This window comes from Bubalus kerabau, chromosome 10 (assembly GCF_029407905.1).
Source record: "Bubalus kerabau isolate K-KA32 ecotype Philippines breed swamp buffalo chromosome 10, PCC_UOA_SB_1v2, whole genome shotgun sequence".
In the NCBI taxonomy this organism is placed as follows: domain Eukaryota; kingdom Metazoa; phylum Chordata; class Mammalia; order Artiodactyla; family Bovidae; genus Bubalus; species Bubalus kerabau.
The window spans coordinates 71,766,853-71,869,057 of NC_073633.1; the positions used below are offsets into that span (position 1 = coordinate 71,766,853).

General features: G+C 42.2%; 1 protein-coding gene and 6 long non-coding RNA genes across 14 annotated transcripts; 3 read left to right on the forward strand and 4 right to left on the reverse strand.

Moving 5' to 3' along the window:
* Window positions 1-1,439: 1,439 nt before the first annotated feature.
* Window positions 1,440-15,089, reverse strand: LOC129621540 (uncharacterized). Its single transcript, XR_008699426.1, has 3 exons — window positions 14,986-15,089; window positions 12,672-12,790; window positions 1,440-1,562 (listed from the first exon to the last, which is right to left on the reverse strand). It is a non-coding gene; the product is annotated as an uncharacterized LOC129621540 (long non-coding RNA).
* A 10,372-nt stretch (window positions 15,090-25,461) lies between these two features.
* On the reverse strand, window positions 25,462-49,052 carry LOC129621545 (uncharacterized). The gene is made up of 3 exons (XR_008699436.1): window positions 48,782-49,052; window positions 42,883-43,041; window positions 25,462-26,162 (listed from the first exon to the last, which is right to left on the reverse strand). It is a non-coding gene; the product is annotated as an uncharacterized LOC129621545 (long non-coding RNA).
* Window positions 49,053-61,106: 12,054 nt separating this feature from the next.
* Window positions 61,107-62,291, reverse strand: LOC129621542 (uncharacterized). The gene is made up of 3 exons (XR_008699431.1): window positions 62,157-62,291; window positions 61,454-61,581; window positions 61,107-61,368 (listed from the first exon to the last, which is right to left on the reverse strand). It is a non-coding gene; the product is annotated as an uncharacterized LOC129621542 (long non-coding RNA).
* Window positions 62,292-63,083: 792 nt separating this feature from the next.
* On the forward strand, window positions 63,084-64,294 carry LOC129621544 (uncharacterized). The gene is made up of 3 exons (XR_008699435.1): window positions 63,084-63,207; window positions 63,770-64,018; window positions 64,114-64,294. It is a non-coding gene; the product is annotated as an uncharacterized LOC129621544 (long non-coding RNA).
* Window positions 64,295-68,723: 4,429 nt separating this feature from the next.
* Window positions 68,724-83,947, reverse strand: LOC129621541 (uncharacterized). Of its 4 annotated transcripts, XR_008699430.1 has the most exons (4): window positions 83,517-83,553; window positions 82,913-83,062; window positions 81,372-81,587; window positions 68,724-69,120 (listed from the first exon to the last, which is right to left on the reverse strand). It is a non-coding gene; the product is annotated as an uncharacterized LOC129621541 (long non-coding RNA). The 4 variants fall into 4 exon arrangements; XR_008699429.1 differs by lacking the exons at window positions 82,913-83,062; window positions 83,517-83,553 and adding an exon at window positions 83,824-83,947; XR_008699428.1 differs by having other exon boundaries at window positions 82,913-83,547.
* On the forward strand, window positions 72,152-75,390 carry LOC129621543 (uncharacterized). 3 transcript variants are annotated; one of them, XR_008699434.1, is made up of 4 exons: window positions 72,152-72,378; window positions 72,687-72,772; window positions 74,146-74,226; window positions 75,029-75,390. It is a non-coding gene; the product is annotated as an uncharacterized LOC129621543 (long non-coding RNA). The 3 variants fall into 3 exon arrangements; XR_008699432.1 differs by lacking the exon at window positions 72,152-72,378 and having other exon boundaries at window positions 72,402-73,624; XR_008699433.1 differs by lacking the exon at window positions 72,152-72,378 and having other exon boundaries at window positions 72,402-72,772.
* On the forward strand, window positions 83,786-100,724 carry CDKN3 (cyclin dependent kinase inhibitor 3). Of its 3 annotated transcripts, XM_055538100.1 has the most exons (9): window positions 83,786-83,934; window positions 86,808-86,890; window positions 88,120-88,175; window positions 88,630-88,674; window positions 91,016-91,033; window positions 91,151-91,238; window positions 95,083-95,114; window positions 96,816-96,919; window positions 100,518-100,724. In XM_055538100.1, exons 1-9 carry the CDS (start codon window positions 83,926-83,928, stop codon window positions 100,602-100,604), a joined length of 522 nt encoding a protein of 173 aa, XP_055394075.1. In that variant the 5' UTR covers window positions 83,786-83,925; the 3' UTR covers window positions 100,605-100,724. The 3 variants fall into 3 exon arrangements, with proteins under 3 accessions (XP_055394075.1, XP_055394076.1, XP_055394074.1); XM_055538101.1 differs by lacking the exon at window positions 91,016-91,033; XM_055538099.1 differs by having other exon boundaries at window positions 83,787-83,934; window positions 91,016-91,238.
* The last annotated feature ends 1,481 nt before the right edge of the window (window positions 100,725-102,205 follow it).

Genomic DNA, 102,205 nt, shown 5'->3' on the forward strand with positions numbered 1-102,205 from the left:
GGCAAGAGGACAGCCTGGAGAAAATAGCTCAGGTCTAGAATATTCTGTGATGTCTGAATTCGAAATGATCACGGTAATCTCAGCAGAGAGAAAGCACTACCTAAGCTGGAAGCCTAATCTCTCTCAGCCACTCATCTCCAATGACCTGCTGCTCCTTGCCCTGAGCTTGACTTTTACTGGTATGTACTTAGTTGTGTCCAACTCTTTGCAACCCCATGGACTGTAGCCTTCCAGGCTCCTCTGTCCAAGGGGATTCTCCAAACAAGAATACTGGAGTGGGTTGCCATTTTCTCCTCCAGTTTACTGATATAAAGAAGCAAATTAGAGCAACTGGTTAGTTATCTGATACATGGAAACTATCCCCAGTCAGGTCTTCATTCTGGATCTCAGTCTCTCCTAGGAGGAGATGTATCCACCAACTGATCATCAGTGTTTGGAACATTGACACATAGTAAACACTCAATATGTATTTGGTGCTGCACGCACAGCTGGATGGATCTATGAGCTAATGAAGGAATTATTGTTGTTGTTGTCGTTCAGTCGCTAAGTCATGTCCAATTTTCGCAACCCCAAGGAGTACAGCACACCAGGGTTCCTATCCTTCACTATCTCCCAGAGTTTGCTCAAACTCATGTCCATTGAGTCCGTGATGCCATCCAACCATCTCATCCCCTGTCTCCCCCTTCTCTTCCTGCCCTCAATCTTTCCCAGCATCAGGGTCTTTTTCAATAGGTGGTTCTTTGCATCACGGAGCCAAAGTATTGGAGCTTCAGCATCAGTCCTTCCAGTGAATATTCAAGGTTGATTTCCTTTAGGATTGAGTAGTTTGATCTGCTTGCTGTCCAATGGACTCCAAAGAGAACTGATCTCTTTTGGCTTCACTCAGGTTTCTCATCTGTGCAATGAGGGGATTCAACACCATCAGTGGTTCTCAACTCTGCTTGCACACTGAAATGATGCTGAATCACATTACAAACAGACTAACACCTGGATCCTACCCCCTGACCAAATAAATCAGAATCTCTAGACATGTGGCTTGAGCAGCAATAATTTGAAAAACTCCCCAGGTGGTTCTAATGTAGACTAGACAGTTCTAAAATTTTTTTCTGTGTTTCTAATTCTATGGAGTTTAATTCAGCTCATGAAATTCAAGGCCTAGAATTTGTCTCTCCTCAGTTCAGAGAGGGCTTCCCAGGTATTTAGAATCCACCTGCCAATGCAAGAGATGCCAGTTGGATCCCTGGGTTGCGAAGATCTCCTGGAGAAGGAAATGGCAACCCACTCCAGTATTCTTGCCTGGGAAATCCCATGGACAGAGGAACCTGGCAGGCTACAGTCCATAGGATCACAAAGAGTTAGACATGACTGAGCAACTGAGCACACACGCATACAGTTCAGAGATAAAAGGAGCAAAAGTGAAATCACATGGAGAAATTACATTTAGGAAACAATAACCATTTATTGAACTCCTCCTCAGTGCCATGCTGTGCATTGCATGTATTATCTCCAATCCCTCTGACAGGTGGCATTATCCCATCATCCCTGTTTTGCAGATGCGGAACCTGCAGATGAGGAACAAAGTGAATTATCCAAGAGATAAGGAGTCATCCAGGAGAGGCCGCCCTCCCCAGCTGCCATGGGGCATTGTCAGTCAATCCTTTTCAGAATTAAAGGGTGTTTGGCATCGGCAATGATTTTATGTTCAGGCTGAGTGTTGGAAGAAAGAGAAGTGAGAACTTCAAGACACACCACACAAAACTGTGAGGCTTGGGGAGGAGGACTTCTCTCCCACCCCTGCTCCCCTCCAACATGAAAAAGGACAAGCCTACTGCTCCCCCAGGCCTGGGCCAGCTGTCAGAGATGAGCCCTGATAAAGGCCCTGGGCCTCCTCCTTGAATTCCTTTGTTCCAGAACCCATCCCATTAGAAAAAGGTCACACATCTTTGGCCCCTTTTAATTTCAGGGGTGGAGAGGTAAAAGCCCAGTCGGGGAAACATGTGCAATTATGAGCAATTACTTAAACGGCTTTCAGACAAGCCTTGGCCCTCCACCAGCAGGCAGAGGGGCCAGCGTCTGCGTTTTGTAGGCGAGAAGGAGAGAGGGTGGGAAGGTGGGGACGGGGGAGGGGAGACAGCAAAGCCTTTTGTCACTGGGCTACAAAAATAAAAAAAAAAAAAACATTGGTATTTCCTGCCACCAGACTAGCTGACACTAACCAGCCCTGCGCAGGGGAACTATTCACTTAAAAGTCATCGTTTCCTTTACTTATCTGCCTCTAAAGAAACAAATCTATTAGCAGCAAGAAATCACTCCAGCGGCTTTAACTAAGTGCTTCCCCCGTTGAAAATGCCAAAGCCCTAGCCTTCAGCTCTGCCCGCCATGCCCTGGCCTCCACTCCTCCCCAGCAGCTGCTCTGAGCTGGCCCGTGTCAGGGCGTCTTTGGCCACTACAGATAACAAGGGCCATTACATTCCAAATCCTTCCCCAACCTCCACCCCTCCCTTCCGCCAAAATCCCAAACCCAATTTCTCCCTGGCAGATCAAAGGCTGCCCGAGCTACAGGAGAGCTCACTCGATCAATAAACTCCTGACACGGGAATAAACAGAACGATACAATATTTTCCTTCAGGATTTATTTGGTCCCTGGAATAGCTGTGGCTTGCTATGCCTTTCCTTTTGAGACCAATGGAGATTTGGTGTAGAGCTGAAAATAGTTTGCTCTCTGAATTAAAAATCAAACCCCCCGATAGCCCCCCAAACACTTTTCTAGTCTTTGTTGGCCTTAAACACACAAACTGTAAGGGGAAGCCTGGTGTTACAGTTGGACTTTTTAGATCTTCCGAAAAGCAACTTGCCTTCCACGCTGACTCAGTGTGCAAGAGTTACTGGAGAGCTACCTAAGCAAGGCAGCCGCATTTTAATAATTAACTTGGCAATTTAGAAACTATAGTAAAAATTAATATGCTTCTCCCATTGTTCATCCTAAAGAATTCTAAAGTACTCCACAGACAATGATCTGAAACTATGGATAAAAAAGTACAATGATTCAAAAAAAGTTAAATGCAAGGATGCTGTGCATTTGGGATACACCAATTGTTTTTAAAGGATATTCATTTTAGAAATCAATTCCATTGACTCCTCTATCACTCTCCTATGACTGTTTCTTTGATACTGAAATCCTTAACTCATGAAATTGAAGAAGAGAGAATACGTAGAGCTGAGTTGCTGAAATAGTCCATGGAACTCATTTAGTATCTAGCATCTAGGTGGCCCCATTAATTATGATGTTACATTTACTCACACATGCCTTCATGTGTATCACATGTATATTACAATTTTAGAAATAAAGTTTTGTATCTTCCTTCTTTGTAAGATACATAAATGTGTATTTAGATCAATTTGAGCTTGTCATTAGTTTGGAAAACGTTCCACAAAGATTACTGAGGTATGTTGTTGTTGTTGTTTAGTTGCTAAGTCACATCTGACTCTTTGCAATCCCATGGACTGCAGCCTGCCAGGCTCCTCTGTCCATGGGATTTCCCAGGCAAGAATACTGGAGTGGGTTGCCGCTTCCTTCTCCAGGGGATCTTCTTGATCCAGGGATCAAACCCATGTCTCCTGCATTGCTGGCAGACTTTTTACCACTGAGTTACCTGGGAAGCCCCAGAGGGACTTCAGTATTAATACTATTATTAATATTAATTTAATGTTAATCCATCCTAATTTAGACTCCAGATAAGCAAAGTAGATCAGCAGCATAGGCCAGAAGATGAGAAAAACAAGGGGGAAAACGGTGTCTTGGGATACAATGACAGTTACAGCTTAAGCCTAGAATACAGACAATAGTGTGTGTCAACTTGACCTCTATAGCCTACAAGAAGAATGGAGACTCCTTGCCAAGCTGTCTGTATATTTTCTCCTACAGAACGACTTCAGATTGACAATTACCGTTTATTGAGAGCTCACATTTACCCGGCAAAGAGTGAAGCACTTGACAAGCTTTACATTATTTCCTTTAGTCCTCACATAAGAGTCCGATGAAATAGGTACCATTTAACTGATGAGGTATGTGGTCCTAAAGAGGTTAACTGTCTTCCCCAAGCTCACATGGAAGTGACTGGAAATGCTGGGATTTGAATGGAGGCATCTGACTTCAGAGCTGGCATGTAAACTGCCAGCCTGAGACAACAGCCTGCAAGTTCCCTCCCAGCCCAGCACTTTAAACTTCCACCAAGAGGCAGTAGCCTTTCTCTTCCATAACATCTTCCCCAGTCTTCTCCGTCCAAACTTTTATATGACCTGAGCAATGGATATGTTTACATTGACTATCTCCAAGTATATTCATTATTTTTCAAACACTTTTCCCTTATCCTTGTATTTCTGTCAATTAAGCCAGGAGAAAATCAACATTTCACAGAGGAGAGCATGGATGATTAAGTACATTGGTGGGGACCTAGAAGTGGGTCTAGCAATACCATGTACCTTTAGGTTTGTGACCTTCAGGAAACACATCTTTTACATTAATTTCCTTAGTTTTCAAGTGCACCGTTTTAAAGAAGCCTGGCATGATTTATTGATGTCTGTCTCCCAGCAGGAGTATTTTCCTTTTCCTCCTCTTAGCACAATGATTTGCACTAATCCTTTTGAGGAGCAGTGGAGAAGTCTTTTGTTCTATTAAGGTAACATGCAGCTGTCTTTACACCCAGTGTTTAGTGACTACTTTGCCAGCGCTTTCAAGTAGTTCACCATGAAAGTTCAGAGTCAAACACTCTTTGGATGCATGCATACCATGTCGTTGCTGTTTAGTCACTAAAGTCATGTCCAGCTCTTTTGCAACCCCATGGATTATAGCCCACCAGGCTCCTCTATCCAGGGATTTCCCAGGCAAGAATTCTAAAGTGGGTTGCCATTTCCTTTCTCATGGAGATCTTCCTGACCCAGGGATCAAACCCGAGTCTCCTGCTTGGCAGGCGGATTCTTTACCACTGACCCACCAGGGAATCTCACACATATACCATCAGATCAGATCAGATCAGTCGCTCAGTGGTGTCTGACTCTTTGCGACCCCATGAATCGCAGCACACCAGGATTCCTGTCCATCAGCAACTCCCGGAGTTCACCCAGACTCACGTCCATCAAGTCAGTGATGCCATCCAGCCATCTCATCCTCTGTCGTCCCCTTCTCCTCTTGCCCCCAATCCCTCCCAGCATCAGAGTCTTTTCCAATGAGTCAACTCTTCACATGAGGTGGCCAAAGTACTGGAGTTTCAGCTTTAGCATCATTCCTTCCAAAGAAATCCCAGGGCTGATCTCCTTCAGAATGGACTGGTTGGATCTCCTTGCAGTCCAAGGGACTCTCAAGAGTCTTCTCCAACACCACAGTTCAAAAGCATCAATTCTTCAGTGCTCAGCCTTCTTCACAGTCCAACTCTCACATCCATACATGACCACTGGAAAAACCATAGCCTTGACTAGACGGACCTTTGTTGGCAAAGTAATGTCTCTGCTTTTCAATATGCTATCTAGGTTGGTCATAACTTTCCTTCCAAGGAGCAAGCGTCTTTTAATTTCATGGCTGCAGTCACCATCTGTAGTGATTTTGGAGCCCAGAAAAATAAACTCTGACAATTTCCACTGTTTCCCCATCTATTTCTCATGAAGTGATGGGACTGGATGCCATGATCTTCATTTTCTGAATGTTGAGCTTTAAGCCAACTTTTTCACTCTCCACTTTCACTTTCATCAAGAGGCTTTTGAGTTCCTCTTCACTTTCTGCCATAAGGGTGGTGTCATCTGCATTTCTGAGGTTATTGATATTTCTCCCAGCAATCTTGATTCCTGCTTGTGTTTCTTCCAGTCCAGCGTTTCTCATGATGTACTCTGCATATAAGTTAAATAAGCAGGATGACAATATACAGCCTTGACGAACTCCTTTTCCTATTTGGAACCAGTCTGTTGTTCCATGTCCAGTTCTAACTGTTGCTTCCTGACCTGCATACAAATTTCTCAAGAGGCAGATCAGGTGGTCTGGTATTTCCATCTCTTTCAGAATTGTCCACAGTTTATTGTGATCCACACAGTCAAAGGCTTTGGCATAGTCAATAAAGCAGAAATAGATGTTTTCCTGGAACTCTCTTGCTTTTTCCATGATCCAGCGGATGTTGGCAATTTGATCTCTGGTTCCTCTGCCTTTTCTAAAACCAGCTTGAACATCAGGAAGTTCACGGTTCACGTATTGCTGAAGCCTGGCTTGGAGAATTTTGAGCATTACTTTACTAGCGTGTGAGATGAGTGCAATTGTGCAGTAGTTGGAGCATTCTTTGGCATTGCCTTTCTTTGGGATTTGAATGAAAACTGACCTTTTCCAGTCCTGTGGCCACTGCTGAGTTTTCCAAATTGGCTGGCATATTGAGTGCAGCACTTTCACAGCATCATCTTTCAGGATATGGAATAGCTCAACTGGGATTCCATCACCTCCACTAGCTTTGTTCGTAATGATGCTTTCTAAGGCCCACTTGACTTCACATTCCAGGATGTCTGGCTCTAGGTCAGTGATCACACCATCATGATTATCTGGGTCGTGAAGATCTTTTTTGTACAGTTCTTCTGTGTATTCTTGCCATCTCTTCTTAATATCTTCTGCTTCTGTTAGGTCCATACCATTTCTGTCCTTTATCGAGCCCATCTTTGCATGAAATGTTCCTTTGGTATCTCTGATTTTCTTGAAGAGATCCCTAATCTTTCCCATTCTGTTGTTTTCCTCTATTTCTTTGCATTGATCGCTGAAGAAGGCTTTCTTATCTCTTCTTGCTATTCTTTGGTTTGGAACTCTGCATTCAGATGTTCATATGTTTCCTTTTCTCCTTTGCTTTTCGCTTCTCTTCTTTTCACAGCTATTTGTAAGGCCTCCCCAGACAGCCATTTTGCTTTTTTGCATTTCTTTTCCATGGGAATGGTCTTGATCCCTGTCTCCTGTACAATGTCACGAACCTCATTCCATAGTTCATCAGGCACTCTATCTATCAGATCTAGTCCCTTAAATCTATTTCTCACTTCCACTGTATAATCATAAGGGATTTTATTTAGGTCATACCTGAATGGTCTAGTGGTTTTCTCTACTTTCTTCAACTTAAGTCTGAATTTGGCAATAAGGAGTTCATGGTCTGAGCCACAGTCAGCTCCCGGTCTTGTTTTTGCTGACTGTATAGAGTTTCTCCATCTTTGGCCACAAAGAATATAATCAATCTGATTTCAGTGTTGACCATCTGGTGATGTCCATGTATAGAGTCTTCTCTTGTGTTGTTGGAAGAGGGTGTTTGTTATGACCAGTGCATTTTCTTGGCAAAACTCTATTAGTCTTTGCCCTGCTTCATTCCATATTCCAAGGCCAAATTTGCCTGTTACTCCAGGTGTTTCTTGACTTCCTACTTTTGCATTCCAGTCCCCTATAATGAAAAGGACATCTTTTTTGGGTGTTAGTTCTAAAAGGTCTTGTAGGTCTTCATAGAACCATTCAACTTCAGCTTCTTCAGCATTACTGGTTGGGGCATAGACTTGGATTACTGTGATATTGAATGGTTTGCCTTGGAAACGAACAGAGATCATTCTGTCGTTTTTGAGATTGCATCCAAGTACTGCATTTTGGACTCTTTTATTGACCATGATGGCCACTCCATTTCTTCTGAGGGATTCCTGCCCGCAGTAGTAGATATAATGGTCATCTGAGTTAAATTCACCCATTCCAGTCCATTTGAGTTCGCTGATTCCTAGAATGTTGACATTCACTCTTGCCATCTCTTGTTTGACCACTTCCAATTTGCCTTGATTCATGGACCTGACATTCCAGGTTCGTATGCAATATTGCTCTTTACAGCATCGGACCTTGCTTCTATCACCAGTCACATCCACAGCTGGGTATTCTTTTTGCTTTGGCTCCATCCCTTCATTCTTTCTGGAGTTATTTCTCCACTGATCTCCAGTAGCATATTGGGCACCTACTGACCTGCGGAGTTTCTCTTTCAGTATCCTATCATTTTGCCTTTTCATACTGTTCATGGGGTTCTCAAGGTAAGAATACTGAAGTGGTTTGCCATTCCCTTCTCCAGTGAACCACATTCTGTCAGATCTCTCCACCATGACCTGCCTGTCTTGGGTTGCCCCATGGGCATGGCTTAGTTTCATTGAGTTAGACAAGGCTGTGGTCCTAGTGTGATTAGATTGACTAGTTTTCTGTGAGAAAAATATACTATATACCATACCTCTCAGCAAACTCACCCAGAATGGCCTACCTGCCTAAAGACAGAACTTGGCATCCTTGGCCTAAAAGTGATCAACACCACTGGCCTACCTTGTGGGAAAAAATCTCTGAGCAAAACCCTACAAAACCATAGTGGTGGGGGTTGGGGGGAAGACCAAACCAGCCAAAAGAGAAACATTTTCCTCCACCAAGGAAATCAGCCAGGTGTGGCTAAAGTGGGACAATGTGGCAGGGGCTGGAGGCTCTGGTGTCATCTCTGGCAGATAATGGCCTCATGGGGGCCCTCACCTTGATGAATGTATCTAGGGTTTGTCGGCTTCTCAGTGCCCTGGTTCATCCCTAAAGAGTGATCATCACCATGTTGGTGACTTATTCAGTTTGCTGCTATCTCTTTTGACTGACTGCAATTCTAGCCCAAGTCAAGCCTTTCTTTGGACCAGAGTTGAAAAATAAAAGCACCTGGCATCTCAACCATCTTTGGCCTTGAAGGAGAAGACTCCCTCTTCAATGCTCAGTCATTGAAAAGAATTCATGAAGTCATGAAAAGAATTCCTCTAGATGCAAAAGTACCTCCAAACCCAAACCACCTCCTTGGACTCACCCCTTTTGGCCTTCACTGCCTTAAACATTCACACCATATTTGAATATTTAATTCTACAATGCAGTATTTTTCGTATCATCTTTTTTAAGACTTTGACAAATTATGTACTTACTTAATCTAAACTGTGCAGCTCCATAAAATGTTTATGTACTCTTCTGAAGCAGAAGGGCTTCCCAAGTGGTTCAGTGGGTAAAGAATCCGCCTGCAATGCAGGAGATGCAGGAGACACCAGTTTGATACCTGGGTCGGGAAGATCCCCTGGAGGAGGGCATGGCAACCCACTCCAGTATTCTTGCCTGAAAAATTCTGTGGACAGAGGAGCCTTGCAGCTTACAGTCCACAGGGTCACAAAAAGTCAGACACAACTGAAGTGACTGAGCATGCACACACGTTGAATACAGTAGATAGACAAGATTGTCCTAGCAAACACAGCGAAAACTGACTTGCCCAATGAGTGAGCCTCCATGAAGAGTAACATTTTTTCGGAATATACCTTTCCATTGAGTTTCTCAAATATCACAGGATTTTGCTAACTAAACAGGAGCCTCAAAGTGTCTCTGTGGGAGCCACTGTGAGGCAACCCTCTGCTGTCCCACATGCCTGTGACCACAACATATCTGTCCTGTCCACTGACACATGTTCCCTGGGTTCCTCACAGCCAAAGACACATCTGCCTAAACAGGCTAAATGAATTCTTGGCCTTGTAACCAAAGAAGGATAACCAACCACTGGTGTTTGACCCCATGACCTTGGCCTCGTTACCACCATGCCTTCCCCAACAGAGTTAAAGAGCTGTATTGCTGTGGTCACATCACCTGGCAGGAAACTGCCAAGGGTCTGAGTCCTGTGTGGGCCGGAAAGTCAGAAAATTAAGGCTGAAATACTGCCAATGTGTCTATTTCTAGGAAGCAGTGTACTTCATATACCATGTTCCTATTTTCAAAAATATCAAAATTGCTACAGATTGAAAGCAGTTGATTTTAAGCCTTTAATAGAAATATAAGACTGTGTATTTAACAGGTATGTAAATATATACATGTAACACATTATAGATATTTATATATTAAACCACACATACATTATTTAAATGTATATATTATATTTTTTATATAATTATATATAATATATATATAATTTTAGAAACTTCTGGAGGAGAAATTGAAATAGATGTTTCAAAAGCTTTCTAGTGGCTCCATTTTACTTTCGTCCACCAGGAAGATGAATAAAATGAGGACTTTTTGTGTGTTTTCCAAAGTAAGTTCAGTTCAGTCGCTCAGTCGTGTCCAACTCTTTGTGACCCCATGAATCGCAGCACGTCAGGCCTCCCTGTGCATCACCAACTCCCGGAGTTCACTCAAACTCATGTCCATCGAGTCGGTGACACCATCCAGCAATCTCATCCTCTATCATCCCCTTCTCCTCCTGCCCCCAATCCCTCCCAGCATCAGGGTCTTTTCCAATGAGTAAAGTTACCACCAAAATTCTAGTGTTCCTTTTCCTGGCAAGTTCCCTTTGATTAGTCTCCTGAACTTTCTCTCAGGTGCCTGAGGGGCAAGGCATCAACCTACATTAATTGGAAGCCTCCGTTCTAGGAGACTTCAGTAGCGTTTGATCATGGAACTATTTCCTCCCGTGCCCCCTCTTCCCCTCCCTAACCCTTTGCCCCTTGTCTCCATCTTCTCGCCAAGACCTCACCCTGCACCACTCTCCTTTCCCCACATCATGTTCCTGGCATGAGGGCCTTCTCCCCTTGAGCACACCAAGCTCCTGCCTGCCAATAGGTGCTTGCATTTGCTGTTCACTCTACCTGAAAGACCCATCTCTGTCTTCTTCTCATCTTTCATTTCTTACTTTCATAATTACTTGCCCAGAAACACTTCCAGGATCTCCACACCGGAGTCAGTGCCCTACCTCCGCCGTTATTCTCCACTACATCACCCCAAGACTTTTCTTGAGAGTACTTACAATCATCAAGCAATATTCTGAGTATATTTATTCACTTTTAGCCCTCTCCTCCTTCAAGAATGTAAGTTCCACAAAGGGGGAACTTTATCTACTTTTTGCAGTCTCAAATATCCAGTGGCTAGCACACTGTAGGAGCAATGACTGGCGCACAGTAGGAGCTAAATAAACAATAGATGAATGAATGAATAAATGAACTGCCCAATGTTCCTCAGAGGAAGGGCACAGCTTCTCCAGAGGGACTATGAAACATCTGACTTGTTATTTAGGACACTGGTCCCCAACCTTTTTGGCACCAGGGACCGGCTTCATAGAAGACAATTTTTCCATGGACCACAGGGTGGGTAGGGGATGGTTTGGGGATGATTCAAACACATTATATTTATCATGCATTTTATTTATACTATTATACATTGTGATATACAATGAGATAATTATACAACTCACCATAAGACAAAATCAGATCATGAGGTGTTAGAGTCTCATAAGAAGCTCGCAACCTGGATCCCTCACATGTGCAGTTCACAGTAGGGTTTGCACTCCTATAAGAACCTAGAGGCACTGCTGATCTGACAGGAGGCAGAGCTCAGGCAGTAATGTAAGCAATGGGGAGCAGTTTAAATACAAATAAAGCTTTGCTCGCTTACTGCTCATCTCTTGCTGCACAGCCCAGTTCCTAACAGGCCATAGAACAGTATCAGGGCCTGGTAGTTGGGGACCCCTGATTTAGGGAGTTTGAAGAGCATTAACCACTTCGATAGCTCAGTTGGTAAAGAATCTGACTGCAGTGCAGGAGAACCCAGTTTGATCCCTGGGCTGGGAAGATCCCCTGGAGAAGGGAAAGGCTATCCATTCCAGTATTCTGGCCTGGAGAATTCCATAGACTGTATATACCATGGGGTTGCAAAGAGTCGGACATGACTGAGAAACTTTCACTTTCACAACCACTTCAAACACCCTAACACTACACTTAGCCTCCCAGTGTTGTGGGAACTGCCTGACTTCAGTAGGGCTTCTCTAGTTTCCAAATACAAAACTGCCTACATATTAAAATGCTTAGAGATATTCAGCCTCTGATAATAATAATAATAGTTACCATTTAGTGAGTACCTTCCCTGCCAGGAATGTTCATAACACATTCTCACATCAGTCCAGTTGACCAACTTATGGGGTAGTATTATCTATACTTCACAGATGAGGAAGTTGTCTCCAGTGATTGGCAAAAACACATGGAAGATGTAAGTATCAGAGTTGGTATCTGAAGCTTGTCTATCTCATCTGCCTTGAAGGCCCATGCTTTTAATTGTGTCTTTGTTTTGAAAAGCCAAAACATCAGTATGGTAAAGAGAATCAGCTCATGGTACACAAGCATGTGACACCCTTGAAAAGTGGGCAAGCATTTGTGTCATAGGATATGTGGTCACAGTTTCCAACCCCTACATACCCATTCTAAACCAGTGCTTATTTGCATGATAACAGTTCAACTACTTCAGGCTGTTCATGAGCATTTCTGGGTTTTCAGATATTACTCCCATCAACTTCAAGGAAAGAAAGCAGAATTATTTGAAATTTAACACTTGTAGAAACTGCTGCTCTCTGCTCCAAGTGACAAACAGCTCATGTTTATGGAAGATATAAGATGAGTTCTGCCTTCTTTGTGGCAAATTTCTACCAAAAGTAATGTGCAGAGCTAAACCAAATTAGTATTCCTAAGAGTAAAATCTATACAGAAATTTACAAGTCCTAATTTTTTTTATAATAATAACTATCTCAGCATCAACACCATTCAAACAAAGCTATAAAAACACTGGGGTAATATTTCAGAGAAAAACAGAGAAGGAAATAACTTACTCTTTTCCAACCCTGAGACCATTATGATTCTTTTATCTGGATAGCTGACTTTTGTTTCTTTATCTGTCCATCATGTAGATCATTCTGTGTCTCTAGCTCTTTTTTTCCTTTCTTCTTTTCTGGAAAACATCACAAGAATATCTATCAAACTCTTGCCCCTTCCACCTGCCTTTTAACTCCTGCCACTCCAATTTCTACATGAAGTTTACCAGCTTCTCCCTTAATATTTTCTTCTGTAAGATGAGCTTCCAAGTTCTTATTCCTTTCTGCTTGAATTTGTATGAAAACGCAAGTGTTTAAGATTTACAACTCTGCTTAGCAGGCTCTCTTTCCACCTCTTGTGGAGCTTGACTATTGAGCTAAAAATGCCCCAGCTGAAATAGCAACAGACAGAAAGTTTTGAAGACATATCCAAATCTCCCAGTTCAACCAAAAAAGCAATAGCTTTCAAACTTGTTATATTCTGGTGGGGAAGGACTTTCCACAGCCTGACCCAGTTGTCTAAAAGGGAACTTTCATCAGCTTTCATGGTGTACTAACCCAGTGACTGAATTTAATAGGAACCTTTTCACAATAAGGAGAGGATGTGTGCTTGTGGACCTCTTCTCTCAAGCCAGCTTACCAAAACAAGTGTCCAGGTCACCAGACATCTCTCTACTCCTGGGTAACCGGGGATAATAGGTTTAAAAAAAAAAAAAAAGCAAAGAAAGTACAGTGTTGGAGAGCACTGGGAAGCAGTATAGCCTGGAGCAGTGAAGAGTAAAGGATTTGGGATCCCAGTTTTGGTGTAGGAACAGTTTTTGTGATCTTGGGCAAATTAACTTCTCCAAACCTCAGTTACCTCTTCTGTAAAATGGGGCTATTCTCAGTACTTAATTTGTGTTTTTGCTGTGACAAGATAGTTTAACAAGATTGTTTAAAAAAAAAAAAAAAAGCACTTAACACTTTTATGATACCATGCCCTATAAGTGGTTCCTATTGCAATCATAGTTTTTATTTCCTATTACATCATGGACCAGGCAGCTTCTCATGAGAGCAAAGGAGTTTAGGCCAACAGGTATAATGTCAGGTTTCCCTCCTAGATAACCCAAATCTATACCAGATGAATTAAGTGGAAAAAAGAAAAAATAACAAACAAAGGACCTTTCAAATGTGTTTCCAATATAAATGGCCTAGAAGCAAAAAAGAGAAAATAAAAGGAAAAGGACAGACAAAACAGATAAAGCTTGCATCTCTCCCAGATTTCAACATATACTTTCATAGCTTTGGAAAAGACCCATCTTCAAAGTTCTTTTCTCAAGGGAGAAGAATGTCCCCCAGAGAAGAAGGACTGGCCTCAAAATATCAAGAGAAAGTTCAAAACTCTAGCCTTCACAGTGAGGGAATAGTCTCCAGGTCAGGCGTGTTGACCCGTCTACAGTTTCTTCTGGTGAAGCTACTGAAAAAGGGACCCAGAGGTACACACACGTGTGCTGTCAATCCCTGATGCTCACACATCCCGGGGAGTGCACAGGAAAGTGGGGGGAGCCTTCATCAACCCCATCAAACTAATACTTCTAGAGGCTGATCTCCTGACCCTCTGGCCACCAGCTGTCATAAGAGGGATATCGCCTTTTCTGAGACTCAGAGTAACCTTACCAAGAGGTTGTTCAAAAGGTATGCAGTTCGGAGTAGACAAAACAAACTCAGGTGTGCAGGAGAATGGGGCCAGTTCTGATGCAAAGACCAGAGGTAGGCTGCCTGCCACGTTGTTTACCTTAAACTTACTTTATTGGGGCCAGAAAACTAAGCAGCATCCACATTGTGAAACTCAAGATGCCAGCAAGAGTGGCATGTTCCTTTAAATACGCTTTTGCGTTGATTATTTTTAGATGGTGCTGAAAGGAGACAGTTGCACAATTTCCGAAAGAAAGTCACTCGAGAGTCGGACACGACTGAGCGACTAACCCTTTCTTTCTTTCAGAAAGTGTCCACAGCTTAAGTAGTTGATAAATTATTTTCCTTAGTGTGTGCTTTAAAATTTCGCCCGGATGGAAAAGGACACCAACTATATGCCTCATTGACCTAAAAATCAATCACTCTCCTCCATACAGAAATTTAATTATGCTGTAAAATAAGGCCTTATTAGTGTGGAGTATCTTTTTTGCCCACGATTTTCAAAAGCTTCACATATCTGAAATCATTGTGAAAAGCAAAACTCTGATTTCACTGCTTTTTCCCCCTCTTTGGGAAATATCTCCTTTAAATACTAATAGAGCCCAAGCCTATTGACATTTCAAGCAACACGAAACAATTTCCCTGGTCTTTCACCCACCTCATCTAGCAACCAACTTGGTAAGAGTAACAGCAACTCAAACCCATGATTCCGACCCGGTGCCTGGCGAACATTTCTCCTTTTATAACTACTTGAGCGTGGCAGGCTCTTCCTATTAACTACATTACATCACCATTATCAAAGACGAAAGGAAATTAATTTTGTTTTTCAAGGTCTTGGCAATAAGTTGGTTCTTTACTTCATCAGACATCTGCTGTTTTTCTACGTGTGTCATTTGCGAAGCTGAGTTTTCCTTATGACTTTATTCTCATAACAATTTATCACGCAACAGTGTTTACCAGAGGATTTTGGCTGACGGGTTTTTCTCTCCCAGCAGAAAGTGTAACCGTAACTTAAGGCCAATATCATCATCTATATTTCATTTTCAAATAGTTTTCTAGGGCTTAAAAAAAAAACAGCCAACAAGACCGTCAAGAAAAAATAACCACTTATGGTCTCCGGCTGAAATGTATTGCCAATGCAACACTACTTTTGTTTTAACAGATGGGCCTTTATCAGCAAATTATGTGGGCAGTTCACCAACTTCTCTTAGGAATAGAGGAGTCCTTCCATTTACTTGTGCTCTTATCTGTTCACTTAAAGCCACATTTGATCACAAAATTCTAGGGATATTTTTTTTCATGTATTGATACAAAGGATAAACTACAGCAAATCTTCTGTTCTGTAATCATTAGTCATTCCTGGGCTGATTGATAGGGCCTAAGCCTTATTTCACACCAGAGGAAAAAAAATAATTAGGTCGTCCACATAGATACATTGGGTTCTCTAATGCTCTCTGTGTTTATTCACTGTCTAATGGCATCAGGGCCTCTGAAAAAGCTCTTCACAGTATTTATTTTGATGAATAATCTGCTGGGGTTTGACTCATTTTTCTTTTCCTTCTCCCATCTCTCACTATTCCTCTCACTTTCTCCAGCAGCTGACTAACTCCTAGAAGTCTCAGTTCTGCTGGAAAACACAAGAGCCAAGTTCACAGCAGACGGTCATTTCAGACAAGAGTCAGTAGCTCTAGTATGGGGTGTGCAGAGAATCAGAAAACCAGCTTCAAGGAATATTAGAGAAAACCTCAATTTGCCACATGCTTCCTATAAAGACTTGTGTTTTTATTTTTTATTAAAGAGATTCTCATCAAAAAAAAAAAAAAAACAAGAGATGAATGATGATAATTTTTCTTTTGCCCTGAAACTTACTTTCACCTTTCTGTGTTGCAATTTACCATTAGCATTTCCACAAGGATCCAATCCCTAGGCCTCAGTTTTTCTAAACCTATAAAATAAGAAGGTTGTACTAGACCCAAAGTTGAGTGTTCAGGCTGAGCACCTGAGAAGCTGGTTCAGTAAGCAGATCTGAGCTCCACCCTGATTCAGTAGGGTTGAAGTGGCACCCAGGAATATTCCATTTTCAACCCTCCAGGGGTAAATCTAATGCAATCAAGGTGCTTCCTTTTCCAAATATCTGTGACTCCATAAAAACCTCAGTGAGCTCTTAGCTGATCAGCTGAGCAAATCTTACATTTATTGACAAATCTATCTCTGTTAGGTACTGGCTTCTCCAATATCTCCGCTCCATGAGTCGACTTTGTGAGCAGGACAAGCCTGGTTCCAGGGGGCCTTGGAAGCTGAGCCAGATGCAGGTGGAAGCCCTTTGCTCCAGAAGCCAGGCACATCACCCTCACCGGGCCCAGCCAACAGGCCCAGCCTCAGAGACATGGCCCTTCAAAGTGCTGCATCACTTTTGTGATCAAGGTGAGTTTCCAAAACAGCAGATACCTGCATTTTCAAGGAAAAGTGCAGAAACCTTTCATTTTGCAAGCAGTGACTTTGGGATCATCCGTGATTTGTTACTTATTATCAGACAAATCTTCTCCATTAGCATGAGAGAATGTGGTACAGATGAAATTAGAAAACAAAGTACGACCCACGTGACAAATGAACCACAACGAAGCATGCAACTTTTCAAAATCATTCATCCTAACCTCAGGGCTCATAAATGAAAACCAGAGAGCACATGGCTAGTATGACCCAAAGGCCAGCACTCGTGTGTGCTGATGGAATTTACAGGATGCTGTGGGGACAAGAGTCCCATTTGTGAGCACATCGAAGTCAGAGAGCAAGGCTTGACCACAACCCCCTTACTAACTACTTGTATGGCCTTGGCCAAGTTACTTCACTTCTCAGAATGTGTGAGAAGTGAATGGGGCTCACAGTTACTCACTAAATATTTACTGAGTGTCTGGGAGTAATGGCACAGTAATCTCAAGCAGTGGACAAAACAGGCAGAAATCCCTACCCTCAGGAAGGACACAGACAAGAGACAAAGAAACTACAATGTCAGACAGTGATAACTAAAGCAGGGTAAGGAGTTAGAGCGTATTGGCTCACTATTTCAGATAAGATGGCCAATGAAAGCTTTTCTAGGAGGGACTATTTGAACACAGGCCATAATAAAGTGAGGAAGGAGCCTCATAATATCTGGGTAAAAGCCACCCAGGCAGAAGCAAAGTACAGGTGCAAAGACCCTGAGGCAGGAACATTTGAGGAAAGGTCAAGTGACTGCAATGAGACAAGAGTGGCTTAAGGAAAATGAGTGAGGGGGAGGGTAGTAGAAAAGAAGTAGCCAGATTATTGGGCTTCCCTTGTGGCTCAGCTGGTAAAGAATCCGCCTGCAGTGTGGGAGACCTGGGTTCAGTCCCTGGGTTGGGAAGATCCCCTGGAGAAGGGAAAAGCTACCCACTCCAGTATTCTGGCCTGGAGATTTCCATGGACTGTATAGTCCATGGGGACGCAGAGTCGGACTCAGCTGAGTGACTTTCACTTTCAAAGTCAGATTATAAAGGGCCTGAAAGTGAGCTCTTTGGGTCTTCTTCCATTTTGATGAGTCTTTAGAAGTTCTGAGTAGCATTAACTGATGGATGTTTGAAGGGATAGTTCCAGCTGCTGTTTGCAGACAGGAATTTAAGGGAAGTGCATCCAACAAGACAGGCGAGGTCATCTTTTGTCACTGCAATCTGACATGATTTTTGGCACAATATCAAGTCCCTAGACCTCTGTTTCCCTAAACCTGTAAAACAAGAAGGTAATCAACAACCACAAAAATGTTGTGTCTTATAGGAGCAAAGACGACTTCTCACTCATACTTCACATCCATCGTAAGTTAGCCAGGGTTCTGCTCCATCTTTCCTCCTTCTGGGACCCAAGGATGGAGCACTCTCTATCTGGATCACTGCAGGTCACCACATCACAGGGAAAAGGGAGCACAGTGACTCATACCCAGACTCTGCCACGTCAGTCTGGGAGTGACACACATCACTTCCATTCATATCTCACTGGCTAAAGCAAATCATTTGAACATATCTAACTTCAAAGGCAGTGGAAAAGTACAATCCTCCCATGTGTCCACAAGCTGGCAACTTAGATTAACAGCATTAATGAATACAAGACCAGAGGGAAGCAGAAAGACTGATCAGGAGGCTTTCACAGTAATCCAGGCAAGAGAGAACAGCTTATAGCAGGCAGTGGCAAGAGAGGTGTTAGGAAATAGATGCAGAAGACATTTTGAAAGCAGAGACAACAAAATTTGCTGATGGATTGGATGTGGAGTAATCATAACCACCTCACCATGGATTTCTTTTGGTGCAGATTAAATGAGATGATTTATGTGAAATTCTTGCAGAATGCCAGATGCATTGTAAACCTCCACGATGGTGATTATTATTGTTGTATTTATAGATTGAAGAGATACTTATGATAACAGAACAGAGCAGCTTAATTTTGGACCATCCTACTTTCCAAGGTACATGGTTGCTTTACTGGTACACCTCTATTCACACAAACAGGCATACAAAGATATTTTCCAAAAATAATCATAGTAGTTATTACCAACTTGACTTTAAATTGTCTTCACCTCTGAGGAAACTCTATAATAATGAACTAATTTTCCTAGTAACTACAGAGAAGCTTTCCTTCACACGGATACACATTTGGGACCCAGAAAGTAACCTGCATAAAAGTCAGGAAGCGCCCAGTCTTTCTGCTCAGATGTTGTAGATTAATAGTCATTTGATTTGGGAATGTGAAATGAACTGATAAGAAAAGCTGTTCGTACCAATGACATTCAGGAATGAAAACTGACAGATCACCTGCTTTAGAAGACTTGATTCTTCAGATTTTATGGGGGGTGGGGAAACTTCAGTGCCATTTGCTCTCTTATGGCTTACATTAAACAATTTAATATATAACATGAGGGAGAGAACATGATATAAACAATATATCCAGGAGGAAAAATAAATGACCTCAATCCCAAGAGGCACTGTTATGCACTGGTACCATTCATGTACATTATAAGGAATGATGTATCAGTTTTACTTCTAATCAGTATCTAAATATATCACCGTCGGTTCCTGGAGTGCATTACACTATCTCGCAATGCATGCTCACATTCTGCATTAATGTGGAAAGTATCCATCCGTTATCAGGCAGAACTTAATTCTATATTGAAAAATGAGGTGTCTGCTTGGTACACTTCTATTTTAAGGTTTAAAGTCATTGAGAAACCAAATCTAAAATAGAACCTTGGAACCAAGTTATGCATGGGTGTTGAGAGATAACAGTTTGTTGGTTGTCTGACTCGGAGGCATCACCTATGTTTTGGGGGCCTCTGGTTTTTCCTCCTGCTTGGGAGCATCTAACCCAATGATGCTGTGAAAGCCTTTTAAAAATATTCTTAGAACAAGCTTTTAAATAACAATACATGTGGCTAGCTGTGCTTACTCGCTCAGTCGTGTCTGACTCTTTTCAACCCCTGGACTGTAGCCTGCCAGGCTTCTCTGTCCATGGGGATTCTCCAGGCAAGAATACTGAAGTGGGTTGCCATGTCCTCCTCCAGGGGATCTTCCCAACCCAGGTCTTCCACATTGCAGGCAGATTCTTTACTGTCTGAGCCACCAGGGAAGCCCAAGAATACTGGAGTGGGTAGCTGTTCCCTTCTCTGGGGGATCTTTCAACATAGGGATCGAACCCAAGTCTCCTGCATTGTAGGTGGATTCTTTACCAGCTGAGCCACCAGGGAAGCCCACACATGTGGCTATCCCTGAGTTAATTGTACCCATAAACAAGCAAAATATCCCATGAATGTCACAATTTCAGCTCCTAAATTATAACTGCTTCCTGCCTATCTATGCAGCCTGAATTGAGATTCAAAAACTATGTTCACCAAGATAAAAGGGACTGGTTGTTGCAGTGTTGTAAAAATGTAATTTAAATATTGCAACACACGAAGTAATGAGTTCCATGGGATAAAAAGTAAAAGCAGACTCAGCCAGACCACCTGCTCAGGCCACTATGGACATTGCATAAAGTGGATCTGATGGATTTACTGGGCATCTTCTAAGTGCCTTTGACAGTGTCAGGTACCATGTGAAATAAAAATGCATGTAACTATTTCTATCCTCACACTCCTCAAAACAATTGAGGGTACAAATGGAAATGCAACTTGATCTAATGCAACTAAAACACAGAAAAAGTGGAGGAAAGTGGGAATTTCTTGGCTCATCGGACTCAGTTACGGAGCCAGCGTGGACCTAGCCTGAGGAGCAGGGGGCTGAAATGCTCAAGCACTTGGTTTTCATGTCTTGTTCCTTGTGCTTCTCTCCATGCGTCAGCATCATCCCTTCAGTCTGGGTTTTCCAGGAAACACAACTCTGGCAACCTCCAGATTCACATCTTGATCACTTCCCACTTCAGCACCAGAAAGAAAAGGACCCCGCTGGTGGTAGGAAGTGGTGCATATTTCCATGGTGTAAAAGCTACCACCCTACCCAGCTTCAAGTCACCACCACCCTGATGTCATCTATGGAGCGCAGGGAAGAGGTGCTGTCCGGAGCCTGGCTGAGCAGGTGGGAGTCCATTCCAGTCACCACCAACTCAACCATACTGCACATCCCTCTCTGTACACACCTACAGAAACCCAGCTAGATCTGGTCCCTGCTTTCAAGGGATATTTCAGAGAAGACAGAGAAGGAAGGAAATAATTACAGAACAGTGTGGTAATTGATGTAATATAGGCACATACAAGACACAGCGATGGCCCCAAGCAAGGGTGAGCCCTCTGCCTAGGCTAGAGCGGGACCCTCAGAGGAAGCTTCCAAGGAGAGATGCCTTATGACTGAGAGTTTACCACTTCAGTTCAGTTCAGTTGCTCAGTCCAGTCTGACTCTTTGCAACCCCATGGACTGCAGCACACCAGGCTTCCCTGTCCATCATCAACTCCCAGAGCTGGCTCAGACTCATAACCATCTCATCCTCTGTCATCCCCTTCTCCTTCTGCCTTCAATCTTTCCCAGCATCAGGGTCTTTTCCAATGAGTAAGTTTTTTGCATCAGGTGACCAAAGTATTGGAACTTAAACTTCAGTATCAACCCTTCCAATGAATATTCAGGACTGATTTCCTTTAGGATGGACTGGTTGGATCTCCTTGTTGTCCAAGGGACTCTCAAGAGTCTTCTCCAACACCACAGCTCAAAAGCATCAATTCTTCAACACTCATCTTTCTTTATGATCCAACTCTCACATCCATACATAACTACTGGAAAAACCATAGCTTTGACTAGATGGACCTTTGTTGGCAAAGTAATGTGTCTGCTTTTCAATGTGCTATCTAGGTTGGTCACAGCTTTTCTTCCAAGGAATAAGTGTCTTAATTTCATGGCTGCAGTCACAATCTGCAGTGATTTTGGCACCCCCCCAAAAAAAAGTCTCTTACTGTTTCCATTGTTTTCCCATCTATTTGTTATGAAGTGATAAGACTGGATATCATGATCTTACTTTTCTGAATGTTGAGCTTTAAGCCAACTTTTTCACTCTCTTCTTTCACCTTCATCAAGAGGCTCTTTAGTTCCTCTTCACTTTCTACCATAAGGGTGGTGTCATCTGCATATCTGAGGTTATGGATATTTCTCCCTTCAATCTTGATTCCAGCTTGTGCTTCATCCAATCCAGCATTTCACACAGTGTACTCTGCATATAAGTTAAATAAGCAGGGTGACAATACACAGCCTTGACATACTCCTTTCCCAATTTTGAACCAGTTTTTTGTTCCATGTCTGGTTCTAACTGTTGCTTCTTGACTTGCATACAGATTTCTCAGGAGGCAAGTAAGGTGGTCTGATTTCCCATCTCTTTTTTCTTTTTTTTTTTTTACTGAAGTGGGTTGCTATTTCCTTCTCCAAGGGATCTTCCCAACCCAGGAATTGAACTCAGGTCTTCCACATTGCAGGTAGAGGCTTTACCATCTGAGCCACCAGGGAAGCCCCTGGTATTCCCATCTATTTAAGAATCTTCCACAGTTTGTTGTGATCCGCACAGTCAGTTTAGTATAGTCAATGAAGCAGAAGTAGATGTTTTTCTGGAATTATCTTGCTTTTTCTATGAGTCAATGGATGTTGGCAATTTGATCTCTTGTTCCTCTGCTTCTTCTACCACTTATAAGTGTGGTGGGAGAGGGCATACACAGGAGCGCACAAAGACCCACAGGAATGCAACAGGAGGAGGTGAAGGAAGTGTGGGAGCGACTGGAAGGGAAGTATGACAAGCTGAGAAGCGAAGGTGAGGCTAGAGGGTGTGGGGAGTAAACCAGAGATGATTTCATGAAGACTTTGGATGCCTTTAAAAGGATTCTGGGTTTTTAGCCTATCTATCAGTGGTCTTCAACCTATTTCAAGGTAGGGGAAACCCTTTTATTATGAAATGATAGGTGTGACCTCAACTTTACTCTTCTGCCCTAATTCCAGTTTTGTTAGTTATCCCCAAACTGTCATTTATAGCATTCTCCCCCCTGCAATACCGGATCCAGTCTAGGACCACATGTGATGTCTTCCCATCCTTCATTTGTGATACAAATTTTGATCTCCAAAGTGTTTTCAATTTCTCCATTCTACGTACAACTGTTATTTTTTACATTGCTATTAATAAGCAATTTCAGGGAAGACATTTTTAGGTTAAGCAAAGATGATGATTTTTCAACTTTAGGACTCCTTCCATAATCACAAATAAGTACTTGATATTGCATTATAGGCAAAAACTCTCTCTTCTCCTCCATGGTTTTCTTTAGTATTTATCTCTTCATTATCAGAATGGAATCATGGATTCCTTTTTCTTCACTGCTTTATAATTCATTTACTGCCTTTAATTTTGTGCTCTGGTGCTCAGTTGTTAAGTCAACGCCATGGACTATAGCCCATCAAGCTCCTCTGTCCATGGGTTTTCCAGGCAAGAATACTGGGGTGGGTTGCCATTTCCTTCTCCAGGGGATCTTCCTGACCCAGGGATCAAACCCATGTCTCCTGCTTGGCAAGCAGATTCTTTACCACTGTGCCACCTGAGAAGCCCTTTAACTTTAATGCTCAGATTACCTCTTATTTGACCACTGGAAATATGTTCTGATATAAGATTTATCAAGTGAACCCATAGCTTACCCTGCCCCAGCCTTGGCATCAGCCTTTTCTCCAAGGATCCCTGGTTTCTTTTATTAGAGAATGGCATTACAGACCAAGATTTGGGTACCAGGAGTGCTCATTGCTATTAATACTAGGGTGGCCTTACTTGTTGGTCTTTTCAGTGGAAAAAGCTAGGAAATGCACATGTATGTATCCCTAGAGAACACACACACACAATTGTGAATCCATTACATGTCTCAAATTCAAATCCATCCCTACAGTTTCCTTTCCTGACTTCCTCATTCCACATTTGTAGCTCTCCTATTACACAATGACAGTACTTGTTCCCACCAATATGAACTAATGCACTCATTACTCAATTCTATACTAAATCTAAAAAGGTTTCAGAAGGGCTTCTCCCAAAAAACAAACCTACTAGAAAGAGTTCAGGACTTGTTTGCTATTCTCTCCATCTCCCCAGCCCTCCAAGACTGTGCGTATTTAGTTCAAAACCCTGTGTTCATAAATAATTTCAATCGGTTATTCCCCCCACCCCATCATCCATTGTGGTCATGTCATTCATTTGAAAAACACCTGGGTTCATTTGCTTCAGTTTTCCTCCAGTTTCAGGATGCTTTTCACTTTGCATCATTGCTGATTTATTTCATTCTTTGAATAGGTAGAACACTAACGTGCCTTCAAAATTCAAGATAGTATGAAAAGACACACTCAGAAAAGTTTACAATGTGTTTTACTCCTGTTCTTAAATGAATGTCATTCTTTTTCTGTAAGGAAATCATCAAATGGGGGGAAGAAGGTAAAAAAGACTAATGTAACAGTCTTAATGGCAATGAGGAACAGAAATGAGGAGGATTTCCTATGATTAGGAGTTGTCTCCAGATCAAGCTCCACCATCAACATTTGGGAGCAGGGGATGGATATAAAAATATGTAAAGGTTTAAGGACAAGTCTCAGTTTTCAGGTTGGAGTGCCCGGTAGGATGGAGGTTAACCTCTGGTGGACAAGTTTACAGGAAAAGAAACAGGTTTGGACAGAAAGACAATGAATTCCGGTCTTGATATGTACTGTGTTCTTGCCCAGCTTATCTTCTGGAAAGCCAGAAGAAGCAGAACTAAATGAAAGGGAAAGCAAAAGCAGCAAGAAATGTGGGAAGGGCAAATGAAAGCTGCACAGCAAGGAACCTTAAAATCTTCTTAAAATTACTTGTCTTTATGGACTGCCCCATTGTAGTTCAGTCACTGAGTTGTGTCCGACTCTGTGACCCCATGGACTGCAGCATGGCAGGCTTCCCGGTCCTTCACTATCTCCCAGAGTTTGCTCAAACTCCTGTCCATTATGTTAGTGATGCCATCCAGCCATCTTATCCTCTGTCGCCCTCTTCTCCTGCCCTCAATCTTTCACAACATCAAGGTCTTTTCCAATGAGTTGGCTCTTCGCATCAGGTGGCCAAATTATTGGAGCTTCAGCATCTGTCCTTCCAATGAATATTCACAGTTGATTTCCTTTAGGATTGGCTGGTTTGATCTCCTTGCAGTCCAAGGGACTCTGAAGAGCATTACCATAGCCATAAACACATCCTCCCAAAGCCTGGGGTCCTTTTGCTCCATCAGCCCCTAAATAGGTTAGAGTACATGGTTTAGTGGCTCTGGAATCAGAGTCTTCCCTCAGACTCTAGCTCCACCACTTCCTAGCTGGGGGACCTTGTACAAGTCAGCTAATCCATCTAAGCTTCAGTTCCTTTCCAGCAAGACAGAGAGAGTGACGCATCACGTATACCTCGCAGTGTCGTGGAGATTATGGGATAATTTAAAACAAGTGCTCAGCACAATGGCTGACTCAGAGAAGGCATTTTCTCTTTTTTTCCTTTAATCTCAAGTAATCAAGATGCTATCTCCCTCACCCTCTAATATAAGCTACACAATACCCCACTGCTGTGGCTCTCAGCCTTGGCCACACATAAAAATCACCTGGGGAGCTTTAACAAAAAAAATACCAAGACTCAGGCCTCACCGCCCAGAGAGTCGGACTTAATCGGTTTGGGGTGGAATTCAGCATTGGTGTGTGTGTGTGTGTGTGTGCGTGCGTGTGTTTTTAAAGCTCCAAGGTGATTTTAAGCAGAGTTCAGCTCCACTGCTTTCCTCACACACTAAATCTGAAGAAGGGCTCTCCTAGGCTGTACTCCCTCTTGACCCTTCTGACAGCACTTCAGAAGAGAAATAGATTGCTTAAATTGTTCTCTTTTTATCCCAAACATCCAAAGCATATAGCAATATGTTATTCTCCAGGAACCTCTTTTCTGAGAAACATAAATACCACCTTCCCCACAGGAAGAAAGGAATGTTCCTCCCCACCCAAAAGAAACCTGCTCCTTTCTCACCCACCCAGGCGGACTAGAAAGCAAAGCACACAGAAGCTTGGTCAGCGCAAACTCTGCCCAGAGGAGAAGAGCCAGGAAGGGGCAGTCTTTCCATGGGCCCAGTCCAAGCAGTCCCAACCAGCTGAGGGACCCGGAGCCTGGGAGCTCCCGGAGGGCAACGCCATTTCTGCTCATCACACAAATCATGTTTAATGAGTGTTGGCTGCTCTCAGGAAGCACGAGAACCGCCACACGGCCCTTACGCCACCCACGTCCACCAAACCGATGTGTACATGGGCTGAAAGTCAATTCCTCCGTCACTTCAGGGTTTACTTTGAAAACTCTGGTCTGCGGGAGGAAAGGGAATCAGTCACAATAAGCAAAGGTAGAATGCTCATGAACAGCTAGATCCCCCGAGACGCTCTAGGTGGACGCATACCTATCACCAGTTGCTGCCTTCAAAACAGGAAAGAGGAAGCTTTCTGAGAACAGGAAGTAGCTCCATGGTCAGTTTAATTTTTCTTTTGCAAATCTTTGTCTAATCTGTTTGATTTCTGTTTACCAGTTTAGGAGTATTTTGATAAGGGGATTTCAAGCTCTACGTTCCCTTTGACCTGGAATCCCCAAATCACAGCTAGTAATGAGGTTTTCTGTCTTAAGCCACCCAGCTGCCCCTCAGGGAGCCTGAAGCCTATAGATGTTCAATATAGAATGGACTGTGCATTGACAAAGGTGTTGGGCAGAGCCCCTGAAACAATAGTGTTTGGAATGTGGGTCCTCAATGCTGTGCTTAGTTCTGAGCTTTACTTCTTGAAAACACTGGTGGGCGCTGAACCTGGGCAGCCCAGCCCAGGGTATCTGGCCATTCTTGATGTTACAGGCAGCCCAGTCTAAATATATCTTCCCAGAAGCAGGGGCCCAATGGCCAGATGTCCAGCACAGATAGAACCCTGGGACACCCACTCAGTCTGAGCCATGACCGTTACACCTGCACAATCTCTGACAGCCAGGGCCTCGGATTCCTTGGCAATCCAAAGACAGCTGGAGCAATTCCACCACTCAAACCCCCACTCTACCCCACACCTCTTCTTCTGAACCCTGCTTAGAGTGGTGGGAAACTGTAACCTTTGGCTAAAGAACATTTCTTTTATTCCCATCGGGTGTCAGAAAGACCCTAGAATACCAAATGAAGAATGAGAAAGCAAGAAATAAATGGAAAGAAAAACAGGCAACTAAGAATTTGGCCATCTTGGATATGAACAAGAAATTAAAACTCTTCTGCAAATGTACCCTTATGTACCACTTGTCTATAACTCCCTTTAAGATAATTCATTCCATGCAAAGGGACATTGAGCGTGTACCTTGGTTTCAGCTGTAAGTCTGGGGTTGAGCTGTCCAAGCTCAGAAAACATTTGACTCAAGAATGCACAGACTTGCAGTTGCCAGCTGGAGTTCTTTTCAAGAAACCCATAATCCAGAGCCTGCTACTAAAAAACGCTTCAAATCCATATCTCAGTCAAACTCAAGTCTTGCAAATTAATGTGCTCAATGACAGAAGCAGGGCCTTGTTGCTTTTTTAAGTGAATGTAGCAGCTTGTTTACAACGATAATGACTGTTAGAAAGTGACGATTGATTGATTGATTCTCACAGCTGACATTTGAAGTATTGAGTATTTGTGTATACTGATGACAAATATGAATAGATCCTCCCCCTATATCCTTGCAATCAATTAGGTGTATGATTCCAGGTCCAGCCTGTACCCAAGGGGAAGAGACAACACATGGCTGTGAATAAAAGGAGGGGCATTATTAGGGTCCATCTCAAAGACTGGGTGCCTTCTTTTTCCAGCTGGGGATCACAAAGGATTTCAAATTCCTGATGCCAGTTATAAGAGTTATAAAGAAATCATGCCATTTGCCTCAAATAACCTTTCATGTAAGACGGTGGGCAGAGTGCCCGCCACAGAACATCACCCAATCCTGAGCTCGTTGGTCAGCTCCCCTTTCTGCAGAATGTTCCTCTTTTCTCCTCCAACATAAATGAACCAAGCCTGTGTCCCGGATCCTCAAAGTATCGAGTATATTTGGCAAACACATTTGAGCCGAGGTATTTGTGTAAATGAGGCTTACAACGTTATCCTTCATAGGAGACACTTTTGGATGTTAACTGAAGTCTCTGGTGATAGCACATCCCAGGGAAGCTGTTTGGAAGAAACTCTGGAATGCTGAAAGGGACCTGAGAGATCAGATTCTAATTTTCTTGCTTTATAGCAGAGAAGAAAACTGAGGCCCAAGGGGGACATGACCACAGACCTTCCCAAGTTCACATAGGCAGATTTGCAAAGACCTTTACAGTCAATTTTCCTCATTCTCTCAAATGAATAAAAGGGAAAGCTCTTTGACACTCCAAAAATTGGATCTCTGGGTTGCAGTGTTAGAAGCAGAGTCGGGGAAAAGCCATGAGTAACAGACCCAGGGCTTAATGCTAATTATATGTTTGTTGGTTTGCCTTTCAACACCTAGAGTCTCTTGGCGTATTTTGGTAGTTCCAAAGACTATGCCACCCAATTCTTCCCCATTCTCCTCCTCCACCCACCACTGCATCCACCCCTCTCTCCTCAGTCCCCAACAATGCAAAAGAAGAGACCACCACTGGCACCTACCCTAAAGATGGCTGTCCGCCGAGGATAATGTCCGGGGCCAAGAGTGAGATCTGAGTACCAGAGCTGGGGTGTCTGGGCCTCCAGACAGGCTTCACAAGACCCTGTGAACCAGACCGTCTTTGGAAGTCAGGATTCCCCCTTTGACTTCATCTCTTTGCAAATGTCATCGTTATCTAACACTTGGGCCAAACATAGATACTCCTGTTACACAAGATGATCAAGCAACTTCATCAGAAAAAAAGCAAATCTTCAAGAGACCCTTGCAGAAGGCTCACAGCCTGCTGGAATGTGGATCACCACATTCAACACAGCAGCAGAGAACCGAGTTCTGGGGTTGTGCTCTGAAAATTCAGACTTCTTGGTCTGTCTCACCAGGGCCAAGGGAAGTGCAGCTACCTTTAGAAACAAAGGAGTCACCTGGTTTCACAAGGTACATGCTTCTTGATATTGTGCTGTTTCTTGGATTTGAGTTGCACAATACAATGTTTTTTTGAGCCTTTGAAAAGGAAGCAAAATCCAGGTTTTATGGACGGGACAGGGTCTCAGTGTGCATGCAGGCAGACTCAATCAGCCTGTTAATGGTACCTGTTCATTTCACGTTTTTGCACCCCAGCAAGATGAGGTATTTACTCTTCTGCTATAAGCCATGCCCCTGGGTCAAACATCTCCCACTCACATTTTTCTCATCAAAGACCAAGAGAAGAAGACCAGGCAGCATTTACACAGAGAGGACCTCAAAGCTCCAACTGAACTGGGCCTCAGGGAGGGCTCTAGGGGCTGTGGAACAGAGGAAACGCTCCTCACAGGGAGGTTCCACACCACCCAAAGTCTGGGCTGCTCGCCACACAGACAAGAAGGAGAGGTTGCACAGGCACATTTAAGCCAGATGGTGCGCACAGATGTGAGGCTCCCCTCCTAAAGGTCGGACACCATGGTTTAGATAATAAAAATCTGTGATATTAGAAATTTCCCTAGAGGGGTTTTTTAATTCCCTGACTCTCTTAATAGCTTACCTGTCCCACAGGAAAGCTATGACCCATTCTTCACTTATTTAAAAACTGTATTAAATGTCTACTCTCCTCTCCCAGACAGAAGAAAATGCCGGGTATTATTTTTTCTTTCCTGGTGGAAAAACCACGATGGAGACTTCCAGAGTAGGCAGCAATCTAGGACTCCACGTCTCCCGCATTGCAGGCAGACGTTTTACCATCTGAGCCACCAGTGAAGCCCAATCTAGGACCATAACAGTGCAGAAATATTAACATGCTCCTCTTCCTTATGAATTTTTCACTGAAGCTCAGTGTATACATATGAAGGGCACAAATCCTAAATACATAACTCAATGAATTTTTATCAACTCAATACTCCAATGTGACCAACACCAAGATCAAGAAACAGCACATCTCCAGCAGCCCAGGAACTGACTTTGCATGTCCCTCCAGTCACTGCCCCCCATCAAAAGTATCCACTATCCTGACTTCTGGCTGTTGTTGTTTAGTCACTCAGTCATGCCCAACTCTTTGTGACCCATGGACTTTAGCCCACCAGGCTCCTCTGCCCATGGAATTTTCCAGGCAAGATTACCAAAGTGGGTTGCCATTTCCTTCTCCCATATCATAAATATGTTTTGCCTGTTTTAAACATCATGTAAGTAGAAGCAGCTAAGGTACTTTTTTGCATCTGGCTTCCTGTGCTAATATTTTGTTTGTGACAGTCAAGCTTGTTGCTTCATGTATTTATGGTTTGCTCATCCTCATCACCATACAATGTGTTATGTGATTATACCACCATGAATTTATCCACCTTACTGTTGATGAGCATTTGAGTTGTGTCCAGCATTACATATAATGTTGCTGTAGACATTCTTTTACGTGTCTTCTGGTCAACATGTATATTATTTCTCTTGGCTATATTCCTAGGGGTGGTGCTATGTTCTCTTAAATGATAAAGATCTGAAATAGATTTGACAGCTACATTTTAGATCAGATTCTTGCTGCTCCTTGATCAAACCAGTTTCTTCTCAACTCTTCCTTTCTAAGTTGGTGCCAAGATATGGTTCTGATACCTGGAGCAAGTTTGGGTGATGACTTCTATTCTGACAGAGAAAGTCATTCAGGATTCAGATCAAGGTTGTTGAGCTGGTCAGCAACAAGCCGCCTGGAAAGTACCTACAACATGCCCTGGGGCAGGTCTGCACGGGAAACCTATTCACTGAGCACTTCTGAAATCACCACCACTGCACTCCAGGCCCTGTTTCCAGATCTTCCTGCAACTTCTCAGTTCAGACTCTTTTTGTGCCTGTGAATTTCTGGCTTGCTGTAGAAAGGCTGCCAGTGCCTTGTCATGAGCCCCAGAGACCAACCACTGGCCTCCTAAGTGTACCACTGGGTGCAGGATTCACCTGATGCCAATGTGCCCAACACTGACTTGGCATATTCCAAAGAATGAGGTAGACTTGGTCCCTCTGCCAGTACTCAATCTAGCTCCCCATGCACAGCACCCCCAGAAACACCCAGTAAGATTTGAGGCTTCCTGCATAGAACCGGCTAGAATTTCCAATAACTGAGTTCTCCAAAAGCCCCAGCTTCTGGACAGGTATTTCCACTTACGTTGTCTCATCAGTAACCCCATCCTGTCCCTCCACCTCAGTGTGGCAGGCATGGTTCTATTTTAGATTCTGTTCTATTAGAGGTTGCTACAGGTTACACCGGAGAAGGCAATGGCACCCCACTCCAGCACTCTTGCCTGGAAAATCCCATGGACGGAGGAGCCTGGTAGGCTGCAGTCCATGGGGTCTGGAAAGTCGGACACAACTGAGTGACTTCACTTTCACTTTTCACTTTCATGCATTGGAGAAGGAAATGGCAACCCACTCCAGTGTTCTTGCCTGGAGAATCCCAGGGACGGAGGAGCCTGGTGGCCTGCCATCTGTGGGGTCACACAGAGTCGGACATGACTGAAGCGACTAAGCAGCAGCAACAGGTTACACTGTCTTAAAGCTAACACATGGTATTAGCTTTTCAAATAGGATCCAAACCTAGACGTTTTTGAGTACAACTGGAACCTCAAATACTTTACTAGGAACCTTAAATAAAAGATAATCAAAAAATCAACAAAGGTAGTTTGTGGAAGGAACATGGAAATAAGAATTGGGAGATCAGGGTATAGTTCCGTTCCAATTTCCAGTTTATAATTCCATTTCAAGTGGTTGTAAACTGGGGAGGTGATCCAGGGAAGGTCACTTAAGCTTTCAGAATAACAGTGTCTTTAACTGAAAATGAAAGAGACATGCGTTATCCACAGAACACACTTCCATGAGAGCAGGGATCATGTCATTTTTCTCCTGACCACAGTGTCACCAGCCCCTACCATAGTGTCTGGCCCATAGTAGGCACACAATACATGCGAAATGAATGGATGAATAAATTCATGGGAATCCATGTCAGGCTCTCTTACAAGCTTTTTTAAAATGCACATGTCAAGGCCCCACTCCATAAATGCTCATAGGAGGGGCCCAATCCTTTTTTTTTAAAGGGAGGAAAAAAACCTCTCTAGGTAGTTCTGATTCAGACTCATAGTATGAAGTTACTTACAACTATAAGATTCTATTATTCTATTAAATCTGCTGTATAAATAGTCCTTTACTAAGTTTGGCACGAATTTATTTAATTTTATATAGTTCCCTCTTAATGAGGACAAATAGGCAGTTCACTCTCTAGACTTCTCCAGATCTCAGAAAAGTTTGTTGAACTTTTTCCCTGTCTGAAATCAATGCACCCTGATCTTTCCCTTTCACTGCGATATTCTTCTCCCACTTGTTTTGAAGTCTGTTTTTTCCTTGAATTACACCAGTTGGATTGAGAACATCAAATCTATTAATATAAAGATATAAAGTGAAAGTGAAAGTCGCTCAGTTGGGTCCAACTCTTTGCGAACCATGGACTATACAGTCCATAGAATTCTCCAGGCCAGAATAGGGGACTGGGTAGCCATTTCCTTCTTCAGGGGATCTTCCCAACCCAGGGATTGAACTCAGGTCTCCTTCACTGCAGGTGGATTCTTTACCAGCTGAGCCACCAGAGAAGCCCATAAAGATACAATATCTGAATAAATAAGAAAAAATAATTTCTTGTTTGGATAGAATTCCTATGTGCTGGTTCACAAGCATTTCCCTTTTTCTCTTATCTTCACCTAAAGTTCAATTAGAAGGAATGACTGAGAAATTTTTCTTACAGACTTCTTTAAATATCTACTGAAGTTTTTCTCTTTTTACTTAGATACATTTACATATTGTAGTATGACTGCCATTTTAGCAATATTTATTATACTACATCATTACAGCACAATATTGTCTATACTCATTCTACTCTGCATTAGATCTCTATGGCTTGTTTACTACTCGTTGCAAGTTTGTACCTGAAACGTGTATTTTATCACTCCACCCTCACCCCCTGATAACCACTGTTTACATCCACCACTGTTTTTCGGAGCTGCAGCTTAAGAAACTTCCCTTTTCTGCTTCCCTCTTGGAAAACACTGGCCACTCCCGCTACAGAGGGGCCTGCAATCCTGCAGCCTTGCCTTATGTTTTCTACACACCTGTGGTCAATTGCCCTGGTCAAGAAGCCTAAGCCAACAGCAGCCTACTTAGTTTTCTCCCCTACCCTCTCCGGTCCCCAGGCCTCTGCGGCTTTTCCACCTGGGTGTTATTAAAAAAGTGAAGAGGGCAAGAGAGAAAGTGTTTGCTGGCTCCTTTGCCAACTGGGCCCCTCCTTCCAAGGCCGCATGGCTCTAGTTTCTTTGTTTCCTCTTATGTTTAATTTTCTTTGGCCCAGGCTTTCCTCAATGGTTTTCTTTTCGCATTTTATCACCATAAATTAATTAAAATGTTTCTGGCACTGAGTTCACATCTGATCATCTTGGCAGGATCCCCTTACACAGATGGCGAGTAGATAAAGAGCGATCCAGGCATTCAAGAACAAGAAGAACAGCCCACATAGGGAGCCAGGCTGAGAGAGGGCGAGAGGACAGGAAGGGCCATGGAGAAATGACTGCCACAGGCCACACTGGAAAGTTGGAGTCAGGGGTTGGGGGCCCACAAGGGACATCTTGGGACTCTTCAGAGTTCCGATTCCTTCCCCAAACTCCCTAGAATAGAGCTGAAAACCAACTAGTAGAACCAGAAGTGGTCCTACCTCTAATTCCTCTTCACCCTGCAAATTTGGTTGGCTCATGGTTCAGATGGGCTACACAGGTTGGGAGATGGTGGCACTCCAGGGGTAAAATGTGACTCGGGAAATAGGAAGAAGCAAAGATCTCCCTTGACTGAGAATCCAGGATGCGTGGATCAGACCCATACTATCCTACAGCCTTGGAATATAACAACAAGACAGACACAGGCCTTCTTCTCTTGGTGTGAAGAATCCAGTAGGGCAGATAGACATGAAAGGCCAGCTATATCAGGCAGTAAAGAGACCACAGACTCAGAAATTGAAACACATTTTTGTTATTGATAAGAAGTACATTGTACAGGGACTTCCCAGGCAGTCCAGTGGTTCAGACTCCACACATCCAATGCAGGGGCCATGGGTTCGAACCCTGGTCAGGGAACAAAGATTCCCCCATGCCACATGGCATGATAAAAAAATAAAAACAAATTAAAATAAAAAAGAAGTACATTGTACAGACAGTACAAGTATGTCCACCGCCCAGAGACTGGACCCACCATTCCCAGGGTCTGGCTGCCTCGAGACTACTCTGGGGGCAGGTGGGGGACCTGAGCACCTTTTAGAGGAAGGCCATGGAGTTGTGACACTCAGGTGGAAAAGCAGAAACCCAGTGATGCTCAGCAAGAGGAGGAGAGGCAGACCTATAGTCATAAGTAAACTTCCAGAAGGCCATTCGAAAGGAGAGCTGAAAACACACTGAGATTTTAACATTTCTTTAAAGTTACTGGCACATAATGCCATCTGATTTTACAGGGAATGCTATCCTCATCAAAACTAACAAGCAAAATAATGAGATTGTGAAAAATGCCACAGATGAAATAAACAGGATGCTGTGCCAAAGAATAATAGAGACTGTGAGCCCTTTAGGTAGGCCATCCAGACAGAACTCCCTGAGTGCTGACACTTACGTGGGAAGACAGGAAGGACCCTAGAGGCCTCAAACTAAACACGGAGCGTCCAAACTAATACTACACGACCTGCACAGACTGCGACTTGCAAACGCCCCACTCCAGGTGGGCATCCGGAGAGAATAAGCAGCGCCTGGAGCCACTGCACTCCCGGAGCCGCATCTCCCGCGACCGCCAAGGCTGAGATCCGGCCATTGCTTCCGGCAGCTGCACAATGTGTTCATTGAAAATCAGCTCAGTCTGTTGTCTCCTGGAGCCAGGTGAGAAGGGCTTTCCAGTTGCTTCCATCCTCCACTCAGGGGAGGAGGGAAACATGGCACATATCATTCGCTGCAATCTTTGGCCTCCCTGTGTGCCAAGCTTAGCACTGGACATAAGCAATTGCTTCATTGAGGCCTATTTGTGAGGAGAAGAAAATCTCTCAAGAGCCCCACATGTTCCATCTCCAACTGTACCTCTGACGTTTCTGGTCTTCCAGGCATCCCTGGTTCATCTTCTGACCACCTCAAAGTTTCTTTAGCATTTGCACGTACATATTCATGCTATCATAACGCTTCTCTACCCCTGCCTTCTCCTGCTGTCTCTATTTACTGTGGATCCAGTTCCTCCAACCACCTCTGACTTCCCAGGTGGCTCAGTGGTAAAGAACTTGCCTGCCAATGCAGGAGAACGAAGGTTCGATCCCTGGGTCAGGAAGATCCCCTGGAGGAGGAAATGGCAACCCACTGCAGAATTCTTGCCTGGAGAATCCCATGGACAGCGATTCCTGGAGGGCTACAGTCCATGGGGTCACAAAGAGCCGGACATGACAGAGCACACACATACACAGTTCCTCCAACCACCTCTGACACTACCCTATACTTCTTAGGAGTAAGAACTAAGTTGTGTATTGATTTTTTTCTAGGCACTTAGTAGATGTGTGATCAACACAATGAATTGAATTTTAAAGTTACAACAAATAAATATCTCATTTCTAAATTGTTAAGTATGAACAATGAAAGCTTGACTTTTTTTACCACCTCTGAATTTCATCTTGCAGATGAATTTTAGAAATCTTCAAAGAAAGAGGGAGTGGGGGAGAGTGAGGAGGAATACACATAAATCTACTATTGTTTTTACTAGTATTTTCTTATTATTCCAATGAGATAATCAAAGTGTATCATTGGCAAATATAAATAATGTATTTAGAGATGCACATTTTGTACATACACACATACTGATTTCTTTGAAAAACCTTCCTGTATGAATTGTTTTTCTAGAGTATGTATGATGTAATATATTCCGAGACGAGAACAAAAAATATTTTTAAAATTTACAGTGGCCAAGCATTCCTTATTTTTCTATTCTTTGTTTCAGTTCCTAGAGTCCTGTGCCCAGCTCTCCCAGCATCACTAAATTCAGAGAAACACAAGGCAGATTAAACCATGAAACAATCCATTAGAGAGCTCTGAGGCCCGGGAAGCCTCAAAGATACAGGGTCAAGGGAGTGCTATTATTTTTATATTAGTTTACATTTGTCTCCGATTTTGAAACAACTTGATGTTTTCCTCTTGTCCTTGCATTTGGTCTCTCGTGGGGCTCGGCTACAGTTACTAAGTGGAGCCCGAGGGAGTTCTCCGTCAGAGACTCGGGGCCTGAGAAAAGGCTGGGTCTGGGAATCTCTTGTCTGATGACTCTGCCCTGGAGGTGGATGGCAACCCTGGGGGAACTGGACTCCCACCTCTGATGTGTGGGCTTCAGGAGCACCTCTAAACAGCCTGGAGCTCTGCCTGTGCTAGTTAAAGGATGCTTTGCAGACACGGCTGATACTGTGCATCCTCTCTCAGTCGGGAGGCTGAGCTGTGTTCCTTTCAGGATCACCAGCCTCACACACATGCTGTCTTTGGGATTATAGCACATTTTCTCCCATGTTTCCCATTTTTTTGTTTTTGAGGGTTCAGGAAGTGAGATCAGAGGGAGGCAGGAAAAGATCTAGTTTATAACAGATAATTTAAATAAAAGCAACTTTACCATAAAATAATTAGATGTGCTGTTTCATTCAAGCACACAAGAATCCCACAAAGTAAACAATTAGTGATCTCTTTTGGAAATTAGCAAAAGGTGACACATAAAATCCATTATCTTGCTGTTGTTGTAGTGATGGTTTAGTTGCTAAGTCGTGTCTGACTCTTGTGACCCCGTGAATTGTAGCTCACCGGGTTCCCCTGTCCATGGGATTTCCCAGGCAAGAATACTGTAGTGGGTTGCCATTTCCTGCTAGTTCACAGCAATAGTTACAGGTAAAGCTTTGAACAGGTAAAGATGAAAGCTAGTTTCATCCATCTCTGAAACTAGCAAGATCGCCACTATAATACATGACCTGATGCCGGAAGACTAAGCATGCAAACCGCAATTCCAGTTTTCAAAAGGGCAAGAAAGTTGGCACTGAAACCAAACTGGCTGTGAGAATGTCTACAGGACCCAGGCCTTCAATTCTGATCCCCATCACTCTGCCCCTACAGGACGGGGGCCATGCCTTATCTAATTGGACTCCATCTCAAATGCACAGCTGAACTTCAAGACATTTCAAACAATTCAAAATTAATTGTTTTACCAAGGATAAGGATATCAGGCAACATGCTTAGGCAAAAAAAAAACAAAAAAACTTTACTAGGTAGTCTTTTAATCCAGAGGCCATAATCAAATGTTGGTAAATTCTGCCTTAAGCTTCTACTGGTTCCTGTCACTCAGCTAAGACAGAAAACTGTCTTTCCACTGTTTAGACAGACAGTAGGCATCTCTATTTCATACAAACAAAATTCTCTTCAGATGCAGTCCCCACCTGATGACATCAGATATATGCCAGGAACTAGCAAGCTACTTATTTCCCCTTTAAAAAAAAAAAAAAAAAAGTGTCCTTAAGTGTCCTTATTGGGCAGAAAGGGGTGAGAGGAGACTGGAAAACTAAACTACCAGTTCACATCTGGAAGCCAGGCCGCCGAGCCAGTTCAGCTCAGATAACTTGTCAACTGGTCATAGTCTATGAGATCAGAAACAATGCCTTTCAACTAGAGCATTTTTCTCAGGGCAAATTCTCATGACAATCCAAAGATGCTGGAGTCAGGTTTGCAGTTGCGGTTAGAAGGAGATGTATTAAAGCCACCCATCCCCACTTCTCAGGGTCATGTCCTAGAAACACAGTCTGGCATTTGATCTGTGTGTGCTGATAAATATTAGTGACAGCCAGCTTTGACTGCTGAGTGCAGCAGCCTCCCCACCAGGGGCGAGGTGAGATGGGAAAGCGCCTGCTGATTGCAGTGATCTGATGAAGCCCTGGCTCTCTACAACATGCAACTTTTTTCCCTATGCCTCCCCAAAGTAAGGACAGGCCTCAGCACATTAGATGTGCCACTGAACTGAAGTTGTATAAGAGCCTGCATCTCACTCTGTGCATCCAGTGACCTGGGAACTGGGCACAAAGCCACTTGAAGGGGTAAAGGAAAATACCTCCCCTCCACTCCCCATAAAACTGCTTATAAAGAAAACAGAAGTAATTATGGGAAAAAATGCTTAAAAACCTAGAGGGCTCTATTAAATGAACCTCACATGGATTCTAGTTTAAGTTTCCAAGACTCGGGCAAGAAATATTCATGTTGAAAGCTTCTCTTATCCAAGATATTTGGTAAAGCCAGCATGGTTGTCCAGAAGTCCAAACAAACGCATCAAGTAACTAGTGGCTTCTCTTTATTTTTAATTTACTGCAAAAACTGCATTAAAATAGCAACAAAGGAAATTAGGAAAGAGAAAAGTTTCCTTACCACCATTGCAAACCATGAACAAGCTTAATCTCATCTTTCCCCTTCAATTCCTTGTTTATGGGCCAGCACGATTTTTACACAGTAAATAAAATGTCTCTCCAATCTCATTGTTAAAAAAATATTTTCTGAAAAACTTTGAATGTACTAAAACCCCACAGTGATCCATCTACACTCTGGGCTACATTCCCCCAAGCTAAATCAATACTAAGCCAGTCATTTCTCAGGGCTAAAGATTTCTTATCTGTGCTAAAGCAAGCCGTCTTTAAGTAGGTATGAATGGCACCCAAAAACCCAATAATATAGAACTGAACCATAAACTGCCAACAGTGTGTGCCAGCCTCATTGGGTTATCTTCCATTTATCCCTCCAAATTCACTCTCTACCCTTCTCCACTCTGCTCTGTACCCAGAAAGGCTGAACCACATGGACATTTACCTCAGGCTCCCTTGTTCTCTGGGGTCAGCCAACAGGGGGCAGCAGCAGGAGAGCAGAGGCCAAGAAAGTGAAATCAAGGTATTTCTTTTCCTAGCTCCCCAGCTCCCCAGGTCTTTCTCCTGAAGGTCATGGCTTCCCTCCTGCAGCCTCTACTCCAGCCACAACTACAGCTCCCAGGGCTCTGCAATGCTCCCTCCCCTTGCTCCTGCAGCCTAAAGCTGGTAGGACTTCCCCCCAGTGCTGATTCCCCTGAACTGTACCTAGACTCTATGATTACACTCTTTTCTTGGCTCACCCTCTTGAGTGTGCTATTGGGATCCTGACTCAAACACTGGACAATGCAGGAAGTGACCAGCTGAACCCCTGTATCTAAAACCAATGAGGATGGGGGGAACACAACATCCTATAGTCCCACAGCAGGAGAACTTTAGAAAATAATCAGTGAAACAGATGGGAAGTAGTAGTAAGAATCAGTCACTCAGCCATGTCCAACTCTGCAACCCCATGGACTGTAGCCCACCACGCTCCTCTGACCATGGAATTCTCCGGGCAAGAATACTGGAGTGAGTAGCCATTTTCTTCTCCAGGGGATCTTCCCGACCCAGGGATCAAACCTGGGTCTCCTGCCTTACAGGCAGATTCTTTACACTCTGAACCACTAGGGAAGCCCCCAAAACAGATAGAAGTCAACATAGTCTTGTAGACTGCCTGCCATCTGCCCAAGAACTATGCTTTCCCTTGAATCTCAAGGCCACCCTTAGATGCCTGGGGCCACACCTCCCTCGAGGCACAGACTGTCAGATACCTTTGTGTTCCACCTCACATCCTCTCAGCCCACCTTTGACTTCAGCTGTTGCCTTGGCAACCAGCTGCACCCAGGTGTGCCCAGCAGCAACTTTACCTCACCTACACCCAGGATCACTTCTGTTCTTCCTTGGGGCATCTCTGACACAGAAGGGGTGCAAGACACTCACATGTGCACAAATGTGAAAGACTGAGGAAGTTAATCTCACGGGACAACTCTTGGCCTGTGGAGCGGGAGAGGCAGCAGTTAAATGTTCCTGTTTTCTGTCCCTTGAGTGAGTAACTCTGAGGTGCACTTTACATGGCTACTCAGAGGACGCCCAGTGGGATTGGGCCCAGTTGCATTGGTGACCATTTTAATATACCTTGGTCCTGGCTTTCCCCTCTCCCTATTTCATGATTTGAACACCCCCATCCCTTACAATACCTCACAAAATGAACTACCTGCACATAAGCTCTTCTCATTGACTCTGCTTTCGAAGAAAACCCAACCTAAGAGAGGCAGTGGGATCTCCTTGCTACTCCATAACAGAAGAAAAGCTCGGAAATAGGAGACAAAGAATGAGGAAAATGCCTCCTAGTGCCTGTTTGAAATGCACCCCCAGGTGCTCAATGGCCTGACCAGCAAACCCCAGGATCATCAAACTATCCCAACTACATAAAAATGTTTCAAGGTAGAACCACACTCCTTACCAGCCACAGGGAATCTGCATTTTAGGTAACACAATAACCTAAGTCCATTATTTGCTCTCCTTCAGTGAGGGGAATAAACCAAAAAAGGATATCCTTCAACCCAGTTCCCCTATCTGGAGGCAAAATACTCTCATCCCCCAAGATATTAAGGAAATGCATCAAACTTAATTTCTACAGTTTATTTTCAGACTGCTCTATTTGCCTGGTGCAGAAAGAATCATCCCCTCAGACCTTGAGATTTTTTAAAGTATTCAGCTGGTTTCCACAAATTCTCTCCAGTACAAATAATCTTTTTTTTTTTAAGTTGCTTCTCTCTTCCAAAAAGTCAAGAAATGACCTCTCCAGTAGTCTTCTGGGTATGAAAGAAAATACACTGGTTTCATATATCATTAGTCCATGGTGTGGGGGAAAAGGAGAGACCACGTGAAGGAAACAGGTGAATCTGGGGGAGTAAAACAAGCGGAGGAAACAGCAGGAAAATGCAGTCTAGTGGTAAGTGCTGAGAAAAAGGCTTCAGCACTCAGGAAGTTCTATGCCTCAAGATGTCAAATGGAATAACTTTAAGCAAGCCATTTTGAATTCCTTTAAGTTGGTATGATTCTTTTCAGTTCACTCGCCTGTAAAATGAAAACAAATTCCACTTACTGGGGACAAAGATCAATACCAGAAGACTCCACACATATGAATACTCCTGGGACCACAAGAAAAAAAAGCTAGAAAGTCAGATAGGATGAGCCAGCAGCGAGATCTCACCAACTTATCCAGTTCCAAATTAAAATAGGCCACTTGTTAGGTAGTTTTCCAAATAAACACCTTATACAGGGGGTATGTATGGAGTTCAAATTCCTAATAATGTTGGTAGGATATAATGAACAGGATTTCCACTTCTTATTGTCTGCTTCAAGTTTATAAGGCAGCCCCCAGGAAGACACGCAATGCCCCCTCCCCCACTGCTTCTCCTCACCTTCTTTATTTCATCCAGCAATAAAGCCCCATGCCCAAGGCCACACATGGGGCTGAGATGAACATCACAGGCCCAAACCTTGTGGAAAATAATCTTTTAGCAGCAGCATCTGGCTTCTTGGCATGATCCCCCAGCTGCCGCTCTGACAGCTCTGAAGTTGCTTTTTACTTTGTCATATGTTCGGCTGCTAACGGGCTATCTATTCTTGCTTGTCCTCCTCTGGGTCATTTTTCCTTTCAGACTCACATTGAGTTCCAAGAATATAGCACATCATACCTCCTCTGCAGGAAAGCCCCATCCCTAGTTGTCCTGGAATTCAGAGAGCTAGGCATCCCATATGGGAGTAAGCAGTCCCAAAGCTCAAAGGGGAAACATCTCATTACACTGCCTGGTACATTTATTCCACGAGAAGCAGGCTTGCGAAGGGGCGATTAGGCAACTTGACAGGCACAGGTGGTAGACTAATACAAAGCATCATTTGTCTTTGTGTTTACACAGGACCAATCACTATAGTACCCAGGGCTTAAACAAGCACATAATTTTGACACAAAGGCCACAACCAACTTCTCATAATTGGCAATGCTATTGGATTCCAAGTATTTTCTCCTCTTGATGCCAATCTGAAGACCCAAATGGGAAATTTAGCACCTGAAAGTGGTTTCTCAGGCCCCCGGTGCTTACTTCAATAGTCTGTGGAGTCTCTGCATGCCCAGTAACAGACCAGACAAGGGCCAGATGTCCAAACAGGAGCCTGATTTCCTGAAACTCAAGAGTGGTCGGAGAAACCAGCATGCAGTTGGCTTCCCATTCAACCCCTCTGGAGGCACCCAGGGTCCAAGTGAGCCCATGATGACCTTATGAAGTGACTAGAAAGCAGCCAAACATGTACCTGCCTTTCATGGGTTTGCAGTCAGGGCTGCCACGTACTGTTGAGCAGGCTGAGCACTGCTCAACTCCAGAGAACACTATCCATAGAGGCCAGTGATGTGACCTGATGTTGCTCCACACAACAGCCCTGCCCTTGGTAAAGAGATAACTAGAGGATACAGGACAAGGACAGACGACCACAAATCAAAATTGCCCCAAATGTAAATGACAAGACGGTAAGAGTATTTTTAGAATATGTAAAACATAAACCCTTAAAATAAGTATAAATGAGTTTCTGGGATGATCAGAAAGAGTTGATTTAATCCTAAAAGGTGGAACAGTTTCTGAGAGAGTAAAAGAGAGTGAAGAGAGAATGATGGGATGCAGAAGAGAAGAGAATGTGATTTGATAGCAGCAAAGCAAAACCTAAAAATTACATGGATGAAGTTGGAGTTATTTCTTCAGGAAAAATTCTTGGGGCATCTAAACCATGGATGATGTGGCTGCTGCTGCTAAGTCGCTTCAGTCGTGTTCGACTCTGTGCGACCCCATAGACAGCAGCCCACCAGGCCCCACCGTCCCTGGGATTCTCCAGGCAAGAACACTGGAGAGGGTTGCCATTTCCTCCTCCAATGCATGAAAGTGAAAAGTGAAAGTGAAGTCACTCAGTCGTGTCCGACTCTTAGCGACCCCATGGACTGCAGCCTACCAGGCTCCTCTGTCCATGGGATTTTCCAAGCAAGAGTACTGGAGTAGGGTGTCATTGCCTTCTCTGGATGATGTGGCTAGAAGCCAGTTTTCTCTCAGCTCCCCATTTTTCCATCTGCCAGCCTCTTCCAACTCCATTTATTCCTTCAATGCATGGGCCCTAAGGAGAACCAAATTATGAATAAGACAAGACCCCTATCTTCAGGAAGTCAAAATCTAGAGTTAAGCCAAGTATATATGGGGTAAAAGTCAACATGGAACTACTGCCTGACACAGTATGCTTATACCAGCATTTCAAGAGAGGTCAGTCCCAAGAGGGATAAAAAGGGTATCCTCAGGGAAGAATTGGCATCTGAAACAAACCCAGAACAACAGTTAGAATGTCAGCAGGGAGAGGTGATTGAAAGCACATGTCAGGCAAACAGTAGCACATGAATAAAGGGATCCAGGTAAAGGGTAAGATATTAGGAAGAGTCTGCTTGGAATAAAAGCATCTAAAGGGCAAGAGGGGATGTGGAAGTAACAGTGCAATTTAACTCTGGAAAGTTGCACTGAGGAAGGTTATTTAAAGTTTTGAATGCCTAACTAAAGAGGCTGAACGTTCTTATAAGTCCATAGGAAGAAATCCATTGTTGTTATTCATATATTAAATTTTGAGCAGAGAGTGATGTAATCAGAGCTGAGCAATTAAAATCAGCTTTATCTGCCAGCAGAGTTCCCGTTAATTGGCGATGGTGGAGACTAGTAGCCCAGGACAAATTAGCAGGTGAGAGGCAGCGCAGGGGCTGGACTGCAGCCGTGGCAATAAGAATGGAAAGTTTGGGTCAGATGCCAAGAAACCCAGGCAGCCTCTGGATGTGGCAAGAAAGTAGTACAAAGGAAGAACAAGCCTGAGAGAAGAGAAACAGGGAGGCGGGCCAGAGTGAACAGCAGAGGGGTGAATTTTGCTTTCACATGTTAACTGTGAGGAGCTTGTGGCATATCCAGCTGGAGATAGTCAGCTGGAAGGTGGGAGGGTGCTGACTCTGGTGTCAGAGGTAAGACTGGAGAGGTTGAGTTTTGTGGTCCTGCAGGTCTGGGGTCAAACCCTAGCTCTACATCTAGAGTGTCTAACTATTGTGATCTGGAGCAAGTTAGAAGCCTAAGACTCAGTTATCCCATCTGTAAAATGCTTATTTAACTTATATGCAGAGTACATGAGAAATGCTGGGCTGGATGAAGCATAAGCTGGAATCAAGACTGCCAGGAGAAATATCAATAACCTCAGATATGCAGATGACACCACCCTTATGGCAGAAAGTGAAGAAGAACTAAAGAGCCTCTTGATGAAAGTAAAAGAGGAGAGTGAAAAGTTGGCTTAAAACTCAGCATTCAGAAAACTAAGATCATGGCATCCGGTCCCATCACTTCATGGCAAATAGATGGGAAAACAATGGAAACAGTGACAGACTTTATTTTGGGGGGCTCCAAAATCACTGCAGATGGTGACTGCAGCCATGAAATTAAAAGACGCTTGCTCCTTGGAAGAAAAGCTATGACCAACCTAGATAGCATATTCAAAAGCAGAGACATTACTTTGCCAACAAAGGTCTGTCTAGTCAAAGCTATGATTTTTCCAGTAGTCACGTATGGATGTGAGAGTTGGACTATAAAGAAAGCTGAGTGCTGAAGAATTGATGCTTTTGAACTGTGGTGTTGGAGAAGACTCTTGAGAGTCCCTTGGACTGCAAGGACATCCAACCAGCCCATCCTGAAGGAAATCAGTCCTGAATATTCATTGGAGGGACTGATACTGAAGCTGAAACTCCAATACTTTGGCCACCTGATGCAAAGTACTGACTCATTGGAAAACACCCTGATGCTGGGAAAGATTGAGGGCAAGAGGAGGAGGGGATGACAAAGGATGAGATGGTTGGTTGGCATCACCGACTCAACGGACATGAGTCTGAGTAAACTCCGGGAATTGGTGATGGACAGGGAGGCCTGGCGTGCAGGGTCCACGGGGTCACAAAGAGTCGGGCACGACTGAGGGACTGAACTGACTGAAAATGAGGACGATAGCCATATTAATATCCCCAGCACTCCTGCAAAGATTAAATAAAATAGATGTTAGCATAGGGCCTAGAACACAGAAAGCCTGCGATGAACACAGTCTTTTGTTATTTTCCCTGCAGAAACACTGTCTTTATTATTTTCCCTCTTTTTTTTTTCAGTAATCAACTCAGTTCTTAATAATGTACCCCAGCTGTCCTCCTGCTCTTTTGCCACTTGGGGTCCTTTTATGGGCTTGGCATGTAGCCCTCTTGCCTTTCTCTGTTCTCTGGAGTCTGGGCCACCCTGATTCTTGTCTGGTCCACCCGTCTCGTGAGCCCTTCAACCTCCCCTCTGACATGCTTGAGCCTTGATATATGCTATCCCTGCAAACTTGCCTTCCGTCACAGATCCTCACCCTGAATTCATCTGCATCTGCCCAGGTCCTGTGGGGATGATTTGTTTTCTAATCTGGGGTCAAGATGAGGGGAAATGGGCCTACCTCTCAGCCAAAAGGTTTGACTTCAAGTCTTAGACAATATATTTCTTTACTATAAAAGTTGTAAAACATTGGGATAATGTTACGGCTTTACTACCCACTCCTTTGTTCTCCCGTAGCACTTTGTCCATCTCCTTGTGACAGAATTTATCACGTTGTGTTATAGTTGGTTATGTGACTGGCCCCTGCCCCCCGCTGGGCCACGGGCTCCTCCAGGGCAGGGACCGAACCTTATTATTCATCTTTGTTTCCCCAAGCCTACCAAAGGTGTTCAATAAATATTGAAAGAGAGTTAACAACAACTTACATCTGTACAGGTCCTTATGTTTTGCAAAGGCCGCTGAGGGAGATGGTAGAATCTGGCTCTAGAATGCTAAGCTATAATTTTTCTCCTATTCATTGCACCTTAAGTAAGTATAGCCATCAAAATGGGGAGGAATAAAAGGACCACATGCCAGTTTTTAAAAGCAGTTCCAAGATTTTGGGATTTCACTAATCGGTGTTTTAAATAACCTATTAATTGGGGGAAGCAACGTGGTGTTCCCAACTGCTTGTACTTTGCTAAGTCAGTGCCTTAGAGAAAAACCGTCATCATCAGCAACTGCTACTCTCCTCATTTCACAAAAGGAAGATTTTAAACAGCCCCCCAAAAAAGTGGCATAAACATAAGCCTAGAATAAATGAAAACTTTTAAAATTGGTAATTAGCTTTCTGAAACCCTAGTACCACTGCCTATCTTTTCCTCTTTCCCCGAGGACAGTTGATTGGCCCCGGCGCCCAGACTTACACTGGGTGACCACAGTCCAGAGCAGTGTTTCTCAGACTATGGCACTCCTGGGTGTCTGAAATTGCTCTGTCAGCATCTTTCTATTCTGGTGAAATATGCATAACATAAAATTTACCATTTTAACCATTTTTAAGTGTACAGCTCAGTGGCATTAAGTCCATTCACTTTGTTGTGCAACCCCCACCACCATCCGATCCAGAACTTTTCCATCTTCCCAAATGGAAACTCCATGCCCGCTAAGCACTAACTCCTCGTTACCCTCTCCTCCCAGCTCCCAGCAATCATTACTCTACTTTCTGTCTCAGAAATTGACTACTCTAGGTACCTCACATAAGTGGAATCATACAGTATTTGTCCTTTTGTGACTGGCTCATTTCACTCAGCGTGTCTTCAAGATCATCCATGTTGATCCATGTGTCAGAATTTCCTTCCTTTTTCGTGCTGAATAATATTCCATTGTATGGATATATTCATACTATGTTTTATTTATCCATTCATCCTTTAATGGGCATTGTTTCCACTTTTTGGTTATTGTGCTTTACTGGACTTTTTACTTCTTTTTTTTTTCACATGACAAAAATCCCAAATATGTAACATAAGCAAATTCTGAGTCATTTTCTGGTGCTTTACAACTGAATCCTACTCTGGGATGACCAAGTCTGCTTCTACCCTTCCACAGTATGTGATCCACCTGTGCCCGTGCCTGGTACTTCACATTTAATGTGTGTGTGTGTGTGTGTGTTTATTTTTATTTTTGGCTATGCTGAGTTTTTGTTGCTGCATCCTGGTTTTCTCTAGTTGTGGCAAGCAGGGGTTACCCTCTAGTTGCGGTACATGGACTTCTCTCACTGTGGTGGGCTCTCTCGTTATGGAGCACAGGCCCCAGGGCACACAGGCTCAGCAGTGGCAGTTCATGGGCTCCAGAACATGGACTCACTAGCTGTGGTGCAAGGGCTTAGTTGCCTCGTGGGACGTGGGATCTTCCCAAACCAGGGATTGAACCAATGTCCCCTGCACTGCAAGCCAGATTCTTAATCTCTAGACCACCAGGGAAGCCCTGGTACTTCACATTTAAAAACGCTGGTGGAGAAACTGAGTCATTGCAAGACACACAGCAATACAGGCATACAGTGCTCAAAAGAACCTTTGCCGTAACAGTCTGTATTCCATTTGCAATGCAAGTTAAAGTGGTGGGTGGTCCCTGCCTTTGTACATAACTGTACCACTTTGTTACCATAATAGCAAATAACCCATAAAGACTATTTCTAGTCCCAACTTCAACAGTCTTTGAACCAGATACCCATTTAATGCAGAGGTCAATCCACTGTGATGCTAGTCTGACTTTCTAGTGCAGAAAACACCTCACAATTAACTGATGCCTCATTAAAAGTGGCATTGGAATACTTATTTTTAGTAAATTTTAGGTTTAATATAAAGTCTGAGTTTCTAAACTATCTTTGTCTTGAAGTTACCAATCTTTTTCCTAAAACTCCCTTGCACGAACAGAAATTCTCTGAAGTAACATCACTGAAGTTAAAACAGCAAATTAAATATGAGACTGAATCTCAGGTTTGTGCTTCTACTATGAATCAGGGCTTATGCAAAATGACATCATCCATGCTATTTGATTAATACTGTTATTTTCAATAGTATAGGTTTTCTAAACATTGGGAGTGTATGTCCAACTTTATGTGTATAGAGAGTATAATAAGAAAAAGGATGGAAATCAACACAAGAGATGCACAATGTTGTCCCTTTAAAGGAGGTCTGTACATTTTTCAAGTTTGCCAGGCAAGAGTCTAGAGCTCTATTCCTGGAATGCTCCCCTTCATGTAAGAAGTAATAGGGCAGGTCAAACCAATTAAGTGTTCCTAAAAACACAGCTCACCAAATACCATGGCTGCAGAATAACACCACCAAGAGCCAGCCAGCAGTTTAGAGTGGTGCACGGAGAGGAATGACCCTGGGGGACACCACGTTAAAAGCTCAAATTTCACTTCCCCAGGGGAGCACTTTCCTTTCAAGCTGCGACCTCTATCGCAGCCGTTGAGAATGACACCTCTTCCCCACTCCCAGGGGTGAGTGCTCTCCAAAACTTCTGGGCCAGATTGCAGCCAAATGAGCCATCAGGCATTCCCCTGGGATAGTCAGACTTTTGCCCTGAGATCTATAATACAATTTGACCTTCTTTCTACTGAGGTAAACACGCCACCTGTCACCTCAAAAAACTCAGCCTTGGAGTCAAGCACATCTGGAATCAGCCTATAAACGTAGTTCTGAGATTAATGTTGAACAAGAAAAAAGGCTAAGGTATCCGCCACTGATTTCCACTTACTGACAATTCCCACTCAGCAGCCATGTTCAGCTTCCACATGCGAACACCTGAACACCTCCCTGTCAGCAACACTACACTGAGGTTGGCCAAAAACAAGCCTCAGAACACCCTGAAATGCATTTTATAGTAGTAAAATAGTAAATCAGCATGTGGTGTTTCATATTTGTGTCCCCGGTGGACAGAATCAGAAGTGATGAAGGGAGATTCTGAGAGAGGCAAGGCGCACCTGGAAACTCCCCGGTACTCACCTCTTATCTTTATGGGCACAGTAGGAGCTGGGCCATGAACTAACATCCTAGAAATTCATAAAGGCACAGGAAGCGTACAAAGCTGCCATCTTCCCCCAGAAGTAACAGTTACACTTCCAAGAAACTAAGAAGAGAAAAAGAAGCATGAAAAGATCTTGTCTAGAAGCTCACTGAAGTACTCCTACGTTCCATGAAAGGGTTGCTGCTGCTAAGTCGTTTCAGTCGTGTCCGATTCTGTGCGACCCCATAGACGGCAGCCCACGAGGCTCCCCCATCCCTGAGATTCTCCAGGCAAGAACACTGGAGTGGGTTGCCATTGCCTTCTCCAATGCAGGAAAGTGAAAAGTGAAAGCGAAGTCGCTGAGTCTTGTCTGACTCTTAGCGACCCATGGACTGCGGCCCACCAGGTTCCTCCATCCATGGGATTTTCCAGGCAAGAGTACTGGAGTGGGGTGCCATTGCCTTCTCCAATGAAAGGGTAAGTAAGGCCATTAAAAAATACCCGTTTCACAAAAATCTATCTTCCTACTAACATCTGGAAATGAGCCTCATGTCTTGAATTCAAAATGTGGATCATCCATAACCCTAGTTATACAACCAACCTGTTGGCACTGACTACAAAGGGGAGACGTCCTGTTGAGAAGGAGGACGACTGCTTTACATTCAATGAAGAGATCGTGTCTCCTTTAGCACCAAAGCACAACTTGGTAGGCTCTACATTGGCGCATGCGCATGCGGGGTAATTTAGCTGGTGCCTCTTAGTCACAGCTCCTGTGTGTGCCAGGATTTAGCGGCACAATGTGATCGTATCATAAACATCCTGGCCCTCCTCGCTTTACTTCTGAAACCAGTTTTGGTGACTGACACTGCTTTCTTTGCAGCCTTATCGGCCTCTTCTCCCCTTCCGATTGTGGGTCTGATCTCTTGCCCAACATTCCTGTGTTTAGACTGTCTGGCTGAGGGCATTTTCCTCTCGCTGCTCAACAAACAGGTTTCCGCAGCCTGTTGGTTTGTTTTCTGTTTGTTTCTGACACAAGGCTGCGTGCACCACTTTCTGGGAAGTTTCAAGTTGTTTCAGGGAGTTCCTGGTTTGTTCAGTTAAGCTTTCCATTTTTGGAGTGAGTGCCCCCAGAGTTAATATAAAATCAGCTGGATCACAAAAACAATTTTGCCTCCCTTGAGAAACTGGCTTTCAAAGAAAACTTTGTTTGCCTGCATATTTGATAAGAGTGATCAGGAAAGAAAATAGAAGTCCTATAAATCTTCATGTCATTTGTCATTTTTCATATTCTTGCCTCCACTTCAGTTCATCAAAAGTGGTACCACTTCGGCCAGATGGGAGGGGAGCTTGGGGGAGAATGCATACATGTATAGGTATGGTTGAGTCTCTTTGTTGGCCACCTGAAACTATCCCCACATTGTTAAATGGCTAAACTCCAATATAAAAGAAAAAGGTTTTGTTTTTTTGTTTTTTTTTTAAGTGATGCCATTTAGTCCTCTGTTAGATAGCTCTTACTAACATACTCTTCTCACTAACAGCTGGCTATTAGAACTTCATTCTTACCTGTGATTGAATATAAGATAGTAATCAATAATCCTATTGTAATGTTTTTCTATTCAGTTCTTTCTCTTTGGGCTTTACTCTTCCATGGAATTTAAATACATGAACACATATTTCTACACATCACCCAAAGCCAGCTTTTCTTTATCATCTTCCTCCAATCGTGGAACATTATATCCCGTAAACAAGGCTGGTAAGGGCATATCTGAGCCAACCTTTTCTTTGGCTGCCTTTCAAAAATTGTTTAAAACAAGATATGTTCTTGAACTGGAAAAAGGAATTACACATGATAACCTTAGAAAGCAGCTACTTGCTTTGCCCAACTAATATCATTGCACAACACCATGGCTCCATGTGGAGTGTTGTCTTCAATTATGGGCCAGAGCCCAAAGTGACGAAGTTGGGATGAAATTGATTTCAATGGGACATGACCATTGAAATGTTATATTGAGTATGACCATAAAGTTGGTATAATTATCAAACACAGAGTATAGGATAATTATGAAAAGGATAGTGCATAATTCTGTGTTCTATGAAATAAGTGACTCCAGTTATGGGTCTTTAACCTCACTAATTGATTTTTAACAGCAGCATCTACTCTGACAATCACCTTTTCAGTCTTTTTTTTAAGTTGAACGCATAATTTTTTTCTTGCCTCAGTAGTCTTTTTTTAAATTGAAGTATATTTGATTTAAAACTTTATATTATTTCTGATGTACAGCACCGTGATTCAGTGTTTTTGCAGATTATACTCCATTATTTTCCAGTCTCAATAAATGAACTATCCTGAGTCACTCACATCATTCCTTTACTCCCCAAACAATGACCACATTTATAAGAGAGTGGCCTGTGTCATTGAAACACATATTTTTCTCTCGGCAGAGCTGACTAGAACCATTAACCATCAACATCATAACACTAGATTTAACTAGCTAAACCAACCCAATCTTACCCCACTTCCCTCGACAAACAGATGAAACATAACTTTTCTTTCACAGCCTGTTAAGACAGATACATAAGCCCAGATCCAAAGCAATGGACATAAATGCAGTCAGAGCCTCAATGGAGGGGGTCCAACAGATCATTGTCTAATATGAAGTGACAACATGACCCAAAAAATACATACTTCTTTTGTTTTTCTTGCAGTTCGCTCCTTCTGTGAGAAGAAAGCTTGCAAAGAATTTTGTGAGCCGAAGCTTTTTAAGCTAACTGCAAGGCTGCCAAGCGCTGTTATTGCAGAATTCATCTACTAAGAGTGTGGTGTCAGTGTTACTGTGGAATCTAGGAGGAATGGATCCTGTTAACTGCCCCCTCAAGTACTCCCACTATCACCAGATGTTGAGATAATGATCAGCACATCGTGTTCTCGAAGGCACGAGTCCCACCAAAATCAACCAGGGATTTCTCCCTATGTCAAATATGTTCAAATAGCATGATGAGAAGAGGTTACCCGCTTTCCTTGGCCATTATAAGTACATGCTTCCTTCTGGTGGGATGTAACTGTGGTTGAGTCAATGATGAAAACTTGGCTCAGAGGACTCTCTTTGAGTAAAAATGACATTTTTCCATTATGGATGCATGTTGCCCTGTATCCCAAGGTGCCTGCAGCATCTTTTCTAATTCACCCATCATTAGACTCTCCTTCTAAGAAACAAAACTCTTGATTGATTGCTTTGCACCCAATTTCCCACCTGCAATGGGGAGCAATAGTAATCCCTCCCAGGTTTCAGGAAGAAAGAAGAGCTCCAGACTGCCTTTTTCATGGCATAGCAATTATTTCAATAATAAAGATTCCTCTTTTACTTTCATGTCTTTGATTCATGAAACTCAAAATGCATAATGTACCCTAAGATGAATAAATTCCCCCATAGTTTTATCATAAAAAAAGAAATTCCCAAAGCATGATTTGCATGTAGTTAGAATCAAATCCCAACTCCAAAACTCAAAATCTGTCTAATAGCCAAAAATTAAATTCAGGAGTTTTTATTTTTCAAAAAAGACCCACAAGATCTTTTCCTCCCCTTAAGAAATTCAGTGCCCAATGCTTCCCTATAAATAGTTGTCAATAAACACAACTGCTGCAAATGTATTCAGTAAATGTTAAGGTCAAAGGCCTTCACTGTTTATTGCCTTGTAAACTCAAAGACAAGTGAATTTATTGCTTGAATGAGTTTCAGGGTATTGGCCTTCATAAAAGTTCTGAATCCCAGGTACAAAATGCTCCATCAACTCACACCAAAGCTATTCTGCACAGAACTGAGAGACCGCCCACCATTGGATTCATAATTCAAACACGTCTTGGAAAGTGTATTGTTTGCCATGTTGCATAGATCCCCATGGATTAGTGCTGAACCTCGCCTGTCATTATTACAAGAACTTGCTTCAACCTAACTATAAATTGCTGCTGCTTCTAAAACAATGTCATGTATTAGTGTACCAATTTAAACTCTCCAAAATATAATAGAAAAGATGTCAATAATGGAAGAGTTTACAATTTCTAATCTACACATAAGGGGGATACCTATAATCTCCTTGATATAACATTTGTCAAATTTTAAAGAAAGGACAATTTTCCATATCAGAGCACATCAGAATGTATGGACTACTTTGGATACTTAATTTTGTAATATTATTCAAAACCTAAGTTTTCTAACCTTCCTGTCAACTGGCAGTTTTATGTATCAATATGTATGCCTAGTAGAGTAGGAACAGGAGAGATCATAAGAGAACTGTTAAATATTGTTACTTTTACAAATAAAAGAGTTATGAAAGAAGTTCACATTTATAGTTTTAAATAGCTGCATAATTATTTCATTGTTCTTTCACTGCAGTGGGCTGGATTCAATCCCTGATTAGGGAACTGAGATCCTGCAAGCCCTCTGGCATGACTGGAAAATAATAACAATAAAGTTAAATTTATTTTTATAAATAAAGGGAACTCTAGGCTCCATGACCATTGGGCCTTACCATCTTAAGTGAGGACCGAAGCAGTGTAATATACAAAGGCTATGATATTAATACCAGAAATGCATCATAAGGTTTAAAATAAAATATCAAACTCAAACCACTGATGGTAAAATAAATTTATCCTAGATTTCTGAATCTCTTCCTGCCTTTTACAGCTTCCAAAGAAAATTGCTGAAGTCATACCCTGAGTAAACCTGAATTTTAGTAATATTAAGTATCTTTCAACTGTCAAAATGTAAAATATTTTTAAATGTCACATATGCTCTAATCCCACTACAAAATGTAGGTTTGAGCTAAATGTTGGGTTGTATCATTCTTTGATATTACTCATGGAAAAGGTGAATTCCTAATCTATTTTCTCTCATGTGAAACAGTAGATTATATCACTTTTGTCCTTGATAAATTCCTTTCATCCTAACAAACATTAAACCACTCACCAATTTTCTCTGAAGCAGTTTTATATATAGAAGTTTTTCTATATATAAGATGGTAATAGCATAGTTGAAAGATATTAACGTACACTTTTGCTATTTTTTATCAAATTAGCTGCATGAAAATTAAACATATTAGATGACTTATAAACTGTCCTGTGCAAAAAAAGAGATTCTTTAAGAAGTGTGTGTTAAATACCTGCCCTGCATTACTGAAATCATTAACACAGGAACCCACCTCTCAAGAAATTCACTGGAGTGGGGATCTTCTGGCATGTAAATAGATGATTATAATGCAAAATGGCAACAATGGAGATACTTCAAATAACTGGAGAGTTTACAGGTGAGAAGGCAAACCAATTAGTGATAACTCTGCGTGTACATCCTTTTTGTTCTTTTTAAAGTACTTTTACCTCATCCCCCATGAAACATCCATATAATGAACTGAAATTCAAATTATTTTCATGGAAAAACATTGTCCACCTACGAGAAGATGGAAATAATATACATGTCTACAAGTCTGCATGTCTACACAAACTGAAATGGCTCATCTTTTAGAAGAAAGCATCTTCTGTAAGGCAGGCTTCCCTTGTGGCCCAGATGGTAAAGAATCCACCTGCAATGCAGGAGACCCCAGTTTGATCTGCTAGAGAAGGGATAGGCTACCCACTCTAGTATCCTTGGGCTTCCCTGGTGGTTCAGCTGGTAAATAATCCGCCTGCAATGTGGGAGACCTGGGTTCAATGCCTGGGTTGGGAAGATCCCCTGGAGAAGGAAAAGGCTACCCACTCCAGTACTCTGGCCTAGAGAATTCCATGGACTGTATAGTCTATGGAGTCACAAAGAATTGGACATGACTGAGCAACTTTCACTTTCACTTTTCTTTTGTAAGACAGCATGAAAATTTTACTACTTCAGTTACCCCTAAAGAGTTTTATGAGTTGGACATTTATTCCAGAGATATGAAATCTGACATTCACACAGAACTTGCACACAAATGTTCACAGATGCTTTATTCATGATAGCCAAAAACTGGAAACCAGTCACGTGTCCTTCAACGTGCTAAGTCACTTCAGTTGTGTCCATCTCTGTGCGACCCTATGAACCATAGGCTCCTCTTGTTCATGGGATTCCGGGCAAGAATACTGGAATGGGTTGCCATTCCCTTCTCCAGGGGATCTTCCCAACCCAGGGATTGAACCCCAGTCTCCTGCTTTGCAGGTGGATTCTTTACCATCTGAGCCACCAGGGAAGCCCATAGCTCTGAAAGAGCAACACAGAAGATACACGTGTTGATGAAGCTGTTCAGTGTCACTGATTATGAGGGTGGCTACATCAACCTACACAAGTAGATAAAGCTGTATCAACTAAATATTAATACATGCGTACACACATGCCTGCATACACACCTATGCACAAGAGTACAAGTAAAAACAGAGGAAATCTGAACAAGATCAGTGGTCGTATCAATGTCAATATCCTGGTTGTGATATTGAATAATACTAGGATTTTCCAAAGCGTTACCACTGGGGGGAACTGGGCAAAGTGCACACTCCATCTCTCTGTGATATTTCTTATAGCTGCATGTGCATCTCCAATTATCTCAGCAAAAACTTTTACATTTTTGAAAAATATTAAAGTAAGCATTATATGTTTGTCGTGTATTAAATGACAGGGGCAACAACATGAGACACTTTTCTATAACACACACGTTAACATAAAAAGAAGAGCACCATCTCTGATGTCTCTACTCTCCTTAAAAGCACACCTGCAGGGAGCTGGATTACTCAAGGATACAAGGACCCTGCCTCATGATATTTACAGACTGCGTCTGAATACCACTGGTAAATCTGACTTTGATTTTCCTAAGCAGCTTCTGAGAGACTATTCATCATTCACAAACCTTGCTGCAGGGCAGTGAGGAAGGTGAATTCAATTTCCAATCAATTTTGATAGCCAATATACTAGATAAAGGAATCCTCATTAACTAATTTACCACCTGGTATGTTCTAGCTTTCCATCTTCACAGTGACACTAAACCTAAGAGCCTGCAGAACCTAAAGGCATCAGTTGAACTAAAGTGACTTGCATCTAGAAATATGTTAATTATCTGATGCTGAAAACACAGAAGGGATTAGAGGGATTCCAAAGCAGTTTGCTGAAACCTTCCTTCGTGCCTGGTCCACAAGGGGGCTGAGCTCCTGCTCACACTGACACTAGTAGAGGCCTTCTCTCTCATCCCCTCAGGCTCCTGGGGATCTAAGGCACTTTTGATAAAGATTGTCCTTATGATCAAGGCATTGATTATACCTGTGTCTTTCAGCACAGGTAGGAATGTATTTCAGATAAGACAATTCCATGTTTGAAAAGTGATCCACAGTCTTTCAAGTAAAAAACATTTTCTACAGAAACACTCTGTAGAATAAAGCTCCCTAAGAAACGGAAAGGCTTTAATGTATAGAGCCTCTTATTCACTCTAAGTCCATGAAAAATCATACTGTGATGATCACTTACTGACACAACCAAAAATAGGTATGTTCGTCTATGAACCAAGAGAGGAAAGATGGGACCAAAAAAATGCCATGAATTAAAGGCTACAATTCCAGCCTTTCTACCATGGCCTGCTAGGTGAAGGGGCCTTTGTTTATACACGGTGTGCCTGAGGAAGGGAAAAGCACAGTTTAGAACTGGAAGATGATTAAGTGTCTTTGGGTGCATGACTCCACCTGAATTTGTTTCCTATGCATCCAAATGAAAATCATAATTCCTCCTTCACCAAATTCACCAGACTGTTATGAGATTCCAGTGAGAAAAGGTATACTAAGCCTTACATTGTTATAGCACTGTACAAAGATAAGGGATTATTATTAATAGTCTAAAGAGGAGATGTCCACTTAAAAAAGTCAATAGAGAACACTCCCTAACTTAAATTCTAAAGTATGCTTCTAAGTCAAACCCTCACCTGAATATTTGTTGATAGGAAGAAAAATGCAGAAAGGCTACTTAATTGCTGAACCAATTTTCTTTGATAACTCCTGACTGACCCAGAATTCTACCAGGTGCAAGAGGTGATAAGGAAGAAAAACATCTGGGATAATCAGGCAACAACTAATGAAACTTAATAGTTAAGTGAGATTTCTAAAAGGAGACCTGTATAATTCATTGATTACGTTGTTTCTATCTGATTATTTGGAAATCCCACCATCTGTGTTTTTTTTTCAATGAAGTTTTAAGATTGCAAGAGCTAATGATCCCATTTTACATGTAAGAAAAGTGGAGACCCTCTCAAGTCACACAAGTTTAATACACACAAGCCACGCTGATTTCACGTAATTAATGCCAGCACACATGATGTATGCCAGCACACAGGAAACATCCAACAAGGATGGCACCTCCAACAGATTCAGAGAAGAGGCAGAGATAAAAGCACATCTCTGGACTTGTCTGAATTCCCGGCAAATTCAGGCCAAATCTTCCAATCCACCCAAGGTCTTGACTGAACACACAGTGACTAGGCAACACTGCCTTCCAGTGGCAACAATATGTTTCAAGAATCAGAAACCACAGAGAGTATGTACAATTCCAACAAGTTGGTATCCATTTACCCTTAGACCCAAAGAAACACCAAAAGATGATTTTCAAAGCTTTGGTGTAGACACTAACTAAAATTCCACTATTAGTAATCTTTTCTTAGTACTGGTTGAAAAAATTTAGAGAATTTATCTCCCTTTTGTAGATGGAATCAAATTCAGAACAATTATGCATTTCAAATAAAGCCATAGGCTCAATAACTCTGAACTGACTTTAGTGTGGTCGTCTTGTATGCCATCACTGAAAGCATACTCGGCATCCAGTGGTTCCAGACACAGCAAAATCAAAGTGATGCTTTGCAACATGGTTGTTCAAAGGTACTCATGAATTTATGAAAATTCCAGATTTTCTTTGATTGAAACCAGTCCACCCATTCCTTACATTTCTCTTTAATTCCCCAAAACACCTAATGCAGGATTAAGGATATTTTGGATATTTGAGAAATAATGATTGTAATGCGTTTATTTCATGTCTGTGCTAACTAAGAAATGTCATACCTAGTTTCCTAGCCCAAATTTATCTTGTCTAGTTATTCTCTACTCTGAATCCTCCATACCTGCTGGCCTGTCTGAAACTTCTCAGTGAGTTGATGGGATTTATCCTCATTATTTTTATCTATGGCTTAACTATCACCTTCCCTGTCTGTCTCATGGCAGGGCTTCTGTCTCTTGGAATCCACATCTCCAATGCTACCATTCTTTCCTCCTGAGTGGTTATTGCCACATGAATAGCTCCAGAATTTATGTTTCAAGGGGTCTGAGCAGGTTATACCAAGAGAAACCAAGGTATCTTCCAAAAGACCTGCCTTATTAAGGGTAATTAGAACAGTGATGCCAACATTGCAAAGGCCTCATATATCTGAAGGCATCAAAGCACTTGCAAGTTTTTTCACTAATAAACTCTACATCCTTTAGAGAGAGTTTAGAAGCCTAATATCATATCAACCAAAGGATGCAACTGACACAGACAGAAGTTTCATAAATGTTTCATAATAAGGGATTGGTCAAACGTAATGTCATTTGGTGGCATACTGTGTAATTACCAGGGCTTCCCAAGTGGTTCAACAGTAAAGAATCTGCCTGCCCAGCAGCAGACGCAGGTTCAATCCCTGGGTCGAGAAGATCCCCTGGAGAAGGAAGTGGCAACCCACTTAAGTATTCTTGCCTGGGAAATCCCATGGACAGAGAAACCTGGCAGGCTAGTCCATGGGATCACAAAAGAATCGGTCACAACTTTGCAACTAAATAACAATATGTAATTATTAATATTAAAATAATGAAATGTTTATTGAGATAGAAAGATGGCAACAATATACCACTAAGGAGACAACGAAGCAGGTTACCAGATTTAATATACTATACGCTGTTTTAGTAAATGTGTATGTATGTATATGGAGGCACCACAAATATAAAACTGCCTCCCACATACAGATAATACCCATAAGCCCTCCTCTCCTTCCCCCCTTCTCCCAAATAGACAAAAAAATCTAAGAAAAATCAGTTCTTGGGTTTTTCTAAAAGACTTTTACACAAGTCCTCTAGTTGTATGCTTGTAAATGTTTAACCACTGGTACCCCAGGAGGAAAGGCCTGATTTGTGGCATTTACCAATTTCTATAGTGCAAATAACTCTCATTATGATCACTTTTAAGCTACCAACTTGATTTTACTGAGTATGGTGTTGGGAAAAGATACTCACAATAGGCACAACTGCTCTGGCAAAGCCACAGGGCCAATTTCAGCAACCCACTGCCCAGGCCCCGCTTGCAAACATACTGTAGTCTGTAAGCCTCTCTTATACAGAGTAAATAACAGAATGTATGTTGTAAGTGGCTTTTCTTTCTTGCTATTGATCTGTATTTTATACCTTTTCAACAAAGAACATGTGTTGTTTCCTGTGTTGTTTTTTACTTATTTAAATTTTAAAAGAAAGTGTCTCTTTTATTACCTTGAAGTGGAGAAGATCTTTGTAAACATGACTTAAACCAGAAGCCATAAATAAATTTTATCAATTTCACTACATAAATATAAGACCTTTTGCACAGCAAAAAAAAAAAACAAAAAAAAAACAAAAAAAAACAACCTTTTATAAAGAAAGTTGAAATAGAAATGACAAACTAGAAAAAATACGTGCCATTTTTTTCTCAGAAACATCAGCTACTCCCATATATAGTCATTTCCCAACTGAAAACCTAATAGAAAAATAAGTAACGATTTGAACAATTCAAGAAGAAAGGAAAGGCTCTTGGATAGATGTCCTCATCCATCTACTCACCAATAAGATAAATGCAACTTAAAATTTAAAATGGAGTTATCATTTACTTAATCTACCAGACTGATAAAGTTGCAAATAATTTGAATGCACATGCTGTGATGGGAGTTTAATTTGGTACAAATTCTCTATGTGTCATGGTCTGAGTAACGACCCACAGGATGGGCAACATGGCAGCCTACAACCTGTGACTATGTTACCTTACATGGCAAAAAAGGGACTTTGCAGATGTGATTAGTTATGAGCCTTGAAGTGGGAGATTCTCCCATGTTATCCAAGTGTGCTCAATATAGTCACGAGAGTCTGTATGAAAGGGAAGCAGGAGAGTCAGAGTCGGAGCAGATGTAACGATGGAAGCAGAGGTCAGAGAAAGAGAGATTTGAAGATGCTACACATCTGCCTTGAAGATGGAGGAAGGGGTCACAAGCCAAGGAATGAAGGCAGACTCTAGAACTGAAAGAGGCAGGAAATGAATTCTTCTGTAGAGCCTCCAGAAGGAACACAGCCCTGCTGACTCCTTGATTTTCAGACTTCTGACCTCCAGAACTGTAAGATAACACTTTTGTGTTGTTTTATGCCACCATGTTAGTGGTCATTTCTTACAGCAGCAATAGGAAACTAATAGAGAAATCTGGCCAACTATAAATGCATACACTCTTTGGCTCAACAAGCCACGTTTAGGAATTTAACTGAAGAAAACATATGGGCTTCTCAGGTGGCACTAGTGGTAAAGAACCCGCCTGCCAAGGCAGGAGTCATAAGAGACATGGGTTTGATCCCTGAGTCAGGGAAGATCCCCTGGAGAAGGGAATGGCAACCCACTCTAGTATTCTTGCCTGGAGAATCCCATGAACAAAGGAGCCTGGGGGCTACAGTCCATAGGGTCACAAAAAGTCAGACATGACTGAAGCGACTGAGCATGCGTGTACACATATTTACGTACACAAAAAATGATGCATGCTCTATATTGTTGTTTGTAACAGCAGACAACTGGAATTCATGTAAATGTCCAACAAAAGGAGACTGATTAATATGATAAAGCCACACGATGTAATAGTATGTAGCCATGAAGAATGAATAAGGGACTTCCCTGCTGGTCCAGTAGCTAAGACTCCATACTCCCAATGCAGGGGGCCTGGGTTTAATCCCTGCTCAAGGAACTTGACCCTAAATACTGCACTAAAAGGTCCCGTGTGCCACCACTAAGACCTAGTACAGCCAAATAAGCAAACAAATAAATTTTTTAAAAGAATAAGAAAGGTCTTTGTGTCATGATACTACAAGATCTATAAGATACAGTAAATTTAAAAAGGAGGATGTTTTCAGTATACCAAGTACAGTGGGTACAGTATGCTAACAATTATATAGAAATGGGGAGAAAGGAAGACTTACTTATTTACATATATATGCATAAATACGTCTGGAATAGTAAGCAATAAACTAATAGTATTTGTTGCCAATGGGGAAGGGAATTGGATGGCTGACATTAGAAGGGAACAGGAGACTTCTTACTTTTTGTGTTTTATTAATATCCATACATGTAATATGAATATACTACCTATTCAAATATTCAAATAAAAACAGAAAGAATAAAAATTAAACAAGAAAGAGATTATGCAGCTTGACCAGGTCACCAGCCAAGTCAGTAAAGATGCCATTATCATCAGTGGGTCTCTGAAGAACCTACTGTTGTTTTTGAGGAAGGCAATGCCATAAATTCCAGTCATTCTAGAACCATGGGGGTGGATTCGTGGCACTCTCTGTGACCTAAGGAGCAGGAAGCAAAGGGGATTTCACAGTCAGGTGGGGTGTGAATGGAGCCTGCGGTGGGCTAGAACAGAAGTAACCTTACCTTGTTTCCAAATGAGGATCTATATTTGCTTTAAGCCAGGGGCGAGAATTTTTTCAGAAGTCCTTGCAGAAAACGTATGCAGTCTCAGAAACTCTGTTGAGTAGGGTTGCCAGATTCAACAAGTAAAACTACAGGATACCAAGTGTAAATTTGAGTTTCAGATAAACAAAAGTTAAAAATTAAAAAATTTTAATGGGGGAAATGCTTTTTAATTTTTAACCATTTGCTATTTCTCTGAAATTCAAATTGAACTGAGCATCCTGTATTTTATTTGACAGCCCTACCTCTGAACTTCCTTAGAGGCCACACAGGAGCCACAGGCCGGGAGGTGAGGACAGATGGGCACATGTAGGTGCAGCCCACTCTCCTTTCATAGACACAGCACACACCCTTCTGATAGGAAGGAAGGCACAGGGAACTGAACAGAGTTGCGTGGGAAGGCACTGCTTCACCCAGGAAGTGTCACTGGCCAAGGACAAAGGTATGTGACTCCATGTTAAAGTCTCTCTGCTCGCCTCTGGCCCTGGAGGTTCCTGAAGGTAAAGTGTGGAATGCTCTAGAAGTTTGGAATGGGGGTGGGGAGTGTCAGGCAACCTATAGAAATGTTCTCCCAGCCCAGGTAATAAACGTATTCCTTTCCCCCAAATACCATTAAAGATGCTTTAAAAAAAATCTTTAAAAAAAAAAAACCCTTTAAGCTGACCTCCTGCCAAAGTACACATCAATTATACAGCTTCAGTCAGGCGGATGCTCGAGGAAAGGGGGATAATGTTACACCCAGCTGGGCACTTTGTAGTTAGCACAAATGTAATATAAAGCACAGCAGAGTTCGTCAAGTGTCTGTCTGGATTTTCAGTTTTCATTAGTGCTATAATTAAAACCACATTTTCAGCTCTATTACCTGTAACAAGAAAGGAATGAGAAATGAGGTTGTCAAGGTCAGGCTTTTCCAGCTATTTATACTGAGGATCTGCAGGCCACAAGTTGTTGAATTTGGTGTAAACCAAAGCGACGGCTGAATGTCACACAAGGACCCAACCTGTGTGGCTTGAAAGGCACACTGATGAGGTCACTTCCTTTGAATGGCCACAGGGCCCAGTATGCTCTCAGCACACAAGGCTTGGAGGATGGGTGGTTGGGTCAATCCACTCTTGACCACAGCCACTGGCCCCAGGATGGGTTTCTCTCCCTTGGAGACAAAACTGATCACGTATCCTATGACAGCCCCAAAGGTAGCCCTCAGACATTCTCGTTAAGGACAAGAATCCTAACAATCTAAGGCCGTCTTCTTCCCACCTTGACTGTACAGGTGCAAAAAGACTGGATGGGAATATATATGTTAACCCTTCCCCCCCACCACACATACACACTCCACAGGGGCTCCACTCTGTCCAGCAAATACTCCACCGTCTCTCCCCTGAATCCCAGCAGAACCTCCCGGCTTCTGCTTCACCATCCCTGAGGTGATCTGAATGTTTGTGTCCCCACAAAATCCATATGTTGAAATACTGACCCCTCAGGTGATGGTATTTAATGGCTGGCCCTTTAGGAGGTGATTAGGTCATGCGGGTAAGGTCCTCAGGAATGGGATTAGAGCCTTTATAAAAGAGGGCCCAGAGAGCTCCCTCGCCCCTTCCACCATGGGAGGACGCAGTGAGAAGTCAGCCATCTATGAACCGGAAGGCAGGTCTCACCAGACACCAAATTTGCCTGTGCCTTACTCTCAAACTTCCCAACCTCCAGAATTGTGAGAAGTAAATTTCCATTGTTTATTGGCCATCCAGTCTGCGGTACTTTGTTATGTAAGCCCAGATGAACTAAAACACTCCCCGCTTCCCCCATACACATGTCAGAAGAGCAACAAGGTCAGGTCACTCCTGAATACAAAGCCCTTTTTTGGCTTCCGCCTCTCTCGGAGTAGAAGCAGGAGCCCTTGCTATGACCTTCAAGGCCCCATCTGCTCTGGCCAACTCTTCTCTAACTGTACCACCCACTACTCTCCCCACTTTCATTCTATTCCAGACACACTCCTTTCTCAGGGCCTTTGCATTGGCTGTTCCCTGCGCCCAGAGTTCTCTTCCGCCTGTTATCCACATGACTTGCTCTTTATTCAGAAGGTAACTTTTCTTCCAGTGAGTTCTTCCCTGACCACTTCATTCCATAATGCAAAGCACCAGCCCCCCACCCACCCTGCAACAATGGCATTCCCTATTTCCTGTCTCACCTTGATGTTCCTCCTCTGCACTTATCATCAGTTGGTCTAGGACCTATTGTTTGTTTGTTTTCTTTAAATATCTGTCTCTCTTCACTTCCCAGAATGTAAATTTCTTGAGAATAGCAATTTTTGTCTGGCTTGGTACACTGCTGTTTCCTCAAAACTGGAAAGGACCTGGCATATAATAAACATTCTTGAATGAATGAATAAATGAACAAATGCAATCAAGAGATGGCACCAACGAGCACCAGGTGGGCCCTCTTTGGGTGAATGATTACTAGGTTCCTGAGGCCCATCCAACTAAAAAGTGCAGAAACTATCTGCTCACAAACCCCCTCCCCAGGCAAAAGGTGGGTGTCAGGGACACGCTTATTTTCTGGGCAAACCACACATCCTTACCCACAAACACCACCCTTGGAGAACTGACCAGTTTTACCTTCAACAGGTAGGACCTGGACTCACCTCACCAAGTGGGAAACAGAAAGTTCTCCAGCAATTCTGTCCTTGCATTCCAGCCCAGCCCAGTTTGAACCCAAGCATCAAGTATGGGCTTTGATGGTTAAATGTATGTGACAACTTGCCTGGGCCACAAGGCTCAGACATGTGGCCACGCATTATTCTAGATGTTTCTATGAGGTTGCTTTGGATGTGATTAACATTTAAGCTGGTGGACTTTGAGTAAAGCAGGTTACTCTCTGATTACATCCAATTATTTGAAGGCCTGACTAGAACAAAAAACTGATCTACCCTGTGCAAGAGGGAATTTTACACAGGTGGCCCTCAGACTTGGACTACAGTACTAATCAGCTCACGCCTGGGTCTCCAGCCAACCAGCCCACTCTGCAGATTAAAAACCAAAACAACCCTCTCTCTCCCTCTCAATATCTTCATATGTGTGTGTGTGTTAGTTTCTCAGTCGTGTCCAATTCTTTGCAATTCCATGGTCTATAGTCCACCAGGCTCCTCTGTCCAAGGAATTTTCCAGGCAAGAATACTGGAGTAGGCTGCCACCTCCTCCTCCTATATATATATATATATATATATAGGCTTCCCTGGTGGCTCAGACAGTAAAGAATCCACCTGCAATGCAAGAGACCCAGGTTCAATCCCTGGGTCAGGAAGATCGCACCACCTTGCTGATTCACTCCCACAGCAAGAGGCTGACTTGCTGCGTTCCTAGGCTGACTGGGTTGGGAAAAAAACTCTGCTCATATCCATGGAGCACAAATGATAAATAAATGATAAACAGGTAAACAAACAAATGCATATGTGCCAGAAACAAAACAAACAGGGTTTTTTAACAGTTCAAAAGACCTGGGTATCAAATGTCCAGAAGGGGGCAAATCCATAAGGTCAGAAGGTAGAATCCATAAAGACATCTGTGGATGGAGGGGATGAGAGGAATGGGGGGTGAGGAGTGACTTCCTAATAGTATGCAGTTGCTTTTTAGGGTGGTGGAAATGTTCTGAAGTTAGGTAGTTGTGATAATAGTGCAATCTCGTGAATACACTAAAATCTACTGGATTGTACATTTTCAATGGCAAATTCCACACTAGAATTCACTAAAATGTCAACTGTTAGATGAATCATAATGCAATTCAAATTTTCCTAATTAAAAAAGAGCTGAGTGGAAGGGCCTATTTTAGGTAGGGTAGACAAAGAGGAAAGTCTCTCTGAGGAATTTATATGAAGCAAGGGACTAAGAAGTGGATAGCAGCCAGCCATGAGATGGCAGGTGGATGGGCTTACTGAGCAGATGGACACCGAGTATGGACCACTTTGCATGGTATATAAACTGTCCCAGAGTCGGCCCGGAGAGCAGCAAGGAGTGGGGGGCGGGGGCAAGGTTGAAAAGTCAAAAGAGGCTGCTATGTCCTACAAGGCCTTGGTCAGCACAGTAAGAAGAGAGGGCTTCATTCCAAATGAGATCAAAAACCACTAAAGGCTTTTATTGCAGACGGTGTCCTGCTCCAGTTGCCATTTGGGGAAGATCACCTATAGCTCCCTGCACACACGGTACCAGTTACCAAGGGGCAGAAGCAACACAAGGCATGAAATATTGAAGAGGTGAATTCTCACTGGGCAGGGCTCATGCACTTTTAACAAAACTGTAACCAAAGGATGCAAATTAGAAGATGAATTTATTCATAAGAAAAACAAATTAGAGGGGTAATGTGAAAATCAAGTGTGCCTTATATCCTTTCCCATAAAATAATCTAGTAATAAGAAGATATGCTCTTCCCGCCGCCTGGTCGCTGCTTCTAGTGGCAATGGCAGTGCTATTATTAAGACACGAGCGCCCTCTACAGTTATGAGCCTGGATTGCTTTCTACTATTGGAACTAAGCCTGAACCATGTCTACGTTCATTAATAGTGTGACTGAAAAATTACCATCCTAGAAGCCCATGCCACCTATGATAAACTAGGTTCTCCAACACTCTCCTTAAAGTGAAAGATATAAAAAGAAAGTGAAAATGGAAACTTTCTGGGACAATCATAGTAAACAGAGATTTGTCTCTGTGCCCTGTTGGGGTAATAAGGTCTCCCCATAGGCTGCCATCTATGGGGTCGCACAGAGTCGGACACGACTGAAGCGACTTAGCAGCAGCAGCATAGACCAAAATGAGGGGGGGTGTGTGTGTACACACATAGACATATATTCTCACTGTTAACCAACATTCCATCTGATTATGTTATTGCAAGGACAGAATATGTGTTTGAATGACCATCTAGTGTTCATCAAAATACTTGGTATCCAGTCACTGAGAAGTATTAATACTTGTCATAAAACAACAGATCAAGGAGGTACACGACTGGCTTCCCCTGGCCAGTGACAGTGGCAGGAAGCTGGGGGAAAGCTGGCAACCGCAGTTGAACATGTCAGGACACGTTTGAAAATGCAGTGGGAGTCTGGGAGGGTGGTCTGGAGTGGGAAAGTGGGGAGATACAGGAAGAATGAAGATCTGTTAGAGGTGGTAAAAAAAAAAATAAAAGAATAAAATCAGGGGATTCCCTGGCGATCCAGTGGTTAGGACACAGCACTTTCACCACAGAACACTGTGCAGTCATTAAAAACAAAAAAATCATTGAAAAAAATATCCAAGGGAGGGATTTAAAAACAAAAAACAAAACCCACCACTACCCAGAGAAAAGCACATGCAACAGCTGGAGAGGGAGCGAGGAAAGGCTCTGTGTCCAAATTAATGCTCTTCAACTGGGGCTGAGCAGCCTGGAAACTGGGAAATCAGAATTTGTGAAATGCTTTGATTGCAGCCTCCATGGTCTTCTCCTCGCCCCCAGTTTTCTTAAGCAAAGTTTATTCCGGAAGGAGAAACAACAGGGGGATGTACCAGGCATACACATTCAGAACCTGACTCAGTCTACAACTTGCAGGCCATCCTAAGTACCAAAAAAGAAGGGGGGGGATGTCCCTGAGAGCCGCAAGAGGCGTGGGCAAAGGAGCAGGAAAACAGTTCCCTTCCCAGTGCTGGTTGCCGCCAACTAGCATGGCTATTAAGAAATGAAATCTGTTCGCTAGACAAAATAGAGTCAAACATTCCTGCATGCTCCATCCTTTAAACAGATTTAAATATTGGCCTGTCTTCTCTGTGTTTGTTTTGGTTCCCTCAGCCCACATTGGAGTCCACGGGCTCTTTCCCTCACTCATCATCTCGCCTCCCGCTGCTTTGGCCGAGAATGGAGTAATAATTCAGCAAGCAGCTCCGGGCTTCCCATCAGGCCGACGGCCCAGCCCGGGTTTTCACAGCCCTGCATTCCAGTGGCGCTTAGCTCCACAGCCAGCAAGCCGCGGGAGGGACCTTGCTCCCGTGGGCTCTCCTGCCCAAGTGAAAGCAATTTGGGAAGCAGAGTGAGGAAAGCGCTAAGAAAAGGAAAAAAAAGGACAACAATTTCTCCTTATTGAGTCTCGCATTGTCTTATGAAGCTGGACTTAATTGTAGCTTATTTCCATTACCCAGTGCTGAGGGTCAGAAGCAGCTTAAAATATATATATACAGCTATATCTCAATAAAGCTGGGGGAAAAAAGAAAAAGTGACGATCATATAGAGGCTCACTGATAGAAGGCTTAAAAATAAGTGATTCCCTTTTCCTGAGAGCAACCTGCCACGGCCTTTGGAGCGCTTCTTCCTATCCTTGTGTTCAGTTTTGTCTGAGCTGAAAGAGCCTGCCAGAGTCCCGCCTTTTGGTTCATTACCCAGCGCATCCTTCTCCCTTGAAGGACAAGGGAGCCTGGTATTCATGGCCATTGGAGGATGTGTTTGTACCCAGAACTCTCCAGAATAAAAAGGTTTCCAAAGGCTTCTCTATAATGATTTAGTCATGAATGAATTTTAACGGGAGAAAAAGATGAGTATTTTGGAAGAAAGGGTGATCTTCCCCTCACACCCTGCCCCCCCACACACACACCCAATTAAGACAGAAAGAAGCAGCATCTGGACTCTGTAATGCACTATCCAAAATCAATGCAACACCATCCTAATAAGGGCCTAATTCAAGCTCTGCAAAGGCCTCCAGTCTGGTGATTTCCTAGAGGAGATGCAGTATCAGGGGGAAAAAAGTTTTTTCCCAATGTAATGTGGGCTTTTTTTTTTTAAAGACTTTATATGTTTACAGGTTTATTTGGTTTGGGTGGCAGAAAACAGACCAGGCACTCAGCTCCTTTCACAGGGCCAAGTTTTAAACTTCATAATGAGTACAAAATAAGAAAACCATGACTGCCTGAAAATCGTGAAGAACAAGGAAACAGGATGATTGAGAAAGGCTGCAGCTAATACTCAGGAAAGCGGCCAGTTCTCTGCACATCACTCCAACAGTAATTAGCTGGCTGAAAGCCAATAGCACAGGGTTATAATAGACACTGATAGACACTAACTGTGACTACAGAATTGTGAAAGGTGAAAAAAATAATATGGTTATAAATCCTAAAACTGTTAGGATGGACAAAGTAGGAATGATCCAGGAAGCCACAAGGAAAACTTTTTCACATATTTTGGCTACTGATTCCTAGCAATAACACTTACAATGATACAGTAGTATGAAATTGACCAATAAATCTTTTAAACTACTAAAAAGGTTGACTGAACAGGAAATATTTTTATGTGTAATACATAATAGAGAAAAAGTAAGAGAAGGGGTCACAGGAAGACTACCCAATGTGGGTATATTGATAAAGTCAAGCCCATAAAGGCACAAAGTTGAGGGGGAGATCCCAGCAACCCTCCACATGCAAAGACCCTAAAAACCATGCCTGAAATGCCAGAGAGCCTTGTCAGTGCCACCGTCTGAATTCATTTAGCATGCAGTCAATATTTACTGATAATTCAGCTTGAGCAACAGTAGTAGGAATTGTCAGACGTTTGATTGCTTCTTAAACGGAAAGCTCCAAAGGGCAGGAACTCCAATTTCCTGGTTCACTTGCACAGAAGCACAGCCCTGCAATAGAAAAAGATGGCAAGCATTGTCTTTATATTCCCATCACTTTCTGTTTTTCAGCTTGTTTGCTTGAGGTATGTATGTGCATGTGTGTGCATTCTGCAGATAATGAGAGCTAACATTTGTGGTTGGCTGTGTGGCAGGCACCATTCTAAGTGCTGGGCACCTATCAATTCATTTAACCCTCACAATAACCCTTTGAAGGAGGGACTCTGAATGGCCCTTCTCTTCGCCAGATGAAAAGACTGAGGTCCAGAGAGACTAGTAAGTCTTCTCCGCATATTCTCTATCTCAAGCTTCAATTCCACCTGCTGGCAGAAATCATACTCTTGGCTCCCAAAGACATTTAGTTATTTCAAGTTTAAATTCAGTCTGGACTTTATCCTCCCCCTCCTTTTCCCTGGGTGATTTCCAAGCTCATGGGGCTAGTGCAGCATCATGACACCTGGAGAAGGCATCCATCCCTTGTCACCACCATCTGCCCTACACTGGCTTCAGCTGAGATATTCAGCCCCATCTGGTCCTCAACTCTGATGGATGACCCTCCAGGCCAGCATTTGTTGAGGGGGCTGAAATCCCATCTGGTCCCCAGCCACATGGCACAGACTCTCACCACGGCTGGTCTTCTGACCAAGAGACCTCTTCCGGCCCACCTGCTCTCTCTACCTCCTGGCGAACTTCCAAACCCTTCTCAAATGATGTGAAACCGTGTCTGCTCTCCTAAGGCAGGCTCGGCCAGGAAGCCGGGCAGGCAGCCTATGGAGGCCCTCTCTGTGTTGACACATTCTGTTGCCTTATCTACATATCCTCTGGGACATCTCACCAGTTCAGAAGGGAGCTCCAGAGTCTGCTGTGCTTTCTCAGACGTGGGGTCACAAGGACATAGCTGCAAGTTACCTCCTTCCTCATATCCCCTTACACAACTGAATGTCCTGGTACTGCCGCCCTACTCCCAGCACATGCTCTCCAAAAAGGGGGTGGAAGGCAGCAGCTGTTGCTTTCTCTGGGAACACAGCAGTGTCTGATCCTCTCACTTCTTTTTTTTTTTTTCTTTTTTGGCTGTTCCACGTGGTATGCAGGATCTTGAACCTGTACCTCCTGCAGTGGCAATGGAGAGTCTTAACCACTGAACCAGCAGGCAGGCCTTGATCCTCTCACTTCTGCCCCTAACCATCCCATCTTTCTAGACCTTAGTTTTTTGCACTTCGGCTCATAGGGGGAAAACAATTAGACATGAAATCTGTCCTTTTTGGAGCTTACAGCCTTGAGACTGTGTCATTAAAAACAAAAACAAAATTTCATAAGACCTATTGGAGTGCAAAGGAAAGAGAGTTGGTTCTCCCTAAAACAGGGTGACGGAATGTCAAGAAATGCTTCAGAGAGAAAGGACCTATGAGGGGAGTCTTAACAAGGAAAAATCCCCAACTCCTTAGTATTTCTTTGGAAGAAGATAGGGGTGAGTAGGAGTGTGGGGAGAAAAGAGGGCATTTCAAACAGAACAAGCCCAGCAGAAACAAAGGTGAGGAGGCATAAGACACATTTAGGACGCTGGAAGAAGTTGGTGCATTTAAGATACAGAATACAGGGGGTACTCACAGACACAGGCACCAGTCCTGCACCATCTTATACAGATGTGTTTCCTGAGGCCCACAGATTGTGTGTTTTCCTTTTTCACTCTCACAATAAACTACCACACAATGTTTTTTAATTTTTTAAATTAGTTTCTAATATTTAATAGGGGCTTAGTGATAAAGAATCTGCCTGCCAATGCAGGAGATGCAGGTTTGAACCCTGGGTCAGGAAGATCCCCTAGAGAAGGAAATGGCAACTCACTCTTGTATTTTTGCCTGGACAATTCCATAGACAGAGGAGCCTGGCAGGCTATAGTTCATGGGGTCACAAAGAGTCAGACAGGACTTAGCAACTAAACAATGACAACAATACTTAATAAACAGAAAGTGTAACATAAAAAAAAAGATTGATTTGGCTGTGGTGAGCCCAAATTTCCACCTGGCAACAACTGGCTGGGGCCAAAGAATATGTCCTCAAAATGGGGTTGTGAACTCTCCAGTTTACAACACCGCAGCCTGATCCCAACTGCTCCTTCCATTGTAGGCCTCTGAGTCTGAGACTCCTCCAGGAAAGTTACAATGAATAACTTAGGCAAGTGGGCCAATTAACAATCTTTCATGCTGTGCTCAAGGGTGTTAAAACACAAAATGTGTGAGCTATGAACCCAATTTTATCTGGGGCTTACTGAGGACTATAGCCTGGGAGACTGCCTCTCAGACAGGTCTGAGGAATTGCTCTGAACAGGTTGGGGGAAGGTCGGTTTAGATATGATTCTGCTAAACCGGGGGATACATACGATCAAACACACATTTTGGCAGAGGGCTATTGCTAGTCACAAGGGAGCAGATGTCTCTGTTAATGATTTTAGTGCTTTTCTAGATATGAGAAGATGCAAGAAATTGGTTCATAAAATTTTCTCCTGAAAATATCTATCTGAAGGCCTGTTCTGCCAGTTTTTCCCAGAGTGCTTCTCTCCTAATCCCCACCCTGAATTCCATTCAGGGTATGTTGGAAGTCAGCAGCTATAGTGGCTAATGTCCTGATTCTTGTAGAGCTGGACATCAAGTAACATTTTTTAATTGACACTCTCAAGAGTGGGGATTAGCAGGGGTATTCAATAAAGAAGTGGCATGATCAGATGTGTATCTTAAAATGATCTCTCTGGTATCATTAAAAGACCCAAGTGGAGGGACTTCCCTTGGGGTCCAGTGGCTAAGAATCTACGCTCCCAGTGCAGAGGGTCTGGGTTCAACCCCTGGTCAGCGAACCAGATCCCATCCCACAAACCACAATTAAAGATCCCTCATGTTATAACAAAGACTGAAGATCTCATGTGCTGCAGTTAAGACCCAGCACAGCCAAATTAAAAAAAAAAAAAAGATCCAGGTGTAGAATGCACTGGTGAGGTATATGAGCAGGAGGAGATAAGTAGGTGGGAAACTGTCCACGCTGCAGGTAAGGACTGATAAGATCGGATCTGGGGCAGTGGCAGTGGGGATAGAGAGAAGGGGGCCAAGACGAAAGGTAGTAAGGAGTTGAAAAGGCAACACTGGGCCACCAACTGAATATGTCAGAGAGCTAGAGTGACCCCCGGGTGTGGGGCTACACTGTGAGGGAGGAAAAACAAGTCTGAGGAAGAGATCACAGTTCCAGCCTATTCAGCTTTACTGCCTGGGGGCCATCAAGGTAGAAGACAACTGTGCACATGGGTTTGGAGTTCAGCAGAGAGATAAGGGCCAGGCTGTAGATTAGGAATTCACAGGATTATTGGCAGGGGAAGCCACAGGACCAAGACAATCAAGGGTGATTAGGGGAGTTAGAAGAGAGCCAAGGAAAGGACCCTGGGGAAAGGACTCAGAACAGAGAGGGAATTGGAAAAGCTAGGAGAGCCCACTCCTACAGAACTGAGGGAAGAGGGACTTTCAGTAGGGGATGGGTCATCGAAATAAAAAACCACAGAGAAGTCATCTGCGATGTCCACTGCCTGTTGACAGGAGGATGTCATCAGGAGGGGACCTGCACAAAGCACATGGGAACCCAGAGGCATAAGCTGGAATTCTGAGCGTGGCTGACATGGAAGGTAATTTTCAAACGAGGCACTGTGTTGTGTTTAGGATCCAGAGGGAAAAGTCAGAAATTACTTTATCAAGGACTCTACCATGGGAGGAAGAAAGCATTTAGAATTGCTCCCTTTAACCAGAAAGAATTTACATGGCCTTTTTATACCTTTTTCAATAATGCACCTTAAGAAAAAAAGATTAGCAAACATCCTCCTGGTTCATTCTATTCTATATCAAATGTTTCAATTGAAGAACCATTATTTCTTTTCACCTGGTCAGTCCATCAACCTGAAAACAAACTCCAGTACAAGCGGTTCAAAGATATATTGCCTCTTGGATTATAAACAAATTTTACAATAAGAGATTGTTTTTGTATTTTTTTCTTTTGATGCCGAGAGATTTTGCCAACAAAAAGAACTGAGATGACAAAATGCAAGGTGCTTTGGGACTTAGGCTCTTATCCTGAGAAATCTAGATAGCAAGAGAGAAAAAAAATCTGTTTCTCTTCTTAAAGGAGAGACGTACTTTCTGATTTTGTATTTTCCTTCTGAAAGGACATGTTTTTTCTTATTTAATTTTGCAAAGAATAATCAGTGAAAAAGAAGTGAGAAACTAGAATCTTTGAATATGGATCTTTCTACTGAAAAACTAGGCTGTACGGATAAATGTGATATGGAGGGACCGAGAGGGGTATTTGTTTTGGGATGTGTGTGTGTTAACACTGGAAAGACAAGCCCTTCTTTGAGCTCTGAAGAATTCAATCTCAAGGAGAAGGCAGAAGAGAGGAAATAACTGATGTTACAAGATTCCACAGAAGGGAAGGGGTCTGTCTTCCATATAAAGGATGCCTCATTCAAACTAGAGGAAAGGAGGTGAGCACTATCGTGGTCACATAAAGTCACAGGTACAAAGGAAGGCTAGGCCACAGGCTGCTTCTTGAGGAAAGTGGTGCAGGAGGTGGGAGGAAGAGCGGCAGGGAGGATAAGGGAAAAGGCTTACAAGTGGTAATGGGGCCCCTGCAAGGCAGCCATATTTACGTTCAATATGCCCCATTCGGTAGAGAAATGCTTATAAATGCCTTCTGTCTAAACTGAATAGAAACAAAGTGAGAAAACAAAAGAGAGTAAGGCATAGACAAGATGATATTTGCTGTGCAATTAAGAAGTGGGGGGCTTATAATTATTTATTCACTTATTTATCCATTCAACAAATAATTACTGAGTGGCTATCTTGAGCCAGATGTTGGTCTAGATACTGTTAACAGTCCTTGGAGAGACAAAAATCCCTGCCTCAGAGAGCACATATTCTTGTCCTCTCCATATATGCCAAGGTAGTCCTTGCTCAAGTTCCTAAAAAGCGTTAGTGTCTTTCATGAGCTTCCATTCCTTTACAGAACGTGCCATGTGACAGCCTCTCTTCCTAACAAAGGGCAGGAGCACAAAAGCAAATGTGAATCAGCTACAATGGAGGACAGGTTGGTTAATACTCATTCAAATAAAAGTGGAAGGACATCTTGGAGAAAGAATGCCACGATTCTGTTCAGGATTTGGTCAGGCCTCCAGATTTAATAGTCTCTGAATGAATTAGTGTTTTCTAATAACCCATCTGACACATTATGTTCGGAATGTGATTTTCTGATTAAGGCACTAAGCAGGAAACTACTTCAGGACAAATCGACAGACAGACGCTGTAAAAGCCATGCAAGGTCCCCCAGGCGTTTGCTGTAGAAGCTGAAAGGGGCGAGGGATGTGGCCATAGCCTTTCTGGTCAGGTTTCAGAATAAATAAATTCAAAGGACAGAACTGTAACCAGGATTTAGCCACCTTGGGAAGGAACATGGTGTTTGAACAACATCATTCCCAGACTGAAAGCAGCTCAGACCTGGATCATCATTCCAGGCGCTTGGCACACTGGTTGATACCAGCAGCCAACTGCATAACTGCCAGGAACTGGCCAAATCCACAGAGACACCAGTCACTTCTGAATGCTGAAAAGTGTTTGTAATATACCGTAATGAACGTAAGCCTGACTCATTTAATCAGGTCTGAGGCCCACACTGGGGATTTCTGCATGGGAGGGAGATGTGTACTGAAATCCTTCTTTTCTCAGCTGCCATCTCCCATTCCAGGAAGAACAGAACTGTTACAGGGTTGTCCCTGCCAATTTCTGTTTCATATTTTAGGTCATTTATATGGATGCTTATAACATACATGTTTCCAACCCATTTTGAATTCACTTTGATGTGATGAAAATAATGCTCTTTCTCCTTATTTTAGATTCTACTGAAAATGAACTGTTACTGAAAAGCAGAAATTTAAGAATATCAGACTCCTCTCCATTCCTGGCAAACTTATCAATCTGATTTCCCCAAAACCAATGAGATGAGAAGGGAGAAAGGTGCTAGTTACACTCCACTGTGAGAAGCTGTCTGATCCAAGGCCTCTCTGGGCTAAAAGCAACTGGGACAGGAGTTGGCCAAACTCTCTCCTAACATGACGATGGAAGATTTGGCCAACTGTTCTAGGCTCTCTTCCCGGCTTCTTTTATGTTGATCCTTAATTTTTCAAGTTCAGAAATCTGATTTCCCAAAGATTATTCCAGCCTCAGATAACTGATTCATAACCAAATAAACTCACTAGGAAACTCTCTGATCTCAGAAGTCAATTCAGTCATTTTCAAGTAGCGATTTCATTCCACATGCTGCAGATGAGTCAGGTGGTGAAGTGATTTGTCCAAGTGCATTCAGCTCATTGCAGAACTAGGACTTGAATCCAGGTCTTTTGACTTCAAGGCCCTCGCCCTTCCTGCTAGAGCACCCCAGCTTCCTGGTGGGGACCCAGCATGCAAGGACAACCAGAGGTTACAAAATGGCTTCCAACGAGCAGGTACACTGAGGGAGTACAGGCAGGCAAAGGGTAGGACGGACTGTGTTGATAAAGCTGCCATGGACAGCAGAATCCAAGTGACTGAGGGTCAAGAGCCAGAGTCCAGGTCCAGGGCAGGCCAGGGACAGGGGAAAGCGCAAGAGATAATTAGGGCTCCATTCAAAACTAAGATAAGATCGAAATAGAAACGGTCTCAGGAACACAGCAAAAGCCAGATTGGGAAAATTGGGCCCAAGCCATGCTGGGTGGACCCTCAACCACAAGTATTAACTTCCAACTGAGTTTCAGAGCCTTTATTCCTGCTTCTTCTGAAAAGAAGAAACCATCTAAGACCAGAGCAGAAACCGGCCTGTAGGTGGAGCCAAGTGGCTGCCAGCCTTGGGGCTGAGAGGAAAAGCAGGGGCAGTGAGCTAGGCTGGCGTTACAATGCCACACCAGCCTTCAGACTCAAAACCCTTTTCTACATATTCTATTTCTTGACTGTTCTGAAATGTGATCTTGATGCGGTTTTGCCTCTGAAAAACTTTCCTAAAGATGGGCTGGAGAGAGGGTGTCCATATAATTTACTACCCCACCCTGGACACTTTTGAAAGTCAAAGAGACAGCTATTAATAATTACTCCAGGGCAACCCACAGTCATAAACCCGGACAAAGCCAGGCCACCCAGTCATGCAGTCACCCCAGCTTGAGACAAAGCATCGGGACTCAGACATGCCCAGGCACAGCTGGTGGAGGGTAGATAATCTTGCCAGGACTGTTTCCCAGAGAGGCCAGAGGGTTCCAGAGGACTAAGGGAAGAGAAAGTCAAAGTACACAACTTGGGTAATGACATCAAGACAGAGCCAAAGGGGAGGGACGATTCTGAGGACTGCCCAGTCTTGGCCACCTGCAACATCCTATACAGCCAGTGAAACTAAAAGGAGCTGTTTCATTAAAATCTCCACGGGAAGTTGAAGTGTTAGCAAAGTCCTGCGCCAGCAATTTCAGCAAGAGATGGGTGTCTCCAGCGGATGGCACCGCAGATGGGTGGGACATCAGTGTTAGCGGTAGTCCCAGAACCTTCGGTGGGTGTCAGCACGGCAGCTGCTCCAGGTTTGAGCTGTGACCCAAAGTGACAAGCTAGGGTGAGCAGAAGAGCCAAAGACAACGGGTGCCTTGCTCTTGCCTCTCTAAGCATATGGGACATCATCCGCCAGCACACACTGAACTAGTATGGGAAACAGAGAGGGGCTGCAGTTTCATAGAGGAGATAGACCAGGAATCAGAGAAATATTATTTCATAAAGGGTGATTACTGTAATTTTAATTTTAGCCCCAAGCTGGTGGATGAGGTGCTCACTGATGGTGCCTAAATTTGGGAACCTCCCTAATTTGGGGCCACTCAGTTCACATCATAGTTTTATGGTCTAAAGTAGCCATGTACCCCCAAAATATATACATTGAAATGATATGGATGTTTATAAAATAATGCACAAAATATTTACACATGGTAACGAACACATAATACAGAAACATTTTCCAACATTTTCTGAAATTTATGGAAATTTTTCTACCTCTTAAAGAATGGCATCTACTGATACTCTCTGATATCTAACCAATTAGTGTTAGTCTTTCGAAAATTTGAAATTAGTACCCACTGAACAGCTAAAATGAAAAAGAGAGGCAATACTAAATGTTGGCCAAAATGTTGACCTAAAATTCTAACACAGCTTGTGGAAGTGTGAAGTGATACAACCTCTCTACAAAACTATTTAGCCATACTGAATAAGGATGAACATATGCGCTTCCACTCCTATTACACACCCAACAGCAACATGTACATATGTTTACCAAAAGACGTGGACAAGGATGTTTATAGCAGCACTATTTATAATACTGCAGCCCTGGAAACTACCCAGTGTCTATCAACAGTTGTCGTTCAGTTGCTCAGTCATGTTCAACTCCCTGTGACATCATGGACTGCAGTACGCCTGGCTTCCCTGTCCTTCACCATATCCCAGAATTTGCTCAATCTCATGTCCACTGAGTGGATGATGTCATCCAACCATCCCGTCCTCTGTCATCCCCTTCTCCTCCTGCCCTCAGTCTTTCCAGCATCAGGGTCTTTTCCAGTGAGTCAGCTCTTCACATCAAGTGGCCAAAGTATTGGAGCTTCAGCTTCAGCATCAGTCCTTCCAATAAATATTCAGGGTTGATTTCCTTTAGGATTGACTGATTTCAGCTCCTCGCAGTCCAAAGGACTCTCAAGAGTCTTCTCCACCACCACAGTTCAAAAGCGTCAATTCTTCGGCGCTCAGCCTTCTTTACGGTCCAACTCTCACATCTGTACATGACTACTGGAAAAACCATAGCTTTGACTTTATATGGACCTTTGTTGGCAAAGTGATGTCTCTGCTTTTTAATATGCTGTCTAGGGTTGTCATAGCTTTTCTTCCAAGGAGCAAGCATCTTTTAATGAGGATGAACAACTACAATCCCATACCACAACATGAGTAAATCTCACAAACACAAAGTTAAGCAACAGAAGCCAGACACAAAAGATGCCATTTGTATGTAATTTGCAAGGAAGAAAAATTAAGGAATAGTCTAAGAAGTCAAACCAGAGGTGACCTTCAAAGTGGTTAGTGGACAGGGACACAAAGGAGACTTCTGGGGGCTGGTAATATTCTGTTTGCTGATTTGGGTGCTGGATACACAAAGTCGCAATTTTATCAAGCTTATCATTTATCACTTTGGTACATTCTACTAGTCAAACTGATCCCCAAGGCCAGCCCATACGTAAAAAGAAGAGTATTATACTCCACTTGGTGATGGAGAATGGCAAACTCACAGTGCAGAAGAGTCTGTGGAATGAGTGAAATTGTTGTATCCATTCCCATTATAAAATGCAACAGCATTTTAAAATTTAAATAATATTTAAAATATGCTTTACAACTTACTCCAGTTATCCACTGTAAATTAGAACCCAGTATCATTCTGGGATAAAACAGAGACCTTAGGAAGGTAAAGAAGAAAATAAGAATACCAGCAACCAAAGTGCACAAGACAAGGAAGGATCCTCCAGTTTGGGTCACATGCCTTCCTTGAACCATTAACTGTAACCAGAGGTTTTTCAGTCACTAAGCTGTGTCTGACTTTTTGCAACCCCATGGACTGCAGCACACCAGGCTTCCCTATCCTTCACTATCTCCTGCAGTGTCCTTCACTACTCAAACTCATGTCCATTGAGTCTGTGATGCCATCCAACCATCTCATCCTCTGTCGCCTCCTTCTTCTCCTGCCCTGAATCTTTCCCAGCATCAGGGTCTTTTCCATTGAGGCAGCTCTTTGCATTAGGTGGCCAAATATTGGAGTTTTAGCTTCAGCATCAGTCCTTCCAAAGAATGTTTAGGGTTGATTTCCTTTAGGATTGACTAGTTTGATCTCCTTGCAGTCCACGGTACTTTCAAGAGTCTTCTCCAGCACATTTCAAAAGCAGGGAATTGGGTAAATTTATGGATCAATCCCAGTCACATGCCAAATAAAACCACATGAAATGAGACAGGAGCAACTTACCAAAGGGAGAAGCAATGGGAAAACAAAATATGCCTACTATAGATGTCATAAATAGTACCCAATGGTCATCACAAGGGAAATTTTAAACTTGACATGTCAAGAATGGGAAAGTATGTTCTCTCCAAGTTGCAGTCAACTCTAAGATTTCTCCCTAACACACATGTCAAATGTGTGTCAAATCCATTATCGTTAATAATAAAATACTTTTAAAATATGGATTTATGTATAAAACATATTAACACACCCAAGTGTAATCTCTGATGGTAATCATGTTTCATTTCTCTTTGAGCTTTTCTAAAAATACTCATCTGTGTATGAACATATGTTAACACTTTTCTCTCTGATAGTTTAGATAAATCTTCCACATTGTTTTGACCACATACATTTCTGTTAACAGTCATGAATCACACACCAAAAATTAACTGACGACTGCAGGTGTGGCAGGCTGAAGTTCAGCTCCCACTTATCCTCTTCAGGGAGAATCTTGGGGATTAGAGAAAAACTAGGTTTCCTACAATGCCATTTAACCAGATAGTTCAACCAGAGACCTTGTCAGTTTATGTGGGACCCTCCATAATGAAGGGACCTAGCTGAGCAGAGGAGAATGGTTTAGCATGAGACCAGGACTGTTTCTTTGCAAGAAGCAGAGTTAAAATCATGTTACAGGAATCTACATTCCTCTCATAGACTATCTTAGTTCTTTTTTTAATATTTAGTTTTAAGCTGGCTTTTCCACTCTCCTCCGTCACCCTCATCAAGAGGTCCTTTAGTTCCTCTTCACTTTCTGCCTTTAGAGTGGTATCATCCATATATCTGAGGTTGATGATATTCCCCCAGCAATCTTGATTACAGCTTTTAACTCATCCAGCCCGGCATTTCTCATGATGTGCTCTATGTATAAGTTAAATAAATATGGTGACAATAAACAGCCTTGTTGAACTCCTTTCTCAATTCTGAACCAGTCAGTTGCTCCATACAGGGTTCTAACTGTTGCTTCTTGACTGGCATACAGGTTTCTCAGGAGACAGGTAAGGTGGTCTGTTATTCCTGTCTCTTAAAAGTTTTCTACAGTTTGTTATGATCCACACAGTCAAAGGCTTTAGCATAGTAATGAAACAGAGGGAGCTGATCATGACATCTGGTCCCATGGCAAATAGAAGGGGAAAAGGTGGAAGCACTGACAGATTTCCCCTTCATGGACTCTAAAATCACTGCCGATGGTGACTGCAGCCAAGAAATTAGAAGACAAATGCTTCTTGGCAGGAAAACTATGACAAACCTAGACAGTGTGTTAAAAAACAAAAACATCACTTTGCCAACAGAAGTCTGTATAGTCAATGCTATGGTCTTTCCAGTGGTCGTGTATGGTTGTGAGAGCTGGACCGTAAAGAAGGCAGAGCACCAAAGAACTGATGCTTTTGAACTGTGGTGTTGGAGAAGACTCTTGAGAGTCTCTTGGACAGCAAGGAGATCAAACCAGTCAATCTTAAAGGAAAGCAACACTGAATACTCACTGGATGGACAGATGCTGAAGCTGAAGCTCCAATACTTTGGCCACCTGATACTCTTAAAGAGCTGACTCATTGGAAACACCCTGATGTTGGGAAAGATTGAGGCCAGAAGGAAAAGAAGGCGACAGAGGATGAGATGGTTGGATGGCATCACCGATGCAATGGACATGAACTTGAGCAAACTCCACGAGATGCTGAGGGACAGGGAAGACTGGTGTGCTGCTGTCCATAGGGTCATGAAGAGTAGGACACGACTTGGCAACTGAACAACACAACATGTCGTAGACTATATCTCGGGTGGGCAAATATTTTCTATAAAGGACCAGAGGGTAAATATTTTAGGCTTTTCAGGCCATTCAGTTCCTGTAGCAACTACTCAACTTTACCACTGTAGTGCAAAAGTAGCCATGGACAATACTTAAATGATGAGTGTGTCTGTGTTTTAATAAAACTTTATTTATAAAAACAGGCCTGTGAGATTTGGTTCATGGGCTATAATCTACAGACCCTGGACTAGAAAAAAGGGAAAAAAAGAAAACCCTGCATCACAGAGGTGAGATGTGTTTGGGTAAAGAGAAACCCTAGACTGGCCCTGCTGGTGAAAAGAACAAACAGAAATTGAAACACTCCCAGTTTTCTTCAGCCCTCCACATCCCACCCTCTTCTTACCATGGGACTGGAGCTCATCCTCTCCTCTTGCAGAATCAGCAAGAGCTAGAACAGATTGAGACTATGTTCATATCCAGCGGAGGCCACATGTGGCAGAATATGCATGTCCCTTCATGATCAAAAGGACTGGGGTTTCACTAATTCCAAGGGTGGGGGAGGGGTAAAGGTCTGAGAAGTGTCTGATGTTGAAGAATAAAGAGATCTGTGGAGACAACACTGGGAGAAGTGGAAAGAAGGTGAGCATTAGGGAATGAAGGAGTATCAAATATCCTGAAGCCCACCCCGAAAGTACCTGAAACCCAGGTCCCAATCTTTCCTTAAACCCTCTCAGAATGCTTCAGAAAAGAGGCTCGTAGGCCACCCACAAGGCCCTGCTTAATTGCCTGCCTCACTCAATCAGCTTCTCCCATACTCACCTCCTTGCCGTTTTTTGAGCACACCTAACACATTCTCCGGAGAAGGCAATGGCACCCCACTCCAGCACTCTTGCCTGGAAAATCCCATGGATGGAGGAGCCTGGTGGGCCGCAGTCCATGGGGTCGCTAGGAGTCAGACAAGACTCAGCGACTTCACTTTCACTTTACACTTTCATGCATTGGAGAAGGAAATGGCAACCCACTCCAGTGTTCTTGCCTGGAGAATCCCAGGGACGGGGGAGCCTCATGGGCTGCCATCTATGGGGTCACACAGAGTCGGACATGACTGAGGCAGCAGCAGCAACACATTCCCACCTCCTTTGGACCCTCCAAAGGAGGGCCTTTGCACCTCCTCACTCTTCAGACAGACTGAAAACTCTCCCTCTAAATACTCATATGGTTCACTCTCTCTCTTCATTTGGGTTTCTCAAGTAACATCTCAAAAATGCCTTCCCTGGCTTTTCTATCTAGCATCCTCATCAGACTGCACTTGTTTTAATTTTCCTTCATAGCACACATCACAACCTGACATCTCACCCAATAGCAGGTGAGCCCCCATAACATCAAGGACTTTGTTTAGTTCACTCAAGTATTCTTTGTACCTTGAATAGGACCTGGGTGCCCAATAAATATTTACTGAATAAATGAATGAATCAAGTCCAACCTATCTGTGACGGCTAATTTTATGTGTCACTTGGATAGGTTATTGTGCCTAAATAGCTGCTCAAAATGTATTCAAGATGTTTCTGTGAGGGTGTTTTTGGATGAGGTTAACATTTAAATTGGTGGCCTTTGAGGAAAACAGATTCTGCTCTATAGTGTGGACGGTCCTCATCCAATCAACTGAAAGTCTGAACAAGAAGGTAAGTAAACATTTTGCAGCAAATGGGCTTTGGCCTTCATCTGCAGCATCAGCTAGTCCTGGTTCTACAGCAGACTGCCTCTGAACTACAACCACAACGTTTTCCTGAGTCTCCATCCCCCCTAGCATCTCCCATCAGCTTTTGACTTGCCAAGCCTCCACAGTTGTGAGAGCCAATTCTTTAATATAAATCTCTTTATGTACATATCCTATCCCCCCTCCCCGGAGAACCCTAATACAGTCTCTAAGTCAAACTGTGCTACCTTCTTTACTAAAGAATTCTTCTCAATAGCTCTCTTCCCACTGGTTTCCATAACATGAGTCAGGCTTCTGAAAGTTCTGCGTATTTTTGTCAGATCTGCCGGTAATACTGCTCCAGGTGACCTTCTTCCCCACACCAAACTAAATGGGGACTGGAGAATGTAAGAGAGAATAATTGAACACGTTTTTTAAAGATTAGAGCCAATTATTTAGAAAAATTGACACTTAAACCATCTGGAGACTTTTAATCTCCCCTTCATAACATCATATTTCATTCATATTTCATGAACAGGAGGGTTGATCTACATCTTAACCTGTCTATATCCGGAATGCTAAGGAACATAAAATATCAAACATACAAAGTATATTTATATTCTGGGTTTGGGCAATTTTCACAGTATTTGTAGGACTGCTGCTGCTGCTAAGTCGCTTCAGTCGTGTCCGACCTTGTGCGACCCCATAGACGAGACATACCATAATTATTAAGTCTATAGGATGAGGTGTGTTTTCACAAGATGCCTCAGGCCAATGCTCCCCACCATGTCCTTAAAAAATAAGTTTAAAAAAAAATTAAGAAAACAAACAAAATTCCGTACTCGGTACTACCTTGGAACTCTGCCAAGAGGAAGCCCCACTTTCCAACATCCCCACTCCCCCCCGGGCTGCCTTTAAACTATATCGCTCCGCCCCTTTCCCAGCCCCCTCTACGCTTCCAACCGGCGGGAGGAGAGAGCCCTCCCAGCCAATCAACGCTCAGCACGGCTCTCCTCCCGCGCGTCTTTCAAAGGCCTCCTACGAACCAATGAGCGGTTAGAGGCCGAGCCAGGGCGCCCGGGGGCGGAGTAAGAAACAGGAAGTGGGGGTCCGATTGGTTTTAAGAAGACGCTTCGCCCCACCTTACAGAAGGATGTACCAATGAGCTGAGTAGAGGGGCTGGCTCGGCTCGGGGCGGAGGCTGAGATACCGGTGCTGCCTAAGGGAGGTGGTGGCCGATCTGGACGTGGGGTGGCCCGCAATGAAGCCGGTGAGTGGGGCCGGGGATTGGAGGAACGGAGCCGCAGGAATGGGAGCGGTCCTGAGGCCAGTTCTTGAGCCCGGGGACAGCCTGGGCCTGGCCGCCGCACAACTCTCGCAGTAACTGTCCAGGCTAGGGGAGGCGGTGCTATCCCCGGACCTGCGAGGATGGCAGAAAGGACAGGGTAGGTGGCTAGCCAGGGGAAGACGGACATTCGCTACGCTCCTGTTGAGGGCTGTGAGCTGTCGCATACAGGATCTCCTAAGCCTCGCGACAGCCCTGCCAGAAAGGGCTGAATCCCATTTTAAGAAGGAAACTGAGGCGTAGAGAGCTTGTGTCTCCGTGCATCATTCAGCCTGATACCCCAGTTCCAAAGCATATCCCGGGCTGCCTGGGCCCCCTGAGAACAGTCCTCACAGCTGACGGGGAAAACTTTATGAAAGATGATTAACAAACCCCGCTTGTGGGTGTGTCACGACTGTCACCATGCCACTGGGCCACCAGGCACTGCTTCCCTTTCCCTGGCGTTCAGAATCTCTGGGCCCAAGGAAGCAGAAACGTCCAGCTCTGTTAGGATTTGTAAACCTGGGTGGGAAAGCCTGAGTGAAGGGGTCACACAAATTGAAACTCAAATCACCAAAACTGCCTTAAAGAGAAAGAAAGAAAAAGCAGGCTTAAGGACCAGAAACCCCACCTGACTCACATCACCTACCACAGGGTTGACAACCCCCTGAAGGGTCTCCCTTTGCGTTGACTTGACAATAACAATACAAATAGATCCAGAGCAACTCAAATCCACAGCCTAAATTGACTCTGTAATGTGATCTTGTAGTAACAAACCAGACCATTCTAGAATATAGCTTCAGAGCTAGAAAAAACATTAAGCGGTTATACTTGCTAATCCTTGTGTTTCCACGTGGAGGGACATTAGCTGTCACTTGTCCCCAGAAGGGAGGGAGTGAATGATCTGATTCCTGTTTGAGAGGAGCTGAACTCAAGGAACTCATTCTTTCCTTCCCTTCTCTTCACAGAGAGTACTTTCTAGGGTGCTGTCTGCCACAGGGTGGGGGAGGGGAGCTGAATTGTCCATCACTGCCGGTGCCTGAGTGGATAAGTCCAATTCTGAAGTGAAGAATTGACAAGCCCACTTGACCTCAGTGGGCTTAAAGCCCATCCTCCATCTCATCCTCCATAATAAAACTGACATATTGATCTCCATGCCTCTCCAGTGTCTCATCCCTCAGTTGGCGCCAACTAGGAAGTAGAAGAAAGGTGTGTTTTTTATTGGTCTTATAACACATCTTCCATGTAGAAATTCTTTTCACACAATTGAGTTTTGACTTCTTAGAGTAGCACACAAAGTCTATCTTAATCTCTCTAGTTCAGTCATTCACAAAGTTAGGGCCAGGTTATTGCATCTATACTTCCCACCCTGCTCCCCAATCAAACTACTAGGCTGTGTGGGGGTTATCTTTAGAGAAATGAGAAAGCTACTTCTTTAGCTTCCTCTCCTCTGCTCTGATGTCACAATTCCTGAATACAGCTAGCCCTCGGTATCCACAGATGCAGAGGACCAACTGTACTATTTTGTTTTTTTGTAAGGGACTTGACCGTCAAGGAGAGTTATGACCAACCTAGATAGCATATTCAAAAGCAGAGACATTACTTTGCCAACAAAGGTCCGTCTAGTCAAGGCTATGGTTTTTCCAGTGGTCGTGTATGGATGTGAGAGTTGGACTGTGAAGAAAGCTGAGTACTGAAGAATTGATGCTTTTGAACTGTGGTGTTGGAGAAGACTCGAGAGTCCCTTGGACTGCAAGGAGATCCAACCAATCCATTCTAAAGGAGATCAGTCCTGGGTGTTCATTGGAAGGAATGATGCTAAAGCTGAAACTCCAATACTTTGGCCACCTCATGCAAAGAGTTGACTCATTGGAAAAGACTGATGCTGGGAGGGATTGGGGGCAGGAGGAGAAGGGCATGACAGAGGATGAGATGGCTAGATGGCATCACTGACTCGATGGACATGAGTCTGAGTAGACTCTGGGAGTTGGTGATGGACAAGGAGGCCTGGCGTGCTGTGATTCATAGGGTTGCAAAGAGTCAGACACGACTGAGCGACTGAACTGAACTGAACTGACCATCAGGGGATTTTGGAACCCATGGTGTGTGTATGGGTGGGGCGGTGGTGGGGTGGGGTTGCTCCTGGAACCAACCAGTCCCCACTCGGATGCTGAGAGACTATACTGTACACAAGCACATGTGGTTTTAGTTTTTTGTCTTAATTGCCTTAACTCAATACCTCCTGCTCTTCCATCAAAATCCAACTAATGGATCTCTCCTATGTGAAGCTTTCTCCAGCTCACTAAGCAGTCACTACCTTCTCTGCTCTGAAGGTCATAGTTTATGCTTCCATTTTAGCACTTCTAACTTTCTTGAATCTATGTACACATTGTCTCTCCAACTATACTGAAGGCAGGCTATTTAGTTTATGGATCTTTGCATCTCCAGAGCTTGACAAATCAAAGTGTCCAAGAAGTGTTTGTGAATGAATAAATAAATATCCTCACTTTATAGTTTTGGAAAACTGAGATCCAGTAGAAACTGACATCACTTGTCTGAGCTTATACAGTAAGTGGCAGAGTCAAGACCAGACAACAGGCTTCTTGGTTCCCACTGCAACACTCTTTCCACTGCATAGTCCTGTAATTATTAATAGGATGGTAAACAGCAATAGTTTATTATTGATATTACTGATCTCTGATATTCCAGGTTGAATAAATTGCAAATATGCCTCAGTGTGTGTTTAAGCAAGGCTGTTTTGCTAAAACTATATGCAAATATTCTTTACAGTTATTTAAAATAATTGATTTCTTTTGAAGCCTACTTCAATGCAAACAAGTGAGTTTGACTCATCAGATGAAGAGCCTATTGAAGATGAACAGACTCCAATTCAGATATCATGGTATGTTAACATTTCTGAGAGTTAATGAGCTAAAATGTTTGAGGTATACAACATAATCTTTGTATAATTTAGTCTATATATTGTAAATGATTTTCTTCTGATGATTATATAATTCTTTTTATGTCTATGACAGAATAAGATTTTTTGGAAGGGGGGAGGTGGGAGTGGTGGGAGTTCCTTCCTTATTCATTGAGAAAACCATAATAGAAATGAGTTAAGATTGCAATGACCTCCCATTTAGTGCCAAAACCTTCTTATTCTTTCATAACAAAGGAATAGTGTATGAAATTCTATGGTATCCTTTATTCAAATCCTAGAACTACTTGCCACAGTAGCGCATCCACCAGCAGAGCCTGTTTAAGATAAAAGCCACATCACCACAGACACAATAACAAAGCAAATGTTTTTATAGAAAATCAGCTTCTAAATCTTAGCAGTGACTTACATCAGATTCTCTACAACCAGCAATCAAATGCTTCCTCTTATCCTTGTAAATGTAATAATCTATCAAGAGGGAAAAAGTGTTGGCCCTATAGTTATTTTATTCTGCCATCAAAAGCAATTATTTTTCATTTCCCTTTCTAAACCCCCTTCAGACTCAAAAATTTATCTAATTTTCAAAGTCACTTAGTATTTATATGATGCCCCCTCTTTTCCTCTAAACTCATCTCTTTTGCAGACAAGGTAAACCTCTGCCTCCTTTGTCCCTGAGGACTGCAAACTGGGAATAGGATTTCTTGAAATTATTTCATTTTAACCAAAATCCATTACAACAAAGAATAGGTGGCCTGTGGTTTTCATTCTATGAAATTGTATCTATTTAAGGAAGTCCTATACAGAAATCTGGAGATGAAATTGTCAAAATGCTCATTTTCAGCTTATTACCTAAGATTAACTAATACAAAATATCTCAGTAACATACTGCAGGGTAACTTAAGTACACTTTATACTAGCTGTAGGTAATCTTGGCATTACTATCTTTAAGTTAGTTTAAATAAGTTTGCCACTTTTAAGACTTAAATTCAACAAAGCAAATGATAAATCCCTATTTTAAAACTCCTAGTCTCTCCAAGCCTTTTTATGGTGAACACATTGATACTTCACTGTAAATTTTTGTTTTGTGACTGCTATAAAACTTTAAAACACCTTTGTTCAGGGCCCAGCACACGTTTGTGTAAATGTTCATCTATGACTTTTAATTGAACTTGATAAAGTTTTCTTCCTTTCAGGCTACCCCTGTCACGAGTGAATTGTTCTCAGTTTCTTGGTTTATGTGCTCTTCCAGGTAGGTAACACTACTCATCTATTAGAAATAATTTTTGTGTTAACCAGCACATCATTCTCGGTACTGAGGAGTAAGAGAATTTCACAGACTATCAGCATAGGAACTCAGTTCTGGAAACCCTGTTGGTGGGCTATTGATAAAGGAACATACGTCTATTCTTCAGCCCTCCAACTCCACATTCACAGGTCTACATTTCTGATTTACCTATCTTAAATGTAACATGGGAGTACAACGTGAGGCTTAAGACTGTAGCCAGGTTCTTGTTACAGAAATCTGAATCCCTGGAATTATATTCCTAAGAAGATAAGAAATTGAAATTCACATTCAAAATGGAATTGGTGCATATAAATGGTCATGTGTAATGATTTTCTACGGTAGCTATATACGTGTTTAAATATACTTGTTATTTATGACCAAAAACTGACTCTTTGACTTGCCTTGTCATTACTTACAGGTTGCAAATTTAAAGATGTTAGAAGAAATATCCAGAAAGATACAGGTAGGTGTAATATGAGAAAACCATCTTAACAGGTTTTTAAAAAATAATACTGAAAATCTCTTTGTCGTAAAGAACAAACTGTAGTCTCTTCTGAATTTTCACAAAAATGTTCAGTATTTCATTAAGTTTCAAACTATAGACATATTCTAATATATGAAGATGTATTTGTGAAGAGCACAGAGAACTATCATGTACTAAACATAGTGCTGTTTTTCACTAATTGTCATTTTGTACACATAAACTGTTTTTGAGGTTAGAATGTATAAGTTGGAGGGAGAAAAGTAATGAAATAGAAAACTGGAATTGCAATGCCTAGAACTTTGAACATACTGTTCTTTGCAGACTTGACTGTATTGGAAATTAAGCCTGAGTTGGGAACCCAGAGGTAGTATTGAAATTGTCTATCCCAGACAGAAAATTTATAGAACCAGGGTATAGGTAGAAAAGATGGAATAGGATCTGATCTCCACATGCCCAAAGATATTCATAGCCTGAAGTTTAATAATCCTACAAATGCACGGATAATCTACCCTGATTTGGCATTTATAAATTGCATAATACTAAAAATTTAGATTTTCAAAATATTTTTTTCTGGTTGACCTGGAATATCTCAAGCTTACTTGTCCTACCAATGTCCTTATAATAAACCAAAGCAAAAATGTATATATTGTTTGATTCTGATTACTATAGATTTTATAAATCTCAAAGTTCTTTCCTTGTTATCCTAGAATATCAATTTGCTAATATACTTTCTTTACTTTACCTCCCAAAAAAGACTTAAAAGACTAATAGATTAGTTGACCCTTGCAGTATTTGTAAAGATTTTCTGCTCTAGAGATATCCACCATGGTAGGCAATTTCCATTTGCAGAACAATCATTTATGTCATGAGCAAAATAACATTTAAATCATTGGTTCAAGAAACAATCTTGAACACTTTGGAAAGCCCTATTCATTTGGAAAGGAGTTTCCAGTTTTTTACCAAAACTTTTTTCTTCCAAGGAAATCTTAAATGGAATCCAACATACAAAACAGCTAACAGTGTTTGAAGGGGGAGACCTAGACTCTCCTAGCAGCACTTCCTGTGTCCTTCCTCAGAGTCCTTTCTGGGAAAGTTGAAATCTACTAATCCAACCTAAATAATAGAAATTATCAATGTGTACAGGAGGCAAATAGGAGATTACCTACTCTCCTAAAAATGGTTAAGTATGTCAACTACATGTTAAACCCTTTTACAAGTACAAAAGCATAATAGTATTATCTAGAACAGCTGTCCTTAGAAACATCCTGGGAGCCACAAATAGAAGCCATATATGTACTTTGACATTTTCTAGGGGCCATGTTAAAAAAGTAAAAACAGGTAAAGTTAACTCATTTCAGTGGGTTTTAAGTATAAAACAAATTATTAATGACATAGGGGGTTTTTTGTACTGTACTTGGTCTTTGAAATCATATATGTATTTTACATTTACAATACATCTTAAATGGACTAGCCATAATTCAAGTACAGGTTTAGCATTTCATGATAAAAGTACTTTGTACCTAAATAGCTAAATGTCCTTGGATTTTGTCAGCAGGGAGAGAAAAAGAGGAATCAGATGAGCCAGAATTATTCATTATGAACCAAATGCTCTGTAGTGAATATTGCCATGAGGAAGCTCCAGTAAATAGAATGACGTGTAGTACTGCTGCTTGGTTCATATCATTACCCTGAAATTCACTAGGTCATATAATTTTCATACAGCTAATGCTTTTATTTCCTTGAAACCCTAGTTCATAAAATTAAATGCATAATTGTGTGGTACAGTGCAAATATAAGAGAGAATACAAGAGCTCAGGCACCATGGCTATGCTGGAGATTTTATATACAATGCTTAGGGTGAAACAAAATAGTTTTAAACACAGCAAACAAGGTTGATTTGGTGAGAAGAAAACAGGGAAAATGTGCTATCATTCCTTCTTATTTTGAAATATTAGACATTTTAAAATTTAGAGCAGTATTTATTATAAAAATTATTTTTCAAAGCAGCAATATAATTGACATTTCAAAATCCAATAAAAGGTATTTTGACTTATAAAGTCAGATCTCATTTTAATCATGTTTTGGTTCAGATGTTTCTAATTCCTATTTGCACGTAGTTACTTTTTACCCTAGTTTGAAGACAGATCAGCATTGTTTTAGGTTATCAATAAGGACTTCAAAGTTAACAGGTCATTTTGTTATTTACTTAATTTGTTCAGCTTAAGGGACTTAACTCCATATTTTCCCTCCTGACTTGACTGTATTTAAATTTGTAATGTTTTGTCCATGTGTGTCCTTGTGTATCTCGGTCTATTGGCAGAAGAACTAAAGAGCTATGGTATACAAGACATATTTGTTTTCTGCACCAGAGGGGAACTATCAAAATATAGAGTTCCAAACCTTTTGGATCTCTACCATCAGTATGGAATTATCACTCATCACCATCCAATTCCAGATGGAGGGACTCCTGACATCACCAGCTGCTGTGAAATTATGGAGGAGCTTGAAATTTGCCTTAAAAATAACCGGAAAACCTTAATACAGTACGTTCTCCTTTTCTCCATATAATACGTGAGAAATGTCCCAGTCAAAAATGATTTCTCAAATTATTGCATCCGTATGCACTTATTACCTACCTTATATTTCCTTGCAAAGATTTAAAGGAGGTAACACATGAAAAGTCCTGCACAATGCCTGGCACAGAGCAAGCACTCAGATATTTGCCATGATGATTTTTGAAGAATAAGGACAATGAATGAGTAGATTGGGAAATTTTTAGACTAGGGTAACAGGCTTTTTTTTTTTCTTTTTCCTTTTGCCTTAGACCTTTACTCATAATTTGGGGACACTATCCTTCCCAAAAAGGTCAGGGTGTCATTCTTGTTATATAACACCACCTTAACTATCAGTCGACCTTTCAGTTACTTTCTTCCAACAGCAAGAAAGTCAATTTTTTAAAACATTAGCAGCAAAGGAATCATCCCTAACCCATGAGCAATCCTAAAAACAGGACTTGAAAATTTTATTTGATGATATGAATTTGCTACCTGAAAGAAAGAGAAAAGAGACTCGCAATTTTTGTCAGGGGTTGTACATAAGCTACTGGTATCAAAGTTTAAAATAAAACAAAATGAATTAAGGGAGAAAAAAGGGAGAGAAGAAAAAAGCTTGGAGAAAGGAAGAGAGTGACAATCAGCAGTAGACAGTAGCACTGCAAAGACTCGAAGTGGTGTCAGGGAAAGTAACGTAGTTATGCCAGAGGTGAGCCCCACAAAGCAGAGGGGAACCAGCTACAGAGAGAAAACTAGTCCTTCTTTGTGATTGCATTTTTTTTTTTCTTTTTTGATATCTTAGTCTGTGTAATCCTTTCTGGAGCAACATAGAACATTAAGTAGTGCGATACCTCAAAAGCTCTAAGGTCACTACTGTGGGCTAGAAAGTATACAAACTACACCAAATAACACAGTCTCAGGGCACCTACTGAAAGAGCAAGCCCAGCCAGCTTCTCTCACCTTAGATCAAGACTTCTGGGGCTCCACACCAATAGTTTATGTTTTTAAAAACAAGCCAACCTAGTACAGAGGTCTTTGGGAACACACATCTGTCTATCACCAAACTAAACCCTGATGTAGAGAACTGTAAAGCAGGGGAGAAAGAACTAGAAGTCATTTTATATCCTACAGTTTCCAAACTTACTCTATAGAAAAGCATCACTTCTCATCTAGTACTAACTGTAGAAACAAAATTTTAGAATAAATACAGTTATCTATGATAAATTTGCTGATAAGTCTAAGTAAAATAGCATTAGATACATGGAACTGGTGAAAAAATAGTTTACAATTTTGGGACCCATTTTTCAAACAAATTCTGTAATTTTTTTTTTTTTCCCAAATCTTTGAAAGCTTCTGCCGAAAGATTACTAGAAATCAAACTAGCTCAGTTTAGAGAAGCTTAAAAAAATTCTACTCTAGCAGGTTCCAGCAAACCAAATGCTCTGATGTTTGAACATAAACAGGATGGAAAGGTCTTGCTTATGTCGAATGCTTCAGGCTCCCATAAAATAAAGCATCTGATGACTAGAAATTTTCATTATCCTAGACTTTTCAAAAGTGTCCCTACAGTGACTAATGTTTGTTCAGACAAAGAAGATTTTCTATTCATTCTCCCATCCTTGAGTGCTGACATTGCTAGACAGCTCTAGAGTTTATTCCTCAGAAACAGCATCTGGTAAAATTTTTTTCCTGTTCTGTTTTCTATCTGTGCTGCCTGACTACTTTCCTGGGACTTTTTTGCTCCTTTATAAAATCAGTGCCTATTGTATTATACCATTTCCTAGGGCTGTTGTAACAGAGCACCACACATTGGGTAGCTTAAAAAACGGAAATTTATTCCCACCCAGGTCTAAAGGCTTGAAGTCCAAAATCAAGGTGCCAGCAGAACTATGCTCCCTCTGAGACCCTGGATAGATTCCTTCCTGTCTTGTTCCTATCTTCTGGTAGTGGCCGGCAATCCTTGGCATACTCTGGCTTGTAACTGCATCACTCCACTCCCTGCCTCTGTCATCACATGACAGGGTGTCTGTGTTTTCATATGGAGTTTCCTCTTAGAAGGACACCACTCATAGTGGATTGGGGTTCCTTGGTGACTCAGACAGTAAAGAATCCACCTGCAATACAGGACACCCAGGTTCAATCTTTGGGTCAGGAAGATCCCCTGGAGAAGGGAACGGCAACCCACTCCAGTATTCTTGCCTGGAGAATTCCAAAGACAGAAGAGCCTGCCAGGCTACAGACCATGGGGTTGCAAAAAGTCAGACATGACTGAGCAACTAACCAAATTTGCAAATAAGGTCGCATTCATTGTACCAGAGATTAGGTACATATCTTTTCAGGGACACACTTCAACCCAGTGTATGAAGCATTGTATATGAAATATTATGAATACAAAGCACACACTCTGAGATGCAGTTCCACCCTCAAAGAAACCACAGCTGACGCTATCACACGAGTGTAGTAACACTCAAACATATGTATACGCGGCAGCACCCAAGATGGCAGCGCTTTCTGTGGGGGACAGAGGCACTGCGGAAGTTGAAATTTGAGCTAGATTTTGAAGGATAAGTAGGAAGAACCAAACAGAGGAGGAAAGATAAAGGCAGCAAGAGTTATAAGTGGTACCTTTTAATCCTACAGAAAGCCACTAAAATAGTCTCTGTCTCTCTTTATACAGTAGAGCCTCATCTCTGAAACAGGCCTATAGCCAGGACACTGTAGAAAGCAAGTTCATCAGCTTCCCAGGGGTCAGTACCTGTTTGATCCCGTCTCCTCCTGTCACAGGACACATATCCACAGTTCTGTCTATGTATACACCACTGTAACTGATGTACTTGATGAGTTGTCAGCACCTAAATGGAATCAGTACACTCTCTTAGAAAAGTCAGAAAGTGTCTAATACACTTTTTTAGGATCTTTGAAACTGATTAAAGTGAATGTTTTCACTGCTTTAAGAATTGATCTTCATTTTCCTAGAAAATCCAGTTATACAGAACTGCTCATTTCTTCACAAAGCTACATAATAGCAGCTAATGTTCATTTATTTCTTACTCTGTGCCAAGCTCTGTTGTAAGCTTTACAAATGTTACCCCATTCAATCCTCACTATGACATAGATACTGTTGCTGTCCCATCTTATAGGTGAAAAGCCTGAGGCCAGAGAGGTTAAATAACTGAGGCTGACACATCTAATAAGTGAGAGTCATGATTCTCAGCCCCAGGCCCTGGGGCTCCGGAGCCCAAGCTCTAAACCTACAGGATGCACTACTTCTGTACTCTTATCACATGACTGAAGAGTTATTTATATGGATTTGTCTCCATATAAACAAAACTACTAAGGTTTTGTTTAGAGAAAAATAGAGGCAGTTGGTAAAACTACTCTGATTTCTATCAATTTAGTAACATGTTACACTCCTCAGATGTTGAAAGTGAAGGTGGCTCACGACTCTGTGACCCCATGGAATTCTCTAGGCCAGAATACTGGAGTGGATAGCCGTTCCCTTCTCCAGGTGATCTTCTCAACCCAGGGATCGAACCCAGGTCTTCCACATTGCAGGCAGATTCTTTACCAGCTGAACTACCAGATGTTGCAAGAGGTCAATAAAAAGGTTTTGCTTTCCTTGGCCCTTTGAGGTATACAGAATACCTCCCAGCAAATAAATAAGCATACTTTGCTCTTGACTGATTCATTCAAAGATACTTATTAATCTCCATGGGTACAAGGCACTGTGCTAGGCATTAGACTAGAAATAGAAGGCAGAAAGAGCAAGTCTCTGGTTATAATTGTTGGGATGGAATAAAAATGTACAAACTTCAAAACTGTATTTCCCTTTCAGCTGTTATGGAGGACTTGGGAGATCTTGTCTTGGTAAGAAATATATTTCCATTATTCAGCTTTTGTTTTTTACCTCCAAGTAGGAAAACTCATTTTTCTGGGCCATATGCTCACTTTGTATGAAAATCAGACAAAATATAATATATGTCTACTAAGACCCAAAGGATTATTTAAGGGCCAACATTTAGTGTTCCTTAGAAATCTTGGGTGAGAGTGGAGTGGGAGGTGTTTTCAGCATTGCTTTAGAGGATTCTGGAAAACAATTTTTATGTCTTAGCACCTGCCTTCTTGTGTTTTACTTTCTAATATCTTCCCTATGCAGGTATTATGATACAGTAACTTCTAAATATCCATGGGTAACATAAGCATAGAAACCTTAGTTACATGTTAACTTTAAACTTTTCAAAAGTATAGAAACCTTAGTTACATGTTAACTTTAAACTTTTCAAAAGTATGTTGGAAAAATAGCTAATGAAGTAACACAGTGGGAGTAACAATTATTCCTTTTAGTGTTGGACAGTATCAAAATTACAAACTTTTGTGTAAAGATACTATCAGGATGAAAAGACAACCCACAGAATGGGAGAAAACATTTGCAAACCATGTATCTGATAAGGGACTTACCTAGACTACATAAAGAACTCTTACAACTCAATAAAAAGACAGACAACCCAGTTAAAAACTGGGCAAAGGATATGAGCAGACATTTCTCCAAACAAAATACACAAATCACTAATTAGCACACATAAAAATGCTCAAAATCTTAGTTATCAGAGAAATGCAAATCAAAACCACAATGAGATACCACCTAACACCCATTAGAATGGCTATTATCCAAAAAATGGAAAGCAAGAGTTGGCAAGGGTGTAGAACAACTGAAAACTTACTACTCTGCTGCTTGGAATGAAAAATGGTGCAGCTGCTTTGGAAAATAGCCAGGCAGTCCCTCCTCCTCCTTACCTATCGAGTTACTGTCCAACCCAGCAATTTCACTCCTAGGTATATATCCAAAAGAAATGAAAACATGTTCATACAAAACTTATGAACATTTATAGCCATATTATTTATGACAGCCAAAAAATGGAAAAGCCTAAATGTCCACATCAACTGACAGATGGATAAACAAAATGTATAGCCATACAGTGGAATATTATTCAGCTATAAAAAAGGAATGAAGTACATGCCACCAAATGTAAATATCTTGAACACATAATGCTAAGTGAAAGAAGTCAGTCACAAAAGACAACTTATGATTCCTTTTATTTGAAATGTCTAGAATAGGCAAATCCATAAAGACAGAAAGTAGATTAAATGTTGCTTAGGGGAGGGGTGACAGGATGATGAGTGATAAGGGGATGATAACAAAAGGGTACAGGGCTTCTTCCTGAGGTAATGAAAATATTCTGAAACCGTGGCGATGGCTGCACTGAAATCCACTAAATTATACACTTTCGATGAATGAATTGTGAGAGATGAATTTTAATCACTCAATAAAAGTTTTAATAAAAAAGAATGAAGCCAGTGTTAAATTGTAATTCAACTGCAGTCATTTAAAATCATAATTTAACTATCAAAAACACACTAAAAAGTCTTAGTCTTAATTCATTTCAAACAATTACAGCAAACTCAGTCTTCTGCACAACAGAAGACTAAATAAACTAAATATGAATTGTTGTACCCCATCATCAGTTTATAATATATATAATACATGCTTTTTCTCTCATGTTCTATTAGTAGCTGCTTGTCTCCTCCTATACCTGTCTGACACAGTATCACCGCAGCAAGCCATCGACAGCCTGAGGGACCTGAGAGGATCTGGAGCGATACAGACCATAAAAGTAAGAAGGGTGACTGTTCTCATGAGGCTGTGGTTAGGGATGAACTGTCACAGTGCAACACGTCCTCAAAGGGGCCATGAAAATCCAAAGCATCCTGTTATCCATGTATCACCTGTTTATATTTTGACTTTTTAAATTTACATTTAAATAAGTTCAGCTTTTCCAAACAAAATAATGAAAAATTGTGAACTTTCCAGTTTATTCTTCCAGGATCCATTCCTTTTCAGTTTTTTGCCCATTCAGTTCTGGGAATGAATTCTGTCACCTGGAAAAATGAGGCAATTTTTACTATAAAATAGGTAGTTTCCTGGGTAGACTTTTGAACTAAAAGTAGCTCATGAAGATCCTCTTATGGTATCATTAAACATTTAACAAACACAGATGAATGACTAATAGAAAAAAAAAATGTAAGGTCATTCTAGTTATCCTTTGCTGTGACTAACCAAAGTGACATCTTTCCATTTACTTTCTCTTTAAAACCAAAAACACTGAGTAGCAGGGCCCCAAAGATATTACTGATTTGTAGATCTGTCATGCCAACAGAAAAATACGCCCAACTGAATGCAGAGTTCCAGAAAATAGCAAGCAGAGATAAGAAAGCCTTCTTAAGTAACCATGAAAAGAAACAGCGGAAAACAATAGAATGGGAAGACTAGAGATCTCTTTTAAGAAAAATTGGAGTTACCAAGGGAACATTTCATTCAAAGATGGGCACAATAAAGGACAGAAACGGTATGGACCTAACAGAAGCAGAAGATATTAAGAAGAGGTGGCAAGAATACACAGAAGAACTATACAAAAAAGATATTAATGACCCAGATAACCACAATGGTGTGCTCACCTAGAGCCAGACATCCTGGAGTGCTAAGTCAAGTGGATCTTAGGAAGCATTACTACAAACAAAACTAGTGGAGGTAATGGAATCCCAGCTGAGCTTTAAAAGATGATGCTGTTAAACTGCTATACTCATTAGGCCAGCAAATTTGGAAAACTCAGCAGTGGCCACAGGACTGGAAAAGGTCAGTTTTCATTTCAATCCCAAAGAAAAGCAACACCAAAGAATGTTCAAATTACCATACAATTGCACTCATCTCACATGCCAGCAAGATTTTGCTCAGAACCCTTCAAGCTAGGCTTCAGCAGTATGTGAACCCAGAACCTCCAGATGTACAAGCTGGATTTAGAAAAGGCAGAGGAACCAGAGATCAAATCTCCAACATACATTGCATCATAGAAAAAGCAAGGGAATTCAAAAAACACACAAAAAAAATCTACTTCTGCTTCACTGACTATGCTAAAGCCTTTGACTGTGGATCACAAGCAGCTGTGGAAAATTCTTAGAGATGGGAATACCAGGCAACCTTACCTTCCTCCCGAGAAACCTGTATGCTGAAAACAAGCAAGTTAGAACCGGACATGGAACAACAGACTGGTTCCAAATTGGGAAAGGAGTACATCAAGGCTGTATATTGTCACCCTGCTTATTTAACTTATATGCCGAGTACATCATGCAAAATGCTGGTGAATAACAAACTGGAATCAAGATTGCCAGGAGAAATATTAGCAACCTCAGATACGCAGGTTATACCACTTTAATGGCAGAAAGTGAAGAGAAACTATAAAGAGTCTCTTGATGAAGGTGTAAGAGAGCCTATCACTTCTTGGCAAATAGATGGGAGAAATGTGGAAACAGTGTCAGACTTCATTTTCTTGGGCTCCAGAATCAATGCAGACGGTGAGTGCAGTCACGAAATTAAAAGATGCTTGCTCTTTGGAAGAATAGCTATGTCAAACCTAGACACGGCTTTTTAAAACTTTGGAAAACTCAGCAGTGACAGAGTTTTAAAAAGCAGAGGCATCACTTTGCCAACAAAGGTCTGTATAGTCAAAGCGATGGTTTTTCCAATAGTCAGGAATGGATGTGAGAGTTGGACCATAAAGAAGGCTGAGTGCCAAAGAATTAACACTTTCAAACTGTGGTGCTGGAGAAGACTCTTGAGAGTCCCTTGGACCAGTCAATCCTAAAGGAAATCAACCCTGAATATTCATTGGAAGGGGTGATGCTGAAGCCAAAGCTCCAATACTTCAGCCACCTGATGAGAAGAGCTGGCTCACTGGAAAAGACTAATGCTGGGAAAAATTGAGGGCAAGAAAAGGGGGTCACAGAGGATGAGATGGTTGGATGGCATCACTGATTCAATGGACATGAGTTTGAGGAAACTCAGGGAGATAGTTGTGGACAGAGAAGCATGGCATGCAGCAGTTCATGGGGTTGCAAAGAGTAGGACACGACTTAGTGACAGAACAACAGTGCTAACTTGCCTTCCTTTCCCAGTTACCTGGTCTCAGCTTTAGGACTAAGTCAGAGGAGCAGGTTCTGAAAACAGAAGCTCCCTCTTGTTACCTGTTAAAATCAAATGATGCTTCAAATTTAAGATATTCCCAAGTGTCTCTTTGACAAGAACAAATTACATGGACAAACATAATGTATATGTGTGTGTATATGAGTGTTTTGCATCTTTAATCTTAACCCTACATTAATATGGGCTATTTATCACCTCAGCATTCTGGGGCAAACATGGTTTTTCCAGCTCTATGCTGATATGTTAAGTTAGCAGTACGCAAGCCCAACTTCTCAACAGTAATACAAAATGAGATTTTGGACAGGGAAAGAATATCCTCTGGGCAGCTGTTAAAACTCCAAATGAATTAATTAAAGAATCTATTTTGCTTATCTGTTAAGATTAGTAATTTTATTTCAGTATTTTCTATTATGAAAATTGTTCCAAAATGATTTTATCATCACAAAAAGCAGACAACTAAGGCTTCTGTAAACCAAGAAATAGATTTTTCTTGAATATACTGTTAATTGCTGCAGACAGTGCCCTTCCCTGTGGACTTACTCCCCAGGAGAAAATGCATTAAAAATAGAATACCAGACCTGGTTTTGATCCCTGGGTTGGGAAGATCCCTTGAAGGGAACAGCTTCCCACTCCAGTATTTTGGCCTAAAGAATTCCATGGGGTTGCAAAGAGTCGGACACAACTGATCGACTTTCACTTTCACTTCACGTGTTATTTGTAATCTTATTTGCTCCTGCCAGTAAAGGGAAAAACGATTTTACAGACGTAAAATACTCATCTGCATTTCAGGCTACCTGCTGTTTTTTCGAGATTTTTAAAGCAAGTTTTTCACACTATATATAGCTTGTTGTTGTTGTTTAGTCACTAAATCATGCCCGACTCTTTGCAACCCCATGGACTGTCACCCTCCAGGCTGCTCTGGCCATGGGATTTCCCAGGCAAGAAAACTGGAGTGGGTTGCCATGCCCTCCTCCAGGAGATCTTCCTGACCTAGAGATTGACCTCGGGTCTTCTGCATTGTAGGTGGATTCTTTACCACTGAGCCATGAAGGAAGCCCTGTATGTAGCTTCACTGAAAGATAAAACTTCCCCAAGATGTAAACACCTCCTTACCCAAAAGGATGTAGAATCATTTTTACCAAGTATTATTTTGATTCCTGATTCCAACTAGTATCATGACTACTCTGGCAATTAGCCTTCTACAATGTATTTCAGTGTATCTTTACTTTTTTCAGCAATATAATTATCTTCATGAGTTCCGGGACAAGCTAGCTGCACACCTTTCATCAAGAAATTCACTATCAAGATCTGTATCTAGATAAAAGAATTTCAAATTGCATATACATATGACCATGTCTGAAATTTGAGCTCCCTAATAGCATTTGTATTGAAACTACTAGTGTTATCAAACTGAATGTAATAAATGTAAATGTACACGTGCAGATATTCCTCAAGATTTTACTGACAAATTTCATTGTGTCTCGTTCATGTCATAGGAGATAGAAAAACTGTTGGGGAAAAAAACTGTTAAAAACTTTTAAAAAATACACCAGCTGTTCTGCTGTATTTTACCTAGAGGTAATGCTGAAAAACAGCATATGGGAAAATATATTTTTATTTTTTTGCCACATTCTTACCTCATATTATAATTGGTAACTGCTGGGTGGCATATGACATAGTAACACATATGAAAATTGCTACAAGCACCCAGGCTAAAATTATTTAAATAACTCTTACCCTCTATTCCTCTGAAAATTTCTCCCATTGTTTTCTCTACTTCACAGATATATAGAATTGTGAATTTTTCACCTCCCTCCCAATGCCAGATCATCCCCAACAAGTGTTTATCCAGCAGTTGCTGGAATTTTCCAAGATGAGGAATTCATTGGTTCAGACAGCTGCTATTTTTTACAGCACTGTTTTTTTAACCCTAGGAACTACAATGGAATGAATTTAATACCTCTTTCACATTTATTTTATAAAGCACTTACCTAAAGTTTAAGTCTCCAGTTTTCTCACTCCTTCACTCTGTTACCTATGTCTTTGTCTGTAAATTTCACGCTGAGCTACCGAAAGCAAGCATTTGCATTTGCAGACAAGGATCATACCTTGAGTCAAAGTCACCTGTTTTAAGAGACGTCAGCAGTTTCAGTGCTGCAGAACCCCACGGCTCTCTTGGCTACTGGTAGTCAAGAAGGTGACCAACAGAGGAGGCACTTCCGGACAAGCAAAGCATATTTCACCACATCAACCCTAATCTGTCAATAGTCGTATAATTACCAAAAGTCTTACTGTCTCTCACTCTTCTTGCCCTGATGAGCTACTAATCTCATTTAAGAATACTTTAAAACATTTACCAGCAGTGTTTGGGAACTTCAGACCAGAGACTCAGAATGTACCGTAATATAAAAATCAATGTTTTAATACTTTAGAACTTAAGGTTTTCGTTCTAAGACTCTTAAGGAAGACGGGAGAATCACATATCCTTAAGGATTTCCGACCGAAGATAGTAAATGCCAAAAGTTATAACAAGGAAGTTATTTAAGTACAGGCTGCAGTAATAGATTGAGCTTTCTCATGATTTTGTTGTTATAACCAAGTACAATTTAAAATCACTCCATTAAGCTTTAAACAGTCACTGAAATTGACATTACCAAATCTTATTATCAGCTTTCTCCCAATATATAGGTTACTCATAAATATCTAAAAATAGCAGAAAAAAATATTAGCATGGACTAATCAAATCCTTTAATCAGTTGAATTTTCAAAGTACATGCATCTCAATTTCCACTGCCAAGAAGTGCTAGTTAAGCCTTCCACAATAAAATGCTTGACTATTTTACTAAGTTATAAGGAAAAACATCAATTATTCCACAACAAACATGGGATGTCACTATTCAAATATAATTATCCAATAAAGTTT

Excerpts from the sequence above, each read along its gene's own strand:
- CDKN3 (XM_055538099.1), top strand. Across the intron at positions 86,891-88,119 it reads ACTCCAATTCAGATATCATG|GCTACCCCTGTCACGAGTGA; the intron begins GTATGTTAACAT and ends TCTTCCTTTCAG. Across the intron at positions 96,920-100,517 it reads GAGCGATACAGACCATAAAA|CAATATAATTATCTTCATGA; the intron begins GTAAGAAGGGTG and ends TACTTTTTTCAG.